Source organism: Coturnix japonica, chromosome 2 (assembly GCF_054131305.1).
Source record: "Coturnix japonica strain WE chromosome 2, WE-NBRP24, whole genome shotgun sequence".
In the NCBI taxonomy this organism is placed as follows: Eukaryota; Metazoa; Chordata; class Aves; order Galliformes; family Phasianidae; genus Coturnix; species Coturnix japonica.
In genome coordinates, this window is record NC_140664.1 from 7,972,297 (window position 1) to 8,116,421 (window position 144,125).

General features: G+C 38.1%; 1 protein-coding gene across 3 annotated transcripts; it reads left to right on the forward strand.

Annotated features, from left to right (window-relative positions):
* Positions 1–7,288: 7,288 nt before the first annotated feature.
* On the forward strand, positions 7,289–120,611 carry ADCY8 (adenylate cyclase 8). Of its 3 annotated transcripts, XM_015856336.3 has the most exons (18): positions 7,289–9,719; positions 36,609–36,758; positions 55,271–55,401; positions 57,087–57,198; positions 64,531–64,658; positions 73,484–73,642; positions 77,560–77,830; positions 84,104–84,301; positions 90,527–90,627; positions 96,833–97,034; positions 100,005–100,094; positions 101,717–101,889; positions 103,555–103,636; positions 107,316–107,474; positions 110,533–110,679; positions 116,274–116,366; positions 118,761–118,875; positions 120,008–120,611. In XM_015856336.3, exons 1-18 carry the CDS (start codon positions 8,793–8,795, stop codon positions 120,493–120,495), a joined length of 3,726 nt encoding a protein of 1,241 aa, XP_015711822.1. In that variant the 5' UTR covers positions 7,289–8,792; the 3' UTR covers positions 120,496–120,611. The 3 variants fall into 3 exon arrangements, with proteins under 3 accessions (XP_015711822.1, XP_015711823.1, XP_085393104.1); XM_015856337.3 differs by lacking the exon at positions 84,104–84,301; XM_085536978.1 differs by lacking the exon at positions 73,484–73,642.
* The last annotated feature ends 23,514 nt before the right edge of the window (positions 120,612–144,125 follow it).

The window sequence follows — 144,125 nt, forward strand, 5'->3', positions numbered from 1 at the left end:
TAGTATAGTATGATGTGAATCTTATTGGAATCAACACTTGGGATCGAGAAGCTGTAGTACTACAGTATTCTGATTCTGCTAAAACAAAATGCCTGAGCTGCCTCAGGCTAAAACTATCCATGGGAAATGGCTTGATTAGAGAGGTACCACAAACCTTACTGCAGGCTGTAGTACAACATGAACCTTTGTCCTACAAAAACATCAGAATATAAGAATTTTGGCTCCTCGTACAATCCCAGAGTGAATAATCTTGTTTGCTTCCCCTTGAAGTGAAGAGCAACATCAACCATCCTCTGTGTGAATTATATTACTTATGTTCCCATTATAAATATTTTTAAACACAATAACAATATCTGTGATTATACTATCAAATGAAACTATTTAGTTTTGGTTTTGAGCACTGTAGGTGTCATTGGCATTATTTCCAATTTCCCAGAAAACACTTTGGATGTTCTGTAGATCCATGTGTTACCTGGCAATGAGTGATACTCTCCTTGGCTTTCAGCAACCTCATAACTTTGAAAACAGAATATATGCAGGCTTTCAGACTGACATTGCCTCCTCTAGTCAAGTAAGAGAATATCCAATGGATCTCTTGTGTAGAGCAGAGCACCTGCAGGACAGTTTTTTAACCTCTTCTGAAGCTCCAAGAACTTACCATTGCCACCAAAAAGAGACTGGATTTGATCTGCTACAGGTCCTGTCATGCTGGAAAATGAAAGGGCCTGGTGATTTGAAGGAATGTAATGCAAATCAACAGGTTACTCAAGCTCAAGCATGAATTTATTATCCTCCACTATGATACTGAATGTAAAAACAAAATAACAGAATAGAGAAAAAAAGTGCTATGCTAAGTCCATACACATCAGTAATATAATTTTAGAGAATGACTAAAGTTTTCCATGAGTCAGCAATTCCTCCTAAACATTTTGTCTAAGAACACCTACCATCCCCAGCTTGACTGGCAATGAGCAGATTAACATGTTTTCATTATGATGGGTATAAAGTTTGAAATAAGACTGTTAATATCAGTCACAGCAGGCACCAGTGCTTTCTCTATGTCATGGCAAGCCCCTCAAAGTGTTATTTTACATACTCTCCATTTTGTAATGCAAGAAATCTTCATATACAAGATGAGAGAGCTGGGCAAGTGTTCTGTTGCTGGGGAAAAGTGCTGCCTAGGAACTCATCGAAATTAGACAATGTACATACCTGCAGGCCAGCAAAATGCAGAGTCCTACACATTTGCATATGCAAAGTATCTGATGAAGCAACATTTCAGAAATAGAAACCAGGTTCTTTCAGAAACCTGCATGGCATCCTGCCAGCTCGGTAAGGCGTTGCTGCAAGGCTCAACTTGGAGACTTTGCAGCTAAGATGACAGACTGCCAGCCTTTTTTCATCCCAGACTCACAGCATTTTTGTGTTTTTCACCATCCTTGAAATTCCATCAGCCCTAGAAGCATGGGAAGTCCATCATGAGCCACTCAACCAGATATTGCAGTCCCCTGACTGGTGAAAAGAAAAAGGTTGAAAGCAAGGAATTCCCAGGAGATGAAAACTTGTCTTCATTTTTTTTTTTTATTTAAAAATTGAACTAGATAATTTTCCCTCAGACAGAAGAAAGAGGAGAAACAGAAAGGAATTTCCTTTCAATTGGAAACATCAACATCTCTAGGTTTTGTTCCTGTTCCAAGGTTTAATACACGCACATCAGCACATGCATACAAAACCCTACCAGACTTTCCCCACTTTGATCTGGCTGACAGAGGGATTTCCTCTTAGGATATGTCTTATACTGCAGTAACTGCAGGATACTGATCTGGATGGACTTAAAATCTCATACAATATAACAGCTCCCTGTTTGCAGCCTAATTAGGCTTATTGTATACATCCACAGGAAATATCTCCATCCTGTAAGAAGAAAAACATTTTGAGATCTGCTTGTGAAAGCCTCTACATGCAGTTAAGAATTATTCTCCCAAGTGAAAAAATTACAGAGAATGGTTTTATGTCTTCTTTTTTTAGGTTTTAGTTTATTTTTAATGTCTCAAATTTGAGTCTCCTCTACTGTATTAATTTCAATTGTAGCTTCTCCCATCAGGCTTTCACTCCTACCACTTATTGCTTCAGATAACAAATCAAGAACAAAATGCTTACGAGTGGTCTGACTGCCATCGATACAAAGATTTTTCTTGTAGTGCATTGAGAGGTGAATTTAACAGTTCATTTCCTTTTAACTTCTGTTGCAATTAACATGCAAGTCAAAGGTCTTTTGTATTAAAAGAAAGACCGTTCTTCAGAGGAATCTCATGAAGCATCAAGAACTGTGTACTACTTTGTAAGAAGTATTATTCATTCAGCAATGCAGGTGCCCCAGGGATTCACCAGATCTAACAGCATTACACAAGGGCTGTTGTGGGTGTAGAGGAGGCAAACAAGCTAAGGAACAATATTTCTCTGAGACGTGGTAAGAAGGGGCTGTAAGGGGGAAGGAAATCTTTTGGGTGGCCCCAGGAGCAATGCAGAGGACAGCAGGCAGCAGTTCTATTTGGGGTAGCCGTTGGTTTGTTTTCCCTCAGATTATTGAAATTTCCCTTGGTTTTGAATTTGAATAAGCACCCTCTTTTCTCACAGGAGAAAAATTATCCTATTTTCCATTCAGTCTTGTTTGATTTAAGGATACTGTCACTTGTCAGGTCTGATTCTGAAGAATTTTTTTTTTTTTTTAAATACTATAATCTACCACCAAAATTTGAAAGAACCATTCAAAAGTGAAAATCTAAGAGCTGAAACTTTCCGTCATGTTAATGCCTTTCTGAAGGTTAATTTACAGAGAAAGTACAACAATTATTTGAATAGACAAATCAATAGATTTCAGTAGAAAGCAGTCTGGCAAAGATAGTCCTAATCAGCACTACTGGCTATGAAGCTGTATGTAAATGGACTGTAATGGTCTCAGCTGCTAATCCATTCTAAAACCTGTGGTAATACCTTGGTGAATGAGGAAACTGACTTGAGAGAGAGGGAAAACAGAGTTCTTCCCACTGCTTCATAGGTAAAATACCATCTCCAGTCCCTCCTCGCCTGCCATAAAATCCATGTGCTTAGACCTTGTGCAGGGGTAAGAGAGACAGAGAGACAGAGGGAGGAAGAGGTTGTTTGCACGCAGTAGAATGGCCATTTTATAACATGGCAAAGCTATACCACGCACAGAAAAGGAAAAAACTAAAACTAAAAATACGTTCTTTAATTGCATTAAAATTGACATTTATTTCTACCTCTTAACTCTATGGCTCTTCCTCTCTCTCTCTCTTTTTTTATTTTCCTGCCATATGGCACCACTGAGGTGTGCAATAATTTAAGTTCATTGCCTGCAAATATTAAAATATTTCATTGATATATTCACTGCACTGAGCAAAAACACCTGCAAACCCCAGAAAATACTGATTGTATCCAGTTAATCTGTATGCCCTCATCCCATTTCTCTCTGATCTTTCAGTTTACAAAGACTCGTTTTTCTTTCACTGGCTCTTTCGTTAATCAGTCTGAATGCTTTTACTAGCTAGAGTTTTGTTTTTTTCATCCATTACCTTATGCCCATTTCTTGCTTCCATACCAGCATCACACTGGACCATGCTTTCATTTGAGAAAGACTGATAGACAGGATTTAAAAGGAGACTCAATATTATGTTGCTTTATTTCCCCTTTTATTATTAGAATGTTTTAATTGTTACCAATGAGAGAAGGAACATGAAACAAGCAAACAAACAAACAAAAACAAACAAACAAATAGAGAGAGGTTGAGAGAGAAACAGATAGGAAGGAAAGTCAAAGTATGTGCTCATATTCTATCATTTTCACCATGACTGAAGTTTCCTATTTCAGTGTGTGCATGATGAGATAGATAGGTTAGGTCTCTATTGATCATTTTTCCTTTTTTATTATTTTTATTTTTATTTATTTATTTTTAATACTTATTCTGTGGAATCTGTTTTCAAATGAGATATACTTGTGTTCCTTTATAGCATGTTAGATATCGAGGATACTTTCACTGGAGAACCTCAGAGTGCTTTACAGAGCACAGCTCCCATCTTGTGGTCCTGAGGACATAAATAGTCCCTCTAAACTCGATGAGATCACTATTTGCATGATTAAATGTCATAACATTAAGCTGTACATAAATGTTACTCCTGTGGGTAGAGAGGGGGAAGGAGTAGAGGAGTGTGACATAAACTTTCAGGTGACAGAAGAGGAATGAATTCTGTCTGATTTCATCCTTCAAAAGCCTTCTAGTGACAGTATTATTTTTAAATGGCTTTTAGTGATTTTGTGACACTGCCAAGTCATTTAGCTCTATTAAAAAAAAGTGAAAAAAATTCAATAGCAGCAAAGCCTGAATAATGCACGCAAGCAAAGCTCAAAGCCCCTGTCAGCACTCACAGGACTTAAGGAAGGATGTGTGAAATTCTCGTCTCACCCCAGTGCACCCACCCTGTAGTGATAAGGGCAGACCCATGCCCTATATGGACAGACTTCCTCCCCACACTGCAGAGAATAGCGCGTGGCTGGAGCACATCCCTATGCTTAGAAGTATCTTATCTCCTATTGGCAGCCTTGGACCAAGGGGGCAACTTTTGAGGTAAAGAAATATGGGCAAAAAATGCACGCAACGTCTGTTACCTAGATGTACAGCACCGCTTTGCCATCACCACTGAAGAGAGTGGGCTTGCTAAGCCCACAGATGGCGCAGAGCTGGGGCGGACTGCTGGCATGGAGGAGGGCAGGTTTAGTGTTCAACGTGATCTAAGCAATTTGGGCATGCAGGCTGAAGATGTACAATGAGTTTCAGTGTGGTTAAATGCAAGGTACTTCACATAGGCTGTAGCGTACATATGGAGCAAGTAACACCTGCCCAGGCCTTGAGGACAGCAAAGAATTTCAGCAAGACATCAGCTATGAATAAGGCTGTGATGGGAGGCATTTCACATGGTGTATAAATAGGAGTGCAGCTCACAAGACATACTAATCTTTCCATTGTAAAACTGAGTTGAGTTATGGCCTTCTCAGAGGGAAGGAGAAAATGAAATCATGAAACCAGAAAAAAGGGGACAGACTCTTTATCAGAGTCTGTTGTGTATTGGTAGGACAAGAGGAATTGGTTTCAAAGCATAAGGGGAAATTTAGACTGGCTATAAGGAAAAAGGTTTTTACAATAAGGGTGGTGAGGCACATCCTCAGAGAAGGTTATCCAGAGAGGCAATGGAGGCTGTGTCCTTGGAGACACTCAGGGTCAGACTGGACAGTGCTCTGAGAAACCTGATCTAGCTATAGGTGTCCCTGTTCACTGCAAGAGTGTTTGGTCAGGTGACCTGTAAGGGTCCCTTTCAACTCAAATGATTCTGCGGTTCAGTGAAATGTATAGAAACAAACTAAAAAGAGCAAAATATGGAAAATATATCTTTGTGGGGGGAAAAAAAAAAAAAAAAAAAAAAGCACGATGTTGTTTAGCCTAAGAAAAGAGAAAGGGGAGAAGGAAGGAATGGAAGAGGCAATCGTTAAACATGCTTAGACTGCTGCCAGGATAATGTGCTCTGCCTGTTTGGTGGACAGGGCAGGAAGTGACGCACTTAGTGAATGCTGCAAAGAATATTCAGGTTAGATATTATGAAAAGGATGGAGAAGCACAGAAATAATAGCTTGCCTGGGGATGTACAGAGCCTCCATCGTGGAAATGATGGGGAGGGAGAGCTCAGCCTTCCATGAGGACCAACAATCTCTGCAGTGATTATAGCAGAACTGGGGAGATGAGAGCTACCAACACTGGCTTCATCTTACATCTTTGGAATGGATGCCTCCTTAAGCTGCATTACTATTTGTCCCCTTTTCCTTTGACCCAGCATTATTTCTGCTGAGCAATTGGAAGGAGCAAGATTATTTTGCTGTCCTCTGTGGTAATATCACTAATAATTAAAATTTCTTTTACTATGTTATGGCTTCCCCAGTTAAAGTCACATTTTCATTTCCAAGTGGTGCTGTAATTTCTCTGGGATTTGTCTATGAGCAGGAATTTGTGTCTCTTTCATTACTGCTAGACTAATATTAACCCATTCCAGGCTAGCAGCATGCCAGAGGGGCATGCTGACCCACAGGAAAGACCTGTTTCTGTTCACAAAACCACCACTCACTCCTTATCTGAGCTCTCTAAAACAAGAATTTCCTCTGCTTATATCTGTGCAAAACCTGCCTCACGCATGGGACGCAGACTTGGCTGGAGTCCCCACATCCATTGTAGTGCAAATACAGAAACAATCAGTAAAATCCTTCCTAAATCTCCATGTCTTCCTTAGGGTAATAATAAATAAAGATGAGTTAAATGATAGTGGGAAGGTTATTTGCGGGGAGTCAGGGAGCACTACATGGACTGGTTGCACACCTGGACTCTCAGCAAAACCCTGGGCCCCAAGCAGAGCAGCATTGCTCCCTCCCCTGTCTGCTTAATAGACTTAAACAACTTGGCAGTGTCACAAATAAAGGGATCTGCAGTGCGCATGGCATCCAGCATAAAGCAATCCAAACTCACCATGCCACATTTGAAGCTTCTCACAGCAAGTAACTTAAAATATATAAATCTGGAGGAGAAATTAATCTTAGATCTCATTTCTGAAGTGCTACTCCGGACTTCCAGATTCTGCCTGTCCACAGAAACCCTCACTACTGCATGTTTATATGGTGGAATTCAAGCAGAAATAATTTCTGTCTTTTGAAATATAAAGAGAATGGTTTTTCCTGTATTTGCAGCAGTCTCTTTTGTAGACTATTTTTGTTTCAGTTGTTTCTACCAGTAGGATTGCAGCTCCAAAACTGCCTTTTTCTCAGGTCAGGCTCCAACTGCTTCTGAGCTTGAGACTCATTCTAAGTACAGGAGATATGGGAAAGGTAAAGACTAATTCCCCACCTCACTTCTCCAGAATGTGCCACATTCGGATTTGTGCATACAGTCAGAGCCGAGAAGGGAGCAGGACAGTATCATCCACCAACACAATGGAGTAAGGAGAGGCTGACCACAGCCTCCAAGCACGGGATGGTTTCCATTCTCTACGTGGTAGCTTGAATATAAATGCTGAGAATAGGTGCTGTCAGACACGTGAGCACACTCCCTGAACCCAGACTGCTCACAGCCACAGCCCTGGCAGTGAGAGCACCTTTCTTGGAGGGGCTGAGCTCACCGAGGCAGAGGGGTGAACTCCCAAGTTTCCTCCAACCCTGGGCAAGAATGGTAACACTCAAGCAAGGCCTGAGGCAGTGTCACTTGTGTGCCTGTGCAGAGCGTTGCCCGACTCCAGCATGAGGTCTCGCTAGTGTGACAGATCGACAGATATTCAAGGCTTTATGGGACAGACGGGACCATCACCAAGTAGTGCAACTCTGAGAAACCTGAGTGACTACCACGAGCCCAGCTCCTGCCCTGAGGTCCTTCAGCTCTGCATCCCGCACCTTATCCGCTATGCGGCGGCTGCGGCTGCTTTAACGGGGCCGGGGGGGTGCGGGCAGCCCCGCCGACGTCGAGGGCATCAGCTGACCGCGCCGGGCTCTGCCTCCTCCCGAGCCGCCCTCCCGCAGCAGCACCACTCCGCCGGCGGCTGCCGGTTCCGCCGCTCCGGTCCTAGCGGCTCCCGGGGCAGCACCGCTCATCCCGCCGCCCTACAGCCACAGCACTCCCTTGAGCCTTCGTCCTCCTCCTCCTCCTTCTCCTCCTCCTCCCTGCTGCCGGGGAAATGCCCCTGAAGCCTGAAGCCCTCCTTGCCCTGCTCTGCCGAGAAGTTGGGATTCTCCCAGCGGTCTTCCCAGAGCTCTGAGTTTAGGGCGGGTTTTTCGTTTCCTTGCTCTCATTTTTCTTTTCTTCCTTTTCTTTTTTTTTTTTTTTTCTTCTCTCTTTTATTTTCCCTCCTTTTTTTTTTTTTTTTTTTTTTTTTTTTTTTCTTTTTCCCTTTTTTCTTCTCCCTATCTCCTGCGATGGATGGCAGCCCCACGCTCCCCCCGGGCAGAGGCTCGCTCTGAGGCAGTCTGCTCGCCCTGCAGGGCATGCCCCGCCGCCGGAGGGATGCGGGCGGGCAGCCCCCGGCCGGCGGCTCCGGCGCCGTGACCGAGGATGCCCGCGACCCGACCGCCTCTCCCTTGACCGCAATCGCGGGGATTACAGCAGCTCCCGGGTACCAGAGCTCGGAGCGGAGCCCCGGGATCCGTGGAGAGAGGAGCTGCCCTTTTTGAACGTCTCCCTGCGAGGCGGTTTTTCCCATCCCTCTACTCCTACAGCCTCCGGATGGGGCCAAGAATCGCTCGCCGGGCGTCCGGGGTGCGCCCGTAGATGCTCCGCTCCTCCCTCCTCCCCTACGGGCTCGCTGCTCCGCTCCCTCCCCGCTCACCGCCCCGAGGAGGGCGCACACCTGGCCCACCGGGGCTCCGGGGCTGCACCGCAGCCGGACTCCGCGGGATGAAGCTCCGCGGGGATCCGCGGAAGCGGGAGCGGACGCGGGGCGAAGACCGCCTGCTCTGAGACGCAGGACCCCAGCGGCGAAGCAGCCCCGCCGCCTGCCGAGCAGCCGGAGCCAGCGCCCTGCCTATAAATGTGATCCCCCGGCAGCACCCCGCCGTCTCCACCCGCCCTTCTCCATCCCCTCCCTCCTCTCCCTCGGCTCCATCCCTCCCTCCGATCCCCCCCGCCAAAGCCGGTGTCCCCTACTCCCCGCCTCGCCCCGCCACCGGTGCTCTGCCCCCCGCCAGTCACCGCCATGGAGCTCTCGGAGGTGCGGTGCCTGAGCGACAGCGATGAACTTTACACCATCAATAGGACCCCTCCCGGCAGCAGCAGACCCCAGCGCCTGCTGTGGCAGACGGCCGTGCGCCACATCACCGAGCAGCGCTTCATCCAGGAGCATAGCAGCAGCAGCGGCGGCAGCAGCAGCGTTGGGGGCAAGGGCTTCAGCTCGGAGGAGACCTGCTGCCCCAACCACCACCCGCACCACCACCACCACCACCACTTCCGGAGACACTCAGCCGGACGGAGTTTGGGCAGCGAGCGTCACAACAACGGAGGCACCAAAGTCTTCCCGGAGCGGACGAGCAGCAATGGGGACCTGGGCTTTTTGCCCCTGGACTGTGCCCCCAGCAACTCCGACTTCTTCCTCAACTGGGGCTACACCTACCGTGGGGTGATCTTCCCCACTCTCCGCAATTCCTTCAAGTCCCGGGACCTGGAGCGCCTTTATCAGCGCTACTTCTTGGGCCAGCGGCGCAAATCTGAGGTGGTTATGAACATCCTGGACGTGCTGACCAAGCTGACCCTCCTGTTCCTCCACCTGACCTTGGCCTCTGCTCCCATGGACCCCATTAAAGGCATTCTCTTGGGCTTCTTCACTGGCATTGAGGTGGTGATCTGTGCCTTAGTGGTGGTCAGAAAGGACACAACCTCATACACCTACCTGCAGTACAGCGGTGTGGTCACTTGGGTGGCCATGGCCACGCAGATCCTGGCGGCCGGCCTGGGCTGTGGCCTCCTTGGGGATGGCATTGGCTATGTGCTCTTCACACTTTTCGCAACCTACAGCATGCTTCCGCTGCCACTCACCTGGGCCATCCTGGCTGGGCTGGTCACCTCTGTCCTGCAGCTCGTCATGCAGCTGGTTATCCCTAGATTGGCCGTGACTTCCCTCAACCAGGTAAAGTGGTGAGGAAGGGGTGGGAGCCCTCCTCTTTCTCCATCACCCTGAGAGGAGGTGTGGGGTGTCCCAAGAATCTTTTCCCTTAAACATGGTGCTCAAAGGTTCTGTGCTTGGGGGAGAAGACCTCAGGCAAAATTACACTTTCTTTCCCTCCCTCTCACTCCCACATTGCCTATCCTCCCCTTTTCCCTCCAAAAGAAGCAGTGGAATAAGGTTTCACTCCAAGAGGGTGACGGGGCACTTCCTGGCTACTCCGTTCCCCATCATTATATGTTCACTTTGCTGTTGTTCCTTGGAACAGTTTTCTTGGGGCAAGTTGGAAGGACAGGACATTTGTCACTTCCCTCCCTTATTTCCTGCAATGGTCCATGAGATGAGATGGGAAAGATAACTCTGACTTGACCAAGCTCTCCCACTGCTCCTTACTCATTTACTTGCTCGTGCCTTTTAACTCTGGATCTGCTGGGATGACTTGTGCTTTCATGTGTGTTGCTTGATCTGGGCTATGAGAAAATGGGAGGATGGAATGTTGCTTGGAGGTTTGGTGTGAATTCCTAAGTTGTCTTTGAATGGTACCAACAGTTTGTTTTTTCTTGTGGTCATGAAGCAAACTTTATTGTTCTTAGAAGTGATGTCTAGGACAGGGAATTGATTATAATGGTGTGTGTGTTGGGGGGTGGGCTGTTAGAGGGTCTCTTGTAAACAATTGAGAGGCACTGGAAAAGGCATGTGTCTGAGAAGTTAAAACCAGAACTAACCTGACTTTACACTTACCCAGCTTCTTCCATTTGAAAGTGAGGATGGAGTGAGCTTTCGACATCCCTTAAAAGTAAGAAAATGCTGCCTTTCTAGGGCAACTTAATCCTGGGGATTCTTGTTGCTCCCCTGCCCCCCATCCTTTCCCAGACTGTCACAGCTCTGTGCTACCAACATTTCACAGCAGATTATGGTCTTCATTTGGCTAGCTCCAGGGAATCAGTGGGAAGGAGGTGTAGATACTGCCAGAAAATCCCCAAAGGAGGGAGGATGTAAAGGAATGTATTGCTGATGGCATGTTGTTTACATGACTGCTGGGATGCACAGCTGGGAAGTGGCTGATATTGCAACTGTAATTTTTAATGATGATGGTCCTTGGGTCACATCTTCCTCACTCAGAGCCTGGCCATCCTGTAATCCTTGTTCACCCCTGTCTATTCCCTTCCACAACACATAAGCGAGCTGTAGGGCTGCTTGACCTCACTTCCCTGTGGCCAGGCTCACACTGTTGGGAGAATCTGACACTGTGTGTTTTGTCTGAATGAGTTCTATCGACGTCAGATGATTACTGTGCAGAGTTGTTGCTTGGTTCCTGGTAACGTGCTGATGAATGAACTGGAGCTGTATGCCATGTCCCACTCCCATGCACTGCTGGCGCTATTAGTACTGGATCAAAGACTGTGTGAGTTATGCTGATGTCTTAGCTTCTTCCAAGTCCTATTGTCCTATCCTGAATCTGTGAATCAAACACTGCTATCTCATTATGCACAGGTAACACAGCTGTTTAACTGATCCCCAGAACACACACATATCTCACAGACACTTCTAACAAAGACATTTCCTGGACGATATACAAATATCTTCATTTTTGCAGCATAATACCTTGCCAGCTGTGTGAACGAACCACCTCCGAGTGGTGTACAATGCGAGGTTATCAGCCAGTTGATTGCCTTCATGAACCAAATATATAAATCTCCTTAAAAGGATCCACATAGATTGCCATACGTTGGTGTTGATTCACAACGGCTCCTGCCTTCTCAGAGCCCACTTAATGTCACCTAATTACACACTATAGGAGAGGCTGGATCCTTCTTTACCCCTAGGCATATTCCCCATCTCCTCCACAGATGCTGGGTGGGAATGCGCTCCTTCCCACCAAACCCAGCGCGGTAGATACGCGGGAGATACGCGGGAGATACGCGGAGAGCGGCTTCGCGGGCGCTGTTCACCAGCGTAGTGCTGAAGCGCGGCCCGGGGGCTCCCTCCAGCGGCTCTGACTGCCGCTACCTCGCCGGACCCCGCGCAGAGAACCGCGCGCACTTTGCGCCCTCCTGCGCGGGAGGAGCTTTGCGAGACAAGTGAGAGGGAGCTGCCCCTAGAAGTGCACTGTCCTGCTTAGTTTCCTTATGGCATTTCAGCATTTTGCTTGTTTGTTTTAGGGAACTGTGGTGCACTTTCAAGTGTCGGGTTTTGAGGGCTTTTTACTGATGGTGAAGGGCTTGTAACTATTACTTTACTCTTTAAACGTCTGACTGTTTAAACGTCTCTGTCATCAAGGCTATATAGCCAGTATTTGGTACAACACAGATTTCTTCGTCTTGCAGGTAGAGTACTCACTTTTATCACAGGGCTTATTTTTCCAAGTAAAGCATTGCCCCTTCCCCTCAGAGAAGTCTAACTAACCTATTAGATTATGTAGCAATACCTGTGACCATCTTGCTGTGCTTCAGGATGGAGACAGCTATTTGCAGCACAAAAGATGCAGAAATTAAAGCGTACAACAAAAGACAAAACAGAGGGTAGAATTCTGATCGTGGTCCAAATAGTGCCTTTTCCATTGGATATGACAAGACCAGGACTTCATGCAGAGAACACCAAACTCAGTACTGAACACAAAGTCTCCTCTACCCTGAAGTCAATTTATTACTGCACTCCATAGTATCCATGGGGAAAATTGTGCAGATCCTCTTCTCAGTAAATGTTGTTATAAATTTGTTACAAATCTATCTAAACTGATAAAGTTGCAAGAGTACATACAAAAGCAAAATAAAGTGCTTAGATCCGTTTTCCCTTAATCTTTTAATTAACATTAATTTGCAGTGATAAATACATTCACAAGCAATTTAAATCATTTGTTATGCTGAATGCAAGCACACAGTACTACCTGACCAGTTTTTTGTTGAAATTAACAAAGTTTGCATGATCATGAATGCAAATATTGCCCAAGTACACCATTTTCTCTTGCAGTGATACATAAGATAATATCTGATTTTTCTTGTGTTTCTGAAATGGATTTGAACCAGCATTCTAGGTATAGGTGGAATACAATGACTTTCTTAAAATTAGATTATGTATTTATTCATTCATTTTTTTCAAACAGTAAACATATTCACTAGTTTCTATTTTGCCAGATGTTTCATGTTTTGGGGGAGATGTGAGTACCCTGAAATCCAGGTGACTCCAGTCCAAAGTGCTTAGCAATGGGACACTTCTCAGAGAACCTGGAAAAAAAGGTCCTGATGCCATGATTATGATAAAGGCAATTCTGTGAGGAAAGAAATTAGAAATACAAATCTTACTGTAAACAAGTGCATGGATCTATGTTTCTGATTAGATACTTAGCTGAGGATGGTATTTACTTTGACCATTCTCTCAGAAGAAAGTTTAATTTCCATTGTGTTCATTCGTGCTATTTTCTTGATGATAATATGATATAAGATCTATAATTTCTAAGAATATATACGTGTATACCAGACATATGGGGAAGAATAAGCAGCTCAAAGCTTCTTAGTGTTATATAATGTAGGCAGATGATAATATAGACATGAGTTTTGACAGGCTTGGAATTATGTAAGCTACAAACATACACTGGATTTTAATTCTCTGCCCAAGCACCCTTCATTCATGTGACTGAATTCCTCGGTAGTCAGTAAGCCTAATTCAGTAAGTGATTTGTGTAATTCATAGAACCATAGAATCATAGAATTGCTCAGGTTGGAAAAGAACTTACAGATCGTCAAATCCAACCACAACCTGACCATACTACCCTAACTCTAATAACCCTTGGCTAAATCATGTCCCTGAGCACCACATCCAGGAGCTCCTCTCCTCTCCTCTCCTCTCCTCTCCTCTCCTCTCCTCTCCTCTCCTCTCCTCTCCTCTCCTCTCCTCTCCTCTCCTCTCCTCTCCTCTCCTCTCCTCTCCTCTCCTCTCCTCTCCTCTCCTCTCCTCTCCTCTCCTCTCCTCTCCTCTCCTCTCCTCTCCTCTCCTCTCCTCTCCTCTCCTCTCCTCTCCTCTCCTCTCCTCTCCTTTTTCCCCTCTTCAATTCATTTTTCTGCTATAGTCAGCTGTGGGTGACTTATAACCTGACTGTATGATTTTAGACTGGATTATGATCTGGTTTCCTTTTATATCCCGTAACATCATCTTACCAGTATCAGTGGGTCACAGTATAATTAGATTAGAATTGGACACACGTTTCTCTGAAGCAGCAGTATCATTGTTGTGCTAAGCAGGGCAAATGCATTAGTTATATTTACAATTTGATGATTAATTGCCTTCAGAGAGTTTTCTCCAAAATGGAGGATCTCAGGCAGAAACATGAATGAAACCTGCTTTTATCAGTGAATTTCAGCCTACAGTTTAGTTAGTTACTTTGCTGGATTTTATGTGACATTTTTTCTCCTTTCAGAACACTGATGGATTATTTTTAAGATTTTGTTCATTATTTGCTTGTTGTTTCTCATGGTCTAGGAAAAGAGGCATCTAATGCAAAATAATCATGTAGTGGAGCAGAGCAGTTACAGCTGACACTTACCAACAGATAATGCTGGAATGATCCTTATTAGCCTGTACAGAAGTCTCTAGGGGATAAACATCTCTGCTCATCCTCTCAATACTGTCAATGACTTGATGTGAACAGGAAATAGAAGGGGGCAAAATGAGAACTATTTATTGGATTCTTCAATTTCTAAAGGGGAGAAAAAGTGGGGAATGTGAGAATCCTTTCCTCCATTTTCCTTACATTCAGAACATCTTAGCATGACAAAGGTTAGAGTACTCCATATAAATGTTGAATTTTAGTAAACAGAAAAGAATTATGGTTTTGAAATGATGCTTAAGATAATGAAAACTCCAAACCTGAAAACCCTGACAAAGCTGGTGCCTGGCACCCCATCCCTGGGGTGTTACTAGGCACCCTGCTAACATCATATTTCTTTAAGCACAATGTTCTTGCACTTATCAACACTTCTTATTCTGAGTATCCAGTTTTAGGGTGTCTCAGTGTTAAAGCTACTTTTCAGCAAAGCCAAACACTATTTCATTGGAAACACATTTAATGGCTGTAAGTGCTTGCCTTATGTCTTAGATAAGAAGGGCTTTGCATTCTTTTTCAATGGAACAAATGCAGTTCCCATGATATGGAAGACCAAAGTTTAAATCCCTTTCACCAGAGGGAATTCAAATCCACCTCTCCTTACATCACTAGAGAGTTACCAAAGCAATTTTTCCCCCACTCTTTGGAAAGCTGTTCTTCTGGGAAGAGGAAAGCTAAGATTCAGTGGGCAAAAAAAGCGAAAAAGGGAAAAGAAAAAAAAAAAAAAGAAAGAAAGAAGGAAAGGAAAGGAAAGGAAAGGAAAGGAAAGGAAAGGAAAGGAAAGGAAAGGAAAGGAAAGGAAAGGAAAGGAAAGGAAAGGAAAGGAAAGGAAAGGAAAGGAAAGGAAAGGAAAGGAAAGGAAAGGAAAGGAAAGGAAAGGAAAGGAAAGGAAAGGAAAGGAAAGGGAGGGAGGAGGGCTGGTTATCTAATACTTAATCTCAGACATTAAATTCTTTAAACTCAGCATACGTTTCTGGTTTAAACTCTTGCAGTCATAGATTTGCAAATTTGGCGTACAATATGATCTCCCATTGTGGAATCTGAGTTTTTTTTTGTTTTTTTTTTTTGGTCTCTAACCTCTCTATCAGAAAAAACCTGTTTCATTTGTTCTATTCTTGGTTCAGTGCAATTTGTACCCAACCCCAGCACAGGAGACTGTGGAGTAGCAATCTGGTCCAAGAAGGGACATGAATGCAAATTGTTGTTATTGGTGCAGTGAATTTTGAGCATTCTGGTGTTAGCCTCACTCATTCAAACCAGGGATAAAAGAGATCCGAGTAGCTAGAAGGGATCAATCTCTAAAGGTACTGAGCTCTTACACAGCATTTCTTAGAACTAAGAGTCTTACTAAGAGATATTATTAGGGCCTGACTGACTCAGAGACTGATCAGCTTGATTTAATGCCCACAGAGTGCAATATAGACATTAGAAGACACTAGAAATCAGAAACTTTTGGTAAACTAAGATCATTTCTCAGAACCCTGTTTAGGGAAAACATTGCTCTGAATCTGCGTTTTGTTTTTTGAGGGAAAACACCAACATGGACATCCAGGTCCTCCAGGAATCTCTTGGAGTTCTGTCACCCTTATGTCTCCAAACACACTCATCTGCAGACAGAGATATAGGTGGTACTGCCTAACCTAGAACGAAGACTATCAGGAAATGTACACAGGGTGAAGTGCAAAGCCAGGCAGCTATTGGCTGACAGAGTAAATATTTCAGCATGTGGGTTTGGCTTATATGGAACTATTTTAAGAAGTGTTGCTACTTCATTTGTCTGCTTCTGCTGCTGCAAGCTTTCATACATGTAGTCTTAGAAGAGAGAGGAAAGCTGCCAAGTTCATTAATTAACCATTGCTGCAGCCTGAGAAGTGACTGAAGCATATCAGTGTAAACAAAATGAACCCAAGCAAATTTTTTCCCACCACGCTAGCAAATAATTTTACTTCTCCTAATTAGTTTAATGTTGTGGTATCATTTTATAAGATGCTCTTAACCTTAATAGAAAAAAGAGTTGCACCTGGTATGAATGAAAGAATATTTGAATGAGTTGAATGCTCATTGTGGTTTTCAATTTTAACTCGAACATCTCAGTTTTGGCTTTACTTCTGATCTCTTCACTTTTATTTCTATCTAAAAAGAAAATGCAGAAATATGTCCTTAATTAAATCGGTGGAAGCTTTCAACAGAGGCAGAGTTCTAATTAGGAAGAAACTGTTTATTTCTTTGGAGGATCTGATCTCCAGGCATTTTATTATTTCTGCTTTGTTCAGACTCTGCTGCTCTATTTACCTGAGAGCTACACAGGAATGGTGCTATCTGTTCTGTGATGCTTGCCTTACATCTACCACAGTAGAATCCTCATGTCTAGATCATAGAATGGAATGACAGAAATGTATAATGGCCTGGGTTGAAAGGACCTCAAAGATCATCTAGTTTCAACCCTCTGGCCTTGGCAGGGCAGCCAACCACTAGACCAAGCTGTGTAAAGCTACATCCAGCCTTGCACTGAATCTAAATACTGAAACTACCTCTAAATCTGGAGGTATCATCAGAATGCAAATGAGAAATAATAATTAACAGAATAATTGATCAGCACATAAAAGCTACATGGTATTGTACTATACACCAGGTGTTTTATGACTGAAGTAAGGAACTTACTAGAATAAGTGAACTCAATCTTACAACAGTTACTTAACAGAACAAGGTCTAGATATGCACATTCTTTTATCCTATGATTCTCTTTCATGTATGGAAATATCTCTAATATTTATTTTTATTTATATTTTTCCTACACATACTAGATAGAGTTACAATTGACATGGAAATGGTACCATGTGCTCAGTGTGGTTTGAATTTAATGTGCCATTTTCATATTTTACACAAAGGAATTCTATTCACCACTGATTTCAGCTAGGAGCTGAGAATGAGGATCATTCTCATTTTATCACTAAATTTATCAGTGGCCTTTGCTGACCCCCACACATCACTTTATGTTTCTGTGCTTTGGTTGATTTGAAAATGTGCCTTTCTCAGTTTCTATGAGTATCACGCTCAACTGCTTTGTGATTTTTGTTCAAAACATACCCATCACCCTCTATGCTGTTAAAAAATAAAAATAAAAATAAAAATGAAAATTGAATGTCATGAGAACTGTTGCCCATAACTTTGTTCTTTTTAAAAAGGCCTCATTTTATATCTCTTCTACCAAATATAAGTGATTCCATGGTCTCCTTACATTAGTCCATACAAAAGATAGCATATTGTTTATTCAGGGCTGTGAATGCCCAGTTATGACTGGGGTATGGACTCAGCTTCCACCACAGATGTCCTTTCTGTGACTCCATGTTTCTTGCTTTCACATCCAAGGATTGGATCAGTGTCAATAATTAGAATGGAGCACATTCTCACATGGATTATTTTGTTACTGTTATAGGAAACTTTACAAGACTGGAATCCACAGACTCAAACACCCTCACACAGAACTGAGGGAAAACAATTGATCACATTTTGGTCCTTGTGCAAATACTGTTAGCTCTTGGAGGGAAGTAATTCTCCCCTTCTTGGGCAATGTGTGATATTGGTTAGAGCTTGTAGGTCTCTGGCTGAACTCTTTGTTGCCCAAAAAATGGAGGGAGAACTTTATGACAGAGTCTTCCGAGGTCTGGCATGAAGTGCTTGTTGAGACTTAGGCAAAACATAGGTCATCTAAATCTTGCCCAAATATATTTCTATTAAAAAATGGCATTTCCAGCATGTTGCTTAATGCCACTTCTACTGATGCTGCGATAGTTCCCTTGTTCTCTCCAATCCCTAGGGTAATAGCAGCTTTTTTTTTTTTTTTTTTTTGCAATATTAGGAAGAGAAGAATTTGCTATCTATATTTCATTATGTTAATAAAATTACCTTACTGTTTCATTAGTCACCTGAGAGGCTACAAGAAATGGGAGAACAGATAAGCTGTTCCCATTCCCTGTGTGACAGCAAAGGACAATAAGGTCTGTAATAATCTCTTACAATCTCAGCAACAGTACATGCTTAGAACTGATTTTTCCAATGGCTAATCACTTTCATTCCTGTAGGAATGTACTCTTATTTGAAAGGCATATTTATCTACAGTATCTGACAACAGCCACTTTTTGCTATTTCTCTATAGTAAAGTACCTCAATATCAGAAAGGGGGAACAGTGGTTAACATAATGTAACTTGACATTATGCCTGTTATTTTAAAGTTAAGTTGTTTGATGGCCCGAGGCCTAGAAACACAGTATAGGAATTGTTAAGGTAGCTGTTATCTCCTCTTCAAACAACTAACAAAGATTTTGCTGTCCAGATAGTTTTTTAAGGCACCAGAACACCCAAACTTCCTTATTGAATTTATGAATACTATATTCAGCTGTCATCCCTCAAAGACCTCTTTTGATGGCATACAATAATTATTTGCAACTACTTTTGCGTTTGTAACACAAGAATGTTGTAATTAAATTTGATGTAGTTGATTTTTCAAAACCAAGTTAACCAATCCATCTAATAAAAAAATGATATTATGCTGTATTTAAATTTCTGAAGTTTCAAACCACTTCATAGCCTTGCACATGTTCACATTAGATAATTTTAGACAAATACTCAGCAAGGTCAATAATATGGAATTTCTTACTGCTTTTTTTCTTCTTTTTTTTTTTCTTCTGCTTTTTTTTTTTTTTTTTTTTTTTTTAATTCTGCTTTCAGGTTCAGTAATTACATTTGTAAGTCAAAATGTTGTTTACTATGTCCTTAAAGTTAGTGCATGCTTAAAGTGAGTTTATAAGAGCAATTTAGAAATGGAAATAATTACTATCATTTAAAACTCAAACTATAATCTGGAAATCAAACTGTTTTCTTTTGGCTAATATTCAGCAGTGACAGATTTGAGAAGAACTTCCAAGTTCACTGGCTAGAACTTAGAACCTTTTACCACATAGTGAAAATTCTAAAAATCTCAAAATAAAATAAAATAAAATAAAATTATAGAGATTTCTACAAGTAGAGTCTTACAACCTGAAGGTATGTAAGAGACACATCGATATGTCAATAAGGGTAGTGATTTAGTGATGGGCAAGGCAGTGTTAGCTGGTGACTGGCTTTGGTGATCTTAAAGGTCTTTTCCAACCTAAATGATTTGATTATTATATGATTCTATGATTTGATTATTCTAAGATGTTTAAGGAACTGGGATGTGTAACAGATGAGGACAGTTCGGACTAAGGAAGATAAATTTTAGGGTGAATCTCATCAATATCTATAAATATCTGAAGGGAGAGTTCAGTGAGGATAGAGCCAGGCTCTTTTCTGTGGAGCCCAGTGTCAGGACATGAAAGTAATGGGTACAAACGATAAGTTCCATTAAGCACTGAATCAAATAAGCAAACAGAAAACAACAGGTGTTGTGTGTTTTTTGTTTGTTTGTTTATATGTGCTTACTGTAAGGGTGAACAAACACCAAAACATATTACCCAGAGATGTTTTGAAGTCTTTGTTTCTGGAGACAGTCAAAATCCGAGTGGACAAACCTTTAGGCAATCAGCTCCAGATGAACCTATTTTGAACATGAATATTTGACCATATGACCACCAGGATTGCCATCCAGCCTCATTTATTCTGTAAGTCTTTAAGGGCTGGCTGCTCCAAAAGGTATGCCTACTAATTTTTTATGTTGGTCTGTGATGTCAGAAGCAAATGTTAGTGGTACGGCAGCAGAGGCTGAATCTTCCCACCATTATTTCATGACATTTTGTTGCCACGTGATAGATGGCAGTAGACAAACAGTATGACAAAATGTCATCTGGCATGGAAGTGTGGATGAAGCAAGGGGTGTCATTGTCCTCTTCTGTGAGATGGCACCTACTGACAATCAGTACTTGCAGAACATGCATGAAGATCCATTGATGCAGATCTTTATGAACATGGCTTGCAGCCTCTTGTTCATTGCTGGCAAAAATGGACAGCTAATGTTAGTGATTGATCTTACAAGGATCTGGAGGCCAGAATCAACATCTCTGAATCCAGCCCGAAGCAGCACAGCTCCTGTGCTCACAGTGTGAGGTCTGTTTTAGGACATATGCAATGACTTCTGCACCCACTTTGGTCCATTCCAGCCTCAAATCCTGCACTGTGACGTAACTGCAGACTTTTATCAGGGTTACCATCTGGCATGGCACAACACTTCTTCATGGAAGATGATCTGTGGGTTTATTACCATCCCCACCTGGTGATATCAAGCAGCCCAGGAGCACAAGATTATAGCAAACGTCAGGTACATGCACACTCAGTGCTTCTTTGTGAGAATGATTTTGCCCCCACCCACTAGACTTTTATGGCATGAGTAATATTGCAGGAAGGAGAGACTGAAGAATATTAGTATGCACATGTATTTTATGGCCATTAAAAAAAGGACACTTTCATCAAACCAACCATTCCGTTTCTCTCTCTTGTTGAATTGTTACATAAATGTTAGAGAAATCTGAGATGCCTGTCCATGTACTGTGGTCTCACTGCAGTGAGATCTCACTGTCTCAGCAAAATTAGCTACCAAAGTGCTCTAAAGGCAGGCATATGATCCTTAGGCAATCTACCAATGCAAAGACCATATTAGACCAACTGATACTATCCTGCTTTTAAAAAGATATAAACTGAACTTCCCCCAGCAAAACACAGATGATTGGTATCCATATTGATTTCAGAATAAAGAACTGCTCTAGAGAAGAGAAAGCTGAAGGGAAACTGTGACAGCTTTCAAATATGGAAGGAATTGCTGCATAGAGGAAAACATTGTTCTCTGTTTCTCCTATAGCTAGCAGAAGAGATGGAAGTTCCTGCAAAGAATATTTACATTAGATAGCAGGAGAAATCTTGTGGATAGATAAGTAGGTAACTAGGATTTTCCCTGGAGGCTTCATCTTGAAGTATGATTAATTACTTTAGGGAAGAATTGTAGTAGGAGTTATTTAGGTGATATTCAGGATCTGGAGCATTACTTAAATGACCTGTCAATGTCCCCTTGTGCCCTAATTTCTATAATTAAATGATACTGGCTCATAATTGTCTGAGTTCAAGTGTTCTCACTTTCCATTTCCTGAGGAGGCAAACAATTTTGTATTTCTGATGGTCCCTTCACTGCAGCTGACAGATTAGTCTGAACAACCCCAGAATTGCGCAGTGTCATTATTCATATCTGTGGTTTCCCAAGAACATAGTTAATCAACTATTAATCCAAAACTAGCTAATAATACTGCTGATGATGCAAGAAAATGATAGAGTCTGATAATCTTTCCCAAGAAGCTAATGGCTGCTAAAAGGACTATATTGTCAATAAAGTCCGATTGAAAGAAAAGCAACATCAATGAATGAATCTACAGAATGAGAAGATATTCTTGCAGCCAAAAATACATTTTAGGTCATCAGCATCTTATTGTAATTGACCTACAGTTTTCCTCACGTCACATACCTGTTCAGATTAGTTTTATTTATAGCTACATATTAGTACATAATCAGATAATCATCATTTTGTTTATTCTGTTCATTACAAACATTTGAGGGACATATGCAATTTAATTACAAAGATTAGAAATTCTCCTGGATGTTCCTGCTCTAGGCAAAGTACATAAGCACCTCCAGATGTTTAAAGATGTAGTCTCTGAAAATATTGGGACTGCAGCTGACTTCACAACTATTTGCAGATATATGATGCACATGAAAATAATGGAACGATATAGGCATGCAGTGCCATAAATAAGCACAGTAATTACTTCATGCCTGCTGAGTAGCTGGAGCATTATTAGGATTTGGAAGGGTCCTAGCTATTTTTTACATCCAAATTCATGCTGGACATCATAGAATAATATGTCTCTTTCAAAGTTTCTCTGACACTCTAGATGGGTCCATTTGACTAGAGGCTGTGTTATGCTATTGGAGTAGCATTGCATTTCTCCTAGAGCTGAGCACCCCATCCCTGTCAGAAAGCAGACAACTCAGCGTTTACTTTTTACACAAAATGCTCTCTTCCTTCTTCAATAAAGAAAAGTGTTCTGAGCAGCAGACAATTGTAATTCAGGGAACATGTTGGATTATGTTCTCTTCAAGGGCAATAAACTCCGACCTTGCCAAGATAATTGTGGTTTGGGTTTTTTCATACTGTGAAGGGCGATACACTCATTCAGCAAAATGCCTTTATTTCCAGGGTACAAAATCTGTATCAGCAGTTCAGAGCAACTATAAAGAAACCTTTAATAAAATATTTTTAGTCTGCTATTCCTAATCCTACCTGATATAGGAATCTCTAATAAATGATGAATGTTTCCAAATTCATGTTGGATTTTCAGCTCAGTGTAAAGAATGGCATAAAATACACATGAGGAATACAGATATTCTTGTTTATTTCAGTGAAAATGGGGTGATAGGGTAGAGGTAGGTCATCCTGGTATAGTTTTCAATTGTTATCATCATTTTGAAGAGAGGTTTTGAACATAACATATGTATATGTTATTGTGCAGAGTCTTTAAGATGAATCAGATGGCCACTTAAAATCAACTTTTAACATGTTTGTAGTGCTGTCTATGAGTAATTTTAATTGCTTTCAGCACTACAGTACATAAAGAGAAAATAATTTTATCAGTGGGGGCTGAGTGGGCCTGATCATATTTTTCTTTAGGATGAGAAATTGTATTTTTTCGCAGCTTGAAACATTTGTATGTCCCTTGGGAAGGAACTACCTGGACATTGTACTGCTAATTGGTTTACACTCTAAGAATTGTTTTTATACTTCTTGGGGGGAAAAAGAAAAGATCATATTGTTACAAGAAGGAGACATTAATGATTCCCCTCTAGGATATCTACATACTTTGTTTCACTTGTGTTTGGATAGTTGACATACCAAGATAGTTGGAAAAAACTACTTAAAAACACATCATCGCCAGTAGGCTTATCTCCATCAAGCAGGTCAGGCTTTTCCCAATAATTAAAAACCAAAAAATCTAACCCATACACTGCTCCATCCTTTCTCTTTGAGTATTTTTATGGATTTGACTTATAGCATTCTCTGCTTTTCAAAAGATATCAGTTGAGGTGAACACATTCTAAAACAAATTATGTCTGTTTTCCCTTTTGAACATGTTATCTTCCTGAAATTTCAGTAAAAATTATGCTTTTCAGCTAATTCTTAACTCAGTTGCTGCAGTGATTTTTATGCCATGAAACATGGCACTATCAGCTTTGATGTTCCTACCCTGCATGACCAAGGCTACAAGCAATTTTTTTTTTTAGCACTCCTAGGAGAGCAATGTTTTTGTATCATGTCTGCTACTGCACTGGTCTATATAGAAGATACATGAGCTAAATGCTCACCCACATCAAACACTGCTTTGCCTGAGTAAATACTCCTTTGAAACCAGTAAACTCTCTTGTGAGCAGATTAAGACTGACCTTGTTCCTGAGTGGGTGTTTAAAAACAAAGTTTGAACTACAATACTGAGGGCAACATTCATAGCCAAACATTGGATCAAACCTTGTATTCACTGGGAGGCATCTCCTGTTAGTTTCTGTCCAACAAGTTTTAATATTCTGCTGAAGCTCTCATTGGTTTCAGCAGATCTCATTATTAAAGATCAGAGACAGTGTTTGCTTTGTCTTGTATCATTTATTTAATATCCCACAAACAATATAGCTTCTATTTCTCACGCTTACACAAGCAGTAAAAACAAAAGCATGTCTTGTATTTTCAGGCAAGGAGAATTTGGCCCACTGCATATATCAGGACATAATGTTAATCCAGAATAAACCACTGCCTTCAAAGGAATTAGTCCTACCTAGTCACACCAGTGTCAATTCAGAATGAATGTTGCATTATACATCTCCGCAGTAGCAAAGTGGCAGAAGGAACTTAATCCTTTATTATTTGTGTGTGGTGTACTCTGCAATGCAAAGGACTGAGTCAACTTTTTCCCACAGCACTCTTTGTACTTTTGATGTCATTCTGACTTCCAGCTCACCACACTGAGGCATTCACCATGACTAATAGTAAAACAACACCCACAGGTTTCACAAAGGAAAGTGTTTGTCCTTGCTGAACTCTGTGAGATAAAATATTAATTCTGTGGTCTGCAATGCTGTATGCTTTCGTGGCTTTTGTCCGGTATATTTCCATTTGCTCCTATATCTGTTCTCTGTCTTTTCTATAGCATAGTTCATAGTGAGAGTTTAAAAATGGAGGGAAAAGAGTCTTTTACAGACAACACTCAGTAGCACTACATATTTTTCAATAAAACTGAAGTCTGTGGATGTCCTCTGTTTGAAGGTGTTCAAGACCAGGTTGGACAGAGCCCTGACCTAGTGCCTGATCTAGTGGTTGGCAACCTTGTCCATGGCAGGTATTTGGAACTATATGATCTTTTAGGTCCCTTCCAACACAAGCTATTCTATGATTCAATGAAAATGCACCAAAAAAAAAAGCTTGACAGTTCAGGCCTGCTGCTGCACCTAGATGTGCTCAGCTTAGCTGTAGAAGACAGAAGCTCCTGGACCTTATTACCCCATGGTCCACTATCCTAAAATTTTCCATGCAGGCCCATGCATATATTCCCAGATTGTTCAGATCCATTCTAGCATCACATCAGAGTCTAAGACACATCAACTGAGTTGATCCAAGCACAGCAAATTACACCTTTTCTGAAAGGAGAGTCAGAAAGAGATCCAGCAGGCACTGGCACAGGCTGCCCTGGTAGATGGTAGTGTCACTGCACCTGGAGGTGCTTAAGAAACATAGAGATGTGGCACTGAAGGACACAGTTTAGTGTTCACGGTGGGGATGGGCTGAAGCTTGGACTTGATCTTAGGAGTCTTTTCCAACCTTAATGATTTTATGATTCTATTTGCTGTAGTCTACCAAGGTCTCACTGAGGTGGTATCAATAATGGCTATTAGTGCATCTAGTAAGCACAAAGTGACAGAACACAAGGGCCACAAGAACACAGTACAGTGCATTTATGCTACTCAAGGTTTCTGCCAAATTAGGGCAGGTCTTAGGTGTATCTACATGTTTATAGTTCAAAAATATCAAGGCAAGTAAAAAAACTAAGTCATTTTTCTTAGTGTTTTGCTAGGAGAAGACATTGCTCAGTTCTGTCTTTCCTTGGTTTGCATGGTTCTCATAGTTAACGACAAAAAGAAATAATAAATACAGTGAATGTTAATTGCATTCATTATGATTTTCAGGTCTCTTTTATAAAAATATATTTACATGTTTGCAAAGCACTTGTGATAAAGAATTGAAGAGATGAATTATTTGTCTTATTATTTTTGGGGCTGCAGACCTACAGTCTGACCCACAGTGTGCAAGCTGACCCTTGTGATCTCACACATGAAATCAGCTGTAGAATCACTGGGCAAGCTCCATCTCTAATGGTGTCTGCAAAATGACAGCCAGCTACACAGGTGTAGCTGAGGGGAAAGCCTGGGCTCTTGATAAAAATGCTGGCAATAAAATGAAAAGAACTTCTGTTTCCATGTCTGTTTTAGCCTTTTATTTTATAGGCTAATAGTTTTACAAAGGAACATCCGCGGGGAGCTGTTTGTTTGCCAGCAGGTATAACCGATTAACATACATAAACATCTGATCAGTGAAACTTCCCATTCGGGTAGAAGAAGGCTTTGAAGAACACATGTAATTTGGAAAATGGCAGTGAAGAGTGTGGCACCTCATTTATTTCTTCCTACCAGTATTTTCAGTACACCTTTAGTTAAACTACTTTACGTTGTTTTTTTTTTTTAAACATTATTACTCTTCCCAGACTGGGGTGCCTTTCATAAGACAGACTTAATTTCTTGATAAAGGATCCAAAAGGAAGTTAAGGTCATTATGTCTTTTCTTTTTTCTCTTCTCTTCTCTTCTCTTCTCTTCTCTTCTCTTCTCTTCTCTTCTCTTCTCTTCTCTTCTCTTCTCTTCTCTTCTCTTCTCTTCTCTTCTCTTCTCTTCTCTTCTCTTCTCTTCTCTTCTCTTCTCTTCTCTTCTCTTCTCTTCTCTTCTCTTCTCTTCTCTTCTCTTCTCTTCTCTTCTCTTCTCTTCTCTCTTCTCTTCTCTTCTCTTCTCTTCTCTTCTCTTCTCTTCTCTTCTCTTCTCTTCTCTTCTCTTCCCTTTTTTCTTTTACACTGCAAAACCAAATAAAAAAAATGATTTGTAAAATCCTTCCTTCGCCTATAGACAGAGCTTGATAATTCAGAGGAAAACATGTACAACCTGACCCAATGTAGCTAGGCAATCTTCTCTGATGCAGGCTGTAGTAATTCTGCAGACTGCAGTGAATCAGGGTCACCTGTACAGAAATCATGGAAACTGACAGTTCCATCAGGAAGAGGAGTAGGGTACATACTGCAGGTAATTGCTGGGATGCACGTACATTTGATCAGATGAAAACAACAAAGTGTATCAGAAAAGATGAGCTGCTGTCAGCCCTCCAAACATAATTATCATTTACTCAGTTTTGATATCCTACTTCAGATAAGAGCCATTATCCAGAGCAATAAAAACAGCTGTGCAGATCACCATTACAAATTCATTTAGTAGAAAGTCAGACTACCTAATTCTGTTTTACTTAAAATACGGTTAAACTGTTTTCAGCCCTGCAAAGTTGCTTTGGTGATATTTTTTCCACAATGCATCCTGGTCAGTTGCATAATGTATTACAGGAAGTACTAGAAGTTATTCTGTCTTGGCTATCTTTTATTAGATTAGAGAGAACTCTTGAGAAAATTATGGGACAGTCTCCAAAAGTTACTTTAGAAATCCCTTTTATTAGATTGTCCAGATTCACATTTATGCCCAATGATGATCTCAGGCACTTTCAGACAGCAGCTGGAAGCTTTTCTCACTGAGAGGGTTATCTGTAATGTCTGCTGTGTGTTTCCCAATGGGTGCATTTGAAGTGGGAGATATTCATCTTTGCAATGCAAGGGTAAAAAATTGATTTCTCCCTTGGCTATAAATAGGATGTGACTTCTATTAAATGTAATTTGTTGCATTTGTTTTGAATCATAAATATGCAACTTGCAAGGGATATCAACTTCTGCATTAAAAAATAAAATAAAATAAAAAATGTGTAGGGGAAAGTCAGTCTGATCTTCAAAAGACTGAAATATATATGTGTAGAAAGGGGAAGTCCATAACTGCTTTTCACTCTATTCTGAGCAATGAACAGGCAAAAACCATCACTTTAGCAGTTTCCTAACCTACCCTGATTGCCATGGGCTACTAGAGTGAGTTTCAATGCACACAGGCACCTGTGTAGTAATGTACTCTGTTTTTTATCAGTGTTTCTTTGGGTTTTTATAGGAGCTGTTTTTGGTTAGATCTCTCAAGTAATTTGAAGTAATTTTGTAGTACATATGCTATGATTTCAAATCTATGTATACTAGGTCTGCTCAGAAAATAATGCCTCCCATTTTATTATGCTGGTCCACAATATCAGAGGCAGATGGTGGTGGTACAGCAGTAGGGGCTGAACTTTTCTGTCAGTATTTTGTTGACATTCTTGCTTGCTGAATACTTAAGGATACCAAACAGTGGCAGTGGGTCACCTCAACTAGTGAAGATTATCACAATCTCAGAATGCAGTCTCTTGTTTGATGCTGGGAAAAAATGTTTATGTAATGGTGGTGGATGACTATGCCGAAAAACAGTGTTTTGTAGATGAGCGTTTGCTCCATGAAATAGTGTTATTTTATGCTTTTATTTTATCTGTTGTAGTTTCCATGGAAATAAATGAGGCATTACTTTCAGAGCAACCTATGTATTTTGAATAGAAAATAGGAATTCTCACTTGATTCTTCTACATTTAAGCATACTACATGATGTGACATTTCTGGACAATAAAATGAAGATATTTGGAAGGCTTGACTTTGGATTTCTTTTTCTTGTTATCCTATAATGCATCTTGCTGAGAGTAGAGGGAGAAGGTACCTAGAGACAAAAAACTGAATAGAGGATGTTATTCATCTCAGAGGATAAGACTGATTGTTCTGAACAGGAACATTTCAGCTATCTGAAACATCATTCTGTGTGCACAGTGATGATGGAAGAATGGTATGAGCATGAGATGCGATCACCAGATTTTACTGTGTAGTTCAAGATCAGTTCCTAGCTGAGGGCAGAGAGAGGATCCAGCAGACTCCCCTGCAGCCATTGAAAACTGTTCCTACTTAAGATAATTTACCCACTTCTTTTCATTAACCTGTATGCATGAACTGTGATCCTAGTACTGACATTATCTCAGTGTTCAGCCAATTTAACATCTATAAAAAGAAAAGCATCTAAGTAAAGTTACCAAAAGTTACATAATAGTTTTTTTTGTTGTTGTTTCTAAAGTTATGTCCGAATCCTCAATTTTACACTAACTCAAAGGGAGATGAATGTGATGTGCTGAAAATGATTTCACATTTGGAGCTTTTCAATGATAGTAGTAAGGTTGTGTGTTTGCTCTATTGCTTCTGTACATCACTCAAGTTATGCTAGCTTTTATGAGTCTGATAGGATACAAATTTCCTGGAAGGTCCATCATTCCACACTGTTGCAAAACATGGTTGATAGCTGATCACCAAATTGTATGGTTTGAGCTACCTTTGAACAACTTACTCAGTCAATTTTCTACATTTCTAATGGATTCAATGAGATGGAATGAGCAAGGAGGAAGCATATATTTTTCTAATAGCAAATTAAATCTCTTATTCTGACTATTAGAGATATATGTTACTGAATTCTGTCTTGAACTAGGATGACTGATTTTGCACAAACGTGTCATTGCTCAGAAGAAGAATGAATGGTCTTTGTTTTCATTAGCAGTGCAGGAGCAGTAGGTGTTTTAAGATACTCTGCAATGAAACCAGTGATGTTTGGCTGGTCCTGTTTTAGGTGTTGGATTCAGTGATCCTTGTGGGTCTCTTACTACTCAAGACATTCTATGATTCTATAGTCATTTTTTACCATGCACTCTGTGTTTTGGTAGACGGGAACAACAAGTCTTGGATGCTATAGATTTCATGCACCTTAGGGGCCAGACTGTGATCCTCAGCATATAATGAAGTTCTCTAGTTTTTGCTCTGGAAGCAACAAAAATGGCTGTTTTCACATTTAGAAAGCCAGAAGTAGGTGGGGGTGATGCACACCTCTTAACCATTACAGTCTCTTCATGTCTAAATTTACTGTAAATAAGCCACATACCTTTCTCCCTCCTTGTCTTCTCAGGTAAATGTTATATTCCCACCTGTCAGTAAACTACAGACATTTTGATCAGAAATAAGACTAGCACTCACTCCAGCTGTGAGCAGCAGTATAACAGCTGTTGTACAGTTGGACAGTATAAAGGATCAGGAACAGATGAGCTTTCTGGAAACTCACAGAAACAATTTAGGCACCTTGAGGGGCAGGTGGGGCTTCAGTAAAGTTTGATGAAGCACCAGTACTTTAAAACACACACCTAAAAATCTATCATGGCCTGTAGCATTTAGCAGAATCCCCGAAGAAGTCCGATAAAGTGCCTGGGGAATAAGAAAACTCCTTACAAGTTAGCTTAACAATAAAGCAGCAAAGATTTCAGTTTAATGAGCTGGCAGCAGTATCAACTATGAATACTCACGTGCTTCTTCTCCCTGTGGAGGCTGTGATGTGAACTCAATCAGACAACTGCTCTAGATAGGAAAATCACTGCCAATGCCAAGTGTTTGGTTTTTTAAGTTGGCCCATTTTCCTGATTCAGTTCACAGTAGGGTCCCACAGATAATTGATCTGGCTCGACAAAGGGGAAGCTGTGCTGAGGGATCAAGGTGGGCAAGAGGCAGAACAGAGATACTGGTTTTGCTGCCAAGAGCTTTGATTCATAAAACCACGGTTTCATCTGGAAATAGAGGCTTGCTGCAGCCTAGCAGTGAGAGAGTGCTGGAGTCTGTGCTGCCAGATGTTCCTGTTCTATACAAAGTACAGCATTTTGATTTCAAATCCAACACTTCTCATGCAACCCTCAGCTCATTTCTGGTGATCTGTTCTTGTAAGAGCATAAGTTATTTTCTGTCTAAGCAACCTAAGTATGGCAAAGATAGAGAAGGGAGTGAGCAATGAGGTTTCTGAGACATTTTAGGTACAAAATTCAACCTTGTAGCAAGCTGCTATTTTTAGTTAAGCAACTAATTATGAATCAAAATTCTTCTCTAAATCCAATTAACCAATAATAATTACCATAGCAACGAGTTCTTTATGTGGCACATGCTGAAAACACTCTTAAAGATGCACAACAGCTTTACTTTCCTAGTTTTCCCTAAACAACCAAGAACTACTCCAATCTGTCACGGAAACAAATCCTAAACTAGGAAGTCAAGTAAGAAAATAATTTAACAATTTCCTACAGGCTCATTTCAGGAATTAATGAAATTCCTGCTCTTTAATGTTAATCTTCCTTGGGAATATTCAGCTGGAGATTATATAGAAAACCATTTATTTACTTTTCAAATGTGTTTTGGTGAGATTAGCCCCAGAACTGTTTTGTTTCTAAACTGAAGAACTAAATTACCTGCTGAAGAGTATTAGTTTTCTTTTTTTTTTTTTTTTTTTTTTTTTGTTTGCACTTGAGATGGTAAAACAGATGTTTAGCATTCTCCCACATTTCAGATTTTTTTCTAGACCTTTTCAGTTTTATTCATCTTCTTTTGCTTTCCATGTTATTTATAGAATCATGGATTGGGTTGGGTTGGAAGTGAACCCGAGGATCATCAAGTTTCTACCCCTCTATCACAAGCAGGGCCACCAACCTCCTGATCTGGAACTAGACCAGGTTTCCCATGGCTTGCCCAATCTAGTCTTGAACACCTTCAGGGATGGGACATCCACAAACTTTCTGGGCAGCCTCTGCCAGCACCCCACCACTCTCTCTGTGAAGAACTTCCCACTAACATCTAATATAAACCTGCAAATTCTTCTCTAACTCAGCCTGTGTTTTTCATAAATTCACAGAAAACAGAATAAATTCCAGATCAAGACAAGCTCAAGTGATTGTAATAGGAGAAATGCCCCCCCCCCCCCCCCACATTGTTATGCGTAGCCCAACTCTGCTTTCAGCAGCTCAAACTCCCTCACCTGTGCCCTTCTGAATTTCCATTTCTTGAGCTACATTCAGTTCTGTCACAATAACCTTTATGTGGCTGAGATTCACCTGTCACTTTGCAACAGACCTTTTAGAAACTTTTTAATGATTTCTACCTCGACTGTTCCTTATTTTACTGCACAATACCAAATTCGATTAATACTTCTACCCAACCAGTTGTGTCCAGGGCCTTTTAAATTTTTATTTGTCTGAGATCTAGTAGTTCCAAGTCTATTCAACATGTTATCTTTTTTTCAGTTGCCCTGGCTAAGCCTTTTTCATATGATGAATGACAGATATAAATGAATTTATCTGAGTCTGTGTGTACTGTCAGTGTTAAACTTAAGCTAGTCTGACTTGCCTCTTCTCCTTCCAATGGCTTCTCTTTTATCATGTTGATTTGCAGAGTGCCCTGAGTTGCCAGCACGATGGACACTTTATAAATGTAAGGTATATTTACCATTTATTTGGCTGTGAACTAAACTCTCAACTACCTCCTATGAGAAAAATGGAAAGCAGTTTTGGAGTAAAAATTTTAACCTCTGCTTCTAACCATCTGCATCATCTTGACAAGTAACTCTCTTTAGCTGTATTTATACTGCTACTTGATCATAAAATCATAAAGAATTATGGAATCATTAAGGTTGAAACAGACCACAGTGATCCAACCATCAATCCATCACCACCCTGCCCACTAAACCTTGTCCCTTAATGCTACTTCTACCCTTCCTTTAACACTCCAGGGACAGTGACTATCACTTTCTCAGGCAGTCTGTTCCAATGCCTCACAAGTTTTTCTTAGAATAAATATTTTTTCAACTTGAGATCTCTCCTGTTGCAGCTGAGGGCTATTACCTCTTATCTGGGAGAAGAGGCCAACCTCCACCTCAAAACAAACCCCTTTCAAGGAGCTCTAGATAGCAATAAGGTATTCCCTGAGTCTCCTTTTTTTCCAGACTAAAAAACCCAAGTTCCCTTAGCCGCTTCCCACAGTGCTTGTGCTCCAGACCCTTTACAACTTCACTGCCCTTTTCTGGATACACTCCAAGGCATCAATGACATTCTTGCAATGATAAGCCCTAAACTGCATACACTACTTGAGGTGTGACCTCAACAGGGCAGAGTAGAGGGGGATGGATGATCATGTGCAAATGCATTCTCCTCAGGGACAGCATGGGTCATGTTGCAGATATTCCCAAGCATCACAGTGATGAGTACCTTTTGTTTGCATTATTTTTAATATTTAAGAAGCAGACCTCCCCATTGACCTATTTAACATCAAAACATGTCACTCATGCTTTTAAGATCACTTGCTATCTCTACTATAGCTGCTTATTTGGGTGCTGTGCAAGGTAAAAATAGACAAAAAGACTTACAAACTTTTTGAAAAGATTTTCTTTTTTTTTTATTTTTATTTTTTTCTTTTTTTTTCCATCCTATACCTCAGCTTTCCTACTGTGTGGCTCCTGATTATCTTCCAGTCAGTCTAAACCTGTGTATATCATACAAAAACAGTCTGTCCTGGTTTGTGTCCCTGACATGCAATAGAAAATCCTGCAAGAGTTCTGGAATTGGTCACTGTAAAATGTAGCTGAAAGGACTGACAATGAGGGACTGAAGTATTTTATGTCTCTTTTTTTCTTTGTATTAACAACAGCCACTGATTAGTATCCTTGCAAGGCATAGTGTTTTCCTCCTCAGAGTGGTTTCAAGCAGACTGCTATACATAAGAAAAACAAATTCTGTCTCTGAGTAAGCTGCAGTTTTACCTGTAGCATGTTTTCCATAATTCCTTTTATCCAAATCAAATTATGGACTCATGAAATCTAATTGAAGGCAAAATTTTACTGCATTTGCTCGAAGGCTATCTGCTGAAGTGAGTGGCACTTGTCCTGAGTATTAGCAGAGACAGGTGACTGAACTGGGTGCATGTGGATGTTATAATTGAATTCGCAAGGAAATGATAATACTCTCCCACTGCTTTTGCCACTGAGATATCTGGTTCAAATGTTATAAAATACTTTTCTTTTTTCTCATCCTAAACCATAAGTTTTCTAGCATTTAAGCATAGATTATCCTCAGGTCAGTCAAAATGATATGAAATGACAACTTTTCCAGCCACCCACAGCTGGCTTCTGTTATGCTGAATGCTGCAGTCCAAACTGGTCTTATCTCATGTCAGACCATTATACACTTAGAATCAGAATTCTGAAATCACAGAATATCTCAAGTTGAAAGAGAACCATAAAGATAACCAAGTCCCACCCCTGACTCCACACAGGATCACCCAAAAATCAGACCGTATGTCTGAATTTTCTTGCACTTCTTGCACTCTGGCAGCTTCAGTTCGTGCCCACCGCTCTCTGGTGCAGACCCTGTCCCTGACCCCCACCCTCCCCTCTCCTGGCACAGCTCCATGCCATTCCCTTGGGCCCTGTCACTGTCACACAGAGCAGAGATCAGTGTTGCCTCTCCACTCCCTGTGAGGAGCTGCAGTTGCCATCAGGCCTCTCCTCAGCTCCTCTGCTCTGGGCTGAGCACACACAGGGACCTCAGCTGCTCCTCACACATGTTGACCTCCAGAACCTTCACTGTTTCTATAGACCCACTTGTCCTGTCTGTGACAGGAAGGAGTTATCTCATGGGCTGAAGTACAGTATTCTGTTTTATAGTGGGGCGGAGGTGGAAAATGTCTGGTGGAAGCTGGTTGGTGTGGGGCATGTTGTCTCCAGTCAGCCATGGTGAGGTAGAGGAAAGCAGAAAACAGGGAGATAGGGTGGCTCTTCCCTTAGATAAAATAAAGGCTGAGAATGTCAGTAAAATCAGGGAAGCTGAAAGGAAGATGAAGTGGAACTGATTAGTCACTATGTCTCATATTATAAGCATGATGGAGCACTCAAAGAAATGATAAGGTTGCAAACTAAAGAAAAAAAACACTAATAAAAACAATAACAAAACAACAACAACAACAAACATTTTTAACACAAAGTCCCTAATTAAACGATGGATTTTTTTGCCCTTGAATGTGGTAGGGGACAAAGGTATTTCTATCATCAGGTAAGTATCAGAAAAGAATGCACATGGTCAGTCTATTAGTGGTTGTTAAACAGATGGATAGAGTATGCCACCTCCAGTTTAGAGGTGCTGTAAAGAACAGGATCCTGGAAACTAGGATGATGCAAAGATCATGCTAATCACACCCTACTTCTCATAAGCTTTTCCTAGACATCTATTACTGGCAAAGATTAAGCAGAGCTTCAGATGGAGCCAGGATATGCATTCTCATTTAATCATGGCATGTAAACTGTAAATGAATTCCCTGCTCAAACATAGAACAGTGTTCCAAATTCAGGAATACGGGAATATGTAAAGCTGATGTTTCTGCCAAATGCATTTAGTTTGATATCAAATATCACTTTTGTAACCTCCTTGAATGTGAGGAATGAGATCTGCGCATCTAAGGCAGAGCATCACAATGAGATTAGGAGTTTTTCTAAATATTTTCTTCTATTAGAAGAAGCAAAAGTTGGATTTTAGTTCAGCTGATTATCAGATAACACTACAAAAATACAGCTTTTAGTCAATGATGTCCCTCAGCCACAGACTGATGGAGTGTTCAGGGCAGTTTAGGAAAAACATTCTAGTGCTTTTCCATGCACTAGAATTCTCCATGCACTCCTACCTAAGCATACTCGGTAGTTCACTATCACAGACAGGATTTAGGGTGGTGAACACATTGTCCATCCTTGTATGGCAGTTCTGATGTTGTTACAATCCTGTAAGTGTGACCCTCACTCTTATGGTGCATAAGTATTAGAGCCTAGACATCTCTGCTCACAGGTGATGCTGGCGTGCAGGGTACTGTAGCCCATGGCTGCTTTGCCACCAAGAGTGTTGTGCAATCCCCCAAAAATGGGGCACAGTTAGTGGCACCTCATTATCACAGTGGTTCTGACTGTGCCATGATAGAGAGAAGGGGATCTACAATTTGCAGATTTGGGACTTGTTTACTGTGCCCTACAGGCTTTTTAGGTAATGAAATGGTCAGAGCATTATGGTCCTAATTGCTTGGGGGATATTTATGTCTTTCAGACTTATTTTTCACTCTTGACCTTCTCGGAAGGTCAAAAAGAAGAAAAAATAAACAAACAAACAGAAAACAACACAAAAACAGAGTGAAGCAAGAGCTGAGAGGACTTCCATAAATTTGCAACATACATTAGCGGTGAGGTGTTAGATAAAGCTACTGAATTTGCAGGGCTCTTTTTCTGTCTATAATGCATGCAAACATATATTTCTTACTGTGTTTCCTAAAAGATCTTCACTCGCTGATATGCTATGCCTTACAAATAGAGCACAAAGAGGTATCAATGACAAGCAAAACAAGCTGTTGGAATTTACACTGCCCAAACATCCGCTCCCACTTGGATCATTTAAGTTCGTGTCTCAATGGAAGAAGCTGTGACGCACCTTCTACAATGAAGGAGTGCAGCTCTTACGTAAGCATTGGTGAATAAAGGGCTTGTGTACACAGGCACAGGCTATGCAAGTATTTGGTTATGCATTCAGCTTCACTTGTCAGATAGTTCAGGATTCAGATCATGCAAGCTCGTACTTTGGCACCAGCTGAAAATGAATGTATTTGATTTGATCAATAACAGAATAACTATTATCACTGACACTAACTCTTAGCTAACTGGCACCCTTTGTTTTCCTTAATAAGGCATTGCTCTCAAACTAGCCGTAAAACAAATCAAAAAGTTGCTTCTACAGAAGAGGCAGTGCAAAAACAAATTGCTAATTATGTTAGTAATCATTCCTGACTATAGCCCTGTGAGTCAGTTCTTGGAAACATCATTTGTGGTTCAACTAGAGTTTAATGCCCCCAGATATTTTATACTTCTTCCTCAAGGCAGAATTTTATGTATGTTTGATGTCTTTAATTAAGATCCAAGGGATTCTTCTATGCAAACTTTCCTAACCTTTTAGTTTTACAGCCAACATGACTGCAGAGCCATCATTCTCACTCTCTCTTCATATTTTTAAACAGATATTTTTGCTTCTGTTACCTGATCAAATCTTGCTTGTTGTTTGTTGCAGATAGCAGCCCAGGCAGTGTTATTTATGTGTATGAACACCGCAGGAATCTTCATTAGCTACCTATCAGACAGAGCACAACGTCAAGCCTTCCTGGAGACCAGAAGATGTGTAGAAGCCAGACTGAGGCTAGAGACAGAAAACCAGCGACAGGTATTCAAGAAACACTCCTATTTTTATATTAACTAGAATAGATAATTGAACAACCCAGGCTGTTGGCTCATTTATAACCTCAGTGTGATGCTATCTGACTTGTACAGGGTAAGTGAGATGATTGCAATCATTTTGCTGCTGTGTATTGATCTGATATGACAACTTAAAGATTTTATAGGGAAACCAGATGAGTGCCACCATCTTTTCCCATGCAAGAAAAAGGGGTCACTGTGTGAAGCACTGTCTCACAGTTTTTTAGAAATGGTTGCTTACATAAGTGGGGTTAAACTGGGGAAGTTTTTTCAGCATGTTTTGGAGATAGAAAGCTTGTATTGGCTGTATTAAGCAACTTCATGGAAAAAACTCTATCTAGATGGAGAAAATACTAAAATATTGCCTTTGCCTCACAGATGATTTTTCAGAGCTGGAATGCTACTGCAAGGAGGTATCACTATATGCTTTCTCTAATCCTGAACTCTTCTATGAAAATCTCCTTTTGATCACTGCAAGCAATACCATATTGAACTAGGTGAATGTTTGGCCCAAACCTGTGTAGTTGTTCTTAGGTACATCATCATTTCCAATCCATAACTAAGAGACATCCAATAAAATAAGTTTTCTGCTTATTAATTTCTGTTTAGGCTGTAGAGATGAGTTGTACTGTTATGCACATTTTTTTCACTGAGATATCAGAAGGTTCATCTCTTATTTTAAAAGTTGCATAGAGATCAAAATACAACCTATGCACATTACACTACTGTTTCTCACTCAAATTAACTTCATCCTTCTGTATAGGAATGCATATTACTTTCCAAATTAATTTAGTTTAATTTATTAAAGTCACTTTTTTATAAAGATATTTAGGAAATGTAATGCTTTAGACTTAATGCGAGAATTGAAGCAATGTTGAATGTTGTCACTTACGTGGGACAGAAGAGCTCTTCAGCCACTGTTGACTGGAGATCCTGAGGGAGAGCTGGATTCTCTCAATGGTGCTCTCTTCTCATTGTAACTGTAGGAGTACATTTTTAGATCTTGTGGCCTGGCTTTGTTTTATATATATATATATATATATTTTTTTTAATAAAAAGCTCTTTTCTTGTCAATTCTCTTGTAAACTACTACTTTGTTGGCTTTTACATTCACTATTGCTCCCTAGACTTCAGTGCAAACTTCTTTAGAAAATGATAACAGAAATTTTCTTGGCTCTGAGGATTTTCCATTACAATTGTTTTATTTTCTCATGTGAAATGATTTTTATTATTTTTTTTCTGAGAAATTCAATTTTGCTGAAATTTTATTACCTATTAGGAAAATGAAGACAAAGTGCTTCTATTTCAAAGGGCTTAAAAAAATAATAACAGCAAAAACACAGATTCTGTTCATTGTAGATGGAAGTAGGGCTTGTGTCTGAATTATATCTTTCTAATAACTGTTGAACAGTGCATTTTGTTTTGGCCCAGTGCCTTGCAGGGTTCTAGGGCTGTGTTGTTCCCCGAGAACAGAATTTCCTGGAGAGTTAGACCTCTGTGACTGAGACTCACCTATAACCAAACAAACTACTGTGTCATAGGGATCATGTGACTGGAAATAACACAGGGGAAATTATACTCTGTCCAAGGACAATGTCTTAGAGAAAAAATACAGGTATCTGACCACTAAATGAAAGAGTTCTTTCAAAACTCAGCTTAAGGCTAAGCTAGTCCCAGATTTTACCATTGGACTCGATGACCTTGGAGGTCTTTTCCAATCTAAATGATTGTATAGTCCTCTGATTACAAAGAAAACATTTTGATATAATTCTAATTAACTTGGTTGGAACATTCAAACTCTTATATTATGCACACCTATTTATGAATGTATATAAATTTTCATGTACTACATATGTCAATGTAATATTATAAGAATATAATGTATTTCTGTTAAATAATCTATATTTTGCTTTGTATAGCAATGCAAATGAGAAGTGATACCAGATCTATGTATCTTATACATATATATATATGAAATATATTTTGTACCTATATTTTATTCATGTACATAGTATAAAAATATTTACACATATGTATTTATTATATATAATCTATATACATACATGCTATATACAAAATGTCGCCATCTGTATCTGGGGCAAGAGCAATGATGACATATTCCAGTACTGGAAGGGAGACTATCTTCTATGAGTCTTCTGTTCCTTCCATTTGTTTCCAAAGTAATGGCTCATGAAAGCCATTTCTAAATGTGCTTCCATTGAAGTGATTGAAAATGTCACATGCTGGGTAGCTGCTTTTTTCTTGTAGCTTTGTTGTGTCCATTGGATTACTATCTGCAGGCAGTAGTCCAAGCACTGTGTTGTTGTTTTTTATCTTCAGTACATTTGTATTTCATGATACAGGTAATATGCAGTTCTTCTCATGGATCTCTCCAGTTTTTCAGTATACCTTATATTGATCACCTCTAAGCATACATCATTCCAATAACTAAATGTTAAGCTATCATTATTAAGCAATGCATAATACCTAAAAGAGCCAATCATGGAAATTCATCTGTTGTGAAGTAAACAAAATCTATGTTGAGACATATGCGGTTGTACAAAGAAACAGTAAAGATGATAAATAAGGAATCTGTTTGAGTTTCAGAGATTTTGAAGAATTCTGTAGAGAGTACTTGTAGATTTCCAAGAAAACACACAGAGTTTCTACATCTTCAGTGGAAAACAAGAGGTGAAGAGAACATTTCCTGATGAAATTCATCTTGACAAGACAAATATATTTCAGTGACAATAGTCTCATTCATTGATTTGTCATCATCCTTTTTGTAAAGTGTAATGAAAACAGAAGTTCAAACCACCAAAATAGTAGTATTCCCCACTGTGGTGGAATTATGTTTTTGTGTGTTTGTGCTTTGTTTGTTTTTGTATTTTGTGTGTTTGTGCTTTGTTTTTGTGTTTGTGTTTTGAAAGACGTGATGTTTTTCTTAGTTTTTTTTTAATATTTTTTCCTTTTCAGAAACTATCATTTTCCAGCAGTTTGTGATCATTCTCCATAGAAAATATCCACAGGTTCACATTTAGCTTTCAAGCAGATAGCAATACATTAATCTACCACACAAGCTGAAGATGATGAAATGCAGTCTTGTAAGAAAGGAAGAATTAAAAGGAATCTGACTAAAGTTTGTCAGAGCTCTTAAAAGACTTAAATTCCAGATTCCACATTTCAAAACTACTACACAATTGAAGTTGTAGAACTACACTTGTTTCATCCTTCCTCTCCCATCACCGCTTACTCTTTACAATTCTTTCAAGTAAAATTATCACAAGTATTTCTGAAAGGTCAGAATTTTCAGGCTTATTATCAAATGTAACTAATTCACTGAGGATTTGATATTTATACTTTTTTTTTTTTCCATTAATTTCCAGAAACAGTATCTTTCTTAAATCTAGTTACTATTTTAATGAAGTGAAGAGTATGGTGGACAGTAGTAGCTGTAAACTTAAGATTTATACTTATATCAAACAGCCAAAAGTAGCAGACATAAAATGTCCTCCAGTTTTGTTTTCACCACATGGCAATTATGTATAAATGAAGAAAATGAAGTTCTCAGTTTCCTGAATCCCTTAAGTTACATCGTCTTCCTTTTTACCTTGATGTTATTGTAAAGGCACAGTAGGTAATTCTGCTTTCCTTATACCTAGGCAGTGAAAAAGAAAAGTGTATATAAATATGTAAGTTAAAGTTATAAGTAAAGAAATTATGTATTACTAATTAACTTATATTATAAGTATATAAATAACAATTTCTGCATTGTCAAAATGCTATGAAATTTCCGTCAGTGAAGGGCAAGAACCTGTACTGCATTTCATTTTCATTTCTACTTCTATTTCTCTTCAAAGCAAAATCCCCGACTTCACACGAATGACATATTAAATCCACGAATACACTGAAATGATGTCTCTATGAATAACTGAATTTATAATCATCTCTTGTGTCCTTACCTGCTCTTTCCCAGGCAATTCATCTTTGCTTGAAATTTGTCTAGCATTTTAAACCTTTAAATATTATCATTTCATTATGAAGAATATCTCAGAGAACAGTCAGTCTGCCTTTTCCTGCACCATGGGTACATACGTCAAGTTATACGTATCAGAAAGCAATTACTATGCGAGGAAATTAATATTTTGACTTAAAATTTCCTCTAACTAAAGATGGAAATGGAGGCTTAAAACTACTAAAAGAACATCACAGAAGTTATTTTGACAAATCATTCTAAAAATCAGTCCAGCACATCCCTAATAGAAGGGGTTTTTGTAAGATGATCTCAATGTTACTGGAATGCTACTCATAGAAAAGTTATTTTACTGATGGTTAAGAGATTTCTCCCATGTGATCTCTTCAGTTTTACTCTCCAACATCCCTCTAAACACAATGAGACTAAAGAAGACTTTCAGGATCAAGAAATGGTGAAATGAGATTGGGATGCTTCATTAAAGATAAGTTAATAAACCACATCCTCCTAAAATGAATGATCTGTGGACTGGATTAGTGTTTCAGAACAATAACAAACAAACAAACAAAGCATTAAACCTCTCTGAAACATTTTATTTGCACAGTTTCTGTTCGATTTTGAGCACCTGATGGTGTCTTATGAAAGAAGAATTTTCCTTGCAGTTGTTTGAGTTGACAGGTGAAATATATCTAGATCTGTGTGATGCTCACTTTCATCCTCTCTGAGGTGTTTGTTCTTGTTCCCACTGCAGTAGGTTCTGTATATTTCATGAGAAAGAAAACTCCCAATTTGGTGCATAGAGAGCTCACCAGCAAAGCACACTACCACTGCTGTGCTAAGCCACTGATGTGGATGAACACTTGAATCAGAAAGAAATCACCCAGTATTTAAGACCTGAGAAGTAATATATACTCAAGCAAGAAAGTCTAGACTGTCATCAAGCTTTACCCACCAAGCTTCTGCAGATGCTTCCTCTTGGGCTGGGGTAAAGTAAGGGATCTACAGTTATAATCCTCAGTTTTGTCAAATTTGTGGTGAATAAGAAGAAAAAGTCTTTTCTTCATTAAATGATCTAAGGAGAACTGTCTCATAGGGGAGCACTCTAGCAAACATCTCCTCTCTGCAAATCATAACACTGACTTACAGGTCACTTGCATTCCAGGTGTATAGATCTCACGTAGCATTCCACAACCTCAAATTTTGTTTTGAAAGTTGAATGAGTTTGGTTATTATTTCATTTGATTTCTACAAAGGATTTGAATTCAACCACCTGAAAGGACCATTTTACTACTTGAGCAGAGGGTTGGTTTCAGAGAATGAGCTTACTTCCTATTTTTCCAGTGTGGCTCTTCGATTTGTAGAAGGAGAATACAATCGTTAGTCTTCAGAACAGTCATCTGCTGGCCTATTTAGCCTCTTCTGTCTGTTATCTGTGGAACAACAGTAATCTTGTCTTAATCTCCTCTCCACTAGAAAAATGTTCTGTCTGAGCATTTGTTTCCATTCTACCTCTACATTCAGATGATTTTTTCATGCTTTCCTCTGCAACAGCCTCTATTTTCTAAAGCTTAAAGAAACTCTGGGCAGGCTGACGAATTCTGTATTTGTTTGCTTTTTAAAGAAGCTTACATGTTGTGTAGGTATTATCAAGCTCTTACAGATCTAAATTTTAATCAACATACAGTACTTTGCAACCTTTAAAGTAAGAAGAGATTGGGCTGGGATTGGAAATGAAGCTTTAAGAGGGTTAAATACTATAAAGTCATCTCATTTGATACTTTTACTAAGAATATGAAAATTTGTCTAAACTGGTATAAGGATAAAGTTTAGATTTAGTCTGAAAAAATAGTAATCAGAAGTTTAGAGATCACATGCCATCTCTGTCATTGCAAAACTAGTTTTTCAATTCTACATAAGTAAAAACTGTGATCACAATAACTGGGACTGTATTTTCAGTTGGTAGACAACCTTATTATTAAAAATTCACTGCAAGCTGTTTAGTCAGCTTTCTTTTTACAGGAAGCTTAGCCTGTTGAATCTGAGATGCTCAGAATGGGTTTACAGTTCTCTATAATTTCTTACATAATAGGGCCTTCCTCTAAAAAAAAACAAACAAACAAAAAATACACCTGATCTCCATAGAAATTTATTCTTTTCTCACATTTATGTTTCAGAAGATACTTGAAAAAACACCACAGCATTCTCTGCATCTTCTTGTCTCGAAGTGCTCCATCTGCTTACATCCACTTTTAGTAAAAAAAAAAAAACATTTCACATGTCAGATTTTAGGTGCTTTTCTTTCACATTCTGCTTGTCCACACTTGAGAAATTTGCTTCTGTTTGTTTCTGATTCTCAGAGCATAACCCACAGATCTAGTTTGCGTGTAGAATTTCAAGGTAAACTCAAGGTAAAAATCATCCTCCAACTTCTCTCTCACTCCTCGTAAACCTGAAATAGTCACTTGAACTGAAATAGAGAAATGAGATTTACAGCCAGCATTAGGGAGATGAGAATTAGACCCTGAACTGCCCTTTATACTCGGAGGAAAAAGCTCTAAAGTGTCACTGGTTTGTGCATGGGAATTTTCCCTGGAAGATACTGATGGGGACTAAAACTGTTTCCCATTGCTAGTAGAGGGCTTTTGGATTGACCAGTGCTATAGGAACTTTCCTAAACTCTTTTTCTTCTATAAAACAATTAATGCTGTGCTGATCAATAATAAATATGACTAATTGCACACTGATTACTATTTGGTTGCCTCTTACTTCCACGTTCTCCATTCCTTGCTAAAGAGAGAGGTTTATTATAAACAAAAATCAAAATAGGAATCAAAAAAGCCATTACCCCAGCTACTGTGGTTCATGAGCCATGCTGATTACCTCACAGATGTGAACCAAAGAAGCAAAGATGAAATGAGTGAGGGGAATGAAACAGTTTATGCTCCCTACAGTGACAAACTACTACTTCCAGCTGGTCTGCATTGCAGTAATCTCTGCTTCAATAAAGAGCTCCAGGCTCCAGACTCATGAGGCTAGAACCTTTTCTAAGCTCTAAATAGATTTACCTGTTTTAAGTTCAATTTTCTTTCTTGTTCAGGATCAGAACTTTATGCTAACATTCCTTAATACCCTGAGATGAGTTGAGGAGGAGTCTTTCAAAAATCATTACAAACATTGCAGTTAACAGGGACTCTGAAATTCAGATAATAGTTTTAAATTATCTGACCATTAATGAATGGCTTAGAATTATGAATTCTAAGCTAACCAGAGCCATGTTGCTGAAGTCAGTGCTAAGATCTTTTAAGGTAAAATAAAACTTTTTAATTAATGATATTTGATTTTGATAAATTGACCATTACTCCACCTTCTGAGACATCCCAGGGGAAGTTTATCTAGCTTGTGCTGGTTAAGTTTGAAGCTTTGTCTCTCACAAGGTGGATTGCTTGTTTTACCAAAAATAGATAATAACCTCCCAGCAATTTTCAATATCATTGTTCTGCAATGTTTTTGTCACACAAAGCTGAAAATAATTGATGGTATGTGAGCTTGCAGTCAGACATTTTCCATGCTGCAATAACTGTTGAGAAATAAGTATGTTGTTGAAGTGGTCTAGTTATTTCTGAAATGGCAAATAAAGTAACAAAATGGAATATATATATGTATATATGTGTGCATGTATATATATATGTATATATAAATAGAAAGTAGAAATAGTGCACGACAATTTCATGATGATTCAACAACAGCAGATTCAGAGCAGTCCTAGAAAAGTGAAAGCGTGCTGTGGCATGGAAATACAGACGTTAAAGTCAGATGAGGCCAATTTTCAGTACAAAATTTACAAATTGACTCAGTTTTACTCTACTTTATTCTTTTTTTTTTTTTTTTTTTTTTTTTTTTTCCAGTAAAGCAAGGAATATTTATGGTTATGTCATTATGAAATTGCTATGCTGTATATGTCTCTGTCTTCTGTTCTTAAGGTATGGCTCTGTCCTTGCTTGCTAAACTATCAGAAATTTATGGAAGCCAATATGCTAGAAGACAGTACAATACTTTTTGTTGAGGTATTTGTCAAATTTCCGAATAAATGAGGGAAATGTAAAACATCAAAGGATTTGGAAAAAACAATTGCAAAACACCAAATTTCATGCTGTAATGTACAGATACCTATGATGGATTACTCTAGAGCTGAACAGTATTGCTAATAAGCATAAATGTTTACCTCAATGAGATAGCTCAGTAAGACTTATTGATTTGTAACTCTTGCTTTTCACAGTATCTTTGTCACATGGTTGGTCTTCACACTGGAATAAAATTATAACATGTCCTTTGTTTAGGTAGACTGCGTGCTAGGATTTAGAGGATTTAGTTTTGTTAAACATCATGTGTAGGCATACTGTGTTTGAGACCTGCACTTTCTATTGCTTAAGTTAAAAGACAGCAGATGACAAACCAGTGCCAGGAGATCATTTTGTGATAGCCAAGTGATTCTAACAAGTGGCTGCTGAGGTTAAGGAGTGCAGACTTGTTTTCTGCAAATATTAACTCCATACACATGCTTCCATCCACTCACATACAAAATATTGCTGCTTGTGTGACCTTATGGTGAGCTGATCTATTGTGCCATACAGAGTAAACAATGGCTGCTCTTAATTTCAATGTCCAAGATTGTATTATTTTTAAAAATAATTTTATAAATATTTTTTCTAAGTGCTTTATGGAGGAATGCCATTTTTCAGCTAAGAAATACAGCATAAGTAACAGGTACCACTTTGGCTCAGAATGGATGGGAACTGCCTGAATTCAAATAAAAGAAAGTTATAGAGCTCATATAGAAGAGCTTATCAATAGAGCTTCAAACTACATTTGAAGGGAAAAAGGGATAAAACCAGACTTGCCAATGATAAGCTATGTGATGACATACCAAAATTGGAGGGTCTGTATGAAATTCTTCAGTCTTCTCCATGAGGTACATGTAACATTGTACAATGACACATATTTGAAATGTTTCTACACTAAGACACACAGCATTAGAAATGAGCAAGAGGATCTAGAAGACTTGGCTCAATTGACTTAAGTGAAACCTGGCAGGCAGAGTCCTAAGACTGGTGTAGTACAATGGGCAGCTCTAGGCTCTTCAGTAGGGACAGTCAGGGCAGATGAGGTGGGCAGGTGGTGCTGTATGTAGTGGAGGTCTGTATGATGCTCATTGACACAGATGACAGCCTCTGGGTAAGGATTTAGAGACAAATAAATAAAGTGGGTGTTGTTGTGTGAGTCTACTCCATGCTATCTGGCCAGGACAAATTATTCTTTAAGTAATTAAGAGATACCTCTAGATAGGCTGCCTTTGTCCTTATGGGTGACTTCAACTTGCTAGATGTTAACTGAGAATACCACACAGCTGATATAAACAAGAAATTAGAAACAGGAGATTCCTGAAACACCTTGATAAGTTCCTGATACAGATACTAAACCATTAGGAAAGATGCTCTCCTGGATTTATTGCCTATAAACAGAGATGGTCTTGTGGGCGAAGTGGTGATTCATGGCTGTCTTGGTCATAGTAAACATGAAGTAGACGATTTTAAAATCTTTAATGATAGAAAGAAAACTGACACCAAAACTTTTACAGAAACTAAAAGCAGATTTCAGGCTGTTCGGGGAACTAGTTGGAAATGCTCTCTAGGAAACTGTTTTTGAAGACTTTGGAGATCACCCATCACCAACAGGTGAGGCAGACAGGCTGCTTGACTGAGCATGGTCCTTCTTCTAGACCTTAAGCAAAAAAAGAAAGTGGAAGTGAGGTCAAAATATATGGAAGGTCTGAAGAGATGCTGTTCACCATCACTGGGAGACATTACATGCAGTCAAAGCCCAGTTAAAGTCAAAGCTGACCATTACTGTGATGGACAACTAAACAGGCACAGGAATAGGCTTCTCCAGGCAGTGGTCATGGCACGGAGATGCCCAAGATCAAGAAGCATTTGGACAACACTCTTAGAAATATGGTGTGAATTTTGAGTAGTCATGTGGGGAGTCAGGATTTGGACTCAACAATTCTTCTGGGTCCCTTCCAACTCAAGATATTTTATATTCTGATTCTGTGATATCACATATTACAGCAGTAAGTAGCAAAAGCTAATAGGCAACCTCATAACCCCACGAGTCTGAACATATTATATCCTGCAGTTCCTCCCATATTTTTAATTACTTGCTATTGTCTTGATAACACTCAGGAGAAATGACTGCAAATAGAACTGTCCATTGTGTATTATGAATTAAAAAAAAAAAATCTCTTTACAATTGTTCATCATAATGAAAGGTGCTAATTCGTATTTTCTAGAGTGGCATTTACAATAATTACATTTACTGTGAACAGTGTCACTTTTCAGTAGAAAAGAATACAATTTTTATCTGCTTTTCTTAAATGTAACAAAGGCTCATGTTCCAGAAAGCTAAAAACATTGCTCTGAAAAGCCCCTTTTTCATGCTATTATACTCAGTGCTTAAGAAAATGAAGATTCCATGATATTAATAACAAACACTGTTGAAGTTCAGCTGAAAAGTTCAAGAAAAATATTTCGTTAAAATCAATGTGCAAAGTGTGGGATAACTGCCATGTTTAATATTTTGTGTGTATATCCACTCAGTTTTACTGAACACTCTTGGGAATAGCCAAATATAAGTCAAACATTTCTGCTCACAAGATATTTGTGGGTTCACTCATCTGAAAGTATGTGTAGAAGAGGAAGACCAAAACCTAAACAGAACTAACAGTCAAGGGATACTTTTCACACCTGAGTGAAGACACTGATAAAGAAGTTGAGAAACAAAAGAAAATCACAGCATAGACATAATTTTGACCTTTACCTTGTTCTGTTTAGGGGGAGCTGGTACAAGGAAATAATTCAGACAACAGACTTTGCAGGGCAGATATCCACCCACATTTTGCAGTGAAATATCAAGGAATTTGATTTTTCTCTCAGCAACCTCCTGCCAGCCCTAAATTGCCTGTTGATTTTTAGTTCTTGTTGGTATTTTGTTCCATTTTATCAGTTATCACAGGTTAACCGAAAATCTACCTGCGCCTGTGACACGGGGGCAGCTGGCCCTCAGGGCTGCTGGCCCAAAAAGGAAAGGGAAAAGAAAACAGCAGCAACGATCTTAGGAGGCACACTTATTTACTAAATACTATATCAAAATACAAGATAACACAATATAATACAATATAATTGAAATTAAGGCTAACGAATCAAGCAAAATAGGAGAGAGAGTGAGTCCCAAAACCGAGAGGCCTACTGTAGCTCTAGGCAAAATGGCTGGAATGCTTCCCAACGCTCCCCCCTGGCTCCGAGGATTCAAGAGAGCGAGTCCAGCCCCAAAGTGAGATTATATAGTGTCCTTGTCCCGTGACTTATCCCCAACCATGATGTTCTCTGGGATATGTAGTCTTCTTCTGTGAGCTGCACGACTGGTAAAATTATCCATGCTTTACGTGATGTTATGATGTGGAATACTGACAGCAAAATTACAAAACCATGGCAGTTGCAGTGAAAAGTTCTCCATTTCAGTTTTTATTCTCAAGACATAAGACCTTTAATGACTAACTGACATATAAGAACTTGTTCCCACAGTAGCTGTTTGCCCATCAGGAACCTGTTCCACTTTGCTGTGGATGTGCCTGGCTACATTTGTGTGGTTGAAATCAGGGTACCTACTTCCTGACAACGGACACAGGTATCACTGTACACAGACCACAGGGAAGTTTTTCAACAGTGAATGACTATTACAGTGGAAGTTTAGGCACATCTACTCTGTAGTCAACCATATTCAGCTGTTTGCAGATGTGAATTCTAGCATTTGTTCTATTTAATGGTTTCTGTCAGTATGACTCTTTTGCTTGCCTACTTTTTGGCTTAAATGTTGTTTTTTTGTTGTTGTAGTTGTTTGTTTCTTTGTTTCATTTATTTATTCTGAATTCTGCCCACTTCATCTTAGGTACTGGAGTTGACTACTGCCATGAGTGGTTAGTAGGGTTACAGGTCACTAGTTATTTTATAACATTCCTTTTTCAACATTGTGTAATATGTCTTTTCTCTTGAACAAATAAATGCCTGTGCCTTTTCAAACCACATACCTATACTTCTACTCACCTCTCAGTTTTCTCCACTTACCCAACTGCTCGACAAGGAAGCTTTCAGCAGTGGTGAATAATGTGGTTCTCTTCATCCTAGAGTTCTTGACACTTCCTTATTATGTATTTCTCTGAATCAGAGAATTATTTATTTATTTATTTATTTATTTCCTTCCCCCTGAAGATGTTTTCTAGGAGATGTTGGACTAGACTAGAAATGTGAGGACTTTGAAATCATGCAAGTAGTTTGATACAGAGAAGTCAATTTTTTTGGTAGTTTTCTTCTCTGTGGTCCACGATCATTTTTAGGGTTTTGGTCTGTTGGTTTGTTTTGTGTATTTTTGTTTTTTGTTTTTTTTATATATAACCTCCACACAATTGTACTGTTTTCAATCTCAGTATGTGCAAATTTAGCTAATCTGAAGAGGAGCTATATCACAAAGATCATTATGTGAAGGAGATGGTGACTTGACAGACTTGGGTAATAGAGAGATTTTTGGAAGGAAGCTGATTCATTATCCTCATCATTGTGTCAGTACAGTGTTGTGTAATAGCAGCTTAGAGCAGCAAAGGATCTTTGAAGACTGAAGAGGGAAGAATTTACTTTCTTTTCAATGTTTCAATACCCAAGAAGCTGGACTGCTTCATAAAGATTTATATATAAATTCACACACGTGCACAGAACCATTTACATATTATTATAAGTGTTATTATTCTTTTAGTATTTTTCCAGTGTGGCAGAGCAGTACAGAGCAGTGACATGAGGTGTATGTATGCCTTCAATTGACATACTGACAAGAGCTCTTCATATGATGCAGTATTAATAGAGAAGGACAGAAGCAGAGGCATACTAATTAACCTCTGTTTTTATGGGTCACTGCCAGATCTTATGTGCAGCCAAAACCATTTAACTTACCTTAATGAGTTGCGTGAAGGTTAAAGTATCAAATGTGCTGGACTTATTTTTCTTGTCTTAGAGAACACGTGTCAAATGAACTCTCCTTTACTTTAAATAAATTTTATGGAGCTATAGATTGATAACAATTTTAAGTGAATGGAAACAAGGAATATAATCTTTTTGTGATGTGAAGAGAAACTTGTTCCTCATTTTCAGCCCCACATCTGTGAAGAAATTGCCTTTTTTAATATTCTGTTAAGTACAGATTTCATGAGCAGTTCAATAATAACCACATTTTCTGTTTGCTTTCTTACTTTAATCTTCTTTTCTTTTTGAATTTGTATTCTTATTTGTCTTCCTACAAGAATAAGGTAGCAAATAACATATTTCTTTCTACACTGGCAATATTTTGTGCTATTATTAAAGTATATACAGAGGAACTCAATGAATACCTTAATCATGTGGCTCCCTGAAAGACTGATCAGATTTATTCAAAGAGTAGTTTTATTAGATAGCCATATTGAGCAATGTATCATAATAGTGAAGGAATAAGATAATTTATAGCATAAGCACTTTCTGTTATATGAAGCTGATGGTTACAAAAAATCAGAAACATCTCCGCTTCTTAGAAGATTAATCATCAGCCACTCCCAACACACCATCTGAAGAGAACATGGGATATTTGCCAGGGTGTGGAACTAACCAATGGCCAGACATCTCTGTGAAAACATAGCCTTGCAGGAGTGGGAAAGACCTGGGTGACTGGTGTGCTTTTTGCTGTCACAGGGAACACATACAGATTTTACACATCAGAAGTAGATGGGAAGATAGCAGAATTCCCAGATGTGAAAGACAGAAAAAGTATAAACAATGCAGCTGTGCTAAAATTAGCCAATCTGTACAGGCATATACAGAAATGGAGGGTTGGAGTTGTGCTTTTTACCAGTAAAAAAAGCTTGCCCCAATAACTAGGAGATTGGTTAGGTCCTGGAACAGGCTGCCCAGGGAGGTTGTGGATGCCCCGTCCTTGGAGGTGTTCAAGACCAGGTTGGACAGGGCCCTGGGCAACCTGATCTAGTAAAGGTGTATGTTTGGTGGCCCTGCTAGGCAGGGGGGTTGGAACTACATGATCCTTGAGGTCCCTTCCAACCTGGGTCATTCTGTGATTCTGTGTAATAAATGGTGAGCTCACTGCATGTTTGCTCACTACCACTCATCACTTTTTTTCCTCCTCCCTGAAATCAGCCCTGGTTCTGTCAAGTTTTTTGGAAAAGGTAGATTGAAGACTTGAAGAGTCCTCATTCTCTCATCTGGTGTGTTAGCACGCTATGCAGACAGTTGCCCAGGAGAAAGCTGCTGCCTCTGAGTGACACGTTATGCACTTCTGCTTCAGCAGAAGCTATTAGCAGTGTGTACTTTGCCTTCTTAAGTAAACATACGATTTGCCTCAGCTGGGGCTGCCATCCAGACAAATGAAGGTGTTTATCCGCACTGCACTTTCATTGTGGCTAAGGGCTTTTTTACTAACTACTAAAACTACAAAGTGGAAATTGTACATGATTTTCATTGTGGAAGATAAATATTAGAGACTATTCTACATTCTAAAAATGCTGGGGAGAGGTTCCTTAATTTTTTCTCATCCATTTCATCTCATGATACATTTCGTTTATGGCATCTAATCCTGCTTTGGTTTCTCTGGCATAAAGCATTTGAACTTCCACAAGAAAACTGGTAACACTGGTCCTGAAGCCAGGACTCCTGGATGCTGGGCTGGTATTTGCAGAAGTGGCCCAGTTTTCATCCTTAGATGGAAGTCTGCTAAGACAATCATGGGGACAAGAAACTGAAGTCAGTTTAGCTGAATAGTGCCCAGCTAAATGAGAAGATACCATCTCTGTGATAGGAGAGACTGAAAGCTCAGAATGAAAAAAACACTCTTTTGTAAGATTTAGGATGTCAAAACATTGCAGTGTCTGTGAAGTGCATTTTCACTTGTGTCATACAGTATCATATCATATTGTATCATACTTGTATCATGCATATATTGTATCATATTGTATCATACTTGTATCATGCAGTATCATACTTGTCTAGAAATTGTTACAAACAAAACACATCACCTTATCATGATTGTGGTACTTTGGCTTTATAATAGTGATCAGATTTTCTGTACCTGGACTCCTATGGAAATGAAATTTTGTCCTACTCTATAGCTCCTTCCAGTTAAGAATTTCTTGATAATTGTGGTAATTAAATGTTTATTCTATCACAGTTTAAGAGTCTGAGATTAGCTCAACAACACTGCAATCTAATGAATGAATTTCTTAAATACCTTACAACTTATAAGGTGATTGCTAGGAATCAAACATTTCTGATTAAATGTTTGTATAGAATGATTTATTTAGTTTATTTATATTCATACTTTCAGTAAATATATTTTAAAATTGCTGATCTCAGTTCCCAAACTTCCAAAACATGGTGAATGAGTTGATTGGGATGGAGAAAGGGTTAATAGAAGTAGCACTCTTCTCCTTATTGCATATGAAAGGGAAGAGCTGTTCTGGAAACCACATCTGTCCCCCATATGGCTTGGCACCATACAAATACTTTCTCTATAGTAACAGCAATATACTGCAAGGAAAGAAGAGATTCACAGTACACTGTATTTTCCTCAAGGGCATTCGCTGGGAGATCTTAATTTACTGGTGTTTTCCACCTCTTAACTGTTTCCATATGTGCCTGATTTGAAAATTCACATTAAATTTTCTGTTTTTGTTTTTTTTTTTTAATTTTATTTTTTTTAATTTTTTTTTTTTAAATATTCTATTGCCCAAAATGTCATCTGAAATTTGGTGGTAAGAAGCTTGCAAAACTATCATTCTGTTCAGTAAGATTCCACTCCTTGCAGTCTCGTAAAGAAAAAGATGGTTAATAATCTGGAGCCACTTGAGTGAGAAACTGCAAGCTTTGCCCCAGAGTGATTTAGAGTGATATATTCCAGTACTGGACAAATCTAGTTAATCTAGATAAGAAAGACTGAGGGCAAGAAATACAATAAAAGTATTTTATCATAGAAAACTTGTTGCAGGGAAGAAGGCAATCAAAGGCTATCTGTGACCACCTTAGAGGAATAAAAAGGGATCATCTTAATTGCAGACAAGCAGATTTGGGTGGAATACTTTCAAAATTTGCCAGAACTTTCAAACTGGTGAGCCACTGAAACAGGGACACTGAGAAATCTCTCAGGGTATGATGTAATGCTCTGATGAATTAACTCAGTAGTGTTCTGAAGGTTTTCCTGCCCCTGCCTAGCTATGGTTAGTATTTACATCATGATAGTGGATGGAGCACAGCATTTTTGTATGTATAAATACTAACAATAAATGTACATGTGCACTAATATACACTGATATACTCTATAAATGTATTAATAATAAACCACATTTTGTAGACTCTTCTTCCATTTGAGTTTTTCCATGAGCTCCATGCTTATCCAGGTAGATCTCCTGCCATTTTTCCTGATTTCTTACTCTTCACAATACACCAATATCAAATTTCAAATAAATGATGCTTGAATGTCTACTCATTCTCTTGTGCCTTTACTTTCCAGTGCTGTAACCAATGGGATTTAGGTCCCATGTTCAAGTAGGTCCTTGAACAGGTGCTAGTTGGCTATTCTGAAGTCCAGTGTTACAGTCATACTTACAGGCTTTTTATTTTTTTTTTCCAGGTAGGATCATGAACTTTAGTATCTCATGATTGCTACATCCAAGGCTGCACCCCACATTCTCTGTTCTGTACTTAGGCCACAGCAACCCCAGGCAACACCGCAGGCTTAGGGCAGAGTGGCTGAAAAGACTAATCAGAGGAATAGGATCTGGACATGTTTGTCAGCTAAACACATGTGCCTAGGTGGTCAAGAAGGCCAATGGCATCCTGGATTCTGTCAGAAACAACATTTCCAGTGATGATCTCCCTGTACTCAGCTCTGCTGAGGCCACACCTTGGTTAATGAGTGACGTTTTATACCCCTCACTACAAAAAAGACATCAAGGCCTTGGAGCATGTCCAGAGAAGGGTAACAAAGCTGGAGAGGGGACTGGGGTACAAGTCTTATGAGGAATGGCTGAGGGAACTGGGATTGCTTAGTATGGAGAAGAGAAGGCTCAGGGGAGACCTTATCACTCTCTACAGCTCCGTGGAAAGGGGTTAGGGTGAGGTGGGCAGTCAGCCTCTGCTTCCATGTAACTAGCAATAGAGCAAGAGGGAATGTCCTCAAGAGGAAGCAGAGGAGCTTCAGGTTAGATATTAGGAAAAAACTTCTCTGAAAGAGTGGTCAGGAACTCAAACAGGCTGCTCATGGAAGTGGTGGAGTCACCATCCATGGAGGCATTCAAGAAATACGTAGATGTGGTACTAAAGAACATGGTTAAGTGGGCAGCGTTAGTGGTGAGTGGACAGTTGGACTGCATCACCTTAGAGGTCTTTTCCAGACTTAATAATTCAGTGATTCTTTGATCAAAAAGTTATCTTCAGTGCTTTTTCCAAATCTTCTGGTGTGTGTATGCCTGGCTGTGTTGTTTTACCAGAAAATATCAGAGTGGTTGAAGTCCCCCATGAGAGCTGATGTCTGTGACCCCTTTATATTGAATAAAGATTTATCCGGAGAAGTGGATGGGTCCTCAATATAAAACAAATTGCACAAGGTGCCTCTCTAGATGTTCTGGCCACTAAATGTGTCTTAGTCTGACATGCACTCAGTGCTGCATTGTTGGAGGTGACTGTTGCGGCTGTATCATTCTCTTTTAATCACTGTAATCCAATTAACATAGATCTACTAAATCTGTCTCATAAGGCATTTTTAATGTGGGTGTTAGTTTATATTATTCCTGTCTTTCAGCTCTGACAATAGAATTAAGATTTGTGTAAATGCAGTTCTTTTCACTATGTGAACATTTGTCAGGTCCCACAGCATATATCTTGCTACAGCTTGATCTCCAGCTTTTTTAGTAATCATACCAAAAGTTTATGAATGCTAAACACTCTGTCTGGGTGCTCTGGTAAATAAATAACAGTGATAATCTGATCTTACTTGCTGCAGAATTCAACAAATTCCTTTAGCCTGTTTCTGTTAATCAAGCTGCCACTGCCTAAAATGAATTGATTGGTGTATCTGTAAGATGTTTGTTGAGAAGCTTGTAACGGTTGTAATAACTAAAATGAATATTTAAATAGCCAGTGGATAAAATTAAAACGTTCAAGGGAAGAATTATTGGGAAAGGGAAGAGAGAGGAGTTCTTGTTCTAGAATCAGGTTGGTAATGTGAATTACTGCAAATTTTTAAAGGGGAGAAATGCTTTTTAAATTTTCAGTTTCCCAGCTGCTCCATTAACACAGCTCAGTCATTTCCTCTGAAGTATCAATTCAGTTGATACCTAAGAGTCTAACACTTGTGTTTCCTCTTTGCTTTAGGAACGGCTGGTGCTCTCTGTCTTGCCACGGTTTGTAGTTCTGGAAATGATAAATGATATGACCAATGTAGAAGATGAACATTTGCAACACCAGTTTCATAAGATCTACATTCATCGCTATGAGAATGTCAGGTGGGTGAAGGAGACTCTTTTTAACAACTTGACTGCTGCTATGTTTGTCTTGTTTGAGAATTTCCATTCTGTTGACATATCCATTCATAAGTTAAAAAAATACTGCACGATTGTTTAGAACCTGAGCACTTATAGCTACCACAGAAACAGATTAAAAATAAGCAACCTTGAACATGATTTGATAGAAAAACATGAACTTTGCCTTTTGTTAAAATCTAAATATAACACTTTCTCTGAACAGTTCAATAAACACAATATTGAACTACTATGGAATAGTAAATTGAGTATTTTCTGTGGTTTTGCAGTAGCTCATACATAGCCTTTGATTAAATCAGCTTTTTACTTAATCCTCATTCAAACTGTTACCAGCCCAACATCTGAAGATGACTTGAATTATTATCTGCCATATTTTATTGTCCACCTGATAATTCTTATGCTTATTATTAGTTAAAATAGTGGTTCCTGGGCACTGTCGAATTGTGATCTCATTTAATATAGGTGAAAGAGCTTCAACTGCTCAAATTGTAACATCAGTTACTAATTGACTTTCAAGTGCCAATGATGCTCATAAGGGTTAGTTCCAGTCTATATCAGCATGATACATGTTTTTGTTGTTTTTTTAATTCCTACTTTTTTTAAAGTAGCCTATATTTTGCTTATTGTTTTCTTCAGCTAAGTACTAAGATATTACATACCTTTGCTGAATGATACCTCACTCACCACAGACATTTTGCAAGTATATGTTTCTTTTGTATTTACAAAATTTCGTAGAATTGTTAACAGCCAAAGCTGCACTTCTAGAAAAGTCAGTGTCTGCTGAAGTATGTCCGTTCATAAATAGTTTGTTGACTGAAATACCACAGAAACTTTAAGAATCAATTTTGTTGTACCTATTTTTAATGTACGGTCACACTGTGCTTCCTATAAAATCAAGTGAAAGAACAAGGAATTACTCAAATTATGATTTATATCTTCAAAAGAGTATACTGCACTTCTAACTGAGACATTTCAATCAGCTCCCTACAGTTAGATACAATAAAGCTAACTGTAGTCTGAAGAGCGTGAAGTCTGCTATGAATCTATCTTTTGTCTTAGGATTTGAGTCCTGTATGGCATATAGCTGAGCAAAACCTGAAGATCGCACTAGGAGAAAGAAATACTTGAAATCAAACACACTGTTAAAAATAAATGAATAAATAAATAAATAAACAAATCCCTAAAAAACTATCATATAAACTCATCCATAATGAACAGGCAGCTATTAACAGACAGTTGGGTATTAAGTCTATACTATTAAACCGCCTTCTATATTATGGGTTTACTATGCCACAATCTTCTCACCAATAATTGGAGACAACAGTGCTTATTTGGACTTGACTTAACAGTACCTTCCTGAATGATATGAAATCCCCAAATTTTATAACTCTCTTTCATGCTTGGTGATTGTTCCTTAATCCCTTCAGTATTTTTGTTTGATACTCCGGAATCTCCAAAAGTCTAGAGCAAAAATATCATGAATTTAAAAGAGTTGTTCACTTGTAAATTACTGTTCTCAAAATGTACCTCTGCCAGTCATCTCTTTATCATATAACGTGCAAGGCACATACAAAAGTACTGCAATAATAATATCTCTTTTCTCTCTCTCTCTCTCTCTCTCTCTCTCTTTTTTTTTTTTTTTTTCCCAGCATTCTTTTTGCAGATGTTAAAGGATTCACAAACCTCTCCACAACTCTGTCAGCCCAGGAACTGGTCCGAATGTTGAATGAACTCTTTGCCAGATTTGACCGGCTAGCACATGTGAGTTCAGCAGAGCTTATTTGCAAAGGGATATGAAGCCAGCTGTATTTGGAAGCTTGGGGAAGAACCCATGACCACTTTGAACAACATTCATTTGTATTTCCCTCACTGGTATTTTATACAGTCTTAGAGGTTGGAACACAGACAAGTTTTATAAAAAGTGATATGTTCTGATGGCATGTGAGTGCTTAGATAGTCATTAGAGTTTTGGTCTTTTGTAATGCTGGAACTGAAACAGGCTGCCTGTGGAAGTGGTGGAGTCACCATCCATGGAGGCATTCAAGAAATATGTAGATGTGGTACTAAAGAAAATGACTAAGTGGGAAGCATTGGTGGTGAGTGGACAGTTGGACTGCATCACCTTAGAGGTCTTTTCCAGCCTTAATAATTCAGTGATTCTTTGATCAAAAAGTTATCTTCAGTGCTTTTCCCATATCTTCTGGTGTGTGTATGCTGTGTTGTTTTACCAGAAAATATCAGAGTGGTTGAAGTCCCCCATGAGAGCTGATTTCTGTGACCCCTTTATATTGAATGAAGATTTCTCCGGAGAAGTGGATGGGTCCTCAATATAAAACAAATTGCACAAGGTGCTTCTCTAGATGTTCTGGCCACTAAATGTATCTTAGTCTGACATGCACTCAGTGTTGCCTTGCTGAAGGTGACTGTTGCGGCTGTATCATTCTCTTTTAATCACTGTAATCCACAATTTATCACTTGCTACAGCTCCCTGGAAGGAGGTGAGGCGGGCAGTAAGCCTCTGTTTCTGTGTAACTAGTGATAGAACAAGAGGCAATGTCCCCAAGTTGCAGCAGTGGAGGCTCAGGTTGAATATTATGAAAAGCAACTGAAAGTGTCGTCAGGCATTGAAACATGTTTCCCAGTGAAGGCATAGATTCACCATGACTTGTTTTCAAGAAATGTGTAGATGTGGCACAGATGGACATGGTTCACTGTAGACTGTGGTGGTGGACTGGTGATTGGACTGGATGGTCATAGTGGTCTGATGTACCCCACTATATCAGCTGTACCAACACATTACAAGCAGGGAAGAGAGAGGGCATCAATGGCTTCTTTGTCTTCTCCATAAAGAAAAGTTGCAGTGGTTTACTGTTCCCAGACACTTTTAGCAGTGCTTTTTTCTTTTGTGAAATGATCTTCAAGCATACAACCCACAGAACTCTAGAATTCCTAACAAAACCATCTGTTTAAATGTATAGGCCAGTAAATATAAATGTGACTCCCTCCATTCTTATGTGTTTGGTGTATCATATTAATAAACAGAATTAACTGGACTAAGAGCATACAAATATGATCTTTAATTAATTGCAAGAACATTACACAAATTAATAGTAACACAGGAAGTGTCTGTTCTTTTTTTGTTGTGTTTAAGTCTAAGGTTTTTTCCTCCTTGCTAGTGTCAATAACTAATTGCCTAATGCTGTTGAATAAAAAACATTAATAAATAAAAACATTAACTTGATCTGTTAAGCTGATATCCAATTAAAAAAAATAAAATTAAGTATTCCTAGGTTCAGGCAGAAGATGCAAGGTGATTCCTTGTCACATATTTTCCTTCATTTATATAACAGTAAGGAATTCTGGCAACTATCACCCAAATTCTGATCCTCTTTTCGGGAGGACTAGGCAGTTTCCTACAATCTGGCTCCATCAAGGTCTCAGCTCTTTCCAAAAGCAGCAGAGCTGCAATAGAAGGAATTTGGATGGACCTCTTTCTCCAGCCCATCCCAACTAGCCTGCTGCTTAAGGGTCTTGGCCTAGATCCCATTCATGCTGAGAAAGACCTTTTATCTAGCTGTCTTTTACCTTTGGCAAATGTTTCAGAAGTTGAGCATATTAGGGCCAATCTCTTGCTTCCTCTTTCTCTGTCCACTTTTTAAAGATCTGCAAGTATTATCTCTTTGTTCTTCAGTTCAGACTCAGTAATTTCTCATCTGCATTGTTATAAATTTTAGCTTGAAATTAGAAAAATTGATAATGAAGACTTCCATATGGATTGTTCATTAGTCTATGGGGTTCTACTGAAAAGTAGTTGCAGTGATTAAATCACCACAAGCAGACAGAAAATACAGTGTAACTCACAAAGCACAGTCACATTTCCCTCCCCCTTTCTTATGCAATTTAGCCAAGGAAGCAAGAAATATTAATGAAATTTCTTACTGAATCTTTCAATAACTTGATATTTGAGCGACTCATTTCTTTAGCTCCATTTTATGCCAATTTACTTTCCAGTCATTGAGGGTGTATTTAATAAGCTTAAATATAAGTCATTCAAGTGCATGAGGCAATTGTCTGTGAAAGAACCGCATACTTTCTTTTCTCTGGATTAAGGTGAATTGGAAAAAGGCTTTTTAATTCATTTTGAATTACTACTATTAATAGCTGAGTGTCTGAGCCTGCTCAACATCCCCAGGCAAAATTTCTACTGATTTCAATTGATTTTGGCAGAATCAGGACCTTTAATATTTCACTTGTATCAAATGAGAAGCTGCAAATAAGTAGAAAATAAAGTCTGTGCTTGTGACATGCTTAGAAATTAACTGATACCATCAGCAAATGTCACTAATGGCTGTGTATGGGAAAGTGCACAAAACTGGATACTGGTGTGAACGTCTGTACAATATTATCTGTTATGTACATGTTGAAGAACTTCTGGAACTGCTTGTGGGAAGGTGAAGTGAACTAGAATAAAATAACAATCATAACAGTCTCAGAGTAGTGTAAGGATTTAACACTGTAGCATAATGGCTGCTGCATCAAAATTCCCCTACAAATACTTTCTTTTATTTAAGTCATTTACTGATTTTACAGTTACTTCATCCATTTTTTTCTATTCCCCATCCATTTCTTTTTATAGCAACAGGCAACTTGTTGATAATGTTCCATTGAGATGTTGGTAGGAATTGAGTTAGAGCTTTAAAGTGTGTAGAAGGTTGGTCTTGAATGTTATTGTTAGTGGTTTTATACTACTGAAAGGTAGGTAGACACTCACAAAACTATCTCCAGTTTACAGATGTAGGATGGCTACAAAAAGGACACACATTAGCCTAAGATTTACACATCTAACCCTAAAATAATAATTCATCCAGACTGGTAAAGCATCTAGTTTAAGATGGAGATGAGATTCAACTGGAGTTATCATATGGGATCTCAGGAGACCATGCACTCCTGTTTTGACAAAGCAGATACCATCAGCCCTCTGTCCTTCTAGGCTTTGAAGTATATTTTACTAACAGCAATGTTTCAAGCAACACAAAATCCACAGTTTACATGCAAAATAGATATGATGGGAGTAATAATGAATGTTTAGTAGTGGTAAAGAAGATATGAACACACTAACACATTTATCAGTCAGAGCATTTCAACTAAGAAAAAAAATATTAGGAAGACAAAAAGTAATATAAGTGTTTGTTGCCAATAGAGGCACCCTGCGTGGTTCCTGTACCACCTCAGATGGACGCATGTCTTGTTTCGTGTCTGTTAGTCCTGCAAAGGTGCCTCACATACCCAGGGGTCTTTCCAGTGTACCATTACCTTATGTGCAAACAACTGAATTGAAACCCAGATAATTGCTCTAGCTTGGAGCTAAATCACTCTAAGCTTCACTGACTGAATTGCCTGGCTCTCTTTGACTATGATGGCAGCCTTGGCTGTTGGATGACATATGGACACCTATATATAGTCATCTCTTTTGGATTGTTTCTCTCTGTAGTTGCTGTCTTCCTCAGCTTTGGCAAATGAGCATAGAGATGATATATCAAGCCAAGAAAAAATATGTGCACCTGAAATGATTTCCTGTCACATGCACACACAATTGCATACATCAAACCCTCATTAGCAGATCTTGATGTTCATTAAGATTTTTTTTTTCTTATTTTTGTCAAAATCACATCTTTTTGAGTTGGTCAGCCTTATTCTGGTTTTAAGTAAAAGAGGAGAGATACAGCCGTGACAGAGTTCTCCATGACTTTAATGGAATCAGTGCTTCAGTAATTTTAAATAAAGCCTTAAGACCAAGCAGATGATGAGGTTTTTTTCCTGCTGCAGATGAAGTTTTCTAGCTGTGTTGAATTGGATGCTCTCTTAAAAGGGGTTTTCCACTTCTCTAAGTGGGCACACGTACCACAGGAGCAAGACTGCCTGGTCAATGTTGTATGTAAAAAAGTAATTATGATACCAAAATACGTTCAGACACATCCTACTTTCCTAGAAATTAAATCTTTTTAATAGTCTTTAATTAGTTCCTCTTTATTTCGAATTGCACTGTGGAATTATAATTTTCAATCTGTGTGTGGTGAGTTTGAATACCACTTCAGTGATGCCTTTTGCTTTACTGCACTTCAGTCAGATTGGTATGTTATAAATGTTCCTTCTACTTCATAGATGTTAAAGCAAAGGGAAGAGTATGGAATGCACTGAATTGCACAATTAGCAAAGCCAAAGAACAACAGAATACATGCTTTATAATGTCTTTATCTCTTTGCTATTTTTCTAAATGGAGAGCAAAGTTTTAGTTGATTTTATCATGAGATTTCAGTTGAAACCTTATGAAATGTAATTTGATGCTTGTGTGCGCCTGTAGACAGGTTGAAGAGAAGGGGACAAGGAAGATGACAGTTACATGTGTAACTTGTCAGTGCGGAAGTCTGATTTTAGTTTTGATTTTAATTGTGAAATATTGAAATCTAGGCATTGCACCCTTGAAGCCAGCTAGAGAAGTGGGTATACATACTCTATAGTAGCATATATGCTATATAGTATACATATGGTAAATATATATTCTTTACAATGTATATATATATTTATACATAATAGCATACAGTATTTTCAAGGCTTCAGTCAGCTCCTATTGGTGGTTTAAGGAGATCTTAGGGTGAATCAGTTAACTTTGTCTCAGTGCTCAGAGCTGATTTTACCCTCTTCGCCATGTGTAAATCTTCAAATGACTTCAGCAAAAGGTACACAGCTTTTGGGCAAATGCTTTAAGTACAAAAGGATTGAAAACAAATCATACCGTGCATTGGTGCAGTCTCAGCTCAAGCACTGTGTTAATTTTTGGGGCTATAACATATGATGGACATAAAACTATTAGAGTGTTCAAAGGATGACTACAAAGATGGTGAAGGGTCTGGAGGGAGGCAGCTGAAGTCCCTGTGTGTGCTCAGCCCAGAGCAGAGGAGCTGAGGGGAGGCCTGATGGTGGCTGCAACTCCTAACAAGGAGCAGAGGGGCAGCTCTGAGCTCTGCTTTGTGTGACAGTGACAGCACCCAAGGGAATGGCATGGAGCTGCACCAGAGGGCAGTGGGCATGGAACAGGCTGCTCAGGGCAGTGGCCACAGCCCCAAGCTGCCGGAGTTTTAGTAGTGTTTGGACTACAGTTTCCCAAATGTTTTTAGAATTCAGCAGTCCTCTGTGGAGTCAGGAGTTGGACTTGATGATTCTCGTATGTCCCTTTCAATCTGGAATATTCTATGACACTATGATTCAAAGTGTTTAAATTTCTTTCATAACTTTGGGGCTGCCTTGTCTGATATTCAGTATACTGCTTCATTCTTCCTAGACAAAATCCTGAATTATAATGTGGACTCCCCTTCAATGGGCCAGAACTTAGTCCTCAGGGAACTGTCAGCATTCCCATTAGATCCTGTGTCCTTCTTTAAGTTGTTTTACCCCCAGTGGGACTAGCATACCCCCACTCTCCTTAGATTAGTGTAGCCTCCAGCTCAGGTTTTCAGAGTGAAGGCGAAGAAAAATAACTGAACTAAATACCACAGGCCATATTTTACTGTCATCTAATGAAGCAGTTTTAGAAATTGTTATCCTTCCTGATGATGACTGGTCTTCTTTTTAATGTCCTCTGATTGGAACCTTTACTGACTGAGTACTAATCATGCATTTATTATTTCAGAGGTTTGCCGATCATGGAGATAATTCCCTGACTTGACTTGTAGCACCTGCTGTCCCCAGGCGCTTGCAGTTGTGTCTCAAGTTGTTATGCTCTCTGTTCTTCTGCACTGATTGCTACCTGTGGGTGCCAAGCAAGCAGATTACTTTGGGCGTGTTTACAGCTGATTTTAGGCTTACTTGTTGCACTTGTCTGGGAACTGCAAAAGTTTTGGCAATCCAGGGTGTTTTGTACACTATAAGGATCTTCTAAAATAATTTCCCAACCACAATGCAGTGTGTTCTTTCAGACTATAAGGATACAGTTATAAGTATTTAAGAAATGAAATTCATTACTTGCTCTTAGGGTAAAAGATGATTCTAGCTGGTTGCCAAGTAAATATAGTTTCTCCACAAAAAAGAAAAAAAAAAAATGTCTAACACAATATAACAACTGTGGTGTTTTTAGAATTGGGATAATTAGTCAGCTCCTATAGCTGTTGGGAATACTTGAGAATGGCAGTGGAGACTTTCCATGGGAATAGATTATCTTTGGAGAAAAAGAATGATCTGAAAGCATGTAGCATAGGTTGAATTCTACATTATCTATAGTGGCATTTCTGAATCCTTGCCCTAGATTCTAGCCTAACTCTGATGAAACCTTTCTCAACATCAGCAAGGACGCCTCTTTGTAACATAATACAAAAATTGCTATCAGTCTTTTTTACTGAAATTGTAAAGATACTTTATGTCTACGTGGAAATAAATCAAGATCATATTAGGTCAATAGTAATGCCTCCTATATATTTCCATGAAAACCACAACAGATAAAAAGAGAACAATAACATTATTTGACAGAGAATATTCTCATCTACAAAACATTATTTTTCAACATAATCACCACCATTAAGTACGCATTTTTACTAGTGATGAACAAGAGCCTGCATGACTCTCATAATAATCTGCACCAGCAAAGGTGAGCCACTTTCATTGTTGCCACTGCTGAAATGCACCATCCACAGCCTTACTGTGCTTATACCCACTGTTTGCTCTCCATAAATGCTCAACAAGTGTCGATAAGTGCCAGTGGGTGCCTTTTTTTTTTTTTTTTTTTCCCACATGGAGGAATTCAGTGACACTCCTTTTCTTCATTTGCACTTCCATATCAGACACCATTTTGAAAGACTGCCTCTCTGCTGCCATCTGTCTCACAGCAACAAAATCTAATGGGGTATTGGTGGGAAAGTTCAACCTCTACTGCCATACCAACATCCAATTCTGATGCTGCAGGCTAATATAATAATATAGGAGGCATTACATTGGAGCAGCCCTCATAATAATTACAAGGAAAAGAAATCCATTTCATGTTTCATGTTCGTCTTGAAATTAAGATAACTTATCTTTCCTTTTTCCATCAACACTTTCCTCTAGGAACATCACTGTCTTAGAATAAAGATCCTGGGAGACTGTTACTACTGCGTGTCTGGGCTTCCAGAACCTCGCCAGGATCATGCACATTGCTGTGTTGAAATGGGGCTCAGTATGATTAAAACTATCAGGTAATATTATTTTCTTTCTTCTTGTTTTATTGCTTCTGACAATGCCCTTTACTGCCTATTATGAATGTTATTACTAGACAAGTCATTATTAGGGTGGTTCAGAGACCTCAGGATCATTGCTATGAAAGCAACTGAATTTATCCAATTCATGTAAAGTACAATATTTATGGGATGAGATACTAAATGCTAGTTTGCCTATCAGCAATTTTCAAATGAAGGTATTTCCACTGCTATATATTTATTGGTTTTATTACTGTTTATTTTATTAGAGGTATTATACGAAACAATTCAGACCTCTCTACCTCAACCTCATCTTCAAAATAACTGCAGTGTTAAGTAAGAACTGTTGAGATCCTTAAAGCATATCACTCCAATGCACACAGAGGTAGTTGTTAAATTCTTTGCATGAACTGGTCCAGTGATCTCTGTGACAATGGAGATTACATAGAAAGCTTTCACAAAAGGTTTTCTTAGTCTTTTTATCCACTGTATCAGTTTTTCTTACTTTTATTATTATTTTTTTTTTGAGTTCTTCTTCAGTTGCTGTCTTCCTTAACAAAGTCTTCCCCCTTCTTGACTTGTTTTACCATGCAGTCTATCTGCCTGCTTATTTTCCAGACTACTTTTTCCCTTTAATCTGAGTATGTTTCATTACGTACATTAGAGTGTTATGGTGTACTGCAGATACATTATAGATAACTTAATAGAGAGAGAATTTGACAAAAATAAATTAATGGAAAATGTAACTAGATAATGTTTATGTAAAAGGGATATTTAAGAACGTTGGTTCAATTATCACAGAATAAATGTTGCACAAAGTAATCAGTATTTTGCTTCTGGAGTCCACCCAGTGAAAGTGAACTATGAATTAGAGAAAATAGATTGATAGGAAAACAGTTAAAAATAATTGGAGACACACATGAAATCATTTGCATTTGATTTGTAATATGAGCAATGAACCCATCGTAAGTTATTTTTCTTTTCTAAAATTATCTGAACCTCACGACTTATGTGTAAGTCTCTAAAACTCTGGTGTCCACTTATGAACGAAGATTCAAAGATGGTACTCCAGAAAAGTGGTAGTTTAGTGAGCTGAGAAGGAACTGTGAAATCAAAGTCCATTAGGATATTTGTCATCCCAGGCCAATTCAGTTCATACTGCCTCCAGCTGGTTTGATAAATACAGTATTTGAATTTCGGGCCATCTGCCAAGTTTTTTACTAAGCTTTTCTTTTCCTGTTGTTGAAGTGTTATCTTACTTATCTTAATGTGCATCTCCTTAGTTGACAGGGAGGATCAGTCCTTCTACAGGATATTACAAATAATTCAGTCCTCGTGTCTGAGAGTACTTGGAAGTTACTACTGTCTTTTAATTGGAACTGAAACTGATAGAATTCTCTCACTGTTAAAAAAGAAAAAAAAAAAAAAAAAAAAAAAAGGCCTACTTTTTGTTAAAACTGAATTTCTATAAAGGATTTGAGATTTGACCTAAAACCTGCAAAAAAAAGGTGACATTTTGATTATTATATTTTATCTGCCTCTAAAGTTTTCATGAAACAAAAATCTGGTATGTTCAAAACAAAAGAGAGATGACTCAAGATATGAGAAATTATCCTTTCACTTCACAATTATATTCAAATTATATGCAGGAATTCAAAGCTTCTTGCAAGGCAGATGGCAATTACTGGAAAAATCCAAAAATTTAAAGGTTACTGATAAAGATGATATGAAACTGATAAAGGTGATATGCTAAGCTCTCTCCTAGTTCTTAAATCTCATTTATGACTTAGCTGAAGCACTCAGGCTGGCTTAAGATGTAGACATTAAAACCTAACAAGCGGGGAAAAAAAAAAAAAACATACAAAAAGAGTCCTCAAAACAGGATTAATGCAACAGTATCTCATTGAAACTGGGATTCAGACAATAAAATCACAGATTGAGATCCATATACTTTTACAGCTTTTCATTCTTACAGCAGTTTAAGATATTTGTGTCATTAGGACAGAAGGAATCTTTAAATTAAATAGACCAGTTATTCATCTTTAGGCCATCTAATATCTTATTCCCTTATTGACAATGTGCAGTTGATGCCAGGATCGGTACCTAACTACAGATGAGGAACTGCCCCCAGATCTACCATATCAGGGTATCATTACTGTATTTTCCTGCTAGCCTTCTCGATAATTGTTTTGTTGGCAGGAACGTAACAAGAATGCAAAATCTGTTTGTTACAGAACTTGTGAAACAAGTTATCTTGGACAGATTGAATCAACGATTTCTGGGTTTTTTAAAATGCCTCATATACCGTGCAGTTAAATTGCTAATTCATTACTGAGGTTCTGCATCTTGATCTTAAGGGCTCTAAACTTGACTCTTAAGGGCTCTAAACTCATATTTTGCTGCAGTGTTTCTCTCTTCACAGATGTAAAGAGCTGTTCAGAGCTCAACCAAGAAATCCAAGATCATAGTTTTCTCTGTAATCTTTTATGCATCACTGTTCCTGTTACAAAGCTTATACAAGAAAAGCCTTTATGTATTCTATTCTGTCTTTGCTCCCTTGATATTCAAGCACAATGAAAAAATGACTTTGATGCTTGGGAAAGTTCTATAAAAAAGATTTTTTCTTAAGAAAAAATCCTAATTATTACTGTCTTGTTGTAGTCTCCTGTGAACTGTCTTCAGATGCAATTGGAAGTACAAACTAAACAAAAATAATAAGCTCCTTATAATAGGTCCATTTATTCAGATGGTTCCCACATCTTTTTGTATGCCGTGTAGATCTTCCTGTTTTAAATATATTGTATTAATGCCTGTCTCTTCTGACGGTTGATAAAAATAAGATAGTATAAGAATGTTTAGTCATGAGATGATTAATATATTTTGTTTTAATACCTATGAGGTAAGCTGAAGGGGTGTCAGAGATAACACTGAGGGAAACTAAACCTGCAATTGCACTTAACTATTTAAAAAAAAAAAAAAAAAAAAAAAAAAAAAAAAGCCTCCATTCTATCTTTATTGCTATATTGGGAGAAGAAAATTTATAAGAAAAAAGCAGTCATCAGCATTTGCATTGCGTGTTTGGAAAATTCTAAGGCTGTGCTGGAGTGTCAGATGGATGGGATTATGAATGAGATGTGTGATAGAATACAAGATAGGAGCAACTACTTGCTTACAGTCCAGAATAGAAAGATCTCAAGACTCAACAGTAAAATTAGGTTGGATTTGGTATTATGATCTCTTCTTCAAATATATTAAAATGGAAGTAAAATAGATAAGAGAAAGATGCAGAACAAAAAAGTAATTCTGAACTAAGATAATTTCTAACCATCACATTATTTTCCAGAGAGATTATTATGCTTATTCACTGAACTTTTCATTTCTTTGTATTGAGCTGCTGGAATAGAAATTACTACATAAAGCACAGTGTAATGCTTGGGTACTTAAGGACTCAGGTGTATAGTTTAATGATGGAAATCCAACTACAATTCACATAAATTATGGAAGTTCAAACAGGTCTTTATGCTGGTGTATTTATTTAGTAAATCATGGACTTGTGAATGGTTTATTGGATTATGTCCCACTATAATACCAGCTGAAAGAGTAATTATTTTGACAGAAAAATCAGTGCCAGTTTACCATAATCTATCCACAATAAGTTACTAACATGAGCATCAAATCATGAAACAAAATGTATTTTTTATTATCTCAGTGACTAATCTGTTAGGCTTTCTGCTTCTCACATGAATAAAACCCCAGCATTTGGAGTTTTATTTAACTCCATCAACTGAATATTAACATAAAATTATGTAGTGATCAATACTTGTTAAATAAGTTACTTACACACTGAAGCAGCCTGAAACTGCTTTCATATTTCATGATTTATTATTCAATTGATACATTCCTGGATTCTTTCCACAGATATTTTCTTGCATAATACAAAGGGCTCAGCCTACGTTGGAGAGAGCTCAGATTCATGTGAGACAGAACAATACTTCACAAAACCAAAAAATATCGCTTGCCTTCATTCCAAGTTCTAGTTCACAAGTTCAGTGCCTTTCAGACACAAGATCTATCATCACATCCCCATGTCCATTTCAGCCACTGACAATGAAGGAACAGAACAGCAGGACAGTCTGTCTTTCTCTGTTTTTGCTGCTGGGTGCCTAAATAAATTGAACAGTGTAATGATTAATCAGCTTGTGCACCACTAGGAAGGAACTCTTTTCTTTGAAAATGCCACCAAATACTATCAAAGTTCCCTTTTCAAGGTAACATAAGAATGTGTAAATAGCTTGTTTTCAAATAAAAATTAAAAAAAAATAAAAAATAAAAAAAAAAAGTGGATTTCTGATCATATGTTTTTTAATCCTTTGTGATTCCTTTCTGACATTCAGAGCAGGAAGACCTTAAAAAATGGAAATACAAAGTTATTTGCTCATATTGCCATAGTATCAAGCTGAGCTCAGGGCAAGTCAGTTACATTAACAATTAATTTGATGATATGAAACTTCTCTAGAAGTAACAACTGCTGCTGACTCTGGGATCAAGTTCTTATTCCAAGGTAGACCCATTCTGAATCTATTTTAAGCTGGCTTCTTGGGATATTATCTGTCTTACTTTGTAAATTCAGCTCTTTGTGAAGTCCATCTGCAAAATGTTATATCCTGTGAGTCATGTAACTGAATTCTTTGAAGCCTTCAGTAGTTTAGTGCACACTGTTACCTAGCTTTTTATGTGTAATGGATGTCTCTTTTGCAAGCTCCCAGAATCATACCAAAGAAGCAGCCACCTCAGTTCGCCTTATGCCTTCTCATATCAGTCCAAAAAATTCTGTTAGCTTCAACTGAAAAGTTTTCTATGTAATTGAGTCTTAGAATCATACGACAGGTCAATTTGGATGGGATCTCAGGAGACTGATCATTAGTCCCACCTTCTGCTCAAAGGGCCAGCTATCACTCTCATTTAGTTCACAGAGCACAGAACTCCCATTTCTGTTACAAGTGCATAAAAATAGCAATGGCTGTGTCTCAACAAGTCTCACAGAACAAACTCCTGAAACTGTAAGAGATATAGTCATCCATGAAAAATAATAATAATAACATGCTGGAGATATTTTAAATATCTCAGTTGGTAAATAAGGCCTTGCAAAGTTAAACTAATTAGCAAAGACAGGGCTGATCTGTCACTGTCTCAACATGCAACAAGTGAGTTCCAGGGCATTCCATTTTCTGGCAGCTTTAGAAAATGTTGAAAAGGCAATTTCAGAATTTGGGATCATATTTTCATGCAAATCAAAAAGCCTTAAATTACTAGCATGAAAAAATACCCATCAAAAAATGCTGGCCAGGAGGAAATGCCAAGATCCAATTAAAACCAATGAAATGTTCATTGCTGACTTGACTGAAGTGAGATACGGCAAGAATAGCAACAGTCACAGCTTCATTTCATGAGGCAGTTTTTGAGGTAAACCAGGCTGCATTATAGATCATCAGTAATTCAACTTAATTTATGCGCTTGCCCAAAGAAATTCCAGAAAGCCTTAAGCAGCTGAAGAAAATTCATTCATAGTTGAATAAATTTAAGAAGCTGAACTAGAGAATGCAGAGCACGAACATATGGAAAAAGCACGATTTGTTTTGGTGGTTTTTTTTGTTTTTTTTTTTTTTAATGTCTAGTACACAGTATGATTTAATTTTATTTGTTTTTCTCAATAAATGAGATCTAAGACCAAGAGGACTCAGATTTAGTAGTTTTAGAGTTTTTAATGGCTTCTGTCTTACAACAAAATATAAACAAGACTTTGTGAAGTAACCAACAGCCTGTCTGTTAAGGAATTGGATTTGACTATGTAAGTGTCTACTGTACTGTCCCTTTCTCTATATAATTCTGAAATGCCTCACTCCATATTACATCAAATTAAAAAAAAAAAAAAAAAAAAAAAAGAATTCTGTGACATTTTACACACTAATCAATCATTTCATTTTTCAGTGACAACTTCGTTTTGTTTTTTTTTTTAATTCTTTGTTTTAAAACAAAAGTTTGGTGAAATCTAGTGTCCACAAACACATTCTCAACAGGTCTGTACTCAATTTTGCATAACAAATAACAAAGCAATGGAAGAAGGACCAAATCTTCATCATGCTTTTGATTCATATTCTGGACAGATTCTTTTTAATATTGCAGATTGCCAGTTGCTCAATTCAATCAGGTCCTTCTGTGTAAATGGTCTCCTACCTATCAACATAAGGACATACTGCTGTGAAGGGCAAGTAAGAGGAGAATACAATCAAAGGGCCTTGCAAATGTACCAGCACCAAATCTGGCAGGGAAACAACAGCCCTAAGTCAAAAGATGCAGACAGGTGGCCAAATCTCAGCTGACCACAGCTGAAGAGCTGAGATCAAATATCAATTCAGCAGCACGCAATTAAAAGTTTCTGGGATGTTATGAAAAATAACAGATGAGAAAAGAATGAATAGAACCTTATGCAGAGTCTCTAGTGTCATGTAGGAGGTGGTATGGAATCAGAGCTACCTGCAGTTTTGAACAAATGCAGAAGTGCTATGTGGCTTTCTCGGCTTTCTCAGCACGTGATCATATTTTAGGACAAAATTGTTGAAATCCAACAACTCCTAGAGAACGCTCAGGAAACAGGGGGAAGTATTGCTTGATTGCAACATGTTTTGTATATGTTCTTTACAATGAGATCCGTGTGCATTAATTCTCATACAGCACACAAATTAGGGTTATAATTTACAATATTTAAAATTAAATGATATTATTTACTAGCATTTAAAATTTAATCTTATCTAATAGAGAGTTTACATATATGCATAGAGACACACACAATTAACCTATCTTAATAAATGTAAGGTCCTCCTATTTTGTGCATTTTTCAGTGAAAATCTTTTTGTTCAATTTCTTATCTGGATCCAATTTGCATTCTATTTCAAAATACAGAAATTAGGCATAAAGTGAGAAATAATCATCTGGGTCTGAAGGAAAGAAAAAGGCAGAGTGGGAAGCAATTTTGTGGGGGAGTGTCTGACATTTCCTCTGAGAGTTATGTATGTTTAGATATTTTTGCAGCATACCTAGAAAAACTCTTCATAACACATTACAAACTGTTTTGCTCTTACTTCTCTTAATCTCTCACAATACATAACGAACTTCTTCAGTGTGGAGGATTTGTTTTCAAGTCCCATCTTCCAGAGGCAGGTGATTATGTGCTTATTTAATTTTCAAATTTCAAGCCTTCTTGACTGCAAAACAATAAAGAAATTTGCAGATGAAAACTATATAATAATGAAACACAGATAACTCTTCTCCAAAAGTTAATTCTTTTTTATTTGCTTATGATTAATGCTGTGTAAGTCTCTTTGTTTTAAAAACCTAAAATATGTTAGTTTCATTATATGATGTAAAGGTCTTCTCTAATAGACAAACAACTGCACCAAGATATTGTCTACACACTTTTCTCCGAGGTTTGGGAATATGAAGACTAATTGCTTATTTTCAGTTCCTCACTATTTTTTTTTTTTTTTTTTTAAATGATTAATTTATCTCAATTTTGAAACTCTTATATTTTTGTTTCACACAATGAATCAGTGCCACTATTACAATAACAAAGGGCCATGTAATGAATGCAGTAAGTAGTTTTCTCCTCTAGAGAGGGTCAGTCAAGGTGATGACAGGCATCTGTGGCAATGGCTTTGCTTCAAAGTTGTGAAATAGGGCTTTTTATTTTTTGTCTGCTCTGTGATCTTGTTGCTCTACTGTTGAAATTGAACTCTTTACAGAGATATAGCAATCTTGTTCACAGACCAACAGAAGTTAACATGCTTTTCCTATCTTGAGCAAGCTATTCAAATATGAATGAACACTAGCTCTAACCATATTTTTGGTGCAAATAATTGTTGTGTTGTCACAGAGGAAGGACTGGAAAAGTTCCCTCTTTGTCGTCCCAATGGATATAGACCAATTATGATAACTATGAGTTTCCTACAATGACATGCTTGACTTTTTCGACACTGACTTCGAAGAAGTAGTGCTAGATTTAAGTGTCTGTAGCTGCAAATGATACATTTTCTCATACCAGAAAAAGCAGAAACTATTTTAACACAAAGAAATTCCATTTCTGATCCACAGATAAATTCATTGGAAACAGTGTTGGAGCAAAGTCCGTCTTCTGAGACTGTTAACAAATGAATTTTTGTGTGTTTACTTTTGAACTTTTGAAGAGGTCTTCAGCATTACGCTGTATTGGAACAATTTTTTCTGATCAAACCTCCTGCAAGTAATTCACGTTTGGACAAAAAATAGCTTACTATTTCTGAAATTTTAAAGTTAATTAAAAATACAATAAAATATTAAAGTTTATGCAGGTTTAATTACAGTAATTTTGGTCATGTTTTTGGTAGTACTTTAAGAATTCTAAGCTTTCATTGACTCCAGTTAACCTTTTCATTCATACATGTTTTTCTCTTCCTATCTTTTTCTTTCTGCCTCATAGGAATAATATATGTGCCAGTGAACCATGCATGCAACTAAGTGCTTAATGATAAACTGTTTTTTATAGATATTTGCTTGCTACCTGGACTTTACTACCTAGTAAGGTATCACTTCATTTCACAGATCAAGTGGATACTTACACAAAACTGACATTGTACTTTGAATTGTATTATTTCCTAAAGATACAAAAAAAAAAAAGAAAAGAAAAAAAATGAAAAAAAAAAGAAACAAATATAATATAATATTATAATTTATTAATTATAATATAATTTCATGAGCCTGGTCTTTTTGTTTGTTTTTGCTTTGTTTAACAGATATGTTAGGTCAAGAACAAAGCATGACATTGACATGAGAATAGGGATACATTCAGGATCAGTTCTGTGTGGAGTGCTGGGCCTGCGAAAGTGGCAGTTTGATGTCTGGTCTTGGGATGTGGATATTGCAAACAAACTCGAATCTGGTGGAATTCCTGGGTAAGGCAACATGTATTTCCCACAGCCAGAAAACATTGTCAACGTACTGTTAATCTTTCCATTTTTTCCCATTATTTCTTAAACTATAATTTTGGGTGGTTTGTTGGTTTAGTTGCTTTGCTGTACTTTTTCTTCTGTTTTATGATTGGCAAGAATATGTGAGGTTGCAGACACAGTGAAGAAATGGTCTCCATGCAGAGGCATTGGAAAAGAGAAAAGTATGTCTTCTCCTTTGCCACCTAAGATTTCACATAGGTGGTCAGTGGTTGTATTCAGGCTTTATGGTACACAGAGATAGCCCAAATATCCCAGCTAGCTGATGACAATTCTTGAGTTTCTCCAGGCTTCATTCTGCTGCTGTGAGGCATGGCAATGCTATTTATTTTATTTCATAACGTACAAAGTATGGGGAGAGATCTGTCTTCATAGGTCACTATGCTAATAACAAGGAGGTATAGACAGTAGGCTTTTCTAATCATAGAGTATTCCCATGGGACCCTGGGATCTGAGTCCAAATCCTGACCCCACACAGAACCACTCTAAAATTGAACCATATTTTTGGGATTGCTTTCCTAGAGCTTATGGAATTCTCGCAGCTTCGTTCAATGAACACTGCCCTGATGAGTCCGTTTTATTCCCAACATCTTTTGGTGAAGAACATTTACTTAATAAACAATCTGTCTATCGGAACTCTTATAAATATTTAACGCTTTAACAGATTTTTGAGACTTTTTGTTTATTACTTTTTTTTTTTTTTTTTTTTTTGTCAGTGTATGTATAATAATATATCACTTTCTATTCACCCACCTGTTTGCTTTTCCTTTAACTGTGGTGGCTCCTGCACCTGGGGGATAAAATATTATTTCAACCTGAAAAAGTCTGAAGCAACAAAAATGATTGCATCAATCTTCTATACACTTTCCGTTCCCTCTTTCATTGCTGAAAGATTTAAAAAAAGACCACAATACAATGATGCAACCTTTGGCAATGGAACATAGAAACAAGAGCCATGGACACTGTTATGCAGAAAAAGTGTAAAGTGGTGCTGTCATCTTGAGTGAGAGAGATTTTGAGTGACGGAAGATTTAAATCACCAAATCCGAGTCATGCTATGCTCCCTATGCCTATATCAGGTTATGTCAGAACTGTCACGTTCGAAGGAAAATATAAAATTATTTGGTTTATACTGTGTTTGTAAATGTGGACTCTCTCCACTCTTTCCTATAGTGGGTCCTTATAGTAATCTATATTCTTACGACCATCAGAAAATGAAACTTTGTGTGTTCTGAAAATAAATTCTATACTCTGCATGTCACTGGTGTATAAAACTTCTGAAAATTACTTTCTCTGCTGCTTTTCACACAAGAGCCTCAGATAACTAAGAAATGTCATATGCTGCTTAGTAAGCACAAGCAAAACAATTATCTATACCAACAAAAAGCATAGTTTATTGCTGTTAATTCATACAAGTAATAGAGTTATTAATGAATAACCTAGTGAAGGCACCAACTTGCTGGTGTCAATAAAATGCCTGACTAAGCTGCAGTCTATTGGAGCGGAGTAATTTCCACTCTCGTATATCCATTTGCTAACAGAGCAAATCCTGTACATGAGAGCAGTTCACTAAGTCTCTCAAAGCAGTGATTTACATCAGATTTTTCTGGTACGCAAAGCAGATTTCCTAGAGCAGTTAAGGTCCTTTCAGGCTCTCCTCACTTCTCCCCATGTAAAATCATATATTTTTTAAGAAACACTCTTCTGCCAGCTTCCCATCTTCTATTTCTTTCGGTACATCTAGGTATTAATCTACTTTGTTGAACTGGCAGAAAACTTAGCTAATAATTATTTTCCAGAATGCGTCATTGACAGGTTTTACTTGAAGTTTTTGGCTTGCTATGTTTTCATAAGTAGGGTAGGCTATACTTTTTTCTTCAGTGTGCTCATCTGCCTGACACAATAAATTTGTATGAAATTAAAGGAGCCTGCAGTATACTTTTTTAATTGATTTTTTTTTTTTTTGCACCAGTGCAAAAGGTGAAATCCAGAAATATGTTTAATCTACCAGTGATTTATTAATACTTGATCCACTGAAAGGTATTACATCAGTAGCCAGCTCCACACTCTAGTTATCATGCCCATTATAAAACCCATCTTTCAAGCTTTTGTAATGCAATCTTCTGAAATCATATTAGGCTGAAATTCAGTACAGATAGTCACCCTAGCAACTAATGTATCATTCTCTTTTTTCATTCTTTTATTTTCTCTTCTGCTTTTTCATTTATTTATTTATTTACTTATTTTTCTAGTTTGTAGTTTACTTCAAAAACCTCTACCCCATTCAGTTTTCTAAGGGCTAGGAAATGCATTGTCCAATACATCATATAACCTGGTTTTAAAGTCCAGGCTAAATCTTGCTTACACATGGGAAGTCATTCTCCTCTTCTTTTTTCAACATTTGTTTTACAAAGATTTGTTTACAACAGAGTGCTAATGTCTGTGAACATGTAACAGCACAACTTCAGCCAGTGAAAGTTTTACAGAATCTACGCTGTCTTCAGTGAGAAGCAGAGATGGGATAAAAAATAAATAAATAAAAATGACTGAGTTCCAATTTTTGATTTATTAATTATAGACTGATACTTAGTACTTCATATAGACCCAATCTGATTGTTGTGGGCTTTCCACAATGATTAAAGATAATTGCTTTTTCTGATAATACCTTCAAATCATACATGTGCTTGTAGCCTTTACACTCCATAAATATTTTGTGCAAATTAATTTTTAGATGCATATTTTAAGTTCTAGAAGAAAGTTCCCTGGGCTTGTGCAAGGATTGTTTCTTTCAGTGGAGTCAAAGGAATTTCTGGTGTGTAAGACAAATTCCTAAGTGTGTGTCATAAAGAAATGATAAATTTTAGCTAACTCTAAATCTTAGGAATCTACAAGCCTGATTTTCTGAAAGTGCTGGGTGTCCAATTTTTTTAAAAAATGAGCCAATTTTGAAGATATAGTACCCTTATTTTTTTGAGTTAGCTAAAGGTCTAATGAACTTCTCCTCATACCATATTTATAATTTTGTTTTGTAAAGTACTGCATGGCTAAGCACTTGGATGTGTTTCAGAGGTGTCTGCAATTTATCTTACATGTAGGATGTTGAAGATTTATTAGAGATAGGAATAAGAAACATCTATTCCATTTTGTTGTAATTGAATTTATTTCTGTCCTTCTCAAGCCATCGTAACTATGGTGAAGAAATTCCAAATAGCAGACACCTCCAAGTTTGGTTGGAAAATACCTAAAGACACTCATACTTCTGCATAATTTGAGATCTTTATATGTCATCTCTTTGATTTGTTATATTTACTTTTGCAAAAGCTTTTTAACACCATTAACTCCAATTAGAAATTATCATCTCACTTGCTTACTACTGACTTAGTTTGTGTAACTATTCGCTAATTCATGTCTGATATAATCAGGTTACTAATTTAAATACTACATGATACCTCAGCTAACAGAATGAAATTAAGGAGCCTTTGCACAAACTGCTCTGATACATACCATATTATTTCTTAACTGTATCTACCTGAAGTGGCTATCTGAATTCACTTATTCAATCATATTTTACCCAGAAAAATCTCTTGTTAAACTAGGCATCAGATATTAATATCAAAGAGTTTTTCCTGTGATGGGAACTCATGCATTCCTGAGATCCTGTTGGTGAAAACAAGACAGCATTTGCCCCCAAGTCATGTTTCTTGAATACACTATTTCATTTTCATGATATAAATCATCAAATACAACAGAAATAAATCTATTTATCTATCATGTTAACATGAATCAGAGTTCATAAAACTCCTTGCTAACAATATATACTAGAGCGCAATCAGTATTTGCTACTACTTATTTCACTCATGCAGGAGAATCCACATCTCCAAAGCCACTCTGGACTGCCTCAATGGGGATTATAAAGTTGAAGAAGGGCATGGCAAGGAACGCAATGAATTCTTGAGGAAACATAACATTGAGACTTATTTAATTAAACAACCTGAGGAGAGTCTCTTGACTTTGCCCGAAGATATTGTGAAAGAGGCTGTCAGCTCCTCCGACAGGAGAAACAGTGGGGCAACATTTACCGAAGGATCATGGAGCCCTGAACTTCCATTCGATAACATAGTGGGAAAACAGAACGTAAGTCAAACTTCCTTTAATGTCATGTAGTATGAATGCATGCTTGAATGCATTTCAATAATGGAAGCCTCAGAGAAAACAAATTCATCTTTAACCTTTTCTCTAATGCATACTGTAAAAGCAGATGATTAAACAAATCTTTTCTGGGCAGAAATAAATCATGCATCCAAACTGGGGAAATGCCAGGGGCCCAGGCATTTTCTTTCTTCTCAGTTTTATTTCCCAGCTCAAATTAAATACTACACAGCGTAGTTTTAATTGCACCAGTCCTTAAAGACATAAATTAAATATAAATTTAGTGTAACTATCTGGGACACTCTAGTTGAAGTGTGTATCTCATTGCATAGCATCAATGCACTACCATCAAGGCAAAAGGTATGAGTGGACTTCCTGCCAGAGGAAACAACATAGTAAAATTTATTGATATTTGAGGGAAAGAAAAGAGTTAAAAAGTAAAATACCTTGTAAAAATACTGTGTCTGTTCTGTCTTCTTCTCCTCTCTTCTTCCTCTTCTCCCCTCCTCTCCATTTCACTCTACTCTTTTCCTCCTCTAAATATATATCTATTATATATGTATATACAACTTAAATGCTGATTTTAAGGTAAACGAAGAAATGAATTAGAGGCTAAAGTCATGAGTGGCTTAATATAAATATGAAACAACTAACACACTTCTTCATCAGATCTTCCCCAAAAGCACTGTACTACTAGCACATCAGGAAACAGCAATACCTATACAGTCATAGAATTTGCTTGTGAAGTCTGTTTACATAGAGTAAATAAAGCAGGAAAGGTTAAAATGCCCTCAGACACCTCTATTTACACTGCACTTGAAAGATTGATGATTCTTTATGAAACAAGGTCAGCTGCAGTTATATTCCATTTTTTCTGAGTGATCTGTGATGACACAATACATTCTTTCTTCTGCTGCACATCCTTAATCTTACCTGTCTTCATTGTCTGTTGAACTTCAAGTGTTGTTGTGTGGAGGTCTTTCTTTCTCAACTATTTTCTACCTCTTGTAAATCTGCTCTGAAATGATAAGTTTTCACAATCAAACGGTCCATGGTGGTATCTGCATCTCTTCAAACTGGATTGGAGCATGGTGTAGTTTGCTGTGATATAAAACACTTGTTTTATATATGTTCTGTACATCTGTGTATCTGTATGTACACTGCCTTCTACTATTATCTGTATCTCTTTCTATATATTCTCATTTCATTAGGAATAGAGGTATGAGTGCATGCTGCTGTGCCTCTTCTGATGTCTCTCTCTTTGTTCTTCTTTCCCTTTAAAACATTCCAATTTCTGTACTCTAAAAGATCTACAGAGAATAGGCTGTCATTCCATTGTTCATTTTTTCAGCTAAACCTGACCTTGATGCTAACAACAAAGAGGAGTAAAATACAGATCTATCGTTTCTATTTTTTTTTTGTTGTTCTTTTCTTAAAAAAAACTCTCACTTAATGATTTATAAGTTCATGAAGATTATTGAAATAGGTGTAACCAAGCTGTTGTCTTACACCAGATATTTGTCTTTTGGCAGCAAATGATCTATTCCCAGAACTGTTTCTCCCTTTTTTTTTTTTCTTAAGAAAGAATGGAATAGAATTCGATATTATACTTGAAGTAAATAGAATTTTGTATTACACAGTTTTCCAGTAGCTGCTGGGTGGGCACAGAAAAAAAATATAAATAATCTGCTATTCCATGTATACTTCGATTATTATGCAATTTTCGATTTTAAAGTTGAGAAAATAGGCATTATTGCTCACAAATAATGTATTTCAAATCAAAATTCAGATCAGATGTTTAAATTTTACAAGGATACATAACTTTTTTTTTCCAGAGAAATGTCAGCCTTAAACAAAGATAAGTGTTTAATAAAAGTTACCGGTTGAAGTAGATGTTGAGAATCTAAATAACAGCAACACAACAATATCACTCTGTGTGTCTGAGTAACTACTGACAGAACTTAAAAGAATTCTTTGCCTGCTCCGAGTTACAACAAAATCTGAGCAACCATACTCACTTGAAGCTGTACTTGTATCTTGGAAGAATTTGAAATGGCAGACACTCTTTTGTGCTCTCTTGCCCCAGTTCAGATTCACTGCAATGTATATTCTTTACCTCAATTTCATTTTGCATGGGCAGCCTAAGTCACTGAATTGAAGGTGTCTTGATGTGAGTGAGGAAGAGAATAACCACTCTTTATGAACAGAATCATAGATATTAATAAAAGCTGTAATATTACATTTAACAGTTATAAACATAACCCTTAGTTATTGATACAGGTGTTTGGGTTTCTCTTCTAAAGCAAAGAAAGTCAGAGAGATAAGTTATTCTATGTTAAGACAGTGGATTTGAATCATTTTATGCACCTTACAGAAGAAGTAGCTAAAAGCAAAATATGGTGACCAGATGTCAGACTGGAGGCCACAATGAGATTGTAATGACATGAAACAGACAGAAGTAAATGTAAATATCTGTGTCTTGGGTAAGAATATTATAGTGATAACACAGCAGTTATCAGAAAAACTAGATTTAAAAGAGTGCCCAGACAGCAAACATGAATAAATAGCAGGATGAAATTTGGTTCAAAGCCAAGGCACCTACACTTTTGTCTACTGGCTGTCTCAGGTGCTAACCTCCCATAGAGCTCAGTTCCCAAGCATAAGGGTCTGATGTTATACATGATGTTCTAGGATGTGTGAAAAACCCACATGCTCTGTTAAACGAGGCACCTATGAAAGACCTGTGGTCATCTGGACTATCTGCTAAAACCAGGAAGAGACTCTGTGACATCTTGTGTACTGTGAATCACCCATGCTGAAACAACTGAATGCTCCAGCACTGTATTGAATAGGAGCTTCATACAGTTTCTTAAGTGTGGCTACCTATAGCAGTCTGAGAAATCTTAGTAAACCCCAGCTGACTTCCTAACTGGACCAACAGTGCATGGGGCTTCTGTAAGATCTATGTCACATCTCTTGGCTCTCTCTAGATACTTTCCCAGGATGCTGTAAGTCATCTTAGCTGACAACAGCTGCGCATTACTGACCAACTGAAAGTATCCAGAACACATATGGTCAGTAATAGAAGCTGGAACACTAAACACCTGTGCAGTTGACACACAAGATGAATGGGACGCCATCCAGAGAGACCTAGACAGGCTTGAGCAGTGGCCTAGGTTTACCTCATGAGGATCAACAAATCTAAGTACTAGATCCTGCACCAGAGCCGAGGCTACCCTCAGTACCAATCCAAGCTGGAGGATGAAAAGATTGAGTGCAGTCTTTCCAAAAACAATACCTGAGCGTACTGGTGGATGGGAAACTGGGCATGAGCCAGCAATGTACCCTTGCAGCCCAGAAAACCAACCAAATTGTGGGCTGCATCAAAAGAAGTGTTGCCAGCAGTTTGAGGGAGATGATCACCCTGTACTGTTAAGGACTCATCTGAAGTACTGAATTCAGATGTGGAATTTGCAGTACAGGAGGGAAATAGATCTGTTGAAGTGCATTCAGAGGAGGGACACAAAAATGATCCAAGGGGTTGAACATCCTTCCTACAAGGGCAGGCTGAAAAAGCTGAGGCTGTCCATCCTGGAGAAGACTCTGGAAAGACCTGAGAGCAGCCTTTGAAAATTTAATGAGGAGCTATAGGAAAGAGGAGATAGACTCTTTAACAAGGTCCGTGGTGACAGAACAAGGGGAAAAGATATTAAGCTTAAAGAGGGTAGATTTAGATTAGATATAAGGGAAAAGTCTTTTACAGTGCGAGTAGTGAGGCACTGGAAGAGGTTACCCAGAGATGTGGTAGATGCTCCATCCCTGGAAACTTTCAAAGTGAGGCTGGATAAGGCCTTGGCCAGCCTGATTTAGCTGTGCATGTCCCTGTTCACTGCAGGGGAGTTGGACTGGATGGCCTTCAGACATCTCTTCCAACTCTAAGGATTCTTGGAATCTGCAAATCTTTGAATTTTACTGACGTCTTCTTCCAGAACAAAATCCTACCTTTCCCCTGTTTTTTAAGCATCTAAGCTTGTATTTCCCTATTTCCTTGGAAGATCTGGAGTTTGATAAATGATGAAAAACAAATGTAAATCCTTCCAAGAGTTTTATAAATATCACTGATTACAAATGTTCCTTATTGCTGAAATCAGGATGATTGGACTTGTTACAAGAAAGCGTTATTGAAAGGAAGCAAAAACCATTTTTTAAAATGTCTGTAGAATATTTTTGATGTTGGGTGGATTTTTCTGTTTGTTTGCTGCTTTTAATTCATTCTATTTTTTATATTCAGCTTCAAGTTTAGCAAGGCTTTTGCCTAAAAGATCCTTGTATATGTTCCTGTATTGAACTTAATAGTTATTCTCAATATCAGAAAGGCTCAAATGAGCACTGAACCAAACTTCCTTCTGTGAGGCAAATGAGAATCTTAATAAAAAAAATGATGAATAGGAGATCATACCAGAAAAAAAATGTGGTTAGAACATACACTTGGCCAATAATTTGCGTAACATTTTGCTTTATTTTAATAGGATTTACTCTAAAGCAATTGTCTTACATGTGTGTGCTTGTGTAAGGGAGAGACCTTGCTAAACTCAGATAAATTTTTTCTTATTCCACTCTGAAAATAAATACAATTTCAGAGTCCATTTTTGCACCAATACTAACGACTGTTGCAATACTCTTGACATTGTGCCATATCTATCCATTACAAATTCTAAACCAGTTCATACATTCAGCAGAAAGACAGTTCTTCAGAGTAATCAAATTCTAAAATGCAATTTGAAGAAAACATAGTCACTTTCTCAAATGAATTGAGAACATTCCCTTTGTGTGAATAATACATAATACTCAACTAAAACATTAAGGACCTTCTCCATGCTCACTATCCATGGAGATATCAGTTAATACGCATAACAGGATCTAATGCTATCTTGTTTTTTAACAGCTATTTCAATCTCTCTTGTGAGATTTCATCCCCACAAACTGATAATAATAACTTTCTTGTAATGCCCAGTTTAAAAAAGATAAAAATACCTAAACTAAAACAGTGCCTTAATATGTAAGCGCACAGTATTGAGTCAATTGATTGTTTCCCTGGGATTTTGCTGCAACCTTATTGCTACCAACTTAACTCCAAGACTAATATATCTGAAAAACTAGTATGAAAAGATAAAGTTCAATACAGGAAAAGGTTCCTTGCTTTTTTTTCCCAAAAAGATATTTTTTTTAAAGCAGAAGTATATTTCATGTTCAGAGTTCCTGTCTTGTGCTGTGATGTATGAAGGTTTATATGCTTTACATTCATTAGCTTTTCTTAATGCTTGGGAGTATCACAGGTAATAGATTTTGTTTTCCCATTAGCCTGCTCTTTCATGTGGTTTGTGTCATGAAATCGTAACATAAAAATAGATAAAGCCATTTTTATGAAAGCAGATTCTACCACTTTCCTGAAGGTGAAATATCCTTTGTACTATCTTGACTTGCTTTTGTTCGCAAAGCTGTGCAAGAGACTTTTCTTGGTTTTCTTTTTCTTTTCTTTTCTTTTTCTTTTTCTTTTTCTTTTTTTTTTCTTTTTTTCTTTCTTTTTTTTTTTTTTTTTTTTTTTTGATTTGTCAGTGAAATATCAAAGGGATTAAAGAAACAGGATCATATTTTTAAAATAAAGTGAATTATGTTTATTCAAACTTATAGCTTAACTGTAATATCGACTGGCTGAAATATATCAGTAGTGAAGAAGAGCACATTATCTGAAAACCCAAGCTGAAGCAATCATGAATGCAGACTTCTTTACTCCTGCCTAGTTGATCTGTTCCTTAACTACACACATCCAGTAAATGTAAGATTAAGACAAGAAAAATATTATTATTGTCATTTTATTTGTGACTTCTGTTTCTGTAGCTTCCATTCTGAGTTGTGAAAACACACCATTGACGTGGATACTGTGTTGTGATTTTGGTGTGTACTCCTCTCATTCGTGCTCTGATAATTATATAGTGGAATCTGGAAAGGAGATTGTATTCCTAGCATTCAGTACAGCAGCAGACCTGCCAACCTGTATAAAACAGGACATTAAAGCACTTCCTGTAATGTACTGTATGTGTTTAGTGGAACAGACATTATTTTACAATTCTATAGATTTCATTGAATAAATTGCATGGAATGCTGTAATGGTTTGCAATGCAACATGAACTAAAACATTGCATTTCTTAACCCAAGGGGACCAGCAGGTTTATTCTGTTTGCATGTGCTTTCCCCTAGACTCTGGCTGCCCTAACAAGAAATTCAATAAATCTGCTTCCAAACCATCTTGCACAAGCTTTGCATGTCCAGTCTGGGCCCGAGGAAATTAACAAGCGAATAGAGCACACCATCGACTTACGGAGTGGCGATAAATTGAGAAGAGAGCATATCAAGCCTTTTTCACTGATGTTTAAAGACTCCAGCCTGGAGCATAAGGTAGCTGAGTCTTGCTAGCTGCATTACTTGCTGCTCAAATTGTAATAAATGTCCACTGAAGTAGAGAAGATCTAGGTTCTAGCTTGCATTGTTTCTGTTCTGGTTTTGTTCTTCTTTTATTTTGTTTCAGTTTTCAGAAGGTGGGGCTGAGCTAGAGGCCATAATGGGCAATGTCATGATGCAGGTGTGACAGCCCTACAATGATCACATTTAATTTTTGGAAAATGCCTACACTGAGCAAACTCTTCTGAAAACAGAAGCCATTTGCTGAATTTCATTTCTGCCTAGTACAAGCCCTTTCCTATCAAATTAATCCTTTCCTATAATAAATTGCTTTGGCACAAACAGTGAGCGAGTCTATTAATAAAATGACACCTCTATTCATTATCTCTATATATTTATATAAATATGTGCCTTTCCTTTACTGGTAGAATCCATCTGATCTACACAATGTCAGCTGCTATGCCATGCCATTTGAAGTCAAAATTAGTCTGTAAATTCCTTGTGGCAAACATCCCTTCTTTAAAATCTACTTTCAAGAGGTAAATATTGTTCCTGGTTTTGCTGCTTCTCAGCAGCAGTGAGATCCCACTAATTTCCATTTTAATCCATACACATATATACATATTAAATAAAAAAGGACAAAGCAATGGAAGATTTTTAAATGCAGAATGCCAACACAGAATGGGATGGGAAAGGTATATCTCAGATGATTTTGCTGCCTTTTGTGCCACTGAAATGCAGCAATGAAAGGTCTATATTAGGATGTGAAATTAGACTAAAGAGAAAAGAAAAATATTTAATTGCACACCTGAAAACCTCCTTCATTATATTCATTTTCACCAGAAAACAGACTGTTTTACTTGACTTATGGGAAACTAGTCCTCAGGTTGGGATTAATGGTCAGAGCTTTATGAAAACCACTGGAAAAGAAAAAATCTTCCTGAAATGCACTGAAGCTCTTATTTTAAAAGCAAACCCATATAAGGAGAAATATTTTCTTAAAAAAAGGAAAAAGTATGATTTCCTCTATGTATTTTTGTGATACTGAGACACAAGGTAGAATCCCCAAAAGCCATCAGTGCTGCAAGAAGAGGTATGAAGATATTTCTTCCAGTGGAGTTCTCATGCAAAGCTGACAGGAACCCAGATCTCATGAACAGTGAAATAAAAGGCTGCAGCTGAAATGCCACTCTTCTTAGCAAGACCAAAAGAGTCAGTAACGACAAACTTCACACTTACTTCCTGATGACAAAAAGTATTTTATCAGTTTTGATAGTTTTCTTTGCAGTGTAACATTTCTGACACCAACATATGTTGCAAGGGCTGGAAAATGGTGCTTTCATTCAGTATTTCTTTAGGTGCCTGGACCAAACAGAAAATGCAGGAAAACGAACACAGTTCCTTTCTGTACAGTGGGCTGAACCCTCTAAAGTAGATTGTTCTTAGCACAGAATGGGAATGTATATGTATTTTTATTGTCAACACTTCTATTTGCTCTCATCTATCTACCTCCAACTGTTGGAGAGCTGCCAGCCAGGAACCTTCTTGTTTGTGTTGAGTGCAAAGACACCATGGGCACACTCAAAGAAGGATGTGGAAAGCACCAAAAAGCAAAGAGATTATATGGATTAAGGAATGATGAATGACAATGTACTCTTCATTATAGGCATCATCTTGTGGGACAATGTGGAAAACACTCTTCTCTTTCCTCTTAGTTAGTCTAGGTATTAATTACAGATGCTTTAGCAATGAAACTTTCACAATTTACTGCTGGCCTTAGTATTAAATTATTATATGCAGGTAATCATGAAAAACAGAACAAAACAAAAAAAAACAAACAAACAAAAAAAAACAACTGGGAGAAATGTTATCTTGCAGAAGGTAGCTATTTACTCCATGTTGCCTTGTACTCATGTCACTTCTTCCTTTTCTCCTCCTGCCCATTCAGGAAACAAAACTAAAAACTTAGACTAGAAGCCCTCCCCCCCTTTCCCCCCACCTCTAACCCCTAATTCAGTCTGGAATTATGCTTTCTTCTAGTCACTGACATTTTGCAACTGCTTATCATGACCTTCTACATCAACATCTTGAGCTGTTCTCTGCAGTGTTACTAAGCAAATAGACAGAATTAAGTCTATTGGTCTCCCATCTCACACTGCTGTTTCCATTTGCTGCCAGTTACTTTCAGTTCAGCGAAGTGGCAGCTGTTATTCAGAGGTAACTTTGAAATAAAGGAGCTTCTTTTCCTCACATTTAGCCATCACACTCCCATGCAGCACTGGTACTTGCCTGATATTTACTTCTTTACTTAAAAATACCTCTCACCACAGCTATTCAGTACATAGAACAACTTGTACTCATAGCTGATCTTGCTATCAAGCATTGTTACAGGAACTGTGTTCAGTTGGGATTGTGTTAATGCTCTGTACCTGAAACCACAGAGAAGTGAGTAGACATGTGAGCAATAACCCGTATTTGTTCCTCCTGCATAAGTAACAGGACTACCATGCACTGTAATCAGAATTCCTTTTGGGTACCTTAAATGGATTTTAGATGTCATCCTGGACTTCTAGCTTTTTCAACTGTCTGTCTTGTTGGATTTTTGGTTTTGGATTTTTGGTTGTTTATTTGATTTTATTATTATTCATTCAATTCAATCAAGAGATTGCAGACAGCAGATTGACAGTAGTACTAAAAGTGCTGAGTTACTTCTTTTGAGGTTTCATAAGGTAAAGAATATCTGGAAACAGCATGCCCAGACCAGTATGGGAGCTGTCACAGCTCCTAGTTTGCAATAGTTTAACTCACTGGTATATCACAGTAGTTTGAGTCAGTGGTACATCTTCCCACTCCTCTCTTATCTCATTTAACTTAAGTCTACTTTGGTGATAGGATAAATGTAGATTCCACAGCAAGCAGCAAAGATTACATTGCTGACTGGGTTATCTCTCTGTTGCAATATTTGTATTATTTCGACAGTAATATTTTTAAGAATACATTCTTCAGAGGTTTTATGCAAGATCTTCATCTGGTGTACTGTACAGATCCTTTCCTCAAATGGACTAGTCATTACTAATCTTTATTTTACTCATTAGCATTTGATGTCTCATTTAGAGACTAATTTACTCTCAGTTTTGCTAGAGGTTATTTTCACAAATAGGATGTAGGCAGACAGAGGGAAAAAGATATCACTAGAGAGTATTTCTAATGGTAGCACAAAAAGAACACTGAGGGTTTTCAAACATGTAATGGCTTATAAGGAAAATTGGATAATACTTTACACGATTTCCAAAAATTAAAAGATATCATTGAGATGTTCTACCTTAGTAGCAACTACTTGGAAACATCAGTAACATGTACTTTTAGAGAGGATAAGCAATAGTAATGGAGCAAGGTGATTAGCATTCTGGAAGGGTTTTTGTTAAGGAAGGTTTCCAGTATAAAGATCTGTATAAACATATTCTAGGCCTTTCTGTGTATGTGTATTACTATCATAAACCATTCTGATCTTAGAGGTGAAGAGTCTGTGTATTTTCAGTGAGATGAGCACACAGAAAACATCAAAAGGTCTTTCACAGTACAGGTTTCCTCATGTCAAAATTAGATCTCAATATCTGAGTTCCTAAATATGTTAATTTCTCAGTACCAGAATTTCAGGTGGCTGAGAAATTCAATGACAGTGAAACAAACCTCTCACTTCTTGTATTCTGTATTACACCCAGAAACTTCCAGTTGCTTCCCAGGGATCTGTGCAAGAAACACCTGTCAAATTCTAAGCCTCTTGATCATCTTCTTTTCTGTTATTGATTATCAGTAGAACATGTATCTACTCTTTGGTCTCCTCGGAAGTTCATCCATCTCTTCTCCAGCCTTGAGTTTCCATCTTTTGTCCTTGCTAAGCAGAAGCTGCAGGAGATTTCTCATTGCTCCACAGAAAAGAAAAAAAAAAATTTAAAATAAAACCACTACATTCCCTTTCACTTAGAAGATCAGCAGTGAACATAATGCCAACCATCTTCCTCTCCAGCGCACAGAATATCTAGGTGAATGTATGAAGACCATTGCATGTCCAGCATCACCTCTTTCCAAGAAATTCTAGAAAAAAGATTGGCATTACCCAGTGGAGGAACCTTGGCCTTCATTATTTGAGTTTAATTTTAGCTGGCTGGGTGGCCATAGCTAGACAGTGCCACCCAACAATTCAGAACTCAAGGCAAAGAGCTCAAGTCCCAAGGGACGCACAATGAGTCTCCTCTGTACCATGATCAAGTCACACCAGTGTGTGTTAGATCAGTGGGACATTGTAGCTACAAATTTTGTAGCTGTCATTATGATTCTTCCTGCAATCCCAAATGGCTCCCGCTGGCCACATGTCTCCCCATACTTCTGGAAGAATCTTGAAACTTAATCTATCCTTAATGACTTCTCCAAGCCATTAGGGGATTGGCTGCTAGAAAAGTGCTGTGTTTGTCATTGGTGTTTGTACTGCCTTAGAGATGCTAACAATTTCTCATCACATCAGTCTTACTGATTAGACCACAGCATTCGTGTCTTTGAGATGATGCTTGACACAGCAGCAGGCAATTCCATGTTTGTATTTCATTCAATTCATTGTCCATAATTTCCCTAAGGAATAATTGGAATTTCCTGTTATATTTTAAGAAACATGTCTTTCTTTTTGCCTTTGATTTTTAATGTGCCACTAAATAAATAAATAAATAAATAGTCCATTAAGCAGACTGATGCTCTCTTTCCCTGCACATGAAATAGAGGTCAGTACCTCTGTGCATTCAGCAGCAAAATGAAATGGAGTTGCCTGTGAGCACCATCAAAAATCATGTCAAAGTGTTGCTGTTTCTGACAACAGCATACATAGGGTATAATCATGGCAGAGGAAGATCCAAAATGAAAGGAACCAACAGATAAACACATCAGTTACTCAAATCAAATGGGAGTAAGGAAGGGAAAAGCCTTTTCCCTATTTTCGGAATCTTGAGTTTGTCCATATAGATGTAGATGTTCCTGTTCATTGCAGGGGAGTTGATCTAGAAGAACTTTAAATGCCCCTTCCTACTCAAATGATTCCACGATTCTTTAATGTTTATAGCCTAAATCTAGACAGGATTTTCCTTCAAGAGCAATTTAGTAGTAAAATGCAGTCATTTATTGCTGAATTCTTTCAATGCATGTTCCTGACACAGTTGATTTTTCTCAGTTATTACACTTTCAATTATTACACTTATAACCATAGTTTGCTTTATTTTCAAATTCCCAAACAAAGATTCTCATAGGTGGTTCTTCTTTGACTCTTCTTCACATTTAACTGTCAGCTTCTGCACAACAACAAAAGATTAAATGAAAATGACTTATTGTTCAGAGAAAGTAAAATGAATGGAGCAGGCCCCTATGGAAGGAGATTTTATTAGCTGGAGAAAACTTAGTATCATCACTCTGGGACAAATACATCTTAGGACTAATCTTCATCTACTGTAATTGATTAGAGTTTTGTTGAATTAGCAGTGTTGAATACTGGATGAGAATTCAGGCAACATATCCACCTAAACTGATCCACTGTGACTGGCTGATGTATCTGTTAATCCATTTCTTAGTAACCCCTGTAAAATGGATCCTGCTAGCATATTCAATGGTCTGATATGCTGTACAATTACTTTCTGAATAAATGATAATAATAAAGCTATTCAGATGATCTTTTACGTAATAATACTCTCATTTTTATTTATTTATTTATTTTTTCCCCAAGAAGAATGCCAACATTATGTTTTTGTGTAGCCTCTGGATATGTTCACATGCAAAGATAATGACCCACATCCAAGTCATAGAATGTCCAAAACTGGGTTTGTTGGTTTGTGGTTGTTTTTTTGTTTTGTTTTGTTTTGTTTTTAAGTAAAAAAGAAAACAGAATGGCATCAATCTGTCAAGCACAAAGACACCTCTGTAATACAATTCATGCAGACAGTCACAGCTGACTATAGTGTTTGCCCTCAGGAACCCACAATTCCTTTGGCGAAGCAATTATGTATTTAATATTCTACACAGTAGTGCAAGATTCTAATACATGTTTGTTCCTTTTATGCAAATATATTGGAAAAAGTATAAGTTAGTAAAGCAACTTCACAGGGACTTTTCTTGACAACCTTTATGAAATCACTACATGAGTTAACAACTAACTTACTTCATTTTTTCTTTTTTCTTTTTTTCTAGTATTCTCAAATGCGAGATGAAGTATTCAAATCAAACTTGGTATGTGCATTTATTGTTCTCGTATTCATCACTGCTATCCAAAGCTTGCTTCCTTCTTCCAGGTAAATGCAAAGATATATTGCTATATATCTAAATGCACTCTTGGGAAAACCAAACTGTGGGGTAACATTTTTATATGTGAATTGAGCCAATAAATTTTGTTTGTTCTGGAAACTCTTTGAAAATATTTTTGGCCTTGTCTTCCTCCCCTTTATTATCTACTTTTGTATCATATTATCTGAAGTTTCCCATTTTCATGAGAATCTGTTGATTGTATTGTAATGCTTGGACTGTACTGTTAAGTTTTGAAGAAAAATGCCCACTGAGAAAAGTTTGAACTTCAGTTTACAGGAGTTCAGCACAGTATGGTCTTCTGCTTTCAGTTCAGTGATCATAAACCAGAATTAGAATGTTGCTTCTTTGCTAATTGACTGATAATCAACGTGAGAATCAGTGATTGTTTTGGTTTTGTTTCTTACATGCTACATAAGAAAATGGTATTGCTGTACCGTATTATTATGTATACTACCCAGCTTGGAAAAACAGTGTTCTGCCCTTATAAAGCAACAGCAATAGGTGATCTGATAGACCATCTCGCATATCTGCTTCAGCCTGGGTCTGACCAAACAGCAGGTTCCTATTGAAGTGAAGAAACTGTGACATAGCTGTAATCTCTATGCTGGTCTGTGTAACATAGTCTAACACACTAGCTGTCACTATTCAGCAAAATATACCTCTAATCCCATTTAGCAAAGAAAGTACTAAAATGACAGTGTCCAGAAAATCATAATTCTTGAGTGGTTTCTAGACTCGGATGAAACTTAGTCTATATGTTCCTGGGAAATAACTATGAAGATAATTAATGTACATTAATGTAGCGATATCTCTTGGATCGCCTCTAGAAGATCTGTTTCACTACATTTATGTCTCAGAATAACAAAATGATGATTAGATGCAAGTGAGTGACTGCGCACTCCATGTATTTCATAGTTGTTCTTAGATGAGAACATATCCAGAATAGCATCTGACCTTGCATTTTCCTTATGTGCTATAGTGCTCTAATTCTAGAAAGTTTGTTTGACTGAAGTCCTCACAAAGTACATTAAAAATTCTTCACTCCTTGTAGCTGTTATTTTTGTATTTTTTCAGTATGTACAAGAAGATTTATGGTTATTATTAAAGGAACCCATTTTACAAAATTATTTCTGCTGCTAGCTATATCAATCACTGCAATAATAGCAAAAATAGGTGACATTTCTCCTGTCTTAATTCTTGTGAGGGTAACTGGTGCTTTTGTAGTTAATGGAGAAGGAGTCACACAGCCACCATGCCTGCAACTGCTTTCCCATGTTGCATGGTACTTTTATTTTTCCTCCAGCATGTCACAGATTCTTTGCAGATTTTTTTAACTGAAAGTTAAATGGGCTTTAAATTATGAGTAAATGCAAATAAAGTTTAGATATTTTCACAGAATCACAGAATCATAGGGGTTGGAAGGGACCACCAGAGATCACTGAGTCCAACCCCTCTCCCAAAGCACGTTCCCTACACCAGGTCACACAGGTAGGCGTCCAGGAGGGTCTTGAATATCTCCAGAGAAGGAGACTCCACAACCCCCCTGGGCAGCCTGTTCCAGTGCTCCGTCACCCTCACCGTAAAGAAGTTCTTGCACACATTCGTGCAGAACTTCCTATGCTCCAGTTTCTGGCCGTTGCCCTTTGTCCTGTTTCCACACACTGCTGAAAAGAGTCTGGCCATGCCACTTTGATATTTATAGACCTGGATCAGGTCCACTCTCAGTCTTCTTTTCTCAAAGCTAAACAGAACCAGTTAACTTAGCCTTTCTTCATAGGGGAGATGCTCCAGGCCCTTCACCATTTTTGTAGCCCTCCACTAGACTTTTTCCAAGAGATCCCTGTCTTTTTTTTGTACTGGGCAGCCCAGAACTGGGCACAGGACTCCAGATGAGACCTTACCAGGGCAGAGTAGAGGGGGAGGATCACCTCCCTTGGTCACGCTCTTTTTAATACACCCCAGTATGTCATTGGCCTTTTTGGTCACAAGGGCACACTGCTGGATCATGGCCAACCTGTCATCCAGCAGGACACCCAGGTCCCTCTCTGCAGAGCTCCTCTCCAGCAGGTCATCCCTCAACCTGTACTGTATTTTGTATAAGGTAAGATCAGTAGAATTTCTTAAATAAAATTTTGGAATGCAGGCCTCAGGAATTCCCCTAAATGTTAATTTTTAGAAGCTGTGAAGATATTTGGGGAAAGAGTATTTACTGTCATCCCTTTTGAAAAAGGTTTGTATAAGTGCACAAATACTTTGTGGCCATTCTTATGTTCTTTCAGAACCTGAATACCACTGTAAAGAATTAAGAAGGCAAATTTTGGTTTTTTTTATTTCAGAAAATCCTAAGTACTTCTGTTTATACCTCTAATAGATATCAGAGAAATGAACTACCCTAGGGGAGCAACATGGACATAATTTCCAGGGAATAGCTTTCAGAGAATTTACACTCCTCATGGTAATTTACCCATACAACACAATTAATTGCCTTTCAAATAATGTCTTCATGCTCTGTTGAATGGAGATGGAGTTATGTATTTGCTTAAACACATCTGAATATTTTCTAAACTGAGTCTTTTGGGAATTTTTTGAATCAGTGAAAGAAAACATTATTTAAATCATCATAAAGTATCTGCAGGGACTTTTCTAGATAGTTTGCCACGATCTGTGTTTTCAATAAGGGAATCATCTTTCTATTATCACATCTACTTTCTATCGCTACATCTACATCTACTGTGTCTGGGAGTTCCTGTATTTTATCTCAGTTTCTGTCTGTCTCCTACAGGATGAATATTGGATCCATTCATATTTTTCCCTGACAAGAACCACATAGAAGTTAACAATATTATCAGCAGTTTTCTTGCTTTGAATTATTGAGTCGGGGATAGTATTTGACATAAACTAATGCCATATTTCTGCTGTAATTATCCTCTGTGAAGCCATTAAGTTACATTGCCTATCTTACAGTGATCCATCTTCTCCATCTGAATGTCCTGGGAGTTTGATTAATCTCCTGCAATGAACATTCTATATGCTCACATGGACAATAGATTATACTAGGGTGAACTTCTGTGCTACAGTTGTTTCTAACGTTTTTTCCCAGGGTTATTCTTTTGCGGGGAGAAAAGAAGATTTCAAATTGTTCATTTAGACATCTGCATGCTTTGTTTTACATAAATTTTCCTTCTGGCTTCACAACTCTTGATTTCCAACTGTGCATCAGGAAGAGGGGAGGCAAAAGCTCAATTTCAAACCTCATTTGATCTTGACATTAAAGGAACCTCTGGGATAAAAATCATTTGGCCCTGAGTTGCTTCTTCAATGTAGAGGGTGCCTAACCCTGGTGTTCCACTTCAGAGAGAAATTCTTTGGCAGCAGTTTATGTTGCTGTTTTCCAATTCCTCTAACCTCTGAATGTTTTCTTCCTTACTTAATCCTACCAATATACCGTCAGTATAATCTTAACAGAAATATTGGACTGATCCTTTGGAGGTCTTAGATGTGAAGAGTTTTGTTTTGTTTTTGTCTTAAGAAGACAAGAGAGAAAAAGACAAACATTCAGTTGTATAGGCACAACAGATGAATTGCTCCTTAAATACTTAATACGAACAAAAACAAGGACATGGTTTCCCTGGGACCTAAGCAGGCTGTATTGCATTTTTGGATTTATATTCCAGATTTAGGCTCCTAGATGCTGTCTGTATAGTACTATAACACAATAACATTTTGTCCTAAATTTAGAGTGTGGAAACCTGAAATAAGAACTCACGCTTTCTTGTCCTCTGGTCTGACATCTTGAGACTTGACCCTAATCTTTTTTAATGCTTTATTCTGGTTTCATTTAAAGCTGGGTCAGTCTAGGTCAGCAGCAGTGGTGGGCTACATATGCATAAATAGACTGTCTATATTTATATAAGATATAGATAGAAACTATCAGTTCCAAAGAGGATTTCAGTCATATGGCTTTGGAAAGTAGGAAGGCTATTGCAGAATATTCTAGTGATTAAACTGAAGCAGTTCATCTAACATAATTCTTGTAAACCAGTGTCTGTGCTCTGGATTTGAAATATAGCCACAAGTCAATCACAGGATCACAAGGTGCTTTTCAGTTGAATAAATATGAGAATTCTTGGTAGTAAGATGAATCTTTGGATACCTAAACTACACAGCTCTCTTGATAAGCTCTCTTGACTAATTCTCCATGACCATATTGTCCAGCTCTTCCCTGGCTTTATTTTATCTTGACTCTATTACTCTTTTATCTTGACTCTACTGCTCCCTCTTAACTGTCTTCATTTTCTTGTATTCATTTTTCTCTTCACGAGAAAATAAAGAAAATAATAAGAAGATAATAAAGAAAATAATTGGACAATGTACTACTTCTAAAATTTGTGTAGACAGTAGTGAGGGAGAAACTAGAATCTTAGTGTCCACACATTACCAGTTCCGTCAAAAAAAAAAAAAAAAAAAAAAAGATTTCTATCTCCCAGATTTTTAATTTCACGCCCACGTCCTTTTTCTGAGATTCTGTTCATGAGTGCATCCTCAGAGTATCTATGAACATATTTTATTTTACAGAAAGCATCAGTGTCTTCCTGTGTATTTTCAAAGATAGAAACTGCTTTTGTGACATCATCAAATAATCTGTTGTCTCTGGAACTTTCAGTGAATCCTGTAACTCTTGTCAGAAAAGTTTTAATTGCACATCGTTAAGTCTGTGGTCTTTCTCCAGTCTTTGTTTCTTCATTATTCATTCTTCCCTTCATAATGCAGTATGTTCTTACTTGCTACATCCTCCCTTCTTTCAAAAGCAAGATTTACTTCTTAGATGAGCTTTTTGGGGAAGCTCTGCTGTTTTCTGTAGTAGTCACATACATACTTCTGGAAAATCTTGTTGGAATGAAATGCTGAAGTGTAAGATAGCACTGTGTGCCAGTAGTACACAGTTTCAAATCTAATATCACTACGTAGAAGCTCTCAACAGACATTAATGCATTGTTCACCGTATTTCAGCTTATTAGACAACAGAACTTCAATTTTTGTATTTTTCCTATATAATCTAGAAATGTTTTCTGACATAATTCTGTGCTACAAAAAACTACTCATATTTTTAATAAGATAAAACATATACTTACCAAAAGCTTAATTAGCAGAGTACATGACACATACACTCAGCCAACTGGAAGTGTAGAAGTCTATCTGGGATGCTCTGATAGTCCTCTTTCAAATATTTTATTTACTGAGACATTACAAGTAAATTGTTATAGAGTTCTGGAATGTATAGAACTAGGACACTAGAAATGTTAATTACTTGATTACTCCAGTTCTTAAAAGGTAAGAGAAAGCAGCATGAAGAAAGGAGAATTTTGAAGGAACAGTAAAGTTACTTTTAATTTGCACAAATTTAGTTGTCATAAAAATCTTGAGAAGTGCAAAAAGAGAATAACTGGTCCAAGTGGGAACAGCAAAATTTAGTTTATGAAGTGCTGAATGTTTTTTTCTGAGTGAAATAAAATAATTTTCCACATTTCTCAAGCATGTGATTTACTTGATTGACTTCATGTCCTAGATTTAAGCAAGGGGGTAAAAAAAAGATTTAGAAAAATATAATAAAAGATGGACTAGACAAAATTCTGTCTTTAATCATTTTGTTCAAAGGAATTGAAGGAACTGAACTGTCCATTTGATGTTCAGTCCACAGAATACATTTTCATCTGCTTTATATTTAGAAGGGTTTCTGTGAAAATAGTTGATCTGGAGAGTGTTATTTTGTTTTTCGAAGTTGATTATATTCTTTTTGTAGCAGCAGTTCACTCACTAATAATTAAAATCAGGGAAATCTTGCATTTCTGTAGTTATCATATCCTGACATGTCAGAAATCAAGCTGTATCATTGCCCTAGTCACTTCTGATGTTACAATCTACAACCAGCAATACAGAATAATTTTAAGACATATATAGAGATATATATATATATATCTGTATGGAGACAAAATCCTACAGTGTGAATAGATCTGCTATAAAAGCAACTTAAAGGACAACTGCATCCAGAAAGAATGGAGATTCTGATTGCTCAGACACTAGTTGACTAGGAAAACTGACTTTTCCTAGAGTTACCTGTTGGCAGATAATTTTTTGTTAGCAGTGGTATAGTGATGAGGTTTAATGCTGGATTCTCTTTTTTTTCCTTCCCAGGGTGATACCAATGGTCATTCAATTTTCTATTCTGATTATGTTGCACTCCGCTCTTGTGCTAATCACCACAGCAGAGGATTACAAATGTTTACCCTTAATGCTCCGGAAAACTTGCTGCTGGATTAATGAGACCTACTTGGCCAGGAATGTCATTATATTTGCATCTATTCTGATTAATTTTCTTGGAGCCATCATAAATATTGTAAGCTTCATAGGGAACCACTGGTTATTATGCAGGATAAAATGATTTATGAATTATTAAGCTTGCTAAAGTACTTGCTAAATAATGTGTTTATAAGCCAGCTATGATTTAAATATGGCAAAGTACCACAATTTCAGGAAATTTAGTTTGTTGCTTGAATTATGCATTTCTGAAATATCTAATTACTTTTCCTCGTGATAATCATATATTTTAAAGCCCTTCTGCTAATTTCTGTTCAATATATATATAATATATATTAGTCCAAGTAATGCTTGTAAATATTAAATTCCTCAACACACAGTTCTCCTGTCAATTATCCTGCTAAAAACTGAGAAGAGTCAGCAAAACTAGAACATACCTACAGAGCAGATGACATTGGGCCAGTAACATCACTGCAGGAGAAAAGTTAAAAATCCTAAATTCTAATCATGACTTGCCATTTGCTCATTTAGTGAATTTATCAGATTCCTTCATCCCAGATTCACATCCGCTGAAGCAAATCAAACTATGGACATGGTTGCTTGCAGATCTTTTTATGATCAGTGTGGAAGAAAAGGTATCCCCAACATGTCTTGTGATCGCACTGGTCCCGTTAAAGAGATTTTCCTCTCTCCACTGCCCACACAGGGAATTTAGTTTGACTGGACTCCCAGTGTACATGTTTCCACTAAGACCCAGATATTACAAACCTAGAGCAAATTTTGTCAGTATAACTGAGGAAAGGTATGTATTAAATATTTGCTAAACAATTGTGCTTACATAAAAATATTGCTAATTAAATACTGTGGGCCTGACACTATACAAAGTCACATGTTAAAGAGTTGGGTCAGTGGAAGACATTTAATACACATGGAAATAGAGTGGAGTCCTGATTATCTGGATGTCTTCATAAATGTGAGACAGCTTTACATGAACTGAATAGGTAATCAGGCTACACGACTTGTTAGGTGTTGAAGTCTATGCAAAGAAGAAAGTAAATATCACAGTAATACATAAAAAATAACACGTTCATTACAGTTTCATCTCCTGGGGTACCTTTCACTTATGGTTTAGCTGTGCTTTTTCAGCTGAACTTTGTTATTCATGGATGAGACCAAGAAAGCATTGAATGACAATAAAATAATAGCAACTATAACACAACTGCAATGATAATTATCCTGTAATAATTACAATTAGTATATAATTGCAGAAATGATACTGAAATCTGATACTTCACTGATTTGTGTCACCTTTTGCTAACAAATTTCACTAACAAATATCAGGTTGTCTTATTTTATATTGTTGTCATTCATCCTTGATTGAATTCAGATTGCCAGTATGCAAGGACTCATCACTTGTCTTGGTTCCTTTGTGATAAGAGAATCAGTTGGAGAAAGAATGTCTCCACTGAGAAAATATACATATGGTAAATGACAGGGCTGAAAGCTTCCTAACAGCACTGGTGCATTACAGTACACATCACTAAGGAGTGCTATAGAATTCAGAGGATTTTAAATTGAATTTGATGTAATATTTTGATGTAATGAATTTTGTCCTTGCAACAAGGTGACTATACTCTATTTGTTAAGAGTATTTTGATTACAAGATTTTCTCCATTGCTTGTTGTTGATTATTTTGACGTATGTTGACCTACGTGTACCTAAAAGCTATCAATGCAGCTCAGTCATTCAGCTATGTTCATCCATTGAGAATTCAGCCAACTGTAGTGGAGTAAGACTTGGATGCTTTCTAAGAAGGACCATAAGGCTTTGGTTTCACAGGGTGGGAAGATGGGTTCTGTAGTTCACTTTATCATAAACATTATTTTAAAAAAAAGAAGAAAAAAAAAGTTTCTGTTCTTGAATATCTTTTAAAAAGGCACCCAGACTGGCTGTCACAGAACTCTGACCTGCATAGAGGTGCTGCACACCTCGTGAACTTGCATAGGGTATCTTTATCAGTTGTCATGCAAGGCTGCACAGAAAATCTAGAAAATGCTGGTGCAATGATGATGAAGTTACAGAAATATCAAACAAGAGAGCTCCAAGTTCAAAATTCATTCGAATTTAATTATAAGTAGTTGGACTTCATTTAAAAACAAAAAAAAAAACCAAAACAAAAAAAAAACCCTCTCTCCGTTAGTAAGAGGGCCAGGGAAACTAGTTTGCACACAAGAGGTTGATGCAGTGACCTAGTATAAACATACATATTGGGCTAATACATGTGACAGGAAACTCCATCTGCTTTAACTGTCAAAATATGAAACTATTAATGATTTTTTTTTTCCTGTGTTCTTAGTCCTTAATGTATTACAACTCAAAACTACCATTTTGTTTATATTTAATACAACTAGTTTGAAATACTACTAAAATAGAAGGCCTGAAGACTAAAAAGCAATATTTTTTGGAAATTTTTCTGAATACAATTCTCACAACTATTGTATAATGAAGCATTTTTCACTTACATCCATTCTGGATGTTTCACTTACTGTTCTGGGACTGCATTATGGTTTGACCCAATCCAGTTCTGCGCAATGTCATGACATTTTGTCCCATCTCTGTAAGGATAACATCTATAGCAAATAATCAGGAAACCCTACCTGAAAGAAATTGTACAATTTGTACAATTGTACAAATGCGGCCTGATTTTATGTTCACATTTTAATAATTTTTCTCCATAATTTGTAGCACAGTATATGCATTTTCAGGGAGTAATTATTGAGAGTCCAATGTCAGATGAGCTCATTTTTCCACTTTGGGAACAGGATTGCATAGGAAGGTTACCTGGAATGACTGTAGTGTGTGCATAGCTGTTTCTTTTCCCTTTCATCCCCTCTTTTCTTCTTGCTGTCCATTTAGTCCTTCCTGGAAGCTAGGAATCTGGGACAGAAAGCAGTAGATCAGCCAGTTGCATGCCCTGAACCCAGCCACCAGTCACATAGTCACCAGTGCACAATACAGCCCTGAGTTTATTTTCTTTCTTTATTCACAGCTATGGTGTGATTTTGACAAACCAGTACCTCTGAAGAACCAGACGTTCAATTCATCTGCATCCTTTTCAGACATCTGTTCCTATCCTGAGGTACTTCTGAGGCTACTTTTAATCTGAGGCACAGATAACAAAATTTACATAACTACTACCTGGAATCAGTGACCTGTGTAGTGGTGGTGAAGTCAGGTGTCTCAATAGCTCTGTAAAGCTGAAGCGTAACATAGATAGAAAAAACTGATATGGGTTACAGAAGGAATCAGTCTTACAATTTAACAGAACATTACAACCAGAACCTTTATGTACCCAGATATTTTTTATTGTTGTTCCCATTCACAGAAAAACTATGGAAATACATAGACAGTGTACAGCACAGAGCTGAAATATGAGTAGAAGTGAGATGTCAAGATGTGACAAGACCCACATTTCATTGGAAGTCAAAACAAACTTTGATTCTTCATTAAAAATCATTAGGGAAAATGGAGGCCCTGACTCGCTAGTGATATCCTCATTCACTCCTGAACAATGACAAGAAAAGACGTTAGGAAATGGTTGACCAATATAGTTCATCCAGCTTTCTTTTTTGTGAGTGCAGATTTATCTGGATATCTGATTTTTGATAATTATCTTGTATATTTTAAAATAATTAGAAAAACGTCCAACAATGACTGAATATGCCAACTCAAGAAAATGTGCTACTTAATTCATATGAAGCTAGAGAAGACTAAAATTTCTTATATTGCAAAAATAGTAGTCATTCTAATGTAGTGATTGTAAATTTCCATTTGAAAGAAAGAAATCTTCTCTATGATGAGCAAGCAGATATCACAATCAATGGGTTGATCATGCGTATGTCACACAGAAAGTCATAAGGCAGTGTCATGATATTGCCATCAGTATTCTGCAAGTTGTAGAGCTATGCACTTTTCTACAAAGGATCTGTAGTAAATAAAAGTGCTGTAAGAAAAATGAATGCTGCAATCTCTCCTAAAGCTTTATGGTGGGAATTAATTTAAACTACATTTGGACTGTGGGTGTTGATGTTGCCATTTCAGATTTGAATAACTCATGGAGATGATTATCTCTCTATATCGAGTATCAGGTGTATGGATTGCATTTGACAGATGACTAATCGTTGAGAAACGTGAGACGATAATGAGATTAGAAAACGAAATATGAATAAAACTTCCAGGCATCACATTTTAAGCTGTGTTTGACCTACAGTATTAAAAATAAAAATAATAATAATAATAATAATAATGCATTCCAACCTGTGCACTTTATCCTCTCTTTAGATAGAACTGGAGAAGGATAAAGCAGGAATATGATTCTCCTATACTGATTAACGTAACTTTTGTGAAAATTCAGAATCCAAGGAAGAAAAAATGATTCTCATTCAGTTGACTAATAAATAACATGCTACTACATACAGCATCTATCACTCTCCTCCTTTCATAATACAGGATGCCGATTTCTTTCTAATAGTGAGAAATTGAAGTAAATATGAGGATTTCTGCTAATGTGGAGGTGCCATGCAAAATAAGATTTTTAACTGAACATTCAAGTATAGCAAGCACTTTACCTGAGAGCCAAATCTGAGGCAAACCTTTTTTGATATTTATGAATATTCGATCATTTATGTAGATACTTATGGATCGAATATATAATCCCTGATAGCCAAAAGTAATGACTGTTGTTTTTTTTTTTCTTTTCAGTATTTTGTCTTTACTGGTGTGCTGGCAATGGTGACCTGTGCAGTCTTTCTTCGTCTCAACTCTGTCCTGAAGCTGGCAGTACTTCTCATCATGATTGCAATCTATGCTCTGCTGACTGAGACTATTTATGCTTCACTTTTCCTTCAATACGACCACTTAAACCACAATGGAGAGTAAGTGTTCACAGCTTTCTTTAGGAACTGGCTATGATTATTAAAATTGTATGTATGTAAAATAGAATTATATATCTATATCTATATCTATATCTATATCTATATCTAAATCTAATCTGTATCTATATCTATATCTAATCTGTATCTCTATATATCTATATCTATATCTATATTAAAGGTCCAAGTGTAGCAAGACTAAACATGTACTGGAGAGCATCATAGTTAAAAATACCATTGGTTGCAATGACAAATCCAGAAAGACTTATGCTCTGAGGTTTTTTTTCCCTCAGGTTTTTTTTATTTAAATGCTCATTTCATGATAATAATTAAATATTAAGCAGAAATTATCTCTTCTGTCTTTCATAGTCCGTTCATGTTTTGTGTAGATCACTGGATTCTAGTCCTGGAAACTCCAGCAGTACTAACTGAAATTTATACCTCCTATTAGGCAAACATGAGTGAACATCTGATTATTAGGGGCAGAGTTTTACTTGTACAGATGTCAAAAATTAAGACATGACTCTCAGAGATCTAAGAAATATAGGGATGATAACATTTTGTAGGAGGCTATTTGAAGGACATACTCCTCCTCCCAGGCATCCTTCCCAGAAGGAGGAGGTGATAAGGCAGTGACAGGACAGAGATGTACCAAGTGCTAAATAACTCCAATATTAGAGCATGATTTGAGCTTCAACATTAGTGTTAGGGAGCACAAGCTTGAAGGTTCTATTTCCAGAAGTTTCTCTACTTGCTTAGCTATATTAATTAGTTTAATAGAAAGTATTGCAACCCAGTGTGAAAGTCATATGTCTCTGCAATTACTATATTGCTATAATATCCAGTAACAAATATATGTAACTTCTACATTTGAGGCTTAGAGTCCTTCTAGGATGAAATCTTTGGGACACCATGTTTCCCAACTTCAAAATGGGAACACTTGAATTTCAAATTGCAGACAACAAAGATGTTTCGTACCTCTACACAAGGATGTTTTGCTCTATACTATTGACTCATCCCATAATAATACCTTTCCTTACTGTAAATTCTTCATCAGGCCACAGGGTCACTTTAGTCAGATCTCTCACAAACAAGTTTCCATTTGAATTAGTTTCCATCAAGGTCTGTTTTTCACACTCTAGTTTTTCTATCATCTTAGATTTCCCGACAAATATCACCTGATACTGACCAAGAGACACCAGCTAATGTCATCTTTTTGGATGTCAGCAAAACTTTTAATACTGTTCTCACAATATTCTCCTGGATAAAATTCCCAATGCAGCTAGACTAAAACAGAACGTGATGGTTGAATGATTGGCTGGTGAGTCAGGCTCAAAACATCACAGTATATAGGATTAAAACAGGCTTTAGGCCTGTAACTAGTGGGTTATGAAGGACTCCATTTTAGGACTAGTTCTCTTTAATGTTTTAATCAATGTTTTGTATGCGAGACTTGAGACTTACTTATATTAAGTAATTTTGTGGACAACAAATAACACTCCTGTCTTCTTGAAATTATGCATTTGTAGGTTAAATTTTCAAATAAAGAATATTTTTTAAAGAAAAAGAAAAAGTTTGGGGTGCATTACAGAATGAACTTTCTGCAGTTACAATAAACACTGACAAATCAATAACTGTATTTTATTTCATTTTTCTTTATTTATTCAGAACAGACTTCCTGGGTACAAAGGAGGCATCTTTACTACTGATGGCAATGTTCCTTTTAGCTGTATTTTATCACGGTCAACAGGTAATGTAAACATTTGCTTTAAGCATTCCCTACATCCTTTGCAATTGCAGGATGTAACAATAATCGCTTCCAGAATACCAACTGTCTTTTTATCCACATGAAAACATGACTTTTAACAATTTAATAAATCATATGCAGAATCTGAATAAAGAAAGTCTACTTCTTACACTGCTTGGCATTCTTAAAGAACATATGCAGTTCTGTATTCAGCAACAGCCAAGTTATATTGCAGTTAATATAAATCTAAGGATCAAATGAGATCTCATTTATCATAGGTACTTGGCAAAAGCCATTGAAAGCAGCGTGCTTCCTCTACAATGCTTCTGACTGGCAGTCACTACAGTGCTGTGTATTAAGCATGCTGACTTTAAGCAGTTTCTGTTCACGTAGAGACAAAGAGGACCATTGTGTTTAAGGAAGCAGCAGTGACAGTTCTCTTTAGACACTGTCTTGCATCTTCAATTTGTTTGAATATTTTCTCTTGAAGAGGGCTAGGGTGATTAACACCAGCATTTGTAGGTCCTAATTTAAGTGAGGCAGTATTAGAAGGGTAAGAAATTCTTAGCATAAGCAAAGATACAGTTCAAAGGGTTAGAGAGTAAGTATACTTGCTCTAAAGTATTTAGAAAGAAAACACTGAGTTAACATTACTGTAAACATTAGACAGAATTCAAGCAATGCTTGTCCAGATCACAAATGAGTATAAATGTCTATATTTTACGAAACCTGACTGAGGATATTTGAGACTGTTCTCCAGCCCAGAGGTCTGTGAGCACACTTCCTTTTTACAATCTATTAATCTTCCTTGCCCCATAAAACAAGGTAGCTACGCCCACACTGTACTTGGAAATGGTCCCTGATATGTGCTTACTTCTTCATGTTATCCCAAATGATTCATAGGGCCAGTTTATCAATTTAAGAATATTCAACAGAAGCACCCAGAAACACTTTCCAGAGCTGTTTTATCCCCTATTACAGAGTTAATCTAAAACAATCTGTTTAAATATAAAGAAATAAGTAAAAATTCAGAGCACATTAGTAAGAAAAAGTCTTCAATCATCCAAACTGATGGAAAACTCATTAGCTCCAATAAAGCTGTTCTACAGCACAGCTTCTCACAAACGGCTGAAGTATTCTGAATTAGAATTGCATAAGTCATGTCTCATTATAGGTGGTTTTACAAAAAATAAAAAATAAAAAAGAGCTTTTGGGCAATTCATTTCTGGCAGTTCTTTACTGTTCTTTATCCAGTGTAAATTAAAATTGATCCCCACCATGGAATTTTAAGCTAGATTCTTATCAAGAAAAAATTGCGTGAGCCTGCCTAATCAAAGTCAGATTTTTCTTTAAAGCTTACCTGTATTTTAGTCAGGAAATAAAGATATTCTCGTCTACTAAACTTTTGTAACTGATAAATGACATCAAACTAGATAGGTTAATTCTCTATTAGAAATTCAATTTTTAGCGAGTAGAACATATTTTGCAGCAATGTTTCTGAAAGATAACTTGAGGAACAGTACACAAAAGGAGTACTGTGAACAATGTTGAGGCTAGAGCTACTCTATACTGAAATGTGTTTATTTACTGCTATGTCTTTTAATTAGGTAAGTAGAACTTAAAGCATCCCTTGAAATCTTATGAAAATACAATGTCGCATATAGTCCTCTCTGCTGGGTACGCAGTGAAAACACACAGTAACCTATCATCTGAGTACAATCTCTATGGCTTTAAAAAAAAACACAAAACCGTTTTACAATTGCAAAGGGAACAAATCTACACACAACACTCAGTCCTTCATTTTCCTCCATCCCAATTAGACCAATGAAGAGACCCTATGAAACAGAAGCCAAAGACACCCTCTGATTTCTTTTAGGTTGTAGATGTGTATTTTGTTGCAGGCAAGTGTTGACTGATTGTTCCTCTTCATCTGGATCTCTTCAGTAGAAAGGAAAGCTTAAACTTTGACAGGGCAGGCATGGACTGCTTTGGACACAGCGGTGTTAGGGCTGTAGCTTAGCTCTGCAAAGACCTGTGGGAAGGACAATCATCCCTATACAGCAGTTCATGTGCAAAAACAATCACCTCTTTAACCTACATACTTGGGAAAACAAGGAGACATTAGGAAATAGGCGGAGGAGATTGTTCTAGTTTAAAAAGTGACAAAGGTACAAATCTAATTCTGATATGCCACAGGTCTTTTCAATGATCTTTCTATATACAGATTTTAGTTTAGTGAGGGAAGGATATTTGCTGATTTAGACACTTTTCAATAGATGAGTATGTATCTCTGTGATGTAAATCCTCTCCTTTTTCATTCTTAAAGGAAAAATATTGTCTTTCAAATGTTGATCCCTACTTCCTGATTTCCTTGAAGGTTGCAATTACCTAGGGAGTGATTGGGTTGTATGCCATATACAGGACATAGGCTTTATTGGTAATACATTTGTTCTTGCCTATTTGTTCACTACTGAAATTTAAGGTGCTTAATTAAGGGATACACTGCAGTGCAAGAAAAGGTGATCATTTCATGATTAATGTTGTGGTCAGATATACTGTTGTCACTCTGTTTCTGAACCCAAGATTTTGCTGGTCCATGTTGAGTCTTTCATCAACTGACACCCACAAATCCTTCTCCTCAGGGCTGCTCTCAAGAAATGAGGGCTTTTGCATTAGTCACTGCTGATGATAAAAAAAGTAGATCCAATTGTCATTGGGAATGCCTGAACCCTCTCTCAGTCATTCCCTCTGCTGCACACTCGCCCTTTACTTCAGCCTGGCACATGAGTTATGTCCCAGCAACTTCCTTACTCCAGCAGCTTTTGACATACAATTTGATACATCTCTCAATTACAAAACGCATTTATTTGCTGATGTAATATGATACTTTGCTGAATGTATAATCATTATCTCAATTTAGAACATCTCAAGTCTCACAGCTATGTCTTCTCTTTCAGTTTACAGCATGAAAGGATATATTACCATCACTTCCAATAAGATTGTATCTGTGCAGACTTTTTGCAACCTAAAGTAGCATCTGTCTTCAAATCTGAAATTCTAGTGCAATGCACCCAAATGTTCTGGTAGTGTTGGTCTTGTCTATGATCATGGAACAGGGATAGGGTACTCAAGGGGGTACCAGATATAGTGTATCTTTCACTATATTTTAAAACACAAAAAACAAATGCATTTCCTATCACTATAAATATCACAACTTGATGCTAAAGACTTGAAAATCCTCCTTGAAAGTGTGTTGAACAGTTAATATTTAGTTCCTCCAGTAGTAAAATACCTAGCTCTGCTATGTGTTTGGAATCACACTTGTGTTATTTTATCATGAAACCCAATTCATCTGAAAACATATATGAAAAGAACATATTTACTTCAGACCAGTATGTTCCAATATCTAATCTCCTGTCTGAATCCTTTTTTTATCCACTAACCATACCAGCAACATAACAAATGTTATTTGTCCTAGTATTTCTATCAAACCCTCAACATACATAAGGCATGAAAATTCTCTTTTTCTGTCAATGAAATGAAATTCTTTCTAATTCAAAAGCCTTTCCAGCATTATTGAAGCACTTATATGAGAGGAGCAGCCTTCCAGGATGACAATACAATGTCTACTCTTATATTGTTGAGCTTTATTTTTGCCTTTCTTTCCTTTCTGAAACTACAGCTTGAATACACTGCAAGACTGGATTTTCTGTGGCGTGTTCAAGCAAAAGAAGAAATCAACGAAATGAAGGAGTTAAGGGAGCACAATGAAAATATGCTACGGAATATTTTACCCAGTCATGTTGCACGTCACTTCTTGGAGAAGGATCGGGATAATGAAGTATGTATCAATTTTATTCCTGATATCTAATCAGCAGAACTAGAGCAGAAACATTAGAGATTTATTTGTACACAATTCTCAGTAGGATTCAATACACAAATATTACCCATTTTTTGTATCTGATCCATATTATTAAAAAATATTTTTTTAAAAAAAAAAAAAAAGGATTTTTAAGGTCAAGGGAAACTATTATTCCTTGCGTTCTGCCATTCTAGTACTCATCTGAAGTGCTGCTTTCAGTTTTAGATTTCCCAGAATGAGGCACATGTACCTACTAAAGCAATTCAGCAATTCAGTCCTCTATCATTAGAACAACACAGCAGATGAGGAGAGGCTGAGAGATTTGGGTTTATTCAACCTTAAAAGTAAAAGGATGAAGGAGGATCTTACTGTTGCTTTCAACTGCTTTCAATGTAGTTATATTGAAGAAAGAGATCAAGATCTTCTCAGATGGAGAACAAGAGGAAATGGACACAGGTTGTCAGAAGAAAAATCCCATTCAGCTGCAGGAAAAATTTTCCACCCAGGAAGTGGTCTAATGCTGAATCAGGGTATCACGGAGGATGTGAAATCTCCACCTTTGGAGTTAGGCAAAGGTCATGAGAATCTTGTCCGACATGCTCTTTCTTCTGATGGCATTCTTCAAAGATCCCTCCAAGCATATGACTCTGGGAAAATAAAACATTTCTTAAAAGAAGATGTAAAAGTCTAACAAAATGACTTTGCAGCTTTAAGATAGTCTTGTGTTGCAGAAGTAATATTGCAGCTCTGTCAGCTAGTATGTAACCTGTACAAGAGCCAGTGGCAGACCCAAAACATCCTACATCTCCAGACCCAAGAGAGTATTTTTGCTGTTTCATACTGCAGGGGTTTGGATTTTTTTGTGCAATTAACAGAGCATCCATTTTGGGAACATAATTTGTGGCTGTGTTTCTAAAGAAAGTTTGCAGTACACACAGAAAAGCTCTGTTAAGTTCAAGATGTGACTGAAGGTCAGTCAGATGGAAGAAAACTCCATAAAATACTCTGCTGAGTCTGTGAATATCCTTAGGGCTGTGTTTGGAGAAAGGATGCTGATGGGATATAAGAAGAGCCAGCATTTGTTTGGGGAAGCAGCAGTAAGACACTTAGTCCTTATCTGAAATAAGGCAAATGCATATTATAACATCTGAGGAAAAGCTGTTCTATTATATAACTTTAGAATTGCATTTTATAACAAAGACGTGACAAATACTTCAAGATTCAAGTTGCCAACAGCGACATATTAATTGTGCAGATTCAAGGCTCCCCTTTTCTGCTTGTACAGTTTGAAGATGGATGTAAGCAGCCAAATTAGATCCAGTGAGAAATCACTGTGTTCTGAAAACGTGATTTCAAATAGCACCTAAGGGAAGATGACATAGTTAGGAGCTACAAGGAAAGACACTTTAGAAATCATCCTCTTGAGGAATTTTGCACCCTGTGGAGATTAAACTCCCATAAAACACTGCTTTTCACATGAGAAAATGTTTTTGTGAAAACAACCAGGTTAGAGTAGTTTGTTTCAAGTGAAGCCAAACCCATTACCAAACATGAAGGTGTTGCATCATGTCTGCATTATGGATTCTCAGGGAATTATCTTTTCACATAAGCACATATGCATGATAACCTTCAAAAGTAAACATGTCTCATGCATCACTATTGTTGTTTCAACTATTTGCCACCAAATTCAGAGTCATCACTTTTGGTTTTTGTAAGACGACTTCCAAGAGTTACTGTACTGATATATGTGTGAGTCTGCTGGCAGTAGCATCTACCGGATCTCAGTACAATCAATCATGCAGTTCAATTCTGACCATGATGTTAATTTCTGCTCTCAAAAATGTATTCTCAAATGAGTAGTGTAAGCATTTTCTCAAGGATACATTATTTCAGTATTGATGTTTCTTACCAAAAATAGAAAAACTGGGAAGCTGAAGACTCAGAATATTTTCTGTCTTCAAAATCTGAGCCTAGTATAATTCTCTCAGCATGCATTCTTCAAGCCTCAACAAACTAGCCTGTGTACTAATTTATATGAAAGGAAACAGAAGTGTCCTTAGATTATGATTACCATGAGACTGTAGATGCTCTTTGGAGGAGGAAATAATAAGGGCAGGATTGGAACCAATTATTTTTTCAGAATTAAAATCTGGCAGTGAAAAGGGGATCTACAAGCTGATCAGCCTCATGTCTGTTCCTGAGAAGATCATGGAACAGATCCTCCTGAAGGAGACGTTAAGACACATGGAAGATTTGGAGGAGCTCTGAGACAAGCAGTATAGCTTCACCAAGGGCAGATCATTTTGGATCAATCTGGTTGCCTTCTATGATGGAATAATGGCATCAGTGGACAAAGGAAAGGCAACTGATGTCACCTACCTGGACTTGTGCAAGGCATTTGACATGGTCCTACACCATTCCTTGTGCCACTGGGGCACACTATGATCATAGCCAGAGTGTTGTTGATGTCTCTATGTCCAGGTGAAGGCTGGTTGTGAGTGGTGTCCCTGGGGATCTGTCTTGGAACTAGTGCACTTCAAAATTTTTTTGAGTGACATAGACAGTGGGATCAAATGTACCCCCAGCAAGTTTGCTGATGACTCCAAGGGACCTGAACATGCACAAAAAGTAGGTGCTTAAGAATATTTTGAGGTTTAACAAGGCCAAGTGCAAGGTGTTGCACTTGAGTCGAGGCAATCACAGATTTCGGTTCAGACTGGGAGAAAAACTTACTGAAAACAGCCCTCCAGAGAAGAACTTGGGGGTCCTGTTTAACAAAAAACTGGACATGACCTAGTAGTGTGATCTTGCAGCCCGGAAGACCAATGTTATCCTGGGCTGCATCAGAAGAGAAATGGTCAGCAGGGAGAGGGAGGTGGCTGTTTTGAACTACTCTGCACCTGTGAGGCCCCATCTGGAAATTCTCTTATTAATGTACTGTGCGTAGAACAAGTAAGCTGTGGAAGTTTAGCACAGAGAACGATTTTCTGATTCCTGTCTTTCAACTCCACCTTGGTTTTCTTCATTGCTCTTTTAGGAATTGTATTCACAGTCTTATGATGCCGTTGGTGTGATGTTTGCTTCTATTCCTGGATTTGCTGACTTCTATTCCCAGACAGAGATGAATAACCAAGGAGTAGAATGTCTACGCTTGCTGAATGAAATCATTGCAGACTTTGATGAGGTAAGACCAACTATTTAAGATAATCTGATAGTTCCTGAATACTAAGTTCTCAAACAGCAAATCAGTCAATATAAATTATAAAATTTGCTATTTTGTTTCAAATAATTTTCAAAGATTTTATTATTCTTTTTTAGCTAGTTGTTTAAATGTTTTTTACTTCAGTTACTACTACAGTTGTCATCTTTTTGATTTAGACTTGCCAAACTTTGGTCTAAAGCCAAGAGAAACTGAAAACAATAGTTACTTGGATATGTGCATATATAATAAAAACCACAACCTGCTCCAGTGTATCTAGTGGTAGAACATGCCTGTATTCTGAAGAAGAAAGGGTAAAGAGATCTGGGAAATGATGATCCAAATCTAAACTGGTAAAGGTATTATTTTGAAGGCAGTGAATGAGTCAGATCAGCACAAAATCAAACACTGAGTTAAGAACAAAAGAGATGACATTTTTACCAATGTCACTTCTCTGGTCATATAGTGATAGAGATGTTAAGCTGATTCCTTTGCTAAGGAATTCAGAGTTGGAGGTGAAAAATTGAAAATGGCACTTGAAACAAACAAACAAACAAGCAAAAAACTATTTATTTAAGTATTCTGTTCATCATGAAGGTAAACAATGTTAATATCCGAAAGAGAGCTGAGGAATCATAGAATCATAAAATCATAGAATGGCTTAGGATGGAAGAGACCTTGAAGATCATAGAATTGTAGAGTGGCTTGGGTTAGAAGGGACCTTTAAGATCATCTAGTTCCAATCCCCCCACTATAGGCAAAGACCTCCCAGCAGACCAGGTTGCTCAAATCCCCGTTCTGCCTGGCCTTGAATGCTTCCATGGCAAGGGAATCCACCTCTGCAGGCAACCTGCTCCAGTGTCACTAAACTGGACTGAAAAGGAGTAAGCACCTGGATAGCAAGAAGTATTTGAGAAACAGTAAAAAAACACATATCCTAGGATGTTCTATCTGTTTTCATCTCAACAGTGTTATTAATTCCTGTCTGCATGATGATAGAGTACCAAATGGAGAAATGAAGGGTGTTTTGTAGGTTTAATTTTAAGACACACTTCAAGGAAGTGGAAGGAATGAGTTTGTTCCCTAAATGGAGCTTTGATCCATATTTCACATCTCACTTTGGAAAAGTGAGAACACTTTCAACCTTTGTTTCTTTTTATTTTTTTTTTTTTGGTTCTCTACTCAAAAGGCACTATTCAATTCATTGAGACTGAACTTTTGAGAGAAAACAGGAATGAATGCTTAGTTTCAGAATATGAATTCCAGATCAGGATTTTAGATCTCTCCAGGGACTACAGTTCAATGAAAATCTGAGATTTAGTGTCATTTCTCTTCTTTTTTTTTTTTCTTTCTTTTTTTTTTTCTTTTTTTCTTTTCTTTCTCTCTCTCTCTCTCTCTCTCTCTCTTTATTTAGTTGTACCTCAGTTCTACTTTAAGCACCTGTCTCTCCTTGAGTATCTAGCCTAAGGTTTTTGTTTTATTTTGTGTTGATTCATTTTGCTTTGAAGAACAGGCATCTCCAATGGCTTCAGAGAAGGTGGCTGAAGAGTGAGATAAAAGTGAAAGACATAACACTGACAAAAAAGATATTAATACTTTTTATCATTACTATTCGGTTCTGGGAAGCTACTATCTAAGGCCTCTCAGAGGTTTTGAAGAATTTATTTTACCTTACTTCTGTAGCTGTCTTCATTTTGTGATTGTAAGGCAAAGGTATAAAATGGAATAATTGGCTTTCCTGCGATTTTCAGAAAACAAAGATGCCTGAATCAAGCCAAAAGATAGAAACTAATTATGAGCTCGGGTTAGGGGATTAACTACACCTTTATTCTTCCTTATCCTGGGACTCCTCATGGGAAGAGTTCAAAGAGTGCTAGCTCATGAAAACTGGATGAGGATCAAGTGTACCAAACTGTGAGACACAATGAAACTGGGGGTTTATTTTTACAAATGAACAGTTACTAAAATTGCCAGTAGGAAGTATAAGAATTCACAGATGCAATGAATCCTTGTGCATTTCAGTAGAAAACTAAACTCTTATTCTACAGGAAGAAGTCTGTCTCCTCCTAAGCTTCTGCTCTGTTTTCCCTATAGGTATAAATACTTCATTCTCATTTCTGAGATCTTGCACAGCTGTCAGCATGCTCTGATTAATAGTTTTGTTTTTCTTTCCAGATCTGATTAAAATGATTATGGCTCAAACTTAATGCAAAGCCTATTGCTATGAATTAATTTAAGATATCTTGTCATGCACTTTCATGTAATCTTCACAGCAGAATTTCATTGCTGCTGAGGTTATTATTGAAGACAAGTTTTTCATCAAAAGCTCTAACATGATAATAATTTGGGTCCCTGACACCTGTTCTGTAACTAATAAAGGACCTAATTAGGAACTGTATTATGTCTCAGATATGTTTAGTTGAATAATAGATATATTCTTGATATGGGTAGTAAATTAAATTATGTGCTCCCCTGATGACTGCTAACCTACCTCCAGCATGGTCATGCCATTAGTTTTCTCTGTCTAAGCGATCTGAAAAGTGATATGCAGAACAGAACCGCTGTGAAGGGAGTAATCCTAGCCATGGAAAAGGAACCAGAAGACATTTTGCAACCACTGTATCAAGGACAGTAATGCTTCTGTGCAACTACTGACTGATGACACTACACTCTGCTTTTCATTATATTTCTTACTGAGATTGTCTACTGTCTTAATAAAGGACCAGAAGCAAAACCTTGAAAGCAGAGCAGATGTACTAGTTATGGAAGTACGTTGATCCCCAACATCACATGAGCAATTCTGCAGAGATATGCAGATATAGAATTCTTAAGACAAGAGTCTGGGACATTGGCGCTTAGTGCCATTTGACATATCTCACATAGTTCTGAATGAAAGCAGCAGTTAAAAAAAATAAAAAAATTAAAAATTAAAAAAAAAAAAGAAAAAAAGAAAAAAGGACATCACTACAAAATACAGTTATACATTATTTCCTATTTTGAAATCAGGCTCAGAGCTACTAAAAGGAACACTTCATACATCAATAAACAAACATGAACATTGCAGATCTACTTGCAGCTTTTAAAATGACACATAACAGAGCAAAACTCATGTTATTAGACATGCTGTACCAAAAAATAATACTGGAATGTTTTTTTTCCTGAAGATTATGAGCACTGATGGATTGTTTTTTTTATTCTGAAATGTAATATTCTTTCTAGCCATTTTAATCTAGCATTTATGTATCTTAGCTACAGTACATTGGGATTTATGCTTTAATAAGAGTTTTTTAGTTCATGGACTCTTTTCCCCTCTTTATCCTTTATCCTGCAGTGATTTACATGGTGTTTATAACAACAGATTCTAATACCTGATGTTGTCACAAATAAGGGTTTCAGCACCAGGGATTCTGCTTTTAGAATTCACTGATTGCAATGCAGTTACGTGGGATGTCCTGAAATGTTCTCTGCTTTACTATCTCTTACATGCATGTGCCACAGGGTCTGGCCTCTGCATAATTTGACTGTACACAAATTGCAGCATCAAGCTATTCATTTATTTTCGGATTTCAACCATGCTGAAGTGTTGGAAAATGTTTCCCGATCTTTCTTGGTAAATTCATGAGTCTATTTAAGGTGTTGCAACAAATAGCAGTAGGAAAGTGATGCAACAAATAGAGTGGGAATATTTTCCCTCAAAATCAATATTCATCATCCTGTCATACTTTGACGAAAGTTGTGGGTAAATAAACCACTATCTGAAAAAGGAAATAAGTTATTTAACAAACAGAATGAAGCAGGAAAAAAATAGAGATTTGCAAACAATCATGAATGAGAAGAAGATAACTTGAGATTATTTGTTCAAAAATGCCTGATTGCCAGTAGGTTTTTTTAGAATAATTTTCTAAGAATAATTTTTAAATAGTTATCATACATTCCATATTGTTGGAACAGGCTCCCCAGGGAGGTGGTTGAGTCACCATCCCTGGATGTGTTTAAAAACCATTCGGATGTGGTGCTCAGGGACGTGATTTAGCGGAGAGCTGTTAGTTAGGGTACTGTGGTTAGGTTGTGGTTGGCTTAAGGTCTTTTCCAACCTGAGTGATACTATGATTGTGCTCTTCATTATTGTTTCTAGAAACCATGTGGAACTGAAAACATAGTCTTTTTTTCAACCAAGACCATTTTTCCCCTACACATTTGCAGCTCTTTTTCAGTCTTTTTCTTTAAGGGAGCAGTTAGAATAACTGTCCATGTAGGAGAGAAATACAGATAATGGGCTTTTCTGGCAGTCAGAAGAAAATGAGAAATGTGTCAAATTTTTGGACTTTCTTGACTTGGAAGAGAGCCATTAACCATTTGGCATTGTGTCCCCTGCACAATGCTGTGCAACCTCCCTTTAGAGGCAGATGGTGCAAAATCTGCACATGAACAGCAAAGCTTCCTAGACCCTGACGCTCTGGCTGACTTACAATGTGGTTAGTTCAATGGCCAGGGGTATCTCATGTTATTCCTTTGGTATGTTTTCCCCTTTGAACAAAATAAAGCTTTTAGTTTTTAATTTACAGGGAACCCAAGTCCACATGGTGGAAAAAGAATGTGTGATAATGTATAAAAGAAGTGGGGAAAGCTTCTTTAAACTTTTTGCCTGACCAGAGCATGTTTTTTTTCATTTAAATCTCAACTATTTTGAATATTTGGTACTAGAAGTTTTATATTTGTTGACTGCAAACAGGTTTAGTGAGGGTTATTTTTGAGAGGGGAAAGAGAATTATCGTTCAAGAGAGGTCATAACCATATTGATGCCTGAATTTACTAGATATCATGCTTCCTATCCATCTTGAAGTGTCCCAGGGTCATATTAACACACATCTTTAAAGCCTGTGATGATGTGATATGTGACCACATCACATACAAATCTCTGCTGTCAATAGTCGAGTTCATAACACAAGGTGGGATTATTTTTCTCAAGGAATGTAAGGCTCTAGCCAAAATTTAATGCAAAGTTCTACACTAAACTGTGAATGTGGGCTTGGAGTAGGCACCAAATTGTCATTCTCACTCCTCTCGCTGCTCTAGTCACTACACTAAATTTATCCTTCCTCTTGCAGACTCCCAATCTGATAAGATTTTTTGTGCCTACTTAGTATATATTGGTGCTTAACAGTATGCATTGGTCCCCTGCATTTTTATTGTAAAGGGTATATACTTAACAAAAGCACAGACTGATTGATCAATGAGTGTACCAGTGTCAAACATGGCAGTTAAACGAAGCATATCCTGCTGGAAGACTTGATCTCCCAAACAAGTGCTTGGAGGCATCTGTGTCCTTCCATTGAATATGTATGATGTTTGAATGAATAAGTGGATTGAATTACCTTCAAGACTGTCCTAATCACCAGAAATGTTTCCAAAAGAGCACTAAATCTAACCAAAGAGGTTTTGGAATATTTTGAAATGATCAAGTGTGCTTATATTTGTATACCAGAATATACACATAATTACAAGTATTTTTTCCTTAAAAGTTACAGAAATTATTGATTTTATTTATTTTTTATTATTATTTTTAACATGCTTATTAGCTACTAGGTGAAGAGAGATTCCAGGATATTGAAAAAATTAAAACAATCGGAAGCACATACATGGCTGTGTCAGGATTGTCACCTGAAAAACAGGTAAAAGAAGAGTCTACTCTAAAACATAAAGCTTTTTATGTGATTGTATTAAAGATTGTTAGTCTTATTGTTTCAGTGTTCATAGAGCTATATTTGCTTGAAGAAATCAGACATTTGGGGCTTCTGGCAAAAACAGTTGCAGTTCTTGATGAATTGAAATGCCATTTGTTTTCTGAACAAGAACCATATGGATTCCTTCTTCAAATTTAAGTTTGTTAGAGAGAAAAAGATCTCCTTTCAATCACAGTGATGGGAAAGTAGAGCAGCATTCTTATACAAGTGCAAGGTCACATTTAAACATTTATTGCAGTGTAACAGGATGATAAACTGTACAGCAGGACAAAGCAGATATGTTACTTCAACTGAGGAACTTCACAGAACCAGAAGTTTGCACATTGCTCTCAATATCAGAATTGGAAACCAAACTAAGGGAAAAATCATGGAACCACAGAATGTTTCAGATTAGATGGAACCTTAAAGACCATCCAGATTTGCCCCCTTTCCATGGGCTAGTTACCAGATCAGGCTGCCAAGGGTCCCATCCAGCCTGGCCTTTAACTCTTCCAGGGATGGAACATACACCGCTTCTCTGGGCAGCCTGTGCCAGTGCCTCATCACACTCCAACTAAAGAATTTCTTCTTAATTTCTAACATAAACATCCCCTCTTTCAGTTTTAAACTTTCCCCCCTTGTCCTTGTCCTGTGTAAAAAGTCACTTCCTGCTTATATGCTAACTTCAAGTACTGCAAGGCAGCAATAAAATTTCCCAAAGCCTTCTCCAAGTTAAACAAGCCAAACTCCCTTGGTATTTCTTCATAGGAGAGGTTCTCCAGCCCTTTGATCATCTTTGTGACCCTCCTCTGGACCTGCTCCTTATCCCTCTTGGGCTGTGGGCTCCAGGTCTGGATGCTGTACTCCAGATGGGGCCTCAACAAGGGCAGAGCAGAGGGAACAATCACCTCCCTCTCCCCGCTGATCACCCCTCTTCTGATGAACCCCAGGATACTGTTGGCGTTCCAGGCTGCAAGTGCACACTGCTGTCTTGTCTCCTGCTTTTTGTCGAACAGGACTCTCAATTCATATTCAGCCACAGAGGACGCATGCACAATCCCAACCATGAACCTAAAATAAACCAGATAGCATCAATATACTCACAATTACACTCGAGCATATGCTTGAAAATGGGGTCCCCAGAGGAATAAGATGAGGTTCTAGAATACTTCCAGTGAGAAGCTGACAGTTTCCAAGATCTGCCTTGCTCGGCAACCAGAGCCAGATCCCAAGGAAGAGCACCACAAGACTGTGCTGCCCCAGGAGTGTGGGAATCACATCTGCCCACACTGATCACAGATACCAGGAAAGCAGCATCCAGAGCTTTATAGTCTGAAAAAAAAAAAAAAATTGTTTATTTACATTATATTATAAAGCATGTGGAGTGTAGCTAGTTGAGCATCTCCAACATGCAGAGTAACAAGTAAGGCTGATAGATAGAAATCCATAAAACTAGGCATGCATGATATTTTTTTCTTACTTTGTTCCATTTAAAATTGCTTCTCTGCAGAGATGAGCAAAGATGTAAACATCAGAAACATAGCAGGTTTCTGCTACACGTCTCCTAACCATTTCTTTTTGCTCTTAATATGTGTAAAAATTCAAAGGAAGAAAATCTTTACTGCATTTTCAACAGTGATTAGTCAATCTTTTGTAAAAGTGTAGTAGTCTAATGAAATTTGTACATATGTTTTAAGCATACTTGCTTTCATATATATAAGTGTATCATTGACAGCATCAGAGAGGTGAGGGCTGCTGAGGGTGGATGGCATACTCTGAATTGAAAGAGGCTGAGGACAACAAATGAGCATGCTGTGAACAGAAAATGTTGATACAAGGGAGATACTTATGATCAGGCTTAAATACCAAAGACGGTTAAAATGGCAAAGAGCTGCACTGCATGATGTGAGGTGGTGCTTGCAGTTCTTCATATTTATGGACTGGAAATTTGTTTAATGAAAGAATTAATTGGATTCACAATAGATAAGGTGATATTGTAACAGTCCTTGGCCAGTCCCAATCCTCTCCATATTTCATTAGCCTTAGATTTCATATGCATTGTTAATTCCTGTGATTTCCTTTCTGATTTTTGATAGGAAATGAATTTCTTTTGTGTTTCAGAGTGAGTTTCTCTGTATCTAAGTATACAAGCATTGTTATATAAGTGGGAAGCATTACTTTACCATTAACACTACCCAACCTCCCTTTGATCTAGCACAGTGAAACTGTTCATTTTGGATTCCAAATCTGTAAGATACTTGTTATGTGTTAGGGATGGATGGAAGCTGTTCTACAGGCAAATGCAAAGCATTTCTAACATATTGTTTTTTAATGGCTCCTCAGCAATGTGAAGACAAATGGGGGCATTTGTGTGCTCTAGCTGACTTCTCCATAGCACTGAATGAAAGTATACAGGAGATCAACAAGCATTCATTTAACAACTTCGAGCTCCGTATTGGTAAGCATTATTCAAGCATTAAATTAAAATGTGCTTTAAATTAAAAAAGGGAATATTAGCTCACTCTAAACTCTGTGTGCAGTACTTATGGTTTTGGAGAAAAACTGAATTCCAGTTCTGACCTGATCTGTCCCAGTGGCAGCGCCTCTAAACTGCTGTGAATTGATATGATCTCAATATGATGGGTCATGGAAAGATTACCTTAATGTATGGCACGTAGCAGGAACAAACCTGATGACTTCTAATGTTGTCTAGGTCAACTGACAAAACAAAAAAAGCACTCAGAAAATCAAGACAGGCTTGGCATTAAAAAAAAATGTTCATCAGTCACAGCATGGAGGGTTTTGGCATCACTATCTGTGCTATCTCAGAGTGCATCCTAACAGTTTAGAACCATGGAAAACTTTCAGGGAACGTGCATCTGTGCCCAGTAAATGTTGATCACTTACAATTAATTTATTACAATTGCAGTAATATTTAAAGATCATTTCTACAATTGATTTATTAAAAAATAATAATAATAGAAAAACTTTGCAAATCCTTCTTCAAAGTTGCTTTTCATTACCACTAAATTCATTTTTTAAATTCCATCATGGAAAAATAATACTAATAATAATAATAATAATAATAATAATAATAATAATAATAATAATAATGTTTTCTGTTTGCCTTGAATTTATTTTTGAATCTATAAGTTTAAACAAATTGCACTAACTACATAGAAAATACATGAATATTTTCACTTCATAGAACAAAAGAATGTCATTTCTTCACTGCATAGCACTGTTAGAGTTGCCTTCAAGAAGTGCAGAATCTGAAAGATTTTTCCTACTTCTTAAGAAATAGTTTGCAGAAAAGTTGGCAATAGCTTGCAGAATACAGGCAATATATAAGTACTGCAATTCCACTGTGATGGACAACCTGTAAAATAGCTTTGAGGATATAATGTTTCATGGTTTTATCTTTCCTGGACTTATTTTGTTCTTTTTGTGTATACCTTTTCCTTAAGCTTAATGATAAGTGTATCTGACCTAGGTTTCTGCTGATTCTGAAGTGCAAATATGGTTTTCAGTCATTCTTGCTTAGCTGGCTATTTCTTCTCTATTTTATTTACTTATTTATTTTTCAATAGGGATTAGTCATGGCTCTGTTGTAGCAGGAGTTATCGGTGCCAAGAAACCACAGTATGATATCTGGGGCAAAACAGTTAATTTAGCAAGTCGAATGGACAGCACAGGAGTTAGTGACAGAATACAAGTGCCTGAAGAAACGTATCTGATCCTGAAGGACCGAGGATTTGCCTTTGACTACCGAGGAGAGATTTATGTCAAAGGCATCAGTGAACAGGAAGGAAAAATCAAAACGTATTTTCTTCTAGGAAGAGTTCAACCAAATCCTTTAATCTTACAACCAAGAAAACTGACTGGACAGTATTCATTAGCAGCTGTTGTACTAGGACTTGTACAGTCTCTTAACAGGCAAAAACAGAAGCAAATCCTTAATGAGAACAATAATTCTGGAATCATAAAGGGACATTATAACCGCAGGACTTTGCTCACCCCTGGTGGATCTGAAGCAGCAGCCCAGGCTGAGGGGGCTGACAAAACTGAATTGCCATAATCAACATTTTGTTTGTGGTTTGGTTTTTTTTGTTTTGTTTTGTTTTTTCGTTTGTTTTTGTATTTCTTTTATATATAAAAATAAATATACAAATAAAAAGGGTTTAATTTTTTTTAGAATATGTGTGATTATTTCATGGCATCATATTTCTATGAGATTCCAGTTTCTCTATTTTAATGAATGGTCTCAGCAACTTTCTCCACTCCTGAATGTCCAACTACATGGGCTGTAAGCACTCTGCTGTGTCAGTTACTCACAAAAAGGGTCAAGAATAAGCTCCCTAAAAAGAGGAACATAACTTGTGTAGGCAGTTAATCATGTGGGATATAAGCAAAGTCAGAAGAATATAGGGCAGGCTCTTTTCACTTCTGGTTATGTTCAAGGCTAGTGGTCTGTTCTCTGCAACAACCAGGAAAAAGCTAGTTAATACAACCAGTGGATTTTAATGTCAGTCCAGATGTGAAGATGTGAGAGATAAGAGAGAGTGCTTTTAGCTAAGCCCACAGATTCCATTGAGGTTTTGTGCTATTAAAAGAGCCTGGAGTGTCCTGCCTAAACACAGGTGTATACAATTGGAGACAGATACCGTGTCAGTCATTACCCACTAGAGATTTACTAAGTGCCCACTCCAGAAAGTCAAGGCTCTCTTCTAGGCACTATGCTGTACCTGTCCATTCCATTTGGAGAGCTCAAATGTACTAACATATCCTGAATGGCTCAAGGAACCTAGGAACCGAGGAACTCCACCTCAGATGACTTGTCTGGAGTCTACAACTGAGTCTATTGTCCTGCTGAAGTACTAATCAAGTTCTCTGGAGTCACTTTCCAGAGCTGAGCTCTTGACCCCTTCTCCAGTCACATCTTTTCCAGAAGAAGGGCTCTTTCAGGCTGTAAAATGAATATGTGTTGAAGCACCACAGGAGACAAATTTCACTGCTCAACTCCCACTTAAGTGCCTCAGGAGGAAGAGAGAGGTTACCCCACTGCAGCAACTGTAGAGAGGGTAACCACCACTAAGTTACCCCCAGTGATTTTTGTGACAGTACAGAGACAGTCCTGCTGGGATGCAACACAGGCAAACTACCTTCTACAAACCCTGCATCAAAAAAAAGTAGATGACATCATTTTAGGATGGCCAAACAGATTTTTTTCTCAAAATAGTAAACATATAACACAGGGTCCTTTATGAATTGGTGTTGCAGTTCATACTGAGCTGTAAACTGCACAAATGAACCTCTCATCAAGCCTGTGTGTTCAAAGGAGCTGGGCTTGTCTCAGTAAAAATTGTCATTCATATAATTCACAGATGGAAGCAGCAGAACCTGCAGTCACACAGCTATCCCCAGACGAGACCATCCGCAATCAATACAACATGTGTATTTGTGTGGAAACAGGCCATGCTTTCTTACAGGCTGTTACTCAGTCGTTAATGAAAAGTGGGATGTATTGAGAGCATCACCAAAGAACAAGGCAAGTTTTTGTAAAAATGGCCATTATGTCTAGGAAATCTCGATTCTACTTTTTATGAGACAGTATTGTTTAAAAATAAAAGACATCAAAACACAAAGCTGTTTAATTGTAGTATGGCAAAAATAATGCTTTTCATTGTAAAGCAATCTGATGAATGGCTATGTTAGACTAAATTTAATCAACTGAATTCTGCTTTAAAAATAGAAAATAATAAAAATGACCAAATAGATTCCAGAGTAAATTATATCACTGGAAGATGGGTCTGTGCACAGAAAGCAAAAAGCAGCCTGAAATGCTATATCCAGTGATGAGGCTGCCAGTAAATGAGCTCTCATTTCAGGTCAATTACTGATTTGAAACCCCACAAATATCATCTCTTTCCACCACGTAGGAATCCTGGAAGCAGAGCCCTTCACTCTGTCCAGGACAGTGTTGATGCTGTAGGAGAGGAAGAAAATTACTGGTTAATATTAGAAACATCTAAACAAATTCCACATTAAAAGTGATATTGGAAGCCCTGAAGAAGGAAATTTGGGCTGGTTTAAACAGCTCATTAAACTCCTGTCCTCTCCTCAGCTGATCTCTCTGCTGGATATGAGTTCAGTCCTTATGTTTCTCTAAGCATTTAATTCTTGCTAAATGCCTATCCCAGCTTAATTCTCACCACTGCTGCCAGCCCCTGTAACAACAGTTAACAGAGAGTGGAAGGTGTTACCTAGATATGATGGGAGACTGGACACTTGAGGGCACCTCCACTGTGTTTCTGCACAGGCCTAAATCTCTTGCTTCTTATCAAAGACACGGGTGTCTTTCTGTGCTATCCTTCTCAACATCCCCATTAGCATAACATGTTCCCAAGAAAAAATGTCTGCTAAAATAGCCTGAGTCTGTGTTGACCAGATAAAGAATGTGCCAAATTAGTTCACTGCCATAAATAACTCTTCAGTGAGGAATTTTACCACTTTCTGCCACAGGTAAATCCCTGTTTAGTACTGTTTGTCTATATTAGGCTGATATTTGTCATCCCAGCAATTACACTGCTTGTTCCTTCTCCTAGTGCGATGGCCTTATAGGTTCAGCAGTCTTACATTCTGTTGTAGCATTTGTTTTCAGAGGAAGAGCAGATATTATTCATGCATTCTGTCTTCTAGTTTTACTCCATGGCTTCATGACATCACTACAGTATTCAGCTTCCCCTCACAATTCTATCTTCAGTGATTTTTGTTTATACAGGATAGAATTGTTCATACCAGTCTCGTACCAATTGTTCATACCAAATCTCCCCTCTTTTAGTTTGAAACCATTTCCCCTTGTGCTATAACAACAGACCCTGCTGAAAAGTCTGTCCCCTTCTTTCAGATAGTCCCCCTTTAGATACTGAAAGGCTGCTATAAGGTCTCCCTGGAGACTTCTCTCCTCCAGGCAGGACAGCTCCATCTCTCTCAGCCTGTCCTCAAATTGAGCTCCATCCCTTGGAACTTTTTGTGTGACTGTTTTCTGGATGTGCTCCAACAGGTCTGTATCTTCCTCTTCTGTACTGAGGGCTCCACATCTGGATGCAGTACTCCAGGTGAGGCCTCACCAGCATGGAAAAGAGCGGCAGGATCACCTTCCTCAACCTACTGGCCGCACTTCTTTTGATGCAGCCCAGAATTCTGTTGGCTTTATGTGCTGCAAGAGCAATCATACAATCAACTGCATCGAGCGAAGTTTATGCCAGTTTTGAAGTATTCATATTTTAATTAAAGCAGGCAGAATATTGACTACTCTGTCCCAAAATCACCTTTACTTAATGCTCTATGTGTGTATTTGCAGTCATTAATCCAATGTTCTAGTAAAGATCACATACATTGCAAGATCGCTCATTTGCAGGACAGTAAACATGTTGATTAATTCATATCATTAATCAATGTTAATACCTGTACAGAAAGTCAGTTACCTAGCTTTATCTCTCAGGATTCAAGAGAGAAAAGAGCTCATTTCTCTGGGGAACAAAACCTAGGTGTGATAGCACTGAAAAGTGTATGCTGACAGATAAAATAAAAAACCAAAGCAGTTCATAGAAATAGCCCTGGCACACACAGGGAAAATATCACTCGCTGACCTCAACTTCAACTCATTCCTGATTACTACACAGTAAAAAGTGCACTGAAAAGTGCAGGAAAAAAAAAAAAAAGAAAAAGAAAAAAAATATATATATGATCCTTCTCTGATTAGTAGAACTTAATCTGCCTTTCCCTAAGTGCTGCAGGAGTCAAAGAGTTTGTGTAAACACAGCTCACAGCAATGGGACCTAAAAGCCAACCAGCCGTTGCTGCAGCACAGGCAGCAGAGAGCCCACACTGCTCCACACTGACTTGATGACCATGCAGGGAAATGATCAGAGGAGCAGGAAATAACCACATTAGCCATCATCAGTGGTACACAACGGTAAGTGTTATAATTGCACAGTCAACTTATTAACCTCCTCGTGATTTCCCTTTGTGTTGCTCAAAGGCACTGACATGACAAGGTGTTTGCAGTTTTCTCAGCTCTGAGCTTGACTGGAGGAGGGGAAGATACAATAGTGGGCAGCCAGCAGGTGGGAGGGAGGGAGAAAATATTCAAGATCCATATAGCTAGCTGCTTGAAAATGCTGATTAATTAGTATTTAAAGAAATAATTTTGTGAGCTCTCCTGATATTTCATTGGTTTTGGTAAGTTTAATAAATAAGGCTCAATTTTTATCCCCCCCAGAATTCTTCTTTTTTGTCTATTTTCCATGAAGCTTTTGTTTAGATGATGGCTGTCACAGCCATCCAGAAACTGATTCATTCAACTCTTTCATGTAGAAATGACAACAACTTGCAGGGCTAATGAGACAGCATCTCCTGTGAAATGCCACTCAGTCTTCTCCTGACCCAGATTTCCCTTAGCCCAAAGTGATTTTGTTTCATTTGGCTTTGTTTTGTTTTGTGATAAATATGTTAATATTGCTATGATGAAGACTTCTGCTTCATAGTGTATGTATTTTCTGAGGATCTTGAAATCAGTGCCTCCTTCAGCTTTGCAATATTAAAATAAGCATCACCATTGCAACATAACAACAGAAAGGAAACTAAAAGGAAAAATAAGAAGAAATGTCAGCTGGTTTGCTGAAAATTGAATGTTTTAAAACAAATGACTTATGTGTGAAATGACTTCTGACTGCCAAACCCACTCCCAATAGAAGTGACATGGGTCACGCTAGGGGGTATTTCTGCAACAGGATATTAAGTATCATTTTAATTAAGTCATAAGTTATTTAAGGTAATAAAAATAATACAACCTCTTCCTACTCATTTTCCCTCATATTGACTATCGCCACAGCCTTTTCCTTTTTACAGTTCACTGAGTAATTTTGCTTCACGAGTGATTTTACATTCACATGATGACCTCTTCTGGATGGGCCCAGATTGGTGGGCCCTGATAAAGCCATGTTCAGCATTCAGAACCCCACCCTCATCTCAAGGATTAGTGCATTTCCTTTGGCTATAACTCATTGGCTTTCCCTTTGGCCCTGTTCCTACAGAAGACAAGAGCACAGACCTGGGCATTCTAGGAGCTGTAGCTTAGCACCTTTCTCATCTGAATGAGGGTGTAAAGAATCATAAAAGCATAAGAATCATCAAGGCTGTAAAAGACTACTAAGATCATCTGGTCCAACCACCAACCCATCACAACCATGCCTACTAACCATGCCCCCACATGCCACATGAACATGGTTCTTAAACGCCTCCAGGGATGGCGACTCTTCCACCTCCCTGGGCTGCCTGTTGCAATGCCTTACCACTCCTTCTGAGAAGAAATTCTCCCTGATATTTAGCCAGAACCTTCAGTGAAGACCTCACTGTGATCCATCCCATGAGGTGAGTCCGGACAGTGCCTTTATAGGTCACTTTGCTTTAACAGCTGGCCTAACTGCAAACTGTTATTTTGCCCTCTCAGAAGCTTGGTCATCCTAGAGCTGCTCACAGGGAAATGAGGGCTAAGGAAATACCTGTTGCTGATGCAACAATATGAAGTCACCTGATGCTTCATTGATTTCTCCCCCTTCCTGGCAATTTAACTGGGCACAAGCCACAGTACATCAGAAACCATTATCAGAAAAGTTTTTGTGGAACTATCTCAAAAAAAAATCCTTTATTTATTTTTTTTATATATATTTTTAATGTGTTCTGCAGGTTTGTGTTTACAGTTTCTATTTTATTTATCCATTTCTATCCATTTATCCACTCCATACTTGCAAGGAGACCTCAGCCACTAATTCACTACACCTCTGATCCCTTCACTTTTATAGCTAGCAGGCTGCTGCAGAAGTGCTTTCTTAGGCCTGAGAGTGGTGTGAAAGAAGAAATATTCTCCATAAGACCAGTTCCAAGATATTTTGAGCTTTATTACTCCAAGCAAAGATGCTATTTTTCAGATTTAAACTCATAGTGAACATCTTCACATTTGTCATTGTCTCCATATTTAATCTCTATTTCCATGCAAATCGTATTACTGTTAAGTAGACTTGGCTGGACATGGCAACGCACATCTTCTTATTCTTGCTTTTGGAACACCATATAACAAAAATGAAATGTGTTGGGGGTTTTTGCCAATAAATTTCATGGTGACAGCTGCACTATGAACTTCCATTTTCAGACGCTTAAACAGACTCAAATCCATATGCTTTGATTTAAGTCCAAGAAGCATCCATACCACTACAACCTATTCACCCTATTTTTATAACCATGCTCGCATATTTCATGTGGATGTCAGGAAATATTGCCTCTCAGCACCTGCATCTGCACAGTCTGAAAGAAGTTGGTTTTGCTTCATCTTCCAAGAGTAATTTACAGTTAAAGGAGAAGGAAGAAAGAGGAAGAGAGAAAGGAAGAAAGGAAGTGACAGAGAGTGAAAGAGGGAATAAGAGAGAAAAAGTAAGAGAGAAAGAAAAATAAAATCTCTCTTTGGAGTAGACAACAATATCCAACCAGTATTCCTCCTCACTGGAAGGTTGGAGCTACTTCATACAATCAGCATGACTTTTTGCTCAAGGTCACACTTTCAAGTTTGAGAATCTATTCTCATTGTAAATCCATTTCGAATGTTGTGCTCTTTCAGCCCTCATTCAGACTTTTGTAACAGTTTTAATCGTTCCGCCTTGTGATCACTGAGACTGTTACAGATGAATAATGAATTCTGCTGGAGGTCAGTGGCAGAACTGAGTAAAGCAGTGTGGCTTATTCAGCCTCTGGTGAAGTTAATTGATTTAATACCCAGTGTATGAATACTTTCATGGGCCCAAAACAGCAGTGTCTGCAGAGCTCTTCAAGGAGAAGAGAAGCAAAACAAAAGTAATGATGAGAAGTTAAACAAGGTCAAACTGGAAATAACATACATGCTTTTGACAGCAAATATGATTAGCCACTGGAACAAACTACTGTGAAGAACAATGAAACTACTATCTCCTGAAGACTTTGAATCAAAATGGTGGAGATCTTTGTGTAAATTATGCTTTCTTTTCCAAATACAAGTGTGTGGGTCTACTGATAGGGGAACAATGAGGCTTTCTACAGTGTGTGGAATCCCAGAAGGCAGACTGGATACTTCAAGATTTTTTTTAATACCATAAATTTGGCATTGTCTCATCACCTCTGAGCTGAACTACCAAAAGAGAATGAGGCAATATCTCCTCTACTAGGACTGTTTCACAGCTCTTGCTGGCACTGATTTTCCCATTTCATGCACTGATTCAGAACACAGAAAAACATCATTTTTAACACATCTTTTGTGGAAGGCACTGGATGTGTTACAAATCGGGGGCTCAGCTCACAGGCAGACACTGTACCAAACCACTCAGCTTCCCTATCACTTATGTAACTGCTTCATTGATTTTAGCAAAAACTCGATAGTCAGGCATCAGGAAGGAAATTGAGTTACTCTCCAGCTGCATTCCACCATTCCCACCTTACCACTTCTCATTCTGCTCTTTCTCCTTACTTGCCCTGGTGCTCAGTAACTGCCCATTGCATTTGTTCTAAGGAAGGGCTCTAAGAGTCATTGAGGAAACGTATTTGTTCCTTGCATGGAAGAGTCTGTCTGCAGAGTGTTTGATGGGTTCTCAGGAAATCTTTTCGTCAGTACAGCTAGCTCGAATGAAGGTGCCAATACTTTCCCACATAACCAAAAATGTGGCCTTGAATAAAACAGATGAAGAGTCTGATATAAGTGTATTTGGGTTTTGGTTGGTTGATTTTGTTTTTGTATTTCTTTGTCATGATAGCTGCCATTTCTACATGGACATATGACACTACCTAAGTAAGATACCCAGCCTGACAAGGTGTCTGGAGGTTTTTGTTACACAGCCAGAAAAGCCTCTGCTGAATAGAAAACATGGGATGCAGTAAAAGAATAATGGAAATAAAAGCTCGCACTGAAGCTGTATGGAGGGAGGGAGGGAGATGTTAAATGCTCAGAACAAATCTTCCAAATAACCAGAGTACCGATGTGCAATCTGTAATGAATGAAGCACTTATTACGCTTTTCTTGGAGACTAGGAAGATTTCTGCCCTCCTCCCCCTGACCTGCACCATTACCTAATTCTCTCACTGCAATCAGAAGCAGTTAAATCCTCTCATTTCACTTGGTTTAGCAGTTCCCACCAAGTGTCAGAAGTAAAAAAAAAAAAAATTGTACTGGAAAGCAACAATGGCAAGGCAGGGTAAAAGGCTCTTTCATTAATAGCGTATCACCTCAGCACACAAACCAATCACATTATTCTCTGTTCTTATGCCTCAGGAAAAAGGAATATAGTTTTCTACAGCTCTTCAAGCCCTTTCAAAGTGCTTTGAGTCCACCAAGGTGTTTGATACCAGGGATGATTTAAGGGCAGGGAAGACTTTTTAAAGACATAGCATCCTGCTTAGGGGCATGACAGAAGGATTTCACGTGGCTTACTTTGGGAAGACATTTTCAAATGAGGCTAAATGGAGGAAGAACAGTTTATTGCACCTAACCCTCTCAAGTTCTATTAAAAAAGTGTTTATAAGTATTTCTGACCTACCACGCACCATGATTCCCTTATGTTTGGTGTCTTCACATATTTTAACCTTCAGATAAGATGTATAAGCCTTTCCTAAATAATAAAAAAGCCTTGGATTGTGTCTGAGGAAGAGCAGCTTCTCCAAGACGACCAGAAGGTGCTATGTTGGATACCATTAAGGGTATTCTGCAGTCTCTGTGACTCTGGGAAACATCAGTATGCACAGCTTAGAGGACTCTCAGTGGTGTCTTTGCTGCGTCCAAGTAACTGTTCTGAAGTATGATGGTGCTTCTAAGCTGCATCTGACAAGAGTAACTTACCTCCACGGTGCCCTCCATAGTAGCTCACCCTATGGCTGTTCCTGAACCATGTAAAAATATTTCCTGCAAGAGTAACCTTTTATCTTAGGACTTATGACTTTATTTCTATAACAAAATCTCATTTTTTACTAATTGCAGGGGAAAAAAAAAAAAAAAAGTACTTGAAACAAGTATATATAACACAGCAATATCTTTTTGCACCTACAGGGTGGATTAAACTCTTGGCACAAGAGATGAAAAAGATGGAGCATACACAGCTGATTGAGTTACTAATTTTGACTTCCATAGATAGGAGAAGCATTTTCAGGATAAATTCTGCTTGCATATTGCAAGCTTGCCAAAACCTACTTTTGTGTAAGCACCTTTTTCACAATGCCACCATAAAGAGAGGCAGGGATCATGTATACTGAGCCATGGATATTGCTTGTGGATGCAGTTCTGCAAGTTACATGCATGGACCAGGTTTTTAAATATCTTGTCTTGGAAGCACCTAGGTCTGGATAAGCTAAATGGATGATTTTTTTGGTCTAACACAAAATTAGCATTTATTTCTGGTCTCTGCTGCTTTTAGTCTGTGACCAGAATCCTGTTAGGCCAAGTCCTGCAATTTCTTTCCTAACAAGGGGGTGAGCAAATTATTTTTTCAGTGGTAGCTGCAATGTATTTCTTTCAGCATTCATGGTAACTTACCCCTCCCAGCTGTCTCTGAAGGCATCTTGTTCAGAACAGGCTCCCTGTGCTGATGTGAATCTCAAAGATGGAGAGAGGGATTCAGAATCCATAGGAATAAATGAGCCAAGCCAGCAGCTCAACAGTGAGACCTTTCCACCAAAGCCAAACAGCATAAAATGGCTACTGAGCTTTCACATCTCAAACACCCCTGGGAATTTTCCTTTGCTATTGACTTTTCCTCATGATCATGTTCCTACCACTACTGAAAGGACACCATAGGGAACAGTCTTGGCAACTCTTTGCACTGAATCTTGTATTCTGGCTGGAATCAAAAACTCAAGACCCTGGTGCTCATTATCATGGATGCCAAAGCACATTAGGGGTTTGAAAAGCCTTTTCCAAAGCAATCAGATTGTAACAAATACCTTTCCAGACCTTGCTGGTAGCACTTGGCTCCACTTCATCTGGTTGTTTGGCACTGAAACACTTGTGTGCACAGTCTTAAAAACAAAGACGGTGGATGAAATATCCCAAATTTGACATCACCTGAACCCGTGTTAGAATTCGGTGCAAATTATTACTGGTTTGTTTTTGTTTTTGTTTTTGTTTTTGTTTTTTTTCCAGTAAGACATTTGGTTCCATAATCACATCGATGAAAGCTATAAAGAGCCACACGCCAAGAAACAGAATGGATAATGGAGTGGACATAAGATCACAAGCAAAATTTTCACATGTACAAGCACAGTCCCTCCTCCCAGTCTATACATACATCCAGGGTTGCCCCACCTCAGGCACAAAATCTGGCACTTGTTCTTGTTAAACTTCATATCATAGAATCATAGAAACATAGAATTAGCTGGATTGAAAAGGACCATAATTATCATCTAGTTTCAACCCTCCTGCTGTGTGTAGGGTTGCCAACCAGGCTGCCCAGATCCCTATCCAGCCTGGCCTTGAATGGGGGAGGGAATGGCCAGGGATGGGGCATCCACATCAACAAGACTGTGACTGCCCAGACCTTTGAAGTTCTTTCCACAAGGCATCTCTATCCCAGAGGAAGTCAACAGTTTGACTCAGTTTAGAGCTGTTCACAAACATACTTAGTCTACATTCAAGTCCCGTGTCCACACCATGTATAAAAACATCAAAGAGATCTGGCTCCTAAAATAGAGACCTGAGGAATCCCAGTGTTGTCTGATCACCAGCCTGATGTAAACTCATGTACTATAACCCTTTTTGAGCGCTACTTATTAGCCAATTGTTCTCCCATAACATTCTCTACTGGATGTTTTTCTCTACTGTATATTGGACATTTTGTCAAAAAGGATACTCTGATACACAGTACAGACAGAAAATCCAAAAGGATTACATCAACTAGCATCCCTTGGTCACCCAGGTGGGTATCCTTGTCAGAAAAGGAGAATAAGTTGTCTAAAAAAGTCTTTCCTGACATAAACATGTTGGCTGTGACCAGTGAATGCATTCTGTTTCAGGTGCTTATCTGCAACTCCCAGAATTATCTTCTCAATAATTTTACCAGACGACGTGAGACTGACAGGCCTGTAGTTACCAGGGACTTCTTTCTTTTCCTTCTTGAGAACAGGCACAACACTTTCCAGCTTCCGGTCAACTGAGACCTCTTCAGATTCCCAAGACCATTGAAAGATAACTGAAGGAAGCTTTACGATGACATCAACCACCTCTTTGTGCACTCTGGGGCAAACCCCATTGAGCCTCAGAGGTTTATATGCATCCAGATAGATATTTTAACACACAAGGCCAAGAAATCAAGAAACTATAAGTCTGACCTGGAAAACAAAGACCAAAGGAACTTGGATGCATAAGGTGAAGAAAGAGAGGGAGGGAGAGAGAACATAATACAAGCTTTTGTTGAAGGCAGGGAGCATGAAGAAGGAAGGAAGGAAGGAAGGAAGGAAGGAAGGAAGGAAGGAAGGAAGGAAGGAAGGAAGGAAGGAAGGAAGGAAGGAAGGAAGGAAGGAAGGAAGGAAGGAAGGAAGGAAGGAAGGAAGGAAGGAAGGAAGGAAGGAAGGAAGGAAGGAAGGAAGGAAGGAAGGAAGGAAGGAAGGAAGGAAGGAAGGAAGGAAGGAAGGAAGGAAGGAAGGAAGGAAGGAAGGAAGGAAGGAAGGAAGGAAGGAAGGAAGGAAGGAAGGAAGGAAGGAAGGAAGGAAGGAAGGAAGGAAGGTTAATTTGTCTTAAAAATATCTTGGAAAACTGTTGCATCTGCTGATTATCACAGTCTAATTCATCAGCAAATCTGTCATACTGTTTGCAGAGGAAAGCAACCAGCATTAGAAACATTTCCAGTATTTTCTGAGAGATCCATCTACTCAGTAATCATTGTTTAGGTAGCTTGGAACAACTTTCCCTCTTTCTTTCTTCCTTTCCTGTGACACACTTAAATAGCATTCAGTCTTTCACCAGCCACCAGCACAGAATGCTAATGTGCAAAAAGGTCAGCTGCTTTCGTCCTCTGCAGTACATCATTTTAAAAAAGAATCTCTTGACTCACGTGGGCCTCTAACAAATAAGCATCAGATGCTTTTCTCAAGCTCGACACTCTCTGCCTGGAACAAGGAAAGCAGATCTATCCAGAAATATAACACTGCTGTATTTATAGCTGAGCAGAAAGTTTAGAATGCAAATTAAAGCACATGAAAATCATCTGACATTGTTCAGTGATCATATCAGTTTTCCAGAAGGTTACATAGCATTTCTGAATTTTTCAGCTCAGTTGTAGAGCCCAAGCTGACCAACAGTGGCTGGCTGTATCAATTTGGAAATATATGGTTTTAATGCAAAATGATCAAGCTTTGAATGAGATAGGAATTGAAATGAGACAGGGAAAACAGACTGACTTTTCTATTCTGATTGCCTCTTGGCAAGCTCTAGCATTTCCTGTGTTTCACTTGAGCCTTGGCAGAGATTGTTTTAGAATCTTCACCCTATACAGCAGCCAGATGTGCTAGGAAAATTTAAAGGAAAGAAACAATGACAATAATACTCGGGATTTCTCCCTCTTAAACATTAGAAAGCCATGAAATTTATAGGGTTGCAGTCGGAAAGCATGTACAGACAACTCGCAGCACTTTGGTAGTCAGCACAGCAGTATTCATGCTGCACGGCCAAATTGTTGTTGTTCACAGAGGTATCAGTTGCAGTAGGCTGGGTACCTGCTGACAGTCCCCAGCAACCGCAGTTAAAAACAACCTTTGTGATATGTTGTGACTAGTGAGGTTCTGGAGTCTTCGTTGTCTCTGATCAGGGGAACGCATGTAAGTCTAGTAATGATATCAGCCATTTGGAAGCCATCTCAGTACTGCAGGAGAAATAAAACTTGCATAGCAGCTTCACTTTGTAGAATACATAATCCAGCACCTTCTAACATTTAAGCAGGTTAATATTTGAGCATTTCCAATGGAGTTATTGCACTGGAAAATCCTGAAAATATTACCCTGTGCATTATATTCTCCAAAACATTATTTTTGATAAGCCTAAGGCAACATCCAAATTATCTGACTAATTCATCTTACATTTCCCTTACACTACATCAGATTCTTGTTGATTTGTAATACAGACCCTGTCTAAAGCTGGAATCCTCACTTCACTCCATTTTTATCAATGCCTCTGGAAATGTTATCAAACACAGGGTCAGGTGAAGTCACAGTGCATGAATGGAAGTATTCAGAAGTGGTTTTGCACAACTGCAATCTCTTGTGGAGTGCCAATACCCCAGAAGGCACTGCTTAATTCTTGGGTATTCCTCATAACCATCATTGCAGATAGTATCTAGTGTGGTGGGACTCAACGAGACGCCCTGAGAGGTTCTTAGAGAGCACAGATCATCACCTACATCTGAATGTGTGTCTATTAGCAGCAGTCCTTGAGGAGGCTGCAATCAAAGCAGGCAAAACTGATGAAGGGGGAAAGGAGAAGAAGTAAGCACCAGAGGGATTTGCTTGAAGCTGTTAGGTCTGTTCATGTCAGGAGCAAAATTCCACTTCAGGTTCTTGATCTTAACACAGACTTAAAGAACTGTGCTGTGTCACTTCAGAAAATGTACAAGGCTTTTACAAGCTGCTTTGCTGAACTGACCATAGACATCTATCAAAGTTTTTTTGTTGTTGTTTTTTTTTTTTCTCCCATAAACAAACCCTTATAGAAGCATTCCTGCCTGAGGAGTCTAATCCTCTTAGAGCCTCAGAAGAGAATCACATGGATTTTTGTCTGTTTTCTGACAGTATTAGAGGATTTGATTGATTCTTTCATTATTTTCCCAGCTAAGAATAATAGAGAGTGACATTTTGTTTGGAGAGATACACACTGAGCTTAAAAACCACTCCCAGTTCATCCTCAAGTACCTGTGAGAGCTCTGGAGGGTTGAACAGCACTTACCATTTCAGATGTTCAGTCTAACACAGAAAATATTTGTTTTTCTCTTAGCTGAAAGTGTTACATTGAGTACCTGATTGTATCCTGGGTGTCTTTCTCCTGATTTTAACCAGAGCTCAGCCAAGGCCCTTCCTCCAAGGATTCTTGCAACCCTGAATGGAAGACAGCCTTACACTCAGCGAGTCAGATCAGAAGCATGAGAGAGTGTAGGACAAAAAGCCGGTGACAAGTAGATGCATTGAGGTAACTTGCACATTTGCAGGTGGATCCTCAAAAGGATGCAGGATTCTGCTCCCTGCTTGCAAATGAAGGTAAATCACAGCAGTGAAAGAGGGTACATTACTCCATTAGTGAAAGTAAGATGGGCCCAGCAGTTGTCACTTCTGTGGTGAAGCTAAGCCAAGTTTTTCTCTAGGAAATCAGTAAGTTGAAAGAAAAAAGGAGAGGAGGGAAGGGGAAGGGGAAAGGGAAGGGAAAGGGGAAGGGAAGGGGAAGGGGAAGGGGAAGAAGAAGGGGAAGGGGAAGGGGAAGGGGAAGGGGAAGGGGAAGGGGAAGGGGAAGGGGAAAGGAAAGGGGAAGGGGAAGGGGAAGGGGAAGGGGAATGGGAAGGGGAAGGGGAAGGGGAAGGGGAAGGGGAAGGGGAAGGGGAAGGGGAAGGGGAAGGGGAAGGGGAAGGGGAAGGGGAAGGGGAAGGGGAAGGGGAAGGGGAAGGGAAGAGGAAGGGGAAGGGGAAAGGGAAGGGGAAGGGGAAGGGGAAAGGGAAAGGGAAGAGGAAGGGGAAGGGGAAAGGGAAGGGGAAGGGGAAGGGGAAGGGGAAGGGGAAGGGGAAGGGGAAGGGGAAGGGGAAGGGGAAGGGGAAGGGGAAGGGGAAGGGGAAAGGGAAGAGGAAGGGGAAGGGGAAAGGGAAGGGGAAGGGGAAGGGGAAGGGGAAGGGGAAGGGGAAAGGGTTTTAAGCCATCATCTTCATGTTTCAGCATCCACCACAGATAAAAGCAGGGCCACAGCTCACTTCTCCATCTGACCAGCAGGTGGGAGCACATGATGCTTCCCTTGGAGCAGATTCTTAGGTTTGTTTTCTGGCAATCAGGCACATGATGGATGGATCATAGTATCATTTGCATTGGAAGTGACCTTTAAACCTTATCTAGTCCAACTGCCCTTCAATGAGCAGGGTTGCCTACCGCTAGAGCAGGTAACTCAGAGCCCCATCCAACCTGACCTTGAGTGTATCTAAGAATGGAGATGCCTGTCTCATGCATGTAAGCCCAATTTCTTATGAATATCTCTTGAAACAACAGTTTATCCTTTACCTCAGCTAAACAGCAACAGCCCTGATTACACTTGTTTCTTTCTAAACGTATTATCCTACTGCATTCACTGGAAGCACCTGGCATGGAGTGTGATGCAGCTTTAAACAAATGAGGCCATCAGGTTGTAGTCCTTGTTATTTGTATCGGTGTATCACCCAGAGTTCATTTTTCTGTTAGGAAAGATATGACAGTGGTAGCAGAAAACACCGCCACCCCAAAGCTACAAAATGAGTGGGATCTGGGTTCAAATCCAAGCTCTAATATCGTCCTTGGAAAAATGCCTCCACTTTTCTATGCAAGCTTTTTGTCTCTGCCTTCAGTCCCTCATTCATTTAGAGGCTGAAACAATCAATATGAGAAAAAGTCTCCTGTATGTTTTAAAGGTGATTAACATGCTGATGCCCTGCTGGATGCAGGACTGCAGAATGCACAAATGAAAAGACAGGATGCAGCACAGTTCCTCTTCTTTGACTAAATCTCCATTTGCATTCAGCACAGACACCAGAGCACGCAGACACACCCTCAGCAACTCGGAGCAGCTAAAATGCTCTGTCTCCTGCTTGAACAGCTCCTGATAAGGCTGTCTGTTGACAAAATCCCCTTTTATATCAGGATTCCTTTATTACTCAGGTGTTATCTGGGGATAAAACAACCAAAAGTGGGGTGGTTGTGTTGTCATCAGAGCACTTGAAGCCCAAACCTTGCTATTAGTGTCAGTGCTTCATGAGGCAAAGAATGCCTTAGAAAGAGAGGAAGGGATTTGGGAGAAAGCACTTAAATTTGGCAAGAGATGAACAATTAGCACTACAGATGAGGATGCTGAAGCTCAGGAGACCTTGCTGAGCTGCTGTGCCAGCATCACATGACTGGGGAGCGTATCTGAAGGTAATAGCAAGTAACTTAATTATGCTCTCTACAGATTGGGAAGCTTGGAGAGCATTAAAATATATATATATATATATATCTTTCTCTCATCAGGTGGTTTTCAGCAAGCTCTCTTAGTTCCCACACAATGGTATTTTCGGTGTCTTATTGAGCACAGCAGGAAACTTAAATGCTTAAACGTCCTTGAATGTTTTTGTCTTGTGTTTGGCAACCATTTTCCTTTGCTGCCCTCTTGTGGGATAGGAAATAAAACGTCCATTCAGAACAAAAATAAAAGGCTTCATTCACCAAAATGTGTGCTGACCTGAATTCACCTAGAGGGTAGACAGATCTTTGTGAAGCAAGCTTGTTTTATTTCATATCCTTCCCTCATGAGATTTGTTGGGTTTTTTTGTTGTTGATTTTTTTGTTTTGTTTTGATTTGTTTTGAGTGCAAGTTTCTGTACAGTAAAGCATCTCAAATATAAAATATCCACGTTTTAAAACATTGTCACTCAGGTTAGGTGAAACAGCATGAAGGAATTTTTCCTTGAATGGGGAAATATACATACATGCTTGTATATATACACCAATATATAAGCAGGTATTACATATATATGTACGTACACATGCATACCTATGTGTACATAGATAAAGTACTTATTGCCACAGCTTTTAGAATTGAGAAATATAGTGTTCTTGTGAGACTGAGATGTTTGATGATGAGGTTATGCAAGGCCTTGTTTACTATAAGAGAAATATTTTCTGACTTGCATGAATTACATTGTGTTTCTCTATGAAGACAGTCTCTTTAGCCAAAATAGAGAAAGAACAAAAAATCTACCAAAAAATAAAGCAATGCAAAAGTAGCCATTAGCTAGACCCTAGAAAGATGGGTTTAGTCTGGAGGACTGAAAAAGGCCACAGACAATTTAAAGATGCCTCCAGCCAGCAACGTGATAAACATACAGTGTAATTTAATGGTGGTGAATTAGAAAGAGTGACATATACTTTGCATTTTATAGCCATTGTAAGTTCCTTTCACAGTACTAGTTTATTAACATCTACATTTCCCACTGAATAATGTTTATGATTAACCAAATGTTATTATCCAATACAGGGTGGCCCAGAGCAGATAATGCAATCATATCTGGATGCACTGCAGCCAAGGCTGCCTCCAGCCTGCTTCACTGTCAAGCAAAATATCCACAGACTGCATGACATAAACCTGTGAGGCCTGAAAGCCTTGACGTTATCCCAGTAAAACAGAGCTGTAAAAGCCTGTGGGGTTGCAGGGCTCTGTGGCTACAGCCTCACAGGGAGACCTAGTCTCAGAACAGCATCAGCTGGGGCACTTTAAATATGTTATTTAAAGTTTTTTCATGCCTCCTATATCCTCTCCAGATAAAATGTATCTCTTTAGGAAGAAAGATTTAGTTGGTGTCCCATACTAAGCAGACATATATTAACATCTTTTGGAAGTGGCTGATTTTTCCAGTGCTCAGGCAGTTCGTGTTATTGTAAACTCTTCCCATGAGTTATCCACATGATGCACTGGGACTCTCTTTGCCTGAGTATAATCTGTCATTATCTTGACAACAAAAGCAAACAGTGGTGTTGGAGTAGTCATTAGTGCAAGTAGGGAAAGGAACCTTTCTCACTAAGTCACAGAATCACAGAATTATCAAGGTTGGAAAAGTCCTAGAAGATCATCTAGTCCAACCATTACCAATACTTCCCAGCTACATCAAATTCATCAACACACTATCCAAACATTTCTTGAACACTCCCATGGTCAGTGAGAGGTCCATTTCAGACTCCTTTCATACGTCTCTTCTTAGAGCAATGATGGCACATACAGGTATGCCAGGCTGGCTCTTTGGGATAGGCAAATATTAGTCTTCAGAGAGATAGATTTGAATGGTTAACCACCACTTTCCTCTCCAAGCAGATATACTCATTAAGCCAGTGCTTTCTTTGGGATACTTCATAGTCATTGCTGATGCAAAAAAAGTAAAGCCCAAATTTTAGGATTCCATATGAAATGTTGACATTTAAAAATATTAATAATGAGTTCACCTGAGGGGATGATTTCAGGGATCCACATCAGTAAGCTGCAGGTATCAATGTTTCTGTTGAGCCATGCTGCATCTCAGTTTGTAAGGTATTTGGATTCTAAAATTCACTGCAACTACACGTGCTTTGCATTGGGGATTCTTCAGTTACTTAGAGAAACAAAGAGCATTCTTTGTGTGTAGTCACTGTGTTCCTGTAAAAAGTTTTAAGCAGGAGATCACATATCCTGGAGGAGGACATATGGCAAATAAAGTCAGAAAGTTAATCATCAGGCAATTTATTTATGAATTTATGATGCTGGAACAACATAGAACAGCTACTTCCTGTGTCAGTTTTGAAGGAAACAATAGAATGAGTAGTCAGAAGTGCTAAGTGCTGAGTGCTGTGACCTCAGGTCCGGAGGGGGAATCAGTGGGATGGAATGGATTCATCTACTATAAGCTTGGTGATAAAATTTAAAGCACTCTAGCGAGGTTCTACAAGAGAAAATAAAGTGGGCATTGTTAGGGCATTCTTTTCGTCAGTCACTCACAAAATATTTTCTATCAAGGATCAGCACCAGTGCCACAACCCTACAGATGATAAAAAGGAGGCACAGTGAGGCAAATCAATTTATACAAGGTCATGCAGCAAGCAAGAAAAATGCCATTCTTTGACTTGCAGACCAGTATTCTGCCCACTTGACCATACTGCACAATGTTTGCATTCTCTGAGGACAGAGAATGATCTATTTGTTCATGTAATGCCTAACATAACTAACTGTGAGTGCCTTTCTGAAGTTGATGGATGCCATTCAGTGCGCTAAATAGTCTGGCCATTCAATGATGCTTTCCATGTAAACTCTGAGCTCTCTTTATCTCCTCTTTTTCTGTGCAAAAGCACACAGTAAGAGACAGCACTAACTTATGTTTCAAAATAGGGCCAGGCAAATATTACCATCAGTAATCTGCTACGGTAATAACTGTTTTGTTTAAATCAGTGTCACTTCAGTAAACACGTGCACCTCCTGTCATATATCTCATTAACAAACAGTCCAAACATGAAGAGCAAAAATAGCTATTACATTAACACGCAGAGATGTGTGCAAAGGAAATTAGGATGCTGTTCAAGGCCAATGGAAATATCTGTAAAACACCTATTCATGCAAACTGATATAGCTCTGTTGCACTGGCTTATGCTACGTTAATTAACACCAGCAGACATTCTAGATCATAAATCATTGTTTTCTTCATGTCTCATTTAAGGAACAAACAATGTAACCAATTAAATTCTCTAAGCATTAAAAGGAAACCAACACCTTGAGGTCCCAGTTTTCTGCAGTCATTTTTTCTCGTGCCCTCATGTAGAATGTGCCAAAGTGGGTGAAGTCATCCAAGTTTCCACTCATTGACCCCACAGTAACATTCAACACACTCAATGCACAGCACAAATGACAAGAGAAGGAAGAGATGCCAATCCTTATCTGACTTGCTGGTTTTCAATAATGAGAAGTAAATTCAGTTTTGCAGCAATTCATGGACACATGGAACAGTCCTGGTTGCCAGACTCTGCTGACAGCCTTCCCTGTTTAAACTCTGTGGATTCATCACGTTATTTTGTGCTGGAACTCTAACAATACATTTATTCACTAGGGAAAATAATGTATCGCACTTCCAGGCCTTTTCTTTGCTTTACTCCCTCCTTTCTTTTTTGTCTCCCTGATAGCAAAAATCTGTCAAAATCTAATGAACTGCAGAATCTCATTCTACTGCACTGCAGCTGAAAAAATCACTATGATTTTCTCCTTGTTACTATCATATTTCAAAAACTTCTCAATTTCTTGTTCCTCGTGGGAGCTGGGAATCATATATTTTGTTTTTTCAAAACACATTTGTTACTGTTTTACATAAGCACTGACAGAGAGAGAGGTCCTTTTCCCTTCCTAACTTTGTAAATTACAGCCTCTATATGCTATCCACAGAGTATAATACAAAGAACAGGATAATCCCAGTCCCCAGACTCACAGAATGAAAGACAAGCACAATAGCATCTAGTCTCCGAGGCCTCTCCAGAAAGCACAGAAATCCATTCATGGCACTTATCCACTCCATTTCTCCTGCATGGCTATGCCCTGTCTCCAAATGGGCCTTAACGTATAGCACCTTAAGCTTTGGTTTCTGGAACAAGATGTCAGTAAATTGGCTCTCCCATGATCATGGTCAGGGAGATTCTTACATTCACAAATACTTCCATTCACCTCAGTGTGGTGAATGCTCCTTGCTGCAAGTACCCTTGCTCCTGAGTTATTTTAGGATAATAGAATCATAGAATCACAAGGTTGGTAAGGACCTACAAGATCATCTAGTTCAACCGTCCTCCCATTACCATTGTGACCACCAACCACGAAACCATATCTCATAGCTCCTCACCCGGATGCCTCTTGAACACTGCCAGTGACAGTGACTCCACCACCTCCTTTTTAGACCATTAACACAGGTGTTAAACACAACTGATTCCAATGATAACCCATCACCCACTTCCACAAAAACACTTCAGTTTCAGTGGACTTAACCAACTTACTTGGAAAAACATTTTGAATTAATGCTTAGATGAGGTTTCTTCAGACACTATGCTAAGTATTCCTTCAAAATCCAAAGTGTTTCCTTCATTTTATTTCTGGTGTTTATGTAGAACTGCAGATGGCAAACTTTTGTGCTATAATTATTTCATATGTCAAGTCTTCAAAATGTATCCCATAATTTTGCACACAGTGACAGTACTTTCATCACTTCAGGACTCTCCCACCATTTTATTCCCAGGAACAGTGATTACCAGCATAAGTTTTCCTTCATCGTCTATGCATTCTTTAGAATTTCAGAGCTATCCCCAGTTGCCCAATTGTCCAATATTTTTCAGTCAGTGGTGTTGTTCATCTTAATGAATGTATATGTGGCTCAGACCAGGTTTCAGCTTCAATGAGATGTGAGAAGAAGGAAGAGTCTCACCATACTTGATGGTGCAGTTGGACACTCCATCTCTGCATACAATTCAACAAAATAGTGCAGTAATTCTACTGTGCTCTTTTCCTACTGCAGAAATACTGCAGAACACACTATGACCTCCAGATGGTGATTAATCACACACAGCTCTCAGAAGTGGGGCACACCTGGGGACCTGAGTTCTTGTGTGTCAGCACCTGAAGTACTCAAGGTTCTTGTTTGCCTCAGGTGCCACTGGGATTTGTTTTTTCCCATACCTCTGCTCACTGTTGCATGGGGCCAGAATACATCAATGTCATCCTAGCATGAAAATGGGAGTGTAGATTCAGAATTGTTGCTTTCTAGCTGATGTCAGCATTATCTACAAAGCTACACATTAATGGCTATGCAGATGTGGAAAATGTCTCATTGCCTTGAGGTGACTCTCTGGCTTCAAATTGGATGGTTTAAAGGTTTGACTCAGAAGGGCTAATTAGTTTTGGGAGATACTCTTCTATGCTCTTAATCAATTTCATGCTTAAGGAAATTTAGGTTATGAGACTTAGATGTTCAGATAGCAGAGAAGTTATTTATTCACAGAAATAGAAGGCTGTACAGCTCCTTACTCAGCCTTGTGAGGGGGTAAGATATTCCAAAACCTGTGGGTAAGTGGTTTGAAGAAGAGCAACACAATTATAATTTTACCAGTCTTAGAACAGGAAATGATCTGTGTAATAGACTCCTAATTCGACCACCTACTTTAATTAGGAGAGAAGGTAATTAACATTGAAATCACTGACTTGAGACATAGGTTTATGGGAAGTATGAACCAAAGAACTTATAGTCTTAGCCCACTGGTCAAATTCAAAAGCTAAGGATATTTAAATACTCAATTAATGTCCAGAAATTACTTTGGAACTGCTGAATAGTTACTTCTTCTCACACTCTTGACCAGCTTAATTTTTGTTTGTTTTTGTCATCTCATCACTTTTAGAAGTCCAAATTAAAAACACATAAAACTGAGAGAAATTCCTCCACAGATAGCTCTATTCTGAGATTTGGAGGCAGCTGTTGTACCAATTTGGTAATAACCTAATGAAAAGCTGAACTGGTACCCTGTTGAGGAGGTCAGCTCTTCTCTGCAAGGGTAACTGCAAAGCTGGAGGCCTGGCTCCATCCTTCCATCAGAGAGCTGGGTGAGCACTGCAGAACTTAGTGTCCATACACAACTTCCAAAGTCATCCTATGTACCCTCTTTGTTCAATGGCCCCAGCAAAATTTAATTATGAAATCTTACAGTGCTTTCATTTTTTTCAAGGGTTAATAGTTGATTATCTTCCAGCTTAATTCTCTAGCAAATGTTGAATATTATCTTAATGCATTTTTGTTCAGAATTTCCCTTTTATCATTGTTATTAATCTGATATCTATCAGTCAAGCAAAATTCAAATTTCTTATAAGGATGCTATACAGAAAATTAAAGATGATCTCTCATGGCTGCTGAGAACAGTTCTCCATTATCTTTCATTACCATAATGAATTATCATCACTGGCAAGAAGTGCAAAATCGGGTTTAAAAATATCCTGCTTCTCAAACTGAAGTTAATCAGGTCATCCTTAGGGATGGAAAGATTTTAATGTGTACTATCTGTCAAACTCTGCACAAAGAATATAACCTGTAGAGGTGTTTTATAGAGAAGCTTCAGCCTGCAAAGCCATGGGGTGATATGGATCCCCAAATAATTTATGATCCACCTTTAATTCTTTTGAGGCCATGCAAACACTTGCACTATAAACAAAAGACAACAGGAGTGGAAAAGTGTTATGTCTGTAATACTGTCAGCGTGCTAATGTGATAAAATCCTAATTTCAGAAAGATCACAGGGAATGTGGTAAAAGTCATGACTAACCTGAGGCCTGAGATGTTGTCTTATTCACAGGATAATCCTCTAATATGTGTTCCACAACTCTGGTCATTTACAATGCCACTTTGGACATACAAAGAGAGGAAAAATACATTGATCCTTCCCATTCCTTCCAGAAATCAATTAGTGTGGTTGGCTTTTCAGACAACACAGTCAAGTTTACAAATTTGTTTCCAATAATGTCCCAATTACGTTGTGTAAATTCCTGGAAAAGCAGCATGACAAAGAACTGAACACCTTTCTTAAATGACTTTATTTACCAGTCATATGACTTTATATGTATCTATAACTTCTTTAATCCTGAAATACTGCACAGCCTTAATGTCTATGTTGCCAGGCTGCTTGAAAAATCCCTCACAATTCCATAGTCAGCAATCAGTGAAGATATTTCACTAAAAAAGCAATTATACTTGCCGTATAATCAAGATAACTGTAATTGACATTGTTACATCTTTAAATGGAATAGGTTGTTTCCTGATCACTAATAAATGAAGACAGCATGCATTATGCAGCATCATATCAGAACCTTTCCTTGCACATCTCATACAACTGCCCAAAGTCATAGAATCATAGAATCAA

Coding starts and splice junctions, on each gene's coding strand:
- ADCY8 (XM_015856336.3), top strand. CDS start 8,793: ATGGAGCTCTCGGAGGTGCGGTGCCTGAGCGACAGCGATGAACTTTAC. Junction 110,680..116,273: donor TCATTGCAGACTTTGATGAG/GTAAGACCAACT, acceptor CATGCTTATTAG/CTACTAGGTGAAGAGAGATT. Junction 116,367..118,760: donor GATTGTCACCTGAAAAACAG/GTAAAAGAAGAG, acceptor ATGGCTCCTCAG/CAATGTGAAGACAAATGGGG.